The 134,116-nt window shown below is 55.5% G+C and overlaps 4 protein-coding genes across 6 annotated transcripts; 1 reads left to right on the forward strand and 3 right to left on the reverse strand.

Moving 5' to 3' along the window:
* Positions 1–1,069: 1,069 nt before the first annotated feature.
* On the reverse strand, positions 1,070–55,601 carry PCGF3 (polycomb group ring finger 3). 3 transcript variants are annotated; one of them, XM_060013146.1, is made up of 11 exons: positions 55,421–55,601; positions 40,074–40,220; positions 39,586–39,738; positions 36,415–36,532; positions 35,077–35,173; positions 34,228–34,283; positions 24,403–24,513; positions 23,456–23,544; positions 14,832–14,969; positions 5,790–5,870; positions 1,070–5,248 (listed from the first exon to the last, which is right to left on the reverse strand). In XM_060013146.1, exons 4-11 carry the CDS (start codon positions 36,521–36,523, stop codon positions 5,201–5,203), a joined length of 729 nt encoding a protein of 242 aa, XP_059869129.1. In that variant the 5' UTR covers positions 36,524–36,532; positions 39,586–39,738; positions 40,074–40,220; positions 55,421–55,601; the 3' UTR covers positions 1,070–5,200. The 3 variants fall into 3 exon arrangements, with proteins under 3 accessions (XP_059869129.1, XP_059869130.1, XP_059869131.1); XM_060013147.1 differs by having other exon boundaries at positions 40,074–40,223; XM_060013148.1 differs by lacking the exons at positions 1,070–5,248; positions 5,790–5,870 and adding an exon at positions 14,091–14,689.
* SLC49A3 (solute carrier family 49 member 3) lies at positions 45,251–79,886 on the forward strand. The gene is given in 14 exon segments (XM_060013209.1): positions 45,251–45,293; positions 73,155–73,363; positions 76,158–76,316; positions 76,497–76,650; positions 76,653–76,706; positions 76,856–76,932; positions 77,983–78,067; positions 78,070–78,106; positions 78,241–78,359; positions 79,074–79,231; positions 79,433–79,472; positions 79,475–79,537; positions 79,540–79,567; positions 79,781–79,886. Coding segments are annotated over 14 exon segments (1,332 nt in total).
* A 1,523-nt stretch (positions 79,887–81,409) lies between these two features.
* On the reverse strand, positions 81,410–85,862 carry MYL5 (myosin light chain 5). Its single transcript, XM_060013210.2, has 8 exons — positions 85,809–85,862; positions 85,232–85,357; positions 83,942–84,049; positions 83,720–83,795; positions 82,842–82,946; positions 82,374–82,452; positions 81,869–81,917; positions 81,410–81,505 (listed from the first exon to the last, which is right to left on the reverse strand). The coding sequence occupies exons 1-8, from the start codon at positions 85,860–85,862 to the stop codon at positions 81,410–81,412; spliced, it is 693 nt and encodes a 230-aa protein (XP_059869193.2).
* A 5,510-nt stretch (positions 85,863–91,372) lies between these two features.
* On the reverse strand, positions 91,373–118,937 carry PDE6B (phosphodiesterase 6B). The gene is made up of 22 exons (XM_060011899.1): positions 118,470–118,937; positions 115,661–115,813; positions 115,240–115,329; positions 103,671–103,811; positions 103,505–103,579; positions 102,569–102,633; positions 101,698–101,764; positions 101,505–101,552; positions 100,669–100,818; positions 100,339–100,482; positions 99,879–99,944; positions 99,225–99,371; positions 97,437–97,544; positions 97,008–97,117; positions 96,687–96,774; positions 96,175–96,275; positions 95,825–95,932; positions 95,240–95,303; positions 94,864–94,938; positions 93,551–93,634; positions 92,264–92,420; positions 91,373–91,434 (listed from the first exon to the last, which is right to left on the reverse strand). The coding sequence occupies exons 1-22, from the start codon at positions 118,935–118,937 to the stop codon at positions 91,373–91,375; spliced, it is 2,571 nt and encodes an 856-aa protein (XP_059867882.1).
* Positions 118,938–134,116: the final 15,179 nt, after the last annotated feature.

Consider the following 134,116-nt stretch of genomic DNA (forward strand, 5'->3'; position numbering starts at 1 on the left):
GGCAGCAGGTGTGGCTGAGGCCCCTGGCTGTGCGTGCTGCGTGCTCCTTTCCTGCGGCCTCCAAAGCCTCTGTCTCACGGCAGGGGATGCAGGATCACACCTGTAACAGCGCTGCGGGTTAAAGCGGGACTTGCATGTTTCATGCAAATGGAGTCTCGCTGGAGAAGCAAATCTCCTGTGTGAGCTACAGGCGGGCGCAGCCTCCCCTCAGTCCCTCGCAGCCCCTCCTCCCAGGCTCAGGGGCTGGGGGGCAGGGGAGACCTGGGCCTGGCTGATCTCCTTCTCACTCTTTCCTGGAGTCATGGGCCCTGATGAAGCCTGCTTCCTGCCGTCCCTGCAGCCCACCCAGCGCCCCGGTGAACGTGGACATTTACACGTGGCTTCGGCACCTTGACATTCGTTAGGTGGAGTAAACGATTTACCAAAAATAAGTAAAATAGGTAAAATTAGTTTCTTAAGACTAAATTTATCTTTCAAGTTTAATGATCTGAAACCCACGAGAGCATAATTTTGGTCAACATATTCTCCCTTTTTTTCAGTTCTGGTTTCCTCAGATTTTCAAGATTGCTGTAAATTACTTAACCTTTAAAATTAAAAGTTATGGATATAGTAAATTGTCTGCGATAGCTGATCGCATGTGTCAACCTGACGGGGCCCAGTGCCGAGATTAAAATTACTCTGGTGTGTGTGTGAGGGTGTTCCCGGAAGAGATGAGTCTTAGAACCTCCCGTGTGGGAGGGCATCACTCACCGCCCCCACCAAGGCCTGGACAGAACAAAAGGGAGGCAGAGGGCACCCTCACGAGAAATGTGTATGCACACGTGTCCCAACACGCCAAGAGAGGGTGCAACTCCAACCGGCGGTCCACCGCTCAGGGCAATCAGAGGTTTTCTTTCACACAGGTTCCCTGGCACACACAGCTACCAACCAAAGACAGTTCTCTCTCCATGCACACAGATGCGTGTGGGCTCCCAGAGTTCCCATAGAGCCTCTGGCGCCAACACTGGACCAGCTTCATGAGGTCAGTCACAAACGCCATGTGGGGCAGAGTCGTTAACCTGTGAGGGTCCAGGCTGGGGTGGGAGGGGAGGGCCCAGTGTGGCGTGTGCGCCCTCGCCAATACCCACGGCACTCTTCGTCACACCGTATCCCCCTAACAGGGCACCTATCTCACGCTCTTACGAACATCTTAGGTAACAAACGTCCAGCCTCAGAGAACTAGGTAGGTTTTCCTTTTGCTTTTATTACAAGCATATAATATCAATTGGCAAAACACTGAATACAAGCTTCACTATCATAAAATCAAAACAGTTAAGCAATATTCCAAAAAAGATTTTAGATAAAACCTAGCCACCAAGAGTACAAAAAATTACACACCAACACGAAGCATAAAAAATGTAAACTTCCAAACTAAACAGTCAAAAACATGTGTCTGCAGCGTCACCTCCACAATCCCCCAGAGCGCCCGATCTCCACGCGGGATGCCAGGGTCGGCAAGGGCTCTCGCCCCTGAACGCTGCATCATACGGGAAAAATGGTTTTCTTGCACCCAGTGAAGCTGTTGAACTAGACATTTACGCTAATGCTACACACGTTCTAGGGGACACGTAAACTTCAGGCCCCCTTCAGATGCACCCACGGACACAGAGACCACGTGAGCTGGTGAGGGGCCCGGCGGTCCCCAGGAAGGGACAGAATCTCAGTGATGATTGTGGTGTCGCTTGAATTGTTTTCTAACCGACTTATCCCAACCTACGTAGTTTGTTTAAATACCAAGGCAGAGAAACACATTGGTTTATCACGCTAAGGTCACATGTGATGTGCTGGAGTGTAAATGATTTCCTGAGGAAACAGAGAAACTGAACTTCTTGTGATCTATCTGCACTAAATGTGTTTTCAATGTTTTGAGAGCACATCAAATATTCACGTACAAGGTAGAAATCAGCTGGCTTGTTCCTATGATATTCAATCCAATGACACACTTCAAAATCACTGTAAAATCCATCCTGTGGGCTTTGAAGAAAAAACAAACGAATTTCTAAAGACCTCAAATGCCACGAGGAGGCATCAAGGCCGCACGCGCCGGCGGGCTCAGGAGCCTGGGAAAGTAGCACCGTCACATCTGTGGTCGACACGGGGGCGCGTCCTGGGCCACCAGCGCGCGGGGTCTGAGGCACGAGGCCAGCCTAGGCCACACGTCAACTTGCGGCCGCTGGCCGGTCACTCACTCTTACCGATGGCCGAGCCCCTTGCACAGGCCCACGCACATTCCCAGCAACAGTGTTTTCATGAGAACGACGACGGAAAAGGAAAACCAAAGGGCTGGACGTACACGTTCTGAGAGTCCGCCTACACTGCCTCCATTCAGTGGAGCAGATGCCACGGACACTCCACGTACGCGTGGCGCCGCCCGCTGGAGCCTATCGCGCAGAAGCACCAAGCGCTTCTCATCCGGGTAACACAAAGCACACGAGTCGGAAGCTACTCAAAGCAAAAGGAAGAAGCTTGCAGAACGCCTCCCAATTTCATCTTATATGCCTGTAAATAAAGCTGGACCACTGAAACCAAACAACTGGATGGGAAAATATGACAGAAGGCTTAAAATAGAATAAATAATTTTATAAAGTTAAGTTTTCTTCTTTTTAACCCCCCAAATCTTAAATTCAATATTATATATTCTATCTGAATCTTCTATTTTCATGACACCTGTACCTAGTGAGACCCTGTGCTGCTGACGAGCCCACGCTGCTGACGAGGGTGCCGTTCGGTAACTGACAGCGTTTGTTTTACCAGCATGAAGAGTGGTGAAAACTACTTCACAGTAACTCCATCTGTTAAAAACAAAAAACAATCTTAATAGGATCCAATCACTAACTGATCCTGGCTTTTATGCTGGAAAAGATAAAATTCTGCCGTTGATGTTAAACGGACACGAGAGAAAAGTGAAAGTTTCCCTCTGACGGCGAGGCCCCCAGCTCCGTCCCCGTAAGGCTGCGGTCAGACCGGAGGTGGCGGGAACAGGGATCTCCTGCAGTGAAGACGGTCTGCACGAGGACATCTTAGAAAAATGGGTACTTCTGCTGCTGAGGTTTCATCAGGGTAACACGGACACAAACGCGGGATCAGCAGGTGGCCAGGGCCCAGTGGGGATGGTGACGCCAGCTCTGACTCATCTCCACCTCTCTGTGTATTAAGTACGTCGACTTAGCACCATAGCAAATTCAAGTGATTGCAAAGATAGCTGCAAAGTTACAAATATATACTATGAGATTATACAGCCAGGTTCATTTTAATCTGACCTGTGAATTAATTTTATTTGAATTTGGACGCTCACACTGTTTAATCCTTCCTTCCTTTCATCACACAGGAAAATACCTAAATTCTAACGGTACACTTCAACTGCATTGAGAACACACGGCTTTACAGAATGCTTCAGCAGAAATGTGTATTTGAGGTAGACAGGTAATACTTAGTCATACACATCTACTCCCTGAACCCTTGAATAGTGACCCTAACAAACGATCGGGATGAACAGCAGGCGCAGGGAACTGACTCATTCAAACGGTCCCGGGAGTAACGGGCTTAAAGAGAGAGATGAACTCTGACCAATTCCTAAGAAAAACTTGGTTTTATGTTTCTGAAAGGCCTTATATTAAAACCACTTGGACTGAGTTAATTTGTTTTTCCCATCACTAAGGGAGCTGCTTCTGACATCTGTAAGTATGAAACAGGAAGCAGAAAACAAACAAACAAACTTGAATGTCGATGAGCCCAACCACCACTTCCAAAGCAAGTTCGAGAAAAACCCTAGTCACCAAGGTGAAGTTCTTCATGGAAAACCCGGCTCTCAAGCCACCGTCAGGACCACCTACCAAGTGAGGCGGCCCCAGGACCCCAGCGCCCCGGTGATGCAGGAGGTGACAGAGGGGGAGGAGCCCAAAGGTCAGGCAGAAGCCACCGGACGCGGACAGGGACGGCCACGGAGCGGGGACCAGCTTACCACCCGGAGAAGGCCCGTCTCCTTGCTCCTGTCGTTACACATTCCAAGTTACTATCTTAAAGGAACAAAAATGGATGTGCTGGCAAAGAGTTTATTCTCCAATTCCACAAAAATATTAACATTTGGGAGGAGAAAGGGCTAACAGAGGGTGTGCTGCGTCTGCCCACGCTGTAGGTCATTAAGTCACTGGAAAAGCCGCTTCCGCCGCACAGGGGCCCGCCCGCCCGCCCTCTGTGGCTCTAGCGTGCCCGCCAACAGCGGCCAGAGCGCGCCAGCTGCTCCACGAGAGCACGGGGACGTGCCCACCTCTGAAGGCGGGCGTGGTGGGACCCGGGGTCTGCACACGTGGGGCTTTGGTGGAGACACGCCCCCTGGGCACCAGCCCCGCCGCGGACGGGGGCGCCGTCTCGGGAGAGGCCCCCCGCCACCACCATCAATCTCTTCAGCAAAACAAAAATGGGAAAGAATAAGCGGGAAGTTAAACGACGGCACTGAACAACTTGTGCCCTATTTAAGAGAAACAATTTTTGAGAACAAGAATCGTTCTGCGAACTGTCGTCTTCCGGTCCGCCCTGCTGACCGGGCGGGGCAGCCGCGTCGGGGTCAGGGTGCAGCCCCCCAACTGGGCTGCGGGCCCCCCGGAGTCAGGGCGGCCCTCGGCTTCACGTTCCCTGACGTGGAAAATGAAATACCATGGTTAACTCACGATACTCATGGAAGCCTCTTTTGGTATGCTTTTAAATTAAATTTTTATATATCTTCTAAGTCTTCAGGAAGCTAAAGGCCACATAAATATCGTCATTCACGTGAAAAGACATTTTGTCAATAACTTAGGAAGGATTCAGTAAACGTACAAGTATTTTGGGGGCTTATCGTGAAACCTAATTCATAAACTGAACGGAAGTGACCGAGATTTTCAAGACCTGGAAAGCAAGCAAAGGTCACGGGTCGGCGAAGGCCGTCGCCACACCCTCCCGCTGGGGCAGAGGCGCCCCGGCCGCGAGGCGAGGCGAGGCGAGGCGCGTCCGTAACCCTGTGCCGCAGCGCCTCGTGAGTGTGATTCTCATACAAAAGTGATAAATATTCTCTGTTCGGGACCCAGTCCAAACGGTGCCCAGGGCAGCATCCTACGCGGTGGCGGCCCCGCCTGGCTGCGTACTCGCGGGGCGCCCGGCGGCTGAGTCTCTGCTGTGCCGCGGCTCACAGCAGGTCCATCTTGGGTCTGTAGTGCAGCAGGAGCGGTGCTTTCTGCAAGACAAGGGGGCGAGGGAACGGCACCGGTGACCCCAAGGGGACAGGCTGGCGATGGTCCCACACTCGTCAGCTCCGAGGGTGAGTCCCACGCCCGGTCCCCACACCTGCTCCTGCCTTTTCTCTCTGTGCCCCACTCGCCCTCAGACCTCGGCTCCAGCTGGGGGTGTCGGCCAGGCTGTCTCTACCCTGCTCCCAGGCAGCCCCCGAAGATGGGGTCCCACTCATCTGCCTCCTGTTCCAGAGAGAGGCGCTGCGGCTCGAGGGGACGTGTCCTCTGACTGCAGCGGCCACTCCCTCCCAGGACGCCGGTCACCTCAACCAGGAGGGGTGGGGCGAGTCAGGGCCTGGAGACCACGCCTTCCCCGACCACACAACTCTGAGGCCGATGCAGCTTCAGAACGGCCGCATTCCTGACAACCCCGTGCCTGGTCTGCTCGTTATGCCTAAACTCCAGGAAACAGATGTGCCCACAAAGCAGCTGCTGTCCTGAGCAGACCCTGAAAATCACACACAACGCGTCACGCCAAAGTCTCACCTTGAATCTCCACCTCGTGACGACGACGAATTTGAGCGTGTGGTCCTTGCCAAGGATCTCCTCGTTGCATAAAATGTCCAGCTGACGGGAGAACAAGACCTCGGTCAGCGGGGCCAAGGGCTCGGCGCTCAGGACACATGGTCTCTGGGGCCGCAGCGGTCACGCCAGTCGCTGAAGGGCCACCTGCCCTCCTTCTGGGGCAGCACAGGTGGGAAGCGGCGCCTGGAAGGCCCAACCCCCCCAGCGGGCCCAGAGCACCGGGGGGCCTCCGTCCGCACACAACAAGGCAGCGCCCCCGTCACGGGGCTCTGGCGCCCAGACTGCCTTCACTAGAGAGCACGCTGTCCCCCGACATCAGTCCCCTCTTGGCCAGGTTTGTCCCCTTCACCTCAGTGGAAGAAGGTAATGGGCTCCACAGACAGCTTCTCCCTTTTTAGTTTTAAAAGACTTTTTAGAGCGGTTTTAGGTTTGCACAAAATTTCACAGAAGGTAGAGTTCTCGTGTATCTCCTGCCCCCACCTCACAGCCTCCTCCACCATCAACAGCTCCGATGAAAACGTTCGTTACAACCGATGACCGCCCTCACCACCCGCAGCCTGTGGTTCACATGAGGGTTCACGCTCCGTGTTGTGCCTTCTGGGGGTCTGGACAAACGTATGACGACGTGTGTCCTCCATGACAGCATCACACAGAGTCGTTTCCCTGCCTGTTCATCCCTCCCCGTCAGCCCCCAGCAACCAGTGACCCTTTCACTGTCTCCACAGTTTTACCTTTTCCAGAATGTCATAGAACTGGAGCACACAGTGGGCAGCCTTCTAGGCTGGCTTCTTTCTCTCAGTCGTACGCACTGAAGGCTCCGCCGTGTCTTTTCATGGTTTGATAGCTCCTTTCTTTTTAGTGCTGAGTAATATTTGTCTGGATGGGCCACTGTTTACGTATCCATTCACTTTCTGAAGGACACCTTAGCTGTCTCCAAGTTTTGACAACTACGATTAAAGCTGCTATAAACATCTGCGTGCAGGTTTCTGTGTGGACATAAGTTTTCAGCTCCTCTGGGTAAGTACCAAGGGGCTTGACGGCTGAATCGTATGGTGAGAGTGGGTTTAGTTTTGTGAGAAACCACGCAGCTGCCTTCGGAGCGGCTGCACCGTCCTGCGTTCCCAGCGGTGGGGATGAGGGTCCCTGCTGCTCAGCACCCAGCGTCGCCAGCGCTCTGGATTCCGGCCGCTCTGACAGGTGTGGATCTTGCTGTTGTAATTTGCACTTCCCTGATGACAAATGCTGTTGACCCAGATGGTCTTTTATTTTTATATTTTCTAGTTTTTTTTGGCAGCACCGCATGGCTTGCAGGATCTTAGTTCCCGACCAGGGACTGAACCCGGGCCACCTCAGTGAAACTGCTGAGTCCTAACCACCAGACCGCCAGGGAAGCCCCCAGATGGTCTTCTAAACTTCTCTCTCAGGGCAAGGGAAGAAGGGTCCGGCACCTGTGACTCCTGTGGCTGCCATGGAAACACCATAACTTTGGGACGTGTAACTCCAGAAACGCAGCCTCAGAGTTCAGTCTGGGAGTCCACGGGCTCGCAACCTCTGGAGTCTCCAGGGTTCCCTGACCTGTGGCTGCATCCCTCCAACCTCTGCTTCCATCCTCAGGTGGCCCTTCCACTCTGTGTCTCAAAACTCTCTCTACTCTTTTCTCTGTGGGTATCAATAGTTCATTCCTTTATATTGTTAAAAAAATTGTGGTAAAACACACGTAAAATTTACCATCTTAACCATTTTGAAGTGCACAGCTCAGTGGTATTAAGTACATTCGTAACGTGCACCTGTCACCACATCCATCCACAGACTTTTCATCTTGTAAAACTGTAACTCTGTCCCCATTATAACTTCCCATCCCCCTGTCCCCAGCCCCTGGAAACCCTGATTCTACCTTCTGTCTTTATGATTCTAGGGACCTTGTACAGTGGAATCAGACAGTACTTGCCCCTTTGTGCCCAGCCCATTTCAGTTGGCATCGTGTCCTCAAGGTTCACCCACGTTGTAGCGGGTGTAGAATTTCCCTCCTGTCTGGGGCTGAGTATTCATTGTATGGACGGACCACATTTTGTTCATGTATAACCTTTTGCCTACTGCCAATAATGCTGCTACGAACATGGGGGTACAAATATCTCCTTGGGATCCTGTTTTCAATTCTTTTGGGTATCTTTACCCAGAGGTGGAATTGTTGGTGTTCATGGTAGCTCTATGCTTAGTTTTTTGAGAAACGCCCGTACCGTTTTCCAGAGTGGCTGCACCATTTTGCATCCACCAGCAGTGCACAAGGTGACAACGTCTCCATTTCCTCACCGGCACTTGCGACGTATTTTTTACGTTAGCCATCCTACTGGGTATGGGCTGGGTCTCATTACAGTTCTGATTTGCATTTCCCCTATGATTAGTGATGTTGAGCATGTTTTTTTTTGCGGTTCGCGGGCCTCTCACTGCTGTGGCCTCTCCCGTTGCGGAGCACAGGCTCCGGATGCGCAGGCTCAGCGGCCATGGCTCACGGGCCCAGCCACTCCGCGGCATGTGGGATCTTCCCGGACCGGGGCACGAACCCGTGTCCCCTGCATCGGCAGGCGGACTCTCAACCACTGCGCCACCAGGGAAGCCGAGCATGTTTTCATGTGCTTGTCAGCCACTCATGTATCTTCTTTGGAGAAATGTCTACTCAAGTTGTTTGAGTTTGTGTTGAATTTTAGGAACTGTCTATATATTCTGGATAGTAATTCCTTGTCAGAAATATGACTTGCAAATACTTTCTTCCATTGTGTACAATTTTTGTTTTAAATTTCAAGGAAGTCCCAACTGTCTATTTTTCTTTTTGTTGCCTGTGCCCTTGGGTATTCTATCCAACCAATCACTGACAACTCCAACGTCATTAAGCTTTTGTCCTGTGTTTTCTTTTAAGAGTTTTATTGTTTTAGGTTTTACGTTTATATCCCTGATACATTTAAAAAAAAAAATATTTATTTACTTATTTGGCTGCGCTGGGTCTTAGTTGAGGCATGTGGGATCTTCGCTGCGGCACGCAAGGATCTTTAGTTGTGGCATGTGAGATCTAGTTCCCTGACGAGGGATTGAACCTGGACCCCCTGCATTGGGAGCACGGAGTCTTAACCACTGGACCACCAGAGAAGTCCCTTGAATTAATTTTTGTATATCGTATTAGGTAAGGGTCAAACTCCATTATTTTGCATGTGGATATCCAGTTTTCTCAGCACCATTTGTTGAAAAGACTATTGAAGGGTCCTGGCACCCTTGTCAAAAGTCAGTTGACCACATATGTGAGGGTTTACTTTTGAGCTCTCTATTCTGCTCCATTAGTCTGTCTGTCTTTATGCCAACACCACAGTTTTGATTCGTGTTATCTTTAGAGTAAGTTCAAGTCCTCCAGTTTGGCTCTTTTTCAAGACTGTTTTGGCTATTTGGGTCCCTTGAGAGTCCATAAAAAAGTTAGGATGGATTTCTTTTTTTTTTCCCGCAAGAAACATCTTTGGGATTTTGATAGGAATTGCACTGAATCTGTAGATTACTTGGGTAATACTGACATTTTAACAATATTAAGTCTTCCAATCCATGAATGTGGGATGTGTTTCCACGTGCTTGTCTTTCTTTCAGCAATTTTCGTAACTTTCATTGTACAAGTCTTTCACCTCCTTGGTTAATTCCTAAGTATTTTATTCTTTATGATGCTACTATAAATGAAATGAGTTCTATAATTTCCTTTTCAGATTGTTCATTGCTCATGTACAAAAATGCATCTGATTTTTTTAACATCTTTATTGGAGTACAATTGCTTTACAATGGTGTGTTAGTTGCTGCTTTATAACAAAGTGAATCAGCTATACATATACATATATCCCCATATCTCCTCCCTCTTGTGTCTCCCTCCCACCCTCCCTACCCCACCCCCAGGTGGTCACAAAGCACCGAGCTGATCTCCCTGTGCTATGCGGCTGCTTCCCACTAGCTATCTATTCTACGTTTGGTAGTGTATATACATCCATGCCACTCTCTCACTTTGTGCCAGCTTACCCTTCCCCCTCCCCGTGTCCTCCAGTCCATTCTCTACGTCTGTGTCTTTATTCCTGTCCGGCCCTTAGGTTCATCAGAACCATTTTCCCCTAAGATTCCATATATATGTGTTAGCACACGGTATTTGTTTTTCTCTTTCTGACTTACTTCACTCTGTATGACAGACTCTAGGTCCATCCACCTCACTGCAAATAACTCAATTTCGTTTCTTTTTATGGCTGAGTAATATTCCATTGTATATATGTGCCAATCATCTTTATCCATTCATCTGTTGATGGACCCTTAGGTTGCTTCCATGTCCTGGCTATCGTAAACAGCGCTGCAATGAACATTGGGGTGCATGTCTCTTTTTGAATTATGGTTTTCTCAGGGTATATGCCCAGTAGGGGGACTGCTGGGTCATATGGTAGTTCTATTTCTAGTTTTATAAGGAACCTCCATACTGTTCTGCGTAGTGGTTGTATCAATTTACATTCCCATCAACAGTGCAGGAGGGTTCCCTTTTCTCCACACCCTCTCCAGCATTTATTGTTTCTAGATTTTTTGATGATGGCCATTCTGACCGGTGAGAGGTGATACCTCATTGTAGTTTTGATTTGCATTTCTCTAATGATTAATGATGTTGAGCATTCTTTCATGTGTTTGTTGGCAATCTGTATGTCTTCTCTGGAGAAATATCTATTTAGGTCTTCTGACCATTTCTGGATTGGGTTGTTTGTTTTTTTGATACTGAGCTAATGCATATGATTTTTCTGTTGACTTTCTATTCTGCGACCTTGCTGAATTAATTTATTAGTTCTGACAGGTTCTTTTTCATGTCTGTGTGCGTGGAATTTTTAGGGTTTTCTACATATAAAATCGTATCATCTGCAAACAGAGATAATGTTTTAAATTCTTCTTTTCCAATTTGGATGTGTTTTATTTCTTTTTCTTGTCTAATTTTTCTGGCTAGGATTCCCAGTATTATGTTGACTAGAAAGGGCAAAAGTGGGCCTCCCTGGCTTGTTCCTTATCTTAGAGAAAAGGCTTTCACTTTCTCACCACTGAGTGTGATATTCAGAACGGTTTTTCATGTATGGATTTTACTTTACCTTCACATATGGCTACTCTTTCTAGTTTGTTCAGTGTGTTTATCATGAAAGGGCATTCAATTTTGTCAAATGCTTTTTCTGCATCAACTGAGATGATCGTGTGGTTTTTCCTGCACTCTGTTGATGTGGCATAATTATATTAATCAATTTTCATATGCTGAACCATCCTTGCACTCCAGAAATAAGTCCCGCCTGCGCATGGTGTGTAAAACCTTTTAACATATACTGAATTCTGTTTGTTAGCATTTTGTTGGGATATTTGCATCAATGTGCATATGGGATATTGGTCTGTAGTTTTCTTTTCTTATAGTGTCTTTATTTGGCTTATTTATCTGACCTTTCTGAAGAACCATTGATTTTCTCTATCGTTTTCCTGTTCCCTATTTTGTCTATTTCTGCTCTAATCTTTACTATTCTCTTCCTTCCGCTAGCTTTGGGTTTAGCTTACCCTTCTTTTTCTAGTTCCTTAAGTTGTAAATTTAGGTTGTTGATTTGAGATCTTCCTTGTCTTTAAGGTAAGTGTTTATAGCTATGAATCTCCCCTTAGCACTGCTTTCACTGTATCCCATTAGTTTTGGGACGTGGTGTTTTTGTTCTCATTCTTCTCTAAGTATTTTCTAACCTTTGATCCGTTGGCTGTTTAAAGCTGCGTTGTTTCATTTCCACAATTCTGTGCATTTTCCAGTTTTCCCTTGGTTATTGATTTCTAACTTCACGCCACTGTGGTCTGAGAAGATACTTTGTATAATTAAATCTATTGAGACAATTTGTGTCTGCCTTCTCTCGTAAGGACACTTGTTATTGAAGGTAGGGCCCACCTGGATAACACACGATGGTCTCTTCATCCCAAGACTCTTTACATGTCTGCAGAAATCTTTTTTTTCAAATAAAGTCATATTCACGTGTTCTGGGGGTTAGAAGTAGACATATCTTTTGGCTGTGTCACCACATAACGTACTACAGTCTGCCTTCTGACCCAGCAAAATCCACATCCATCCCACGTGCAAAACACACTCACCGAACCCCAACATCTCCAAGGGACCCAATCTACTCCAGCATCAACTCCAAATCCCCAACTCTCATCTACACACCATCAGCTCCAAGTCCCAGGTCTTATCTTCTAAATCACAGGAGTCAGGTATAGGTGAGACTCTGGGCGCGATGCCTCCTGGGGCAAATGCCGTTCCAGCTGTGGCCCTGCGAAGCTAGAAACACACCATCTGCTCTCCAGACACGAGGCTGGGGCAGGACAGACATTCCTAGTCCACGAGGGAGACACATTAGAAGGCGTAAGGGATCACTGGTCTCAATAAAGTTCGAGATCCAGCAGGGAAAATTCCATGAGGTTTCAAGACCTGAGAAGCGCTCACTGTGGGTCAAGGTTCTGCTCTCTGGGCCCTGATGGCCTCAGCCTCTGGGCCCCGGGCTCTGCCTTGGAGCCGTCCCTCCTTTTCCTTTAGGGGTAGCTCGCCTTGGCAGCTCCGCCAGCCCACTCCCCGCGCGCAGCGTTTTGGAGTCTGATGGCCTCTCGCTTCTCCCTGTCTCTGCCCCTCAGTACGAGTTGGTGGTGTTTCTGCTGACGGCACACTCTTAGAAACCTTGTGCGTCTCCCATGTGTGTCAGAGGTCCAGGCTCTGCAGATCTTTCCTGGATAACTCCTCTCTGTTCCGCCATGAGACGGCTGAGCCGCCGTGAGTCAAACAACTAATCCCTTTAGCAAAAGGCTGAACAGCTACACGCTTGGCCTTCTCTCCAGAGCACGTTTTTCTAACGGTCAAACTCCTAATATTACCGTCTTTTTGCAATCTGGATAGGCTGTGACTTTTCAAAATCATCAAGTGCTGGTTCCTTTTCGTTGAGCAGTTCCTTCCTGAATTCATCTCTGACTGACATTTTATTACAGGCAGCAAGAAGAAACCAGACCACGTCTTCAGCACTTTGCTTGAAAATGTCCTCAGCTAAATATCCGTGTTCACCACTTCCAAGTTCTGTTTTCCACACACCGCAGAACACAACTCAGCCAGTTTTCTGCCACTGTGTAGCTAGAATCACTTTTCTGCCCCATTTCCAATACTATGCTCCTTTTTCCCTTCTGAGCGCTCACCAGTAGCATCTTTAATACTCCTATTTCCACCAACACTCTGTTTGTGCAACACGCACCTTCAAAGGTGACGGGCGCTTTCTCCACCATGCTCCGTGCTTCCCTCTCGGCCGTCCCCAGAGTCACCTTTAATGGACACGTTCATATCGACAGTCTCTTCAAGGCGATTCGGGTTTTTAAAAATCGTGTTTCTCAAAATTCTTCCAACCTGTACCTCTTACCCAAATCCGAAGGCACCGCCACATTTTTAGGTATTTGTTACAGCAGCACTCCACTTCCTGGTATTGAAATCTGTTTTGGTTTCCCGTGGCAGGGATGACAACGTACCACAAACCTGGTGGCTTAAAACAACAGGTACTCATTTTCTCACAGATGTGGAGGCCAGAAGTTCAAAATCAAGGTGCCGGCCGGGCTGTGCTCAGTCTGGAGGCTCCAGGGGAAGATCCTTCCTGCCTCTTCCAGCTTCTGGGGGCTCCAGGCATCCACTGGCTTGTGGCCGCATCACCCCAGCCTCTCGTCTCTGTCCTCACACCATCTTCTCCTCTGTGCGTGTCTCGAATTTCCCTCTGCCTCACTTTTGTGAGGGCACATGTCACTGAATTTAGGGGCAGCCCAGATAATCCAGGATTATCTCATCTCAAGATCCTGAACTTCAGTATATCTGAAAACACCCTTTTTCTGGCAAAGACCACGCTTACAGGTTGCGGGGTTGGCTGTGGACACACGTCTTTGCAGGGCCACGTCCTACCCACTGTTCTCTACAGCCCACCTGAGAAGTCGGCCTCAGTTTTCCATCCTTACCGCACTACCCTGGCCTGTCTCTCCTGGGACTTCTGCCACAGACTCCCCTCAACCGGTCGCTCCTGCTTCCGTCTCGGAACCCCAGCAGCCCACCTGCCTCACGGCCTCAGGGCTGTTCTCACCACAAGCCCCCGGCTTAAGGCCCCCCAGTGCCTCCTCTTGACACCTGCTGGTACACAGCCAGCTCCTGCTGACAGTTTATGTCTGAGCAGAAGTGAACGCCCTCGGGAGGGTTCCCCAACGACCCCTAAGCTGATGTGCTCTCACCCCTCTGTGCACCGCCCTGCTCTGCACCACTAGGGGACACGTTTTACTTTATTCTCAGCATTTATTGGAACTGGGAAGTATCTTCTCTATCTACCCACCCGTCCTATCCATCCCCATCCACCCATCCATCCGTTTGCAAAACTGAAGAACAGAACTTCTCTTTGTGGTGAAAATATTTAACATATCCTGGGCTTCCCTAGTGGCGCAGTGGTTAAGAATCCGCCTGCCAATGCAGGAAACATGGGTTTGAGCCCTGGTCCGGGAAGATCCCACATGCCGCAGAGCAACTAAGCCTGTGCGCCACAACTACTGAAGCCCGCGCGCCTAGAGCCCGTGTTCCGCAACAAGAGAAGCCACCGCGGTGAGAAGCCCGCGCGCCGCAACGAAGACCCAACACAGCCAAAAATAAACAAATTAATTAATTAATTAAAAAAAAAAAGAAAATATTTAACATATCTTGTTGCAGCCCCCTTGGCATCTCCTCTTCTCTCAACAGTGGCTTCCCGTGTTTGTGGGCTCTGGGCCTCCACTGTCTTCACCGCTATTTACTATCACACTATCTGGGGGTAGGCAAAACAAATGCAGATTTTTTTTTTCTGACTGAAAATGTCCAAACAGGACTGTAAAAAGCAAACAAACCCGAAGAACTTCAGAAGCATCACTTTTACAAACAAGAAGTGACTCGCTATAGCTTCTATTTACCTCGTTGAAAGACGAGAGGTTGAGTTTTTTGGCAATGAACTTCTTTAGGTGCAGGACTGTGGCCTGGGCTGAGCAGCGGATCCACTTCCGTTTCAGGCCCCGCAGTTTGCTGCTGTTGCATTCCAGACAGATGCTCACCTGCAAGAGAAAGGACACAGCTGGGCAGGCTCATCAAGGGGGCCCTACCGGGCTACTCACTGGAGGCTTTCTTAGATATCTACGGATTCCATTAAATCGAAGAACGCTGACTTTTTTGAAATCATAAATCTGTTTTGACCTAGCACCGTAGAAAAAGAATTTCACTTTAATCTTTTTACACTGTCTTAAAAATCTGTTCACTATTTGCCATTTTGGGAAATAAAAATCTAACACTATTTATTCTGTCTTATTAGCACAGTACTTTAAAGTACACCCGAGAATTATTTATTTATTGCGGCAGTATGTGCTGGCCTCAGAGTTAAACCGACAAAGACTGGAGTCCTGTTCTAAAAGCTTCTGGCCGGTGGGACACACATGCATCTCCCCAGAGGCTGTGCTAAGTGCTCAGGAAACACGCAAGGAAAGACACGCCACACACACGGCGGGCACCACGGACCCTTCATCGAGGAAGGTCTCCAAAGGAGGTTGAAGGAGACAGCAAACTCACTAGAGAACAGCGTACTCTGAGCAAAGGCGCAAAGTCTGAAGCTCACAGCTCTATCCTGCAAGATCGCGTTCAGTGGGATTAGAGTACTCGGTGTGTGGCACGAACTTCAAGACGACAAACTAAGGAAAAGTGACTCTAGGATCAGGTGGTGCCTGGCAGACGCAGAAGGGAATGCGCTGAGGAGGGACAGCCCCGGCCACAGTTGAGAAAGTCCCACCTTAGATACCTCACCTCACCTCACTCACAGGCAAGTAATTCTCTCGCAACAGCCACAAAAAATGGCACAAGCAGACCCCCAAAGTTCAGGCAAAAGAATTAACAAAGGAATTAACTGAAATATGTATGTCTAAAACTACTAGAGGCATGAAAGTAGGAATTAAAAACGTAACACGCTAAGAATAAAGAACAGGCAGGTACAAAAGATGACCAAATGTAACTTCTAAAAATAAAAAACCTATTCACGTAAATTAAAAATTCAATGGATGGTCAAATCGCAGATTAGTCTCAGCTGAAGGCAGATCAATTTTCTGAAAGATCCATTTGAGCAAAGATATCAATTAAAATAAGAAAACAAAAGAAAGGTAAGAGACGTGCAGACAGATCAAAGAGTCTAACAAACACATCACAAGAGTTCCAGAGGAAAGAAGAGAAAATAAGGGAAAGGCAAAATTTGAGAAATAATGACTAAGGATCCCCCCAAACGATCAAAGACATAAGGCCTCAAATTCAGGAAGCAAAAGAACCCAAAACAAAGGAAGTAAGAGGAAACCTGCACCCAGACAGACATGGCGACCCCTCAACACAGGGGGCCAAGGCCCAGGGCAGCCACAGAGGTGGGCCCACAGGCAGGGCTGGCGCTCAGGCCACTGAGCCCAGACCCTCAGCCGACAAGAAGGAAGAGCGAAATTATCATTCAGGGTGGAAATGAATAAAGTCATCTGCAAACGAAAACAGAACGTAAGTAGGAGAAGATGTAGCTCAGGAAGAAAAGGCCTGAAGTGGATGGACTGGCCGGGGTTTAGGAGGCGCCCAGGCAGCAGGCAAGCTCTGGTGTTGTTTAGGAGGGACAGAAAGAGACTCATGTTAATTCTGGACTTTTAAAAAATGCATTCATTTTAGAATTTCATTAGCACTAAAATAATAAAAATAGGACATATAGCCTGCTAATCAGAGGCAAAAAAGAGATTAAATAAAATTTATTAATTCTACAGAAGGGACTCAAGGGAGGCGGCATAAAAAGTACAAATGGAAAGCACAAACTAAAGCAGAAACAAACCCAACTTTACTAGCAATCGTGGTAAGTGTAAAATAACTTGCCAGCTAAATAAATTTTGATTCAATTTTTAAAAAAACCCCAGCTCTCTGCTGTAGAAAGTGTCACATTTAAGAAAGATGTTAAAAAAACTGAAATACCAAATACCAGGCGAAAATAAAACAGGCAGAGCTGTGTTATTACATAAAACAGATTTCTTAATAAGAAGAAACTCCCTAAGGGTGGGGAGCATTTCTGAAGCCGAATGCACCTAGCAGCAAACTTAAGTTGACAGAACGATGAGAAGCAGAAGTCCCCGGCGCAGCGGGGCTTCAGAGTCTCTGTCAGCCGGCCTCAGGCACACGGGCCAGACGGGCGTCTGTGTCCAGGGCCAAAGCAACAGGCCCAAGACCCCGGCAGGAACCAGCCGCACACGGAACCCTCAACCCAGCACCGGCAGCCGCGTGGGCACGGGCAGGGCCGCCGGCTGCACTCCTGTACCCCAGCCGGAGAGGCCTCGTGCCCGTCAGAGGTGCTGACCAGGTAGAGAGGGCACAGGCTCCCCAACTACGGGCGTGTCACCCGACGAGGAGGCTCAGTTTGTGTGAACGCAGGGGTGACCACGGAGTAGACCTACGTGGAGGAACTCAGGACGGTAACACGTTTAAACCTTTCACACAATGTTAACCTCTGGACTGTATGAATGTATTACCTATTTAAACGCACCAAGATAAAGCATGTTTGTAACTTTTTAACCGCTTCATTGTGGTATAATGCACATGTATCTGTTTTAAGTACACCACTCAGGAATTTTCAGTACATTTAAAGAGGTGGGCGGCCATCACCACCATCCAGTCTGAGGTCGGTCCCGTCAGCCCATAAAGACTCTCGGAGCCTCGGTGGCCAACCCCGCCCCACCCCAGGCGGCCACCCCTCGGCCTGTGTCTGTGGACCGGCCTCTCCTGGACAGGCTATAGATGGGATCATACAAGACGCAGTCTTCCCATCGGACTCCTGTCGCACCGTAAAGCGGTGGGAGACTCAGGTGCACGGCAGCACCTTGCACCGCTGACCAGTTCCCATTTGTCAACATCCCCGTCAACGCCTGTCAGCGGCTGTCTTTTGGGTTGTAGCCATCCTGGTGAGTGTAAAATGCTACTTCATTATGGTTTTAATCGGCATTTCCCTAATGACTAAAGTTGTTGAACATCATTTCACGTGACTATTAACCATTTGTAATTCTTTGGTGAAACGTCTACTGAAACCTTTTGCCAATTTCTTAATTGGACTGTTTATCTTCTTATTGAGTTTAAGAGTTATATATTATAGATACAAGTCCTTTCCAGAAATGTGATTTGCCAGTATTTTCTCCCAGTCTGTGGCCTTTTAAAATTTTCTTAATAGAGTCCTTTGAAGAGCAGCAATTTTTTTTTTTTTTTTTTGGCTGCATTGTCGTTAGGCCCCTGACCAGGGACTGAACATGGGCCCTCGGCAGTGAGAGAGCAGAGTCCGATCCGTCGGACCAACAGAGAGGTCCCAAAGAGCAGCAGTTCTTTCATTTCTTTTCTCAAAGTGCTGCTTGCTTTATGTTTAATTTGTCTTAGTTTCTGGCCCCACCATGCGGCACGCAGGATGTTAGCTCCCCGATCAGGGATCAAACCCACACCCCCTGCAGTGGAAGTGTGGAGTCCTAACCACTGGACCGCCAGGCAAGTCCCACGAGCAGCAGTTCTTAATTTCATGAAGTCAGTTTATCAATTTTATTTCCTGAGTTGTGTTCTTGGTTTTGGATCTGAGAACTACAGGCCTAACCCAAGGCCCTAAACAGTTTCTCTCATGTTTTCCTATAAAGGTTTTCAACTTTTAGCTCTTATATATATATTTTAATCAATTTATTTATTTAATTTATTTCATCTTTGGCTGCATTGGGTCCTTGCTGCAGTGCACGGGCTTCTCATTGCGGCGGCTTCCCCTGTTGCAGAGCATGGGCTCCAGGCGCGCGGGCTTCAGCAGCCATGGCACGGGGCCTCAGCAGCTGTGGCTCGCAGGCTCTAGAGCGCAAGCTCAGTAGTCGTGGCGCACGGGCCCAGCTGCTCTGTGGCATCCGGGATTCTCCCGGACTAGGGCTCGAACCTGTGTGTCCTGCATTGGCAGGCAGATTTCTAACCACTGTGCCACCAGGGAAGCCCTAGCTCTTATATTTTGAGCTAACTTTCGTATGTGGTGTGAGGCAAGGCACAAATGAACCTTTCTGCACGTGGATGTCCGTCCAACTGTCCCAGCACCACTCGAAGAAGACACTATCCTTTCCCCAGTGAAGGGCCGTGGCACCCGTGCTGAAAACCAAATGACCCTAAATCTAAGGGCTTATTTCTAGACTCCAGAATTGGTTCCATTGACTTAAAAGTCTACCTTAACACCTAAAACAAACGTCTTGATTACTGTAGCTTTTTAGTAAGATTTGATGTTCAAAATTTTCAATGCATACTTTAAAAAATAAGTAGAGGGTCAAAAAGAAATCACAATGAACATTTCAAAATATTTAGAACCAAACAGTATAATGGCAGCTATATGAAAATTCAACTCAAGAAATTAAGAGAAAAGTACAAGAGGGAATGTAGGAAGAGCAGAAGGAAGGAGAGACTGGCAGAAAAGAAAGTGGTTCAGCCTCTGGCAACAACAACCAAGAAAGCGGGAGGCATGCTGTGACGCCAGGAAGAGAGACGGAGAAATAGGTGCACAGGTGGCAAGGCCCGAAGACAAGCAAAGAATTCTAGGGACCGTTTCATGCCCCAAGCGTTGAAAACCTAAGTCCAAACAGAAAGTTTCCTAGAAAAAAAATAACTGATCAAATGAACTAAAAAAGAAACAGAAGATCTGAGTAGGACTGAAATCATTAAGGAAATTTAATTTGTATTGATGGTTAAAAATCTTCCTACCCCTCTCCAAAAGAATTAACCAAGATCTGATGGCTTTATACAGGAAGTTTAACCAAAACAGTCAACAAAACTGATGCTCTTAATCTCATACAAACTCTCCTAGAAAATAAAAATGGGAAAAGAGAGCCTATCCCCAGCTCTGAGACTTACTACCTTGATACCAAAACTAAACAAATGCCTATGAAAAAGGTGTAGGCCAACTCCTGCAGAATGACTGAGAAAACGCCAAAAGACCCAACACACAGGCCCACGAACACAGAACGCGATCTGCATGTAAAGAAACCGAGAGAGCCACACCCCCCTCCCCGGGAGCTGGAGATGGAAAGGAAACGACCCGACCCGCGGAACCCAGGGAGTCTGGGACGGGCAGTGCGTGGAGGACGTGCCCGGGGAGGCTGGGGCCAGCACCCAGGAGTCCGTGAGGGCTGGAATAATCAGAGCATCAGACGGAAAACAGTGAAATCCTCACCCCGCGGCGTGTGCTATGCACGCGACACGGGACACACTGCCGGTCCTACAGCTCTTCCGTGTCACACGGCACCTACAGGAAGCGGCTACGTGACGCACCTCAAAAAAACTCAAAAGTATAATTTTACCTGAGAAAAGGGAGCTGCACAAAGACACCTGTTCCCTGGGCTCTGTGGTTTGTGGCTACATCATACCACCCAGCTGGGATACCCGCTCAGTAAACAGTCTCTGGAGAGCCCAGCAAGTCCCGCGGCTGCTTTCTAACCCTTCCCGGGCTGAGCGCTTGACGCCCTGTGCCGCGCGCTGCCCACGCTCCGGGGCCCTTCCCCGCCTGGCAGGCCCTGCTCCGGGCCGGGCCCACCTTCTCCCCTCCTTCCACGCCCCACGCCTGGAGCCCCTGGTGCGTCCCCGCCCGGTGGCTCCGAGCGCCCCGACCCCAGGGCGCCTCAGCCCCACAGGGCGGGGGTCCTCGCGGGCAGCGCGTGGCACGTCCTGGGGAAGGGCAGGCCAGGTGCCGACCAACCGGGCGCCCCGCTCCCGGCGGCAGGACACCTGATTCCCAAGGGAGCCACGGTGCGGGCGGCAGGGACACTGCCAAACAGGCGGCTGAACAGACTCCCAAGCACAGACCCTTTGAGCCCCACCGTGGACGAAGCCACCGGAAGGACAGAGTGTCCTGCAAGGAACAGGCCCGGGACAGCCAGGAGCAGATAGGCCGCCAGGGTCCCGGTGCCGGAGAGGAGGCGGGGGGACGGCAGCAGGTGGGGGGGTCAACCCCACGCTCGAAACCGCCTGTGTAATCAACAGCAGCCCACCCCCGGCACAGGCTGAGGACGAAGGAGCTGGCCCTGCCCGGTGGGCCTGCAGCTGCCCTGGAGGATGGAGGGGGCAGGCTCTCGGGAGGAGTGGCCTGGAACTAAAGTAACAACAGAACAACTTATTTGAAAAAGGGAAGAACAGCTGTGAAGGGGTCCGAAGTTGAAGCCCAGGGGCTCAGGGTCCCAGGAGGCAGCGTGGAGAGCAGGGTCCCCGAGTGGGAGGAGAAGGTGGGACACCAGACACAGGATGGTAGCAGAGACGGGCTCCCAAAGCCCTGACCTCCCCAGGACAGGGATCCTGCCAAGTTCCGAACGGGGGAAACAGCGCGCTCCTGAGGAAGGGGAACGTCTGAGGAAACGAACGTCCTGGTTACTGGAAGCCATCTGGTGAGAGCACGCGGCTCAGAGCAGTGACAGACCAGGTGCGCGGCGCTCAGCCTGGCACTGACTCTCGCCCCACAGGGATGCAGCGGGGCCCACCCCCCGGGCAGGCTGCTGGCTCTTGAAAGCAACCGCTCAAATAGACAAATCTTCGGCACGTTTGGGGTAAAAAAGAAAAGGGAAATATTAGTAACGATAAACACGAACATTGGAGATTGAACACTGACGGAGCAGGGGTTAAGCGAGAGGGCCCACCCTGTGCCTGGAAGGGCCGGGCCGGCAGCTCCGACCCCAGATCCCGCGGGGCCTCCAAGTCCAACAAGAGGTAACTCATCAGAGCCCAGGAGAGGGGACACGCGGGCCCCAGAGGGGCGTCCTTCACCCCAATGTTTATTCTTCTCTCCATTCACGTGAAGCGCACCTGAGCACACCCAGCATTCCACACAGACGCGCTTCTACTCCTGTGATGCTTGTGGAAATGTTTTAGCAACACAAGCATATAAACTGGAAAATTAAGGTTCCGTTATTCCGTTCTTATACCTAAACCACACTATTTAATTACGTCTTTGATAAATATAAGTGTACACATCCTCATGTTTTACTTATTAAATATATATGCACTGATTAGAATACGTATGTATATATAGAAAGGTGGATATAAGCAGACCTTGCTTTATTGTGCTTTGCAGATACTGTGTTTTTTATGAACTGAAGATTTGTGGCAGCCCTGTGTTGCCAGATGATGACCAAGTTTTAGCAATAAAATATCTTTTAATTAAGCAATGTACGTTGTTCTTTAGACATGACGAAACTACACACTAAACATACTACTGCACGGTGGAAACATAACTTTTATACGCACTGGGAAACCCCCAAAATTCACAACTTGTGTTATATAGCGGTCTGGCACCGAACCGCAGTGTCTCCCGAGGTGTCCGTCTGCGTAAATGTGTGTGTGGGTAGCTATGCTACACGTATACCCTGACACAGCCAAAGGCCCTAAGTTTTCGTGGCTATTCCCGAGCTTTTCCTCTCCCAGATGAGGCGCAGAAGCCACTGGTTAAATTCCTATTCATAATAAACGGTTAAAGTCACAACCACGGAGATTAATTTGGGGAGAACTCGACACCAACTTTCCATCCAGAAACATCCAACCATTCGGTTTTCTCTTACGTTCTCCCATTAGAAGAGCGTGTCTTTGTTTCAGCCTCACACATTTCTCGTTAGGCGGCCTCAGCGTTTTTATTAGTTATGTGAACAAGGCCGCCCACAGCGTCTGACTATGACACACTGGTCCCATCACCCGAACGAACAGTTTCCCTGCGCTGTCCGAGGTGCCACGTCACAAGACGTGTAATCTGAGAGCCACGGCGCGCCCGGCTCACGTTCTCCCGTCTCCTAACTATTTGGGCTGGATCCCCCAACTCATGCTGAGTGACAGCTGAGAAGGGACATTTTCTTGCTCTGACACTCACGAGACACCTCTGTTCCATCATGAAGTGTGACGACTGCCGTAGCTGTCGAGTCAAGGTACCCTAATAAAAAGACCCACAGACGTGGATACGGGATTTTATCAAACTCTTCTGTAGCATCACTGTGATGACTTAGTTTTCCTTTTTTCATCTGATAATGTAGTAAGTGACATATGAATAGCGCCCTCGAGGTTACATTCTCACCTTACTTTGCATGGAAGATGCCTGCCCCACATTCTCCACAGGACAACCCGGGGTTGGGGTCGGGGGGAGCTGAAGATACCCACGGGGGGTGGAGGCTGAACTTTAAACTTTTTATACCTAAAATGTTCCACAGTGAGTATGCATTACTTTGGCAATTAAAAAAAGAAGGGAATGGGAACTCCCTGGTAGTCCAGTGGTTAGGATTTGGTGCTCTCCCTGCCAAAGGCCCCGGTTCGATCCCTGGCCTGGTCGGGGAACTAAGATCCCACAAGCCACGCGGCACGGCCAAAAAAAGGGAAAGAAAGGTAAGTAAAGGAAGGAATTGGAAGGAAAAACTAAGAAAGTTGCTGACGTTTTAACGTCTGTACTGCCTGTCGCCCTCGGCCTCCTTCTTTGTTGAACGAGAAGCGGCCCTGGGAGGGCGGGGGCCGAGGCAGCGCCCACCTGCTCGTCGCTCCTGTGGTAGTCGCCGTCCTCCTCCTGCTTCTCTTCTGCCGCTTCTTTGTTCGAACTGTCATCCGCTTTGGTTTCTCCTTTTAGCAAAAACAGAAAATACTGGGTCTTGAATCCAAAGTGTTAAACCGTTGTTTTTTAACTCTACCGCACACTCGAACGCTACAAAACCCACTGTATTAAGAGTTTGCACACGTGAGAGCTGGGGGAGCGCTGCTCTCCACGGTGCTTTACGTGCTGCGCCCTCGGGGCCAGTGGCACGTGTCCGGGCAGAGGCGCCCCACCAGCCCAGCACCACCGACGCCTCGCGCCTCAACTACGCCAGGCAGCGAGCCATCCCCGAACTCTCACTGTTCCGGCACGGCTTTAAATGTTAAGACCCCACCTAGGGAAAGGCGGGATTCCTGGCTCCCTAGCTGCCTCTTGGCCTCGCCTCCCCGGGGGCCCCGAGCTCGCACAGTCTGCAGCCCCCGCTTCCCAGGCCGACAGCCAAGCCTCTCCCTGCTGCTCACACTGTTAGAAAAGCACACGGCGGACTAAAGGGGTTTCGGAATCTGTGTGGTCCACGGCGTCAAAGATTCAGATAAGTTGTTATGATACGTACAGATTCTAAAGCACCATTAATTTTACGTCATAGCCAAAGTGGAGTTTGGCCATTCTGTGAGAAAACAGACAAAGACGGGAGAAGAGCCCTGGGAGGCCCGCCGTCTACATGCCCGTGCTCCCTCCACACCCCACCTCCAGGCACCTTCGGGTACCCCCTCAGGCTTCCTCTCACTGGCCCACCACGTAACCCCTCGGTCGGAGACGCCATTTCTCAGCACCACCTAAGTGACACTGACGCCTGCCCACACCTCTGCCAAGGACTTGTGTGGGGAGTGGAGGGACACAAGGGGCTCTTAGCAAAAGGTCTAGCAAATAAAACCCAGCTCACTCACCATTTCGATGGGAATCTAGGTGCTGTTTCGCAGAACAGGTCTCCCCCTTGATGTCTCCAGGCACTTCCAGGCCTAATTTGTGGTAGAATTCCCTCTGTTTTCTCATTTCCGCTATTAAAAATTAATATATAATCCTTAATCTTAAGTAGGCAATGGATCACATTAAAATTCTGCTCACAAATATCACATGAAGAAAACTGAAGGCTTGGATTAAAAGTCTGAAGGCTTCTACTCGTGAGAAGATAACAGCTTTGGACCGTGCCCCCTCAAATTTTGGAGCAGCTACCAGCTGTGGGCCGTGGGGCGCGTGCCGGGTCGGGGCCTGAGCCCCCCAAGTGGGGGCGCTGCCGGTTCTCCGGATGCGCGTTCACAGCCCCGCGGGCCCCTCCCAGGCAGGGCTGCCGTCCCCACCGCTGCTGTGGCCGCCCCTAGGTGTGCCCGACGGGGGGAACCAGTACTCCCTGGCGTCTGTGGCTGGCGGTCACAGCTCGCTGAGTCCTGGAGGCACGGAGCCGCCCACCACAGGGGAAGGGTCCCTACTGAACGGGGACGACGGGCACCACGCGGCCTCCTGCCCTGGCCGTCGGCCTCCAACCACTGAGTGGGGACTGGGCCGGGCGGCGAGAGGACAGCTGGTCCAGGCTGGACCCTCGCACATTCCTGGGAAGGGCCGACTCCGTGACACAAGGTGGCTACTGATGTACAGTTCACATGCACGTAACGAAGCAACGGTCACCGCCCAGGGCCACACGGGAGGTAGCAAAGGAAATTTAAACCCAAGCTGCTCAAACCAATAACGTGTAAGTCACGCTGTGAAAAAGATTAATGTGCAGGTGACCAAGGAAAGCTCGGTGGTACCTCCCCCCTGCACGTCTGTCTCGCCTAAACACCACGAGCTCCGCAAGGGCCAGGAACATGCCTTGGTCGCTTCCTGGACCCACACAGACACTCCAAAATATCTGATTGTGCAGGAAAAACTAAAAGTGTGAGGCAGCGGACTCGGACGGAAAGAGGGAGGCCTCTCAGAACTGAACTGATGAGCGCAGGCCAGCCCAGAGCCGGGGGCGTTGGAACCAAAGACGGCGAAACCACGAGTCTGTAAATCTGGGATCAGCTTGAAAGGAAACATTTCCCTTAAACAGTCACAGAAATGCCGGCAGAGGAATGAAGCCCTGAAACGCACTGCTGGTGGTGGGAGCCCGTTCCTGTCTGTCCTTCAGGGAGGGCGGGGTCTGCAGGTAACAGCCCCCCTGATGAACGCGAAGAGGGACTCCTCACCTGACAGGTGGACAGGATGCCGCTTCACACACGGGCAGACACTGCACTCGGGACGCAGTGAGGGTCTGCGGCCGCCCCGCGTCAAGCGAGTCTGTCGGCACCTTTTTCCAACAGCGTCTGCTCACTTTGGGTCCCGTTTTGGTAATTCTCGAAGTTCGTCAAACTTTTCCATTATTGTTCTATTTGTTATGGTCTCTGTGATCAGTGATCTTTGATGTTACTATTTTAATTGTTTTTTTTGTTTTGTATTTTTAATTAAAAGATGTATATTGCTCTTTAGGCATAATGCTATTGCACATTTAATAGACCACAGTATAGTGTAAACATAACTTTTTTACATGCACTTGTGTATGATCTGTGTGATTCACTTTATTGCGACATTCGCTTTACTGCGACGGTCTGAAACCGAACCTGTGGTATTTCCGAGGTCTGCCTGTACCTGGTTTTAATTTCCATTTCTTTAATTTTCACCTACAAGAATGAAAAAGGATTGAAAAATAACAATACTCAATGTCAGATATACACAGGTGTAGAAATGTCAACTGGGATAACTTTTCAGGAAAGTACCTCAGCATATATATAAAAAATATTTTAAAACTTAACTGCTGACCCAAAAGTCCCTACTGCTAGTGATGTATCCCAAGGAAATAACCCGGTAAGGGCATAAGAAGATAAAACCTTATTTGCAACAGTGAAGTATCAGAAACAACCTAAATGCTAAGTGTCTGACAACGTGGACTGGGCCAATCAGAAGAGCTGACTCCCGGGGCTTCACTGGTGGCGCGGTGGTTAAGAATCCGCCTGCTAATGCAGGGGACGTGGGTTCGAGCCCTGGTCCAGGAGGATCCCACATGCCGCGGAGCAACTAAGCCCGTGTGCCACAACTACTGAGCCTGCACTCTAGAGCTCGCAAGCCACAACTACGGAGCCCGAGTGCCACAACTACTGAAGCCCGCACGCCTAGAGCCCGTGCTCCACAACAAGAGAAGCCACCACAATGAGAAGCCCGTGCATCGTAAGGAAGAGTAGCCCCCACTCGCCGCAACTAGAGAAAGCCCGCGAGTAGCAACAAAGACCCAATGCAGCCAAAAATTAAATAAATAAAATGAAATTTATTAAAAAAAAAAGAAGAGTTGACTCCCCGCCAGACTCATTCTGTCCCAGAAGACATTTCCAGACAGGGCCACAGAGCCTCAGAACCCTTCTCAACACCACACTGGAGACACCACTATCATCCACTACTGACAGCTGCCACGCAAGATAAGTCTAACTTATCTGCTACGCTGGGGTAGGAGAGTGGGCCATTTATTCAGTGGATACTTTGCAGCCAACAGAAAAGATGACACAGATCATATTTACGGATGCGGGGCAGCTCTACAACAAACTGTTATGAGAACATTATAGACAGAACATGACCTCATCTTGGGGTGAAAGGTATGATAGTGGTAAGACTAGGATGTGTGAGTTCAGGGGACGGAGGAAAGGCTTATAAAAAGTAACACCGCCCTGGGCACATGTACTCCACTGCACCACAAACCTCGGGATCATCACAACAGGTGCAGAAGCAGCATCTGATGGAATCCAACATCCACCCCTGACAAAGAGCAGCTGCGCCTGATGAAGGGCACGCGGGAGCCTGCAGCCGACCTCAGGCTTGCGGGCCAGAGACTGAGCACCTCCCCCGGGCTCAGGAACAGGACGGGTCCCACATCACAGAGTTCTAGCCCGGGGCTGGCAGACGCTGCTGTGAAGCACAGACAGCGAATATCTGGGGCTCTGTAAGCTGAACATCAAAACTGAGACATTTCATCAGTACTTACGTAACAGAAGAGAGAACAGAATTTTTATAGAGGAAACTGAAATAGATACATGTTCAATACAATATGTACACAGGCGTACATATCGGTGCATTGCTGCCATTATTATCTTGAACAAACTGTTATCTGTTAGATAAATGAGGAATAAGAAAGTTAAGCGTCTTTATTTTACCTTCACTTATTTCTTCTTTGATGCTCTTCCTTTCCTTAGTAGATCTGAGTTTCTGACCTTTATCATTTTCCTTCTTTCTAAAGAACTTCTTCTAACAACATCTCTAGAAGGCAGGTTTACTGGCAACAAATTCCCCCAATTTCTCTTTGTCTGAGAAAGTATTTCTCCTCACTTCTGGAGGATAATTTCTCAGGGTACAGAATCCTGGGCTGCTGGTTTTTCTCTCAACACTGTAAATATCTCACTTCACTCTTTGCTTGCAAGGTTTCTAAGGAGAGGTCAGATGTAATTCTTATCTCAGTTGCCCTGTAGGTAAAGTGTACCCCTCCCCTCCAGCTCCTTTCGGGACTTTTTTCTTTATCTTTGACTTTCTGTACGTTGAAACCGACATGCCCAGGTGTAATTACTCTGGCATTTGTCCTGCTGGGTGTTCTCTGGGCTTCCTGGATCTGTGGTTTGGTGTCTGACATTGATTTGGGGAAATTCTCAGTTAAAATGTTTCAGTATTTCTTCTGTTCTTCTCTCTCTTCTCCTTCTGGATTTCCCATTATGTCACACCTTCACCCCACAGTCCTTAGATGTTCTGTTCTTTCAGCCTTTTCCCTTTGCTTTTGGGTTTTCAGGGACTCTGTCGAGATGTCCTTTCGCTCAGAGGTTCCTTCCTCAGCCGTGTCCACTCTAATCAGCCCGTCAAAGGCAACCTTCATTTCTGCTGCAGGGCTCTGATCTCTGGCGTTTCTTTTCGGTTCTTCCTTAGGATTTCCACCTCTCTGCTCACATTCCCCTTATGTCCTGCATGCTGTCTACTTTATCCATCAGAGCCCTCAGCACGTTGACCACAGTTGTCTTAAGTCCCGGTCTGATAATTCCAACATCCCTGCCATGTCTGGTTCTGATGTGTGTTCCATCTCTTCAGATTCTGTTTTTTGCCTTTTAGCATGACTCGTCGTTTTTTTCTTGTTAGCTGGACATGACACTGGGTAAAAGGCACTGCTGTGAACAGGCCTCAGTGCTGTCGTGGTGAGGTGGCGGGGACGGGACACCCCACAGCCTTGACCACGGTTGTCCTCGGCGAGCCTGAGCCTCTGGACTGTGAACCTCGCTCGTGCTTCTCAGGTGTTCCTCCCCACTCGGGCGGGACAAGGTGGCTGAAGTTGGGTCTTTCCTGCCCCCAGGCCAGTTTTGCTCTGATAATAGCCCAGCAGGCACGGTTGTGGTTAACTGGGTCCCCAGAGGTCAGGTCTTCTTCAGATGTGCCCAGGGCTTGAGGCATTTCTTTCCCCTCCCCTGCTGGGGGAACCTGGTCGAGTTCCCGTAGACGAACCTCACAGCATCGCGAGGCCCGCTGTGACAGCCCCCGGGCAGGTCTCAACTCTTGGACTTGTCCACCAGGAGCCTCAGTGACCCCTGAGTCACAGACCAGTCTCTCCTGCCCAGGCTCTGGTTCCTGGGCGTTTCCAGTCCTGAGTCTGTGGCAGGCAGCCGTGTGCCCCCGCGTCTGTGGTCAGTCCCCCATCTCGGGGGCAGCGGCTGGCCCTGCACCCTCCTCTCTTACAATCTAAGAACGGCTGATTGTTCAGTGCGTTCTGCCTTTTACTTGTCGTTGGGACGAGTGGAGACTCCTAAGCTCCTTAGGTGAGGCACCAGAAACCTGAAGTCACGAAGTTAAAGACACAGTAGTAATACCCGAGCACGAACTTTACAGTGTGGCCACTAACGAGAAGAATGGATGCCTGTCGGGCGGCGGATGACGTTTGTTTAGTGGGGTAAAAAGTGCGCGCTGCTTAGCGCCAAAACTGAGCGCTCGTGTTCATCTGTAAGGAGATCTTACATACTTCACCTTGAAAATGTCTTTGCACACAGAAATACTGACTTCAGCCCAGAGCAGTCATCACTCAGAAGGCGCTGAGGGAATTCTATTAGATTCTTCTCTTGGGATTTGCCTTTGTTCCACAGACTGATCACTTCCCAGTGGAGGTCAGGCGGATGCCCCTCGACTGCACAGCTATATGGATTCTGAAACACGGAAGCTGCTTCACCTGCATCAGGCCCCGGACTCCACCAGAGCTGTTTGCTGGGGCTCTGCAAACAGGTCTGCTGTGAGTCTAGGGGGTGGTCTCCGCTCCCCTTGAGCTGCCGACAGCCCGGGGCATCTGCACGGCAGCTGGATGGGGCTTGCGATTCAAGAGACGTTAGTTGTTGAAAACTTCCCACATTGCAGGTTTTGCATTTCAGTATTGCTCTCCTTATGACATTAGGCTGGATTCATCAAGGAACATTATCAGGTCTTTAACAAAAGCAAATTTCCAAAGGCATTCGGTGTGACGTTGTTAAAGGTGTTTCTTTTCATTCAGAAAAACTTCAATCTGCCCTTAGCTCAAAAAAACCTCAAAAAACAAAAAAACACACACACAACAAAAAACTTACCACCGCCAAGGCATCAAAATATTGTGCGGCTGTGATAAGGGAAGTCGGGGTACTCAGCTTTTAACTCTGACAAAAATTCACACAAATGATTACGTCCCAAAGCGTGAATGGATTCCACCGTGGACACCACTGGTTCAGGACATACGAAAGATCCAAGTATCTTCTGCAAGGTACCTGCTGGTTGATGAGTATCGTGATGAGCTTTCACTGAAAACCTAACGTTTTCACAGTTTAGTTAATTTGTTCAACCAAGTATTTCCCTGACCCCACACACGTTCACCAACACGGCTGTGACACGTCTCAACAGAGCCCACTTCAGGTTGTACTGAATTAGCATCTTCTCAACTTCCCGGAAAACCCTCTCTCCTGCGGTTGTGCCCCGTGGACTCTGCGCAGAGGCTCATTCGCCCGTCACGTCAAACGCACCCAATAAACACTGCGCAGATCGGAGACTCCGGAGCCGAGGAAAACCACTCAAACTGCCCGCCTCGCTTCCGAGGGCTGGCGTTGCCCCTAACTGTCAGCTCCCTGAGCGACGGTTCCCGCCACGGCTCCTGTTCTCAAACAGGCTCACTTTCTCTGGACAGACTTCCTCAGCCGCTGCAATCAAACAACATTTAACCAACTTATCACTAGTAAGTGATTTTCCTTGCGTGACCAACAAATGAGCCAACCAGAAACCTACTCTGATTGCAGCCTTATAGGTTATTCTTATTTTTGTGAAGAAATCCTGCTGTGATGAGACATTCCATTGTAAATTTTCAATTCTTTCTAAAAGTTGCTTTCCTCTGAGTGTTTAGTCTGATGCCAACACATCTTATAACTTTCTATTTTAACACAGATGTAGTGTCACCGCAAGATAAACAGGACGCTTCCCCGGCTGACAATGACAATCCAAGGACAAATCCACCCACCCGTCACCATGGCTGAAACGCTGGACGCTGCTCCCCTTGCCTCGATGCGGTGGGTGCTGGTAGTACAGCCCCCACAGCGTTTGTGCCGACGGGGCTGGTCCACCTGCTGCAGATGCTCCAGCCGCCGTCGAGTGCGAGACCAACGTGCGTCCCTGAATGAGCGGGGCTGTGTTCCAGCAAACCATCCGTGGACGGAGACATCTCAACGCAAAACTCTCATGTCACAAAATATTCTCTTTCTTTTGATTTTTTCCAACTATTTAAAAACGTGGGGACTTCCCTGGTGGTCCGGTAGTTAAGAATCCACCTTCCAATGCAGGGGACACGGGTTCGATCCCTGATCCAGGAACTAAGCTCCCACGTGCCGCAGGGAAACTAAGAGCCCGTGCACGGCCAAACAGAGCGAGGACCCAGCGCAGTGAAAAAACAAAGAAAAAAGTGAAACACACCCTTGGCTCAGGGGCTGCACGCAACAGGCAGGGCCGGGTCTGGTCGGCAAGGGGTTTGCCGGCTCCTGCCTCAGCCAGCGCGAAGAGGCAAGAGAAAGAGATGCAGATGCAGAGCAGCCCTGCTCCAGAATAAAGCCCACAGACGCACTCGCCCACGTCCACAAAGTTCGGAACAGAACATTCACCGCGCCCCTCCCCCAGGTGAAAGCAGAAGACGACACACGTGAAGTGTCGGTCAGGAGAGGAGCCTGGATGAACGGGAGGGGCCCCAGCAGACCCCGGAGAGGAGCAGCTGCAGCTGCGCGAGGGCATGTCACACAAAATAGGTCACGATAAAGTGTACAGGTACAGATGCTGCCTCGGGGAAAACGGGCTTTTCTAAATTATAAAAACAAAAAGAAACAAGAGACAACTAAAAAACTCATCTTCCACCTAAAAGGCTTCATCTACAAGGGAACAGAAGAACAGTCTACCGGCCACAGGCTGGATCCAGAAAGCCAAGCCACTTTTTATTTCCCAAAATTCGCGAGAGGACGCATGCGGGAAGTGAAGCCCCTGCCGCGGGGTGGGCAGCTCGAAGGGGCTGCAGAGCAGGAGGGCCTCCTCCAGACACCCCGGGCCCCCAGGGTCACTGCTCGGTCTCGGGTGAAATGTGCTCCGGACTCTCTGGAGGACCCGGGAGAGGGCCCAGCTCAGAAACCAGCTTTGCAAGCTGGCCCCAAACCAGAGAAACTGCAGACAGCCCACGTTCAGAAAACAGCCCGCTGCTACGGACCTGGACACTACAGCGATCTTTTAAAGAGCGACAAAGGACCGAAAGTTTGAGAAAACAGAGGAGTGGATTATTTGCCTACCCAGAAAGCACCCTGGACTGGGGGCAGAGCTCAGGCTGCCTTGGGCATTAGTGTGAACTTGGGGAATTCTGGAATCCCTCCGGTTCTTCCACGTCAGGGTGGCGATCACGGCTACAGGCTGCCTGTGGAGAGGACGAGGGGACGCGTGCACAGGACAGGCTCGGCAGAAGTCGGCAGAGTCTTACACCCGCCCTCTTCCCTCACAAGCCAAAGCTCCACTGAGAACGCGTCACTGTGCTCCCCACGCGCCGACTGCTGGCCTGAGACACCACCGCCCGCAGGGGTGAGCCCAGACCCTGCAGACCGGCTCCAGGGAGCCAAGCGGGCAGAGCCCGCCAGCCACAGATCGAGGAGGCTTTGAACTTCAAAAAGGACAGTAACTGCAATAACCTGAGAACAGTAAATGCTCAAAGCCATCTGATCGGGGCTGGAGCGGCTGGGAAACCAGCTCATTTTCTGTAAACAAATAAAGGAAAACTTCACACATTTGTTCTGCTGTTCTGTACAGAGTGGATCTTGGGAAACCAAGCCGGGGAGCGTGTCTTTATGGAGGCCTCCCTGCCATCAGTGGAGGTGGGTGACGGAACAGGGGGCGCGGCCTGGCTGCCTCCAGGCCTCACGGGCTCTGCGGGACCTGGCTGCCAGGACCACATCTGCGAGGGCCCCGTCTGGGCGGAGTGACACTGGAAGGCGCCAGAGTCCAACAGGGCCTCTTGATCCCACACACACACAGGAACGTGGAGACAGGAGGGGCCAAGGGGGGGACCCGCGTTGACCTTGACTGAGACCAACTAAACCCCGAGAGACGGGAACGCCTCACCCACTAGGACCTGATGCAACAAGGAATCAGTACTATCATCTCGGTTTACAAAGGTGCTGTAGCTCCGAGTTTGAAGAAAAATCCTTCTCTTTGGGGAACGAATGGCAACGTTTCCAGATGAAACAACAGGAAGGGCGGGGGAAGGAGGTGAACAGGTTTCACCACAAGCTGACAACTCCTGACCCTGGATCATAAATACATCGAGTTCTTTACGGGATCTTGCCTGTTGCACGCTGCAAATATCCTGCAACGATTTTGAACGGTGTCAGCACTTTATTTTCCTGCAGTCTTTGCCTTTCCCCAGTACTAGAAAACCCTTCAAATGTCCGAATATGATTGTTTTTATCTACATTTACTCAAGAAATTTAAACTCTTCTTTTATGAATGAATTCTACGAACAATGAAAGAAGACTTTAACGATATCACTCCCTAGGTTGTGTCTTAAAGATCAGATGTGACATCCACTGACCTAACTGAATAAGCCTGTACTTGAAATTATAACCCTCTTCTGAAACACGGCAGTGAGAAAACACTGCCCAAATGAATTGCTAACGTATCTTATCTTTGAAAGAAAGTTGTGCCTAGCTTTTATCAGCTGGCAGTGCTTCACCAGCCACTGCTCACACTGAACAGATTTCTGAGGCCTGTGTCCCCGCCCGCCTCCCCCGTCACTGCCCCTCAACAAGGGCAGGACAGTCTCAGTGTTCAGAATCGCAGAAAAGTTTTAAAAAGAACAGCCGTTTCCACTTTCAGGATATTTGTACCACAGAGTGTTTCTTCTCAACTCTCATAGATTTGACTTTAACTACAGTTAAACTTTACTGACACAGGGTTCCCGGCCTCACCTCCAGGCGGCACAAGTGAGAGGCTACCCTGCGCCTCCTGAGCGAAGTGGCAGGTGTGAGTGATGATGGATGAAACCGGCCAGCACATGGCCCCCATCTGCCCCGGGCCCCGGGCCAGCGGCTCGGCGGAAACTGCACCGACTGGCCGGCCGGCTGAGCGAGACGTCCAAAGCCAGGACCCCGGAGAGAAAAGCCCCTCAAAGGCCGTGCTGCGGACGCAGAAGTCCAGGTGGATGCTCTGACACTTACCTTCTTGGAGGCCTGGGACCAATTTGTAAACAATATCTTGCATGGTTCTGTCATGACTGGCAAAAAGAACAGAACAGGTGGGTTAGCCAGAAGCGTCAATTGTCTAATTCTCGAACGTTTTCCATTTAACAATAATAAACTCCACAATCACAAATTTGGAGTTCTGGTTGAATTTTGCGTCTAGTTTGCACTTCAGAACAAGTCTGTGCTATAGCAAAAGCGACACGTGGCCGGAAGGAACCCGTTGTTCAGTTTGGGCTCTATATGCTTGCGAACATTTCAAATGAGGAGGAGGACACAGGCAAGATCCTTCGGTGACCAGCTCCCTCTGCCCGCTGGGCTTCTCAAGTCCTACCAGGTATCAGGCAGCCTGGGCTGTGCCAGGCCAAAGGGAGTTTCTCACACTTTCCTGACCAGGGTCCGCGCCAAGAAATACCTTTCACACTCCCGTGTACCTGAACGCGTGGCGCGTGCGCACACACAGAAGCTAAAACACAGCTGGCCTCCAGCAGACACGACGCCCTCCGACTTGCTACTAAAGCCACCAGCTTCTCAGAAAGCTCGTCCGACCCACAAGAACAGGACGCTGGGCAGAACCGCTGCCACACGGCTTGACATCGGGCTGGCTGGTTCCTAGGTCTTGACCTGGGAGCGGCCTCTCCCTCCCACGACACACCTCAACTCGGGGGTCAAAGTGCAGCCGGCCCCCTCCTTCAGCCCCGCCCCTCCTGGCAGGGCGGCCCCCATCTGCCCCGGGCCTCAGGCCAGCGCCTCGGCGGAAACTGCACCGACTGGGCGGCCGGCCGAGCAGGGCGGCGCGAGGCTCGGGGTGAGGCCCGGGCCGCTTACCCGATGTACTGCAGGGGGTGGCTCTGGTGGATGACGATCCTGCACGTGGGGCACGTGTTGTTCTCCTCCAGGTACTTCACCAGGCAGCTCCGGCAGACTGCAGGGAGCGCGCACGTCAGGGCGATGCGTGCGCACGCCAGAGGGGCGGGGCGCGCATCAGGGGGAACGGGAGCGCGCACGTCAGGGAGCGCGTCGGCGGGGTCTCCGCTCCTCCCGGCAGGGCTCCCCGAGGCCACAACGGGACACTGGTGACAGGCCCGCCGCCCGGGTCCACCACCACGGAGGAGCATCAGCTGCCCCTGGACAGAGCTGAGGCCCAGAAACAGGAGGGGAAACTGGAGGAGCAGCTGGGGGGGCCGCAGATGCGCCTTCACGTCCTGTCACAGGGGCTCCGCCACAGGGGCGAATAGTTACATTCTAGAAGTTAGCCTGAAAGATCACCGGATTTCTTTGTAGGACAAAATGAGATAAAATTTGCTGAATATAACATAAAATACTGCCAGCCAATATCTTAAAATACAATTAACTTTAAAATAAAAATTCTGTCAAAACTGGCAAATATTTTATTTTCTAAACTGAAAAATACAGGATCAAAACTCATCAGTGTTAGAGGATTCGTTTTACTTTAGGAAGTGCCTGCCCCTCGGCCTCCTGGGCCGGCCGCACAAGAGGACCCAGCCTCCAGGTGAAGGCTGCAGCCTGCTCGGCAGGGGCAGGGGCGGCGGGGCTTAAAGGAAGGCGCGCCCAAGGTCAGCGCCAGCTCGAAGTCCAGACCTCCAAACACCACTGGCCTGAGCGGCAGACGAGCAGACTCCTCTGTCTACGGAGTTTAAGGAAGTCATTTGCAAACGGCAAAAATAAGCATTTCTGCCCACTAGAAACGAATATTCTGTCGTACCACACGTAACGGTTTAGTTGTTATATCGAAATACCTAATTTTTCCTTTTTATTCAGCTTTCTTAAGTGACATGTCTACTGAAATTACCCACAGTGTTTTAACTTCAGACAATTTTTCTCATTTATCTTCAAGATCTCCTGTACTCCTGCTGCTGTGTCCTGCTGTGTACTTGAGCTAAAAGCTTTTGGTAAAAAAAGCCAAAGTATCAAGAGCACACAGAACATTCCGCACATACATGTGTGCACTCAGTCACTGCTCCCCCCCACGGCTGTCTAAGGCCACGTTCTAGAACATTCCGCACATACATGTGTGCACTCAGTCACTGCTCCCCCCCACGGCTGTCTAAGGCCACGTTCTAGAACATTCCGCACATACACGTGTGCAGTCACCGTGCCCCCCACCCCCAGCTAAGGCCACATTCTAGAATTTTCCGCACATACACGTGTGCAGACACTCGGTCACCGTGGTCGCGTCGATGAGATACCCGCTGCACAGGCGGCAGGTGATGTGGGCGTTTATGTCCCAGAGTTTAATCTTTCTGGTCAACATCTTTGGCTTCTGCAAGAAAAAAACACGTATTAACCAATACATGAAACGGTGTGATGTTTCATCAAAGGTTTGGGTTCAGCGGAAATCGAGCTACAGTCTGTGTGTCCAGGAGGAGCTCAGAGTGAGCAGGGCTGAGGCCAGGTCCCCGCCCTGCGGCCCTGCTTCCACCATGAGACAGGCAACCACCCAGCCGCCCCTGGAGGACTGGGTCATCCTGGCCCCAGGGCAGCGCTGGGCCGCGGACACGCTGCCGCTTCTCACTTCTCCCCCTTCCGGGCCCCCGGGCCCTCTCTTCCTGCTCAGAACCCCGGAGGCCAGCTGGTGAGGTGACGCGAAGCAGGGGAGGTTTGTGGAGCAGTGGGCGGAGAGGCCGGGGAGCAGGTGGGCCGAGCTGAGGCTGGGTCTAGGCAGAAGGAAACGTGGTCTCTCTGGAGCTCTGGTTCCTCCGTAAAGCCGACCACATGGGAGCAGCTAAGGCCCCCCCACCCTGGGAAGCACAGCCCACAACACGGCATCGTAAAAGTCCAAACGTCTGTGCACTGAAGTGTGGACGCGTCGTCTCTGCGCCGGTGGGCGGGTGCCCTCCAGAGCTGGGGTGGCTGTGACTGGCTCTCCTGCCAGACCACAGGCTCACGAGGGCAGGGTCTTGTCATCTGACCCAATACAATGCTGTGCAGCAGGGGAAACAGTCCCAAAGACACCACATCCTACCCCAAACCTGTGTGTCACCTCACATGGCAAAAGGCCCCTGAGGCGGGAGACGGCCCTGGAAGCCCCAGCGGGACCTCGTGTCACCACAGGGCCCGTACGAGGGCACGAGGCTCGGAGGAGACAGGAGAAGCTGCCTGTGGGCTGTGAACAGGGAGGGGGCTTCTAGGAGCTGGAAGGAGCCTCTCTGGGAGGAGCAGCCCTGCCCACACCTGGATTTTAGCCCCGTGAGACCCGTTCTGGACTCTGGCCTGCAGCGCTGGCAGGTCAGACACCCATGCGGCCGCAGCCACTAGATTCCTGGGGGTTCCCTGCAGTACAAGTAGGAGACTCGCCGGATGCTGACGCCGTGCAGGATGCAGGGAATTTTCAAGACAAGCATCACCAAGAGAACTCCGCAGAGAGAGACAGGACCACGCTCCAGGAGACGGAGGGCCTCCGCATCCGCGTGGGCGGCAGGCTGGACAGTGCCGCCTCGCCCAGCAGCCACAGCGCACATGGCGCACGGGCTCCCGCGGCTCAACGCTGTTGCCCGAAGGCAGAGGGAAGGAAACGGCTGGGCAGGCGGGGCCCCCTGGAGACTAAATCGTCACCTGCACTGAAACCCAGCGGAAAAGACTGTCAGCGCAGACTGACGCAACCAGCAAGGCTGCCAGGCTCAGTTCACCCATAAAGCGAGAGAGCCTGTAAACCAGCAAGAACGCCCTACGACTTTATTCACGGAGAGTAAGACGTGCGGCAACACTCGCGGTTCTCACCCGAGTCTCTCCTCTCCCCTCGATCACAGGCGTGAGCCGACGCGTGTCCCCGCTAGAGACACCTCTCCCTCGGCCCCTGCAGTGGGCTCTGAGCTGTCAGGAGAGACTAAAAGGGGTGCTTCTCACAGGCGCCCCACGGGCCGACCCACGGGAAACGAGCCCACGTCTGCGAGGCCCACTCGCTCTGGTGTCATGGTCACCACGTGCTGTGCCAGGCCCGGCCTGACCACTCGCACCCACTAGGACCGGCTCCGTGGAGAAGGGCCCACACGCCTCGTGGAGCAGGAAGTAATGGGAAATAATCTAAAAGAGAGAAACCCTAGTCACTCCCAAGGGAAGCAAAGCAGAGACGGGAGAGCACTGACTGGGCAACGTCCCCGCTGGACGCCGAGGCCCAGGGTGCGCCGTCCACCACCGGCACGACCGAGCCCGGCGCTGTGCCCTCGGCTCGCTGGGCGCTGTTCACACACGTCACCAACCCACAGCCAGATCACAACCAAAACCAGCTCCAAAGTCACACAGACGGGGGTTGGGGTCAGTGCGAACTCGTGTTTAGTGGCAACCAGGCAGACAGGTACACATGTGTATGCACACGAGTGTGGACTCACCCACTCACTCCCAGCTCTGTCTGCTGGGAGGGCCCGGGAGTGACCACTCCTGGGCAGCCCTAGGACCTGGCGTGTCCACACCACGTCTGACGCAAGGGGCCAGCGCTGCCTGGACACGCAACCAACTCCGGGCTGGGCAAGGAGCATAGCAGGACCTGGGGCCCCACTGTGCTCAGATAGGGAACAACTACTATCACTGCTTACCACGGCAGGATAACACAGAGGCCCATGAGGCTACACAGACAGACAGACAGACAAGGGACACCCTTCCTCGCAGAATGGGAGCTGATAAGTGGAAGGAGGGCTGCAAGGTCACCACCCCAGGACAACTGCAGTGACCACTCGCTTAGGAATCCTCGGGGGGTGGTCAGCAGCAGCGAGACTTCGCCAAGGAAGTGAAGGTTCCTAAAGGCTCCAAGCGTCTCCCCACCAAACACTCATCAGCCCCAAGGGAGGGCGGGACCCTCAGAGGAGAAACCCCTAGAGGTCCCCGACTGGGTGACCAGGTGACACCCAGGTGAGGACCGGCCAACCATCACACGGAGAAGGACACAGCACCCCTGGCAGGACTCCTGCCAGAGGGTCCCCCACCCCGAGTCCCCGGGGAGAGGTCACTCTGCAATGCCATCAGGGTCGTAAAAGCTAAGGCCAGACAGGGGGCCAGGCTGTCCAGGCGCAGCGCCTGCCAAGGGGCCTGGGCAGCCAGCTCTGCCCACACGGGGCCTCCATGCCGGCCCCAGGCACACAAGTAGCTGCCGTGGTGAGGGGCCAACGCTCACGGTCACCACCGCCGCGGTACGGTCCCCAGGCCGCCCTGCACAGCATCCGACACCCAACACCAGACACCAGGTGGGCGCCCATCCGGACAGAGAAGGATGGCGGCTCGAGGCTCTGGGTCCCGTGCTCCCCTGCCAACTGCGGGGCCCAGGCAGTAGCTCGGACACTTCCTGGGACAGCAGGCCCGCCCGGAGAAGGCCGCATCTCCCACCTCCTTGCGAGGCCGTCTGTCCCCTCCTGCTGCCTCTGCATCGGACGCTTCCGGCTACGGGTGCAACGCGGTCACTCCTCGTCCGCCGTGCCCTCCGCGCTCTGGCTCGTCACGTCTGTGCCTGCCTTGTGTCTCTCGCTGCCTTTCCATTTTCTAGCACAGAAACGGGACCTGCTATTCAATTTCGTGTCATTTACGTGACGCACACAGCCCTGTAATTACAGTCTTGCTAGAAGTTTTAGATGAGTCCCACGTAGCAAACAGTGGGACAGAGTCGATCAGAAACGTTAATCGAGAGGAAACTTGAATATGTGTAAATAACTGTGCCCTGATCTGCTCTGGAGCTGCCCCACGTTAAATTTTAAAGGCGTTACAAGGCACTGACTTTCCTGTGGCTACAACAGACTCGTAAGGTGTAATTCAAGGTAAACGTAATCAATTCACACGCGCCGAGGGACGAGGAAGACCCACGTTTACGCCGCAGTTACCTGTACGCACAGCCGGATCCTCCGCTACATTCTGAAGCCTGTGGAGACACACGGGACGAGGCGCCACCCACACGTGCCGTCCACACGGAGCCTGGCTCCCCGGACCCGCAGCTTCGGCGGCTCAGGTAAACAGGTCCCTTCCTTTACCTGCTTAAAACAACCAAAAGAAAAACAAGCCTGGCTGACAGTAAAGGCACGGGCCACGGAGACAGGGGCAGGTCTGGGCGGCAGCCTGGGGGCACCGAGGCCCAGGGCTGCTGGGAGCTGGGGGCATGCAGGGGCTGCACCACGTGCTCTGCGGACCACGACAGCAGGACAAGGGCCCTGGAAAGCTCCTGGGGAGGCGGTGGGCTTCAGGGTGACCTAGTGGGAGGCTGGGCCTCAGGGACGCCGGCGAGAGCGAACCGTGTTATTTAATTTCTGTGATGCTGTTCGCATCTCACGCCCTGTGAAGGAGTCCCCCGGGCCGCTCACTCAGTGACCCGGAACAAGGACGCCCACAGGCTCGAGCCGGGCTCTGGGCCAGCACGGACAACAGACAAACCAGCGCGTGGGGATGGAGCGGGCCCGTGCAGGCTCGCGTGGGGCCTTGGGGCCTCAGCCAGGTGAGCACAGGCAAGCACAGGTGAGGGGCTAGGACGAGTGGCAGGCCAACCAAGGGGCAGCGGAAGGGCGGCACTGAATCGGTAGCACAAGGCCCCTGGAAGGACCTGGCCTCAACTCGGGGCAACAGGAGCTGCGGGACCAGAGAGCCGCCAGTTGCTCTCGGGGGTCTGAGGGGTGGGGTGGCTGGGCGTCCAGAACCTCGGTGGACCCCCCTCGTCTGCCCATGCCCCCCCTCCTCATGGAAGCCCGAGGTCTCCCCACCCATCGGGGGGAAGGGGGCAGGGCCCGGGGGCTGCTCCCTTCTGAAAAGCAGGGGTGGAAAGCACCAGGGCCCCGAAACCACGAGAGACACCTGGGACAAGAGGCCTGATACTCAAGTGATTCGTATCACACCCAACTTATAGCACTTTTACTCTCCAAGTTTTCCCATAACTGCATGCTTTAGTAACTAGTCTTTAAAGCTCAATTAACTTTTACAAGAAAAAGGAAGAAAGGGAGGAAGTGGGTCAGTTACTCAGGGAGATTAAAAGGCACTTACAAGAGAACACAGAGGAGACCCGAACGTGGGTGCAGACCAGAACCCCTGTGGGGTGCAGAGCAGAGCCCCTGTGGGGTGAGAGCAGAGCCCCTGTGGGGTGCAGACCAGGACCCCTGTGAGGTGCAGAGCAGAGCCCCTGTGGGGTGAGACCAGAGCCCCTGTGGGGTGAGACCAGAGCCCCTGTGGGGTGAGACCAGGACCCCTGTGGGGTGCAGACCAGGACCCCTGTGGGGTGAGACCAGAGCCCCTGTGGGGTGAGACCAGAGCCCCTGTGGGGTGAGAGCAGAGCCCCTGTGGGGTGCAGACCAGGACCCCTGTGGGGTGAGACCAGAGCCCCTGTGGGGTGAGACCAGGACCCCTGTGGGGTGAGACCAGAGCCCCTGTGGGGTGCAGAGCAGAGCCCCTGTGGGGTGAGACCAGAGCCCGTGAGGCTGGAAACTGCTCCACCTGCCATCCACACGGCGGCCACCGAGCCCTCGAACTCTGGCCAAGTGTGAGCGCAGCACCTCAGTGTACTCAGTTTGATTTAATCTCGGTGTGGCCAGCTACACAGTTATAGACGCTTGACATGAGTTCTTAGACAGCAGCGAACAAAAGACACAAATCCCTAGAGCCCACATTCTCATGGAGGAAGACAGACAATAAATAATGAATGCCACGAGCAGGTCCATTATTTAGATGTCAAAGGTGACAAACACGACCAACCAGAGCGGGGAAAGGGGGTCGGGAGAACAGGGTGGCTGGGAATATTTCACTGAGAAGGTGACATCTGAGTAATAATATAACATCATGAACAACTTCATGCCAATCGAGTTGAAAGTTCACAAGAAATGGATAAATTCCTAGAAAAATAACTCAGCAGAATTGAGGCAAGCAGAAACAGAACCTGCAGAGTTAGTTCTAAGGAAGCTGGCCCAGGCCGGTTTTACCAAACCTGTGGGAGCCCCCCTCCCACGCAGACCCGCCCAGAGAATCCTTGAGACAGATTCCCGACTCTTGCGTGAGGCCTACACAACACACACCGGAGTGGAACGGGGGACAGACCAAGTGACAATCGTGCCACGTCCTCCGGGGTGTGCAGGAGGGCCACCCCAGAATACGAGGGACTCGTGTAAGAAGCCGATGGAATTCATGACAAAAGCTAAAAGGAGGGAAACGATAAGATCCTCCCATAGACGCACAGAAATCACTTGATGAAACTCATTATCCATTCATGATTTTCAAACAACTCTCAGCAACTAAGAATAGAGGTAACTGTCCACACCTGGTAAAAGCTCTCCATTTAAGAGCCACTAACACACACACCCACTAGATGTGCCTGACGTTCACAGCTCTTCCCAGCAGCCGCCCGTGGGGAGCAGCGCGGCTGAGCGTCCCGAGTCCTCTGGACGCGGCCTACGGCAGAAAGTCAGCACCCCTGGGGGCTCGTGACTGGCCAGACGCTCCAGGACACCAACGCTCCAGGAGGCCTGGCCTCCCCCGAGGGGCCCCAACACTGCCAGGTGGCCTCTTCCCACCTCCCCACCCCCCCTGCACCCCCGCAGCACCCGCTTTCCAAGGGGACCCTTCTCCCTCCTACCTGGGGATAGAATATCAGCTTCCACACCCCGTTCTCTGGTCTCCAGGCTGATCCAGTCCCCACTCTGCTTCTCGAGGGCTCTGACGGTCCCAGCAAGCCCTTCTCATTCCAGAAACTTCCACACCTCCCTCCCGACAGGACCCCCTCGACAGGACCCACCCACCTGCTCAGACCTCTCCCTCCCGTCTTCCGTCCCCTACCCCACAGATGTGCTCTCGACAAGTTTCCGGTGACGAGGACAGCGCCAACGCCCCCAATCTCCAAGGCCACTGCCCACCCTGCAGCCCAGCTGACCCCTCTCATGTGGCCCCTGACACGGGGGAAGCAGCAGGTCATGGAGACCAACCCCAGCCCGACACTGCAGAAGGGCCAGGCCGCGCTCCCCACACCCTCAGGCTCACCCCGGGTGCCGGGGGCATTTGCGCCTGCGAGAAGAGGCCCTGCCTTCCTGTCCACTCACCTCGGATCACTGCCCACCCCGTCTGCCCTGCTCCCGCCCCCGCCCCTGACTCCACAGCATGTTTGAGGGGTCTTCCCTGCACCGCTGCCCTTGTATTACACCTACGTTATCCCTTTCGTCCTCTAGGGAAATGCACTGGGTTTGTTTTGCAGCATAAACGCATTTACTAATCACAATCTGGAGTTCTTTACTGAATGTAATTAAGGAAGCCCTACAACCCTAACCACCCAACACTTACTGCTGTTCCTAGTGTAACAGTGCACTTCCCTCCAATACTTCTAACACACACACACCCTCATTCTCACTCAAATGCATCCTCAGACCCTCGTGACGCACGAATAAAATGCGAGCACGCGCTGGCACTCAGCACGGGGCACAGTCCGGGGTCTCCGACTGCGGCCATGCCACATGTGGCCGGGGGGCCCCTCGGCCCCTCCCAGAGGCGCTGGCCTCAGCCAGTCCCATCCCCTTCCCCTCAGGACCCCCGGAGAAAGAACTGCCTCCCCACACAAGCCCACCCCGGTCATGCTTCCCGCCATTCACATATCTTATGAGAACCTTAACATTTTCTATTTATTTGGGGGTTAGTGTTGCTAAGTTATACTTTCCTAGGAAAACGGGTCATCAAATTTATTGGCAAAGAATTGCTCACAGTAGCCTGTAAACTCATTAAACAGCTGCACTGCGGAACGTCTGACAAATAACAACAGCACGTACTTTAAAGGACCGCCTGGGCCCTGACTCTGGAAGCTGTGTGAACGGGGCAGGCCGCCGTCCTGAGACTCGCCGAGCGGCCGCATGGACGGCGCATGGACGGTGGCTCGCTCCTTCTGTCTGAGCGGCGCCTGCCCTGACGCCCGGCCCCTCGCCCACAGCGGCAACCTGCCTGCATCCCTCGGGGCTGTGGGGACGAGGCTGCCGCGAGCGCTGTGGCCGCGGCTCTGTGCAGGCGGCCGTTCTGGGGACACGCCCACTGTGGAGGCCACCTGTGCCCGGAGGGCCGTTCTCCCCGCCTCGCCCCAACACCACAGCCTCCGCGGCCTTCTGCGCCCGTGGCCCCGCCCTGGATGATGCCGCGGCTCCTGGCCGGACGGCCCCCTCAACCACGGCGCCGCCGATCCCTTCTCCACAGAGAAGCCTGAGCAGCCTTAGAAACACAAACCAGACACACACCCCTGAATAAACCAACCGAAGGAACCCGACTGCTGACAAGGGGTGCCCTCCCTCCACGTTCCGCCCTGACCACGTCGGTGTCCGCGACGGCGCCTGTCCAAGTCGGCTCCATTCCCCTCGGCCTTGCCCACCCCTCAGCTGTGTACGTGCTGCTCCCTGGCAGCCTGACACTGCATCCTCAGGGCGGCCACCAGAGACCCCAAGACTCCAGGAGAGGCCACCCAAGCCCCAGTCCTAACCCGCTCGCTGTCCTGTCCCCACGCTGTCACCACCCTCGGTGTCTGTGCCGGCGCCCCCGGCAGGGCCGAGGCCGTGTCCTCAGCACGGGGCACCACGTCCAGCAGGGCGCCCGCCCCAGAGCCGGTGCCCAGGAAGTAAGACCTGTCCAGTCAGCCGGCACCCAAGCACTCTGGGAAACCTTCTCCTCCTCCTTTCACCAAACTGCCGGCCTCTGCTCCCCGCCGACACCCTCTTCTCAAGACCAGCCGCTCCGCGCGGATGCTGTGCTCAGCTCTGCCCCCGACTGCACCCAGGCGAGCTGGACAGGCCACCCCGGTGCCCCGGGCGGGTGCACGAGAGGAGCCCCGCTCTGTCGGGCCCCCCGAGGCCCTTTGCCTGGCCGACCCGGCCCCACGGCCTCACTGCTCGCTGCGGCCCCGGCGGCCTCGCTCACCAGGCGAGCCCACACCCATGACGGTGCCTGGCACATAGTGGGTTGTGGGACTCACACTCTGGTAGCAGCGCTGGGTCTGAGCAAGGCCTGAAAGGTGGACGGCCCCGCAGGGCTCTGTGCTCACACCTGCCCCGCTCCCGTGCCGTCCATGCCGGGCCACACTGACCCCAACACGGCTCGAGGGGTCCCCGGTGAGAAATCCTGCAAAGGCTCGGGGAAAGCTTCAGCCTCCGGTGGCCCACGAGGCCCCAAGGCCACCTTCCTCCACGACGGCCATGGTGGACCCCCTTGGGGGTCTAGAACATTCTAAGTGCAGTCCCTCCTCGGGGTCCTCGCATTATTGTACTCTCTGCTGGGACGTTCTCTCTCCGACGGTCACCCCCAACAAGCCTCTGCTCCAGTGCCACCTCCCTAGCGAGCTTTCTGAGGCCACCCTGTTTAAGGTCCATGCCCACCAGCACAGGACTCTGAGCTACCACCCGCCACACCTGTAACTTACTGATTCTGTATCACCCACCTCCCTAGACTACAGAGTCAGCCATGTGACCAGCAACACTGAAAATTCAACAGGACTGTATGATAACGTTGAGAAAATCCTGGGACCTCCCTGGTGGTCCAGCGGGTACGACTCCGCACTCCCAATGCAGGGGGCCCGGGTTCGATTCCTGGTCAGGGAACTAGATCCCGCGTGCCACAACTACGAGTTCGCGTGCTGCAACGAAAGATCCCACGTGCTGCAACAAAGACCTGGCGCAGCCAAATAAATAAATAAATATATTTTTTTAAGTTGAGAAAATCTTTCCAAAGGGTAGAAAAGACAGGAAAGAGAAGGGATGCAACATCCAACTAACAGGTGTTTCAGAAAAAGAAAACAGAAGGGCCTTGACGTCCAGTCTCACGCTTTACTCCTCAGGCTGGGTGATGAGTACCCGTGTATTCCTGTGTCATCCACCATGCTCGTTTACAGGCAGTATTTCATGACTTGGAAAAAGTGATTCGAGTATTTCCCCAGCTGGAAGAATCAGACGGCAAGGGACCAAGTGCCGACCCATATCCAAACAGGTCCCCGCGTCTGAAGCCGTCAAGGGCGCCAGGAAGGATCCTAAAGGTTCCGGGGAAAGGAGGTGCCCCACGCAGGGCAGGAGTCAGCCAGCACCAGACTCTTCACCTGCAACACCGAACTCTACGGGGCAAAGCGGTGACTCTTTCCAAGGTCCAAAGACAGACGGCTTTAAGGTAGATTCTACATCCAGCCGAACTACCGACCAGGTGCGAACTTTCAGAGGTCTCAGGAAACGCGCTCGAACACTGCTTCAAAACACGCCCTTGAGCACGTGTTACGTGCCAACAGGCGCTCGCATGTCAGCACAGGTGCAATAATGAGCAGGCTGGGCCGCTCTGACTGGGACCGAGTGCAACCACGTGGACGGACGTCCCAACTTTGACCCCGGGGGGCAGGGCACCGTGCAGACAGGGCGAGGGACCCCGCACGCCCAGCACCAGCCCTCTAGACAGGACGGGGGTGAAGACAGGGGGCCAAGGAGGGTGCGGGGATCAGGCCCAGCCCTCGAGAACCTGGGCCAGGACAGTAACGTCAGACAAAGTGAGGCCAAAGGGAAGGTGCAGTTAGAACGTAGCCTGAAACATACTGTATTTGCATAATCACATCGATTTCCCACTCAGATCCAAGCTTTGGAGAACCACGAAAAATGCCACGAAAGGACTGGGGGACCCCAAGTTTCCACTGGCAGGCAGCTGGCTGCAGACGCTACTCCACAGCAGACACGGGGCCCCTTCATGAAAAAACCACGGGCGGAACCACAGACCTGGGCCGGGATCCCCACAGGGTCTCAGAACTGCGCGGCAACTCGACTCCTTGTCACCCCCCCACTTCCCGCGTCTGAACTAGGACAGTTGCACCTGCTGGCATGTCTGCCCTGTGGTGCTATGGGGCGGGCACAGCGCCCACCTCGCTGGTTCACAGCTGTACCAGACAGGTGGTCCAGGGGATGAGAGTCTGCGGAACCTTGGAAGGGAGGGGCAAGTGTGGTTTGCACTTGGGGGATATGAAATTTAGGGGGGCCAGAGGGGAGACTATGGTAGGCAGAATTCTGAGAGGCCCCAGGATTCTGGGCCCTGGTGTACACACACCTCTGGCCTTACTATCCCACATACTGCTGTAAAGGGGTTTTTGAAGATGTAATCGAGGTCTCAAATCAGCTGACCTTAACACAGGGCGGGTATCCAGTGGCCTGACCAAATTGCATGGTCTTTCAAAGCAGAGTTTTCTCCAGCTGGTGGCAGAAGAGAAGGTCAGAGGGATGAGCCCTGCTGACCTGGCAGAAAGCAACATGGTCTGTCAACTGCCCATGGCCCCCTGGGCAAAAAACGGGGGTGCCTTAGGAGCTGAGGGCAGTCCCCAGCGGTGAGTCCCAGACAAGAGCTGCAGCTTGGCCCACACTGACTTCAGCCTCTGAGGCCCTGAGCAGAAGAGTCAGCCACACCCGGCTGCACTCCTGACCGTGGAACTGTGACTAATAACTGGGTGTCCTCTTAAGCCACTAAGTTTGTGGCAATTTGCTTTCCAGCAATAGAAAACGAAGACAATAGCGTTTAGAGAAATGGACGATGCTGGCAGAAGTCCCAAGCATGTAAAATACAGAGTCACCACCAACTCTGGAAATATTCTCACTAGGCAAGTGTTCTCCCAATTCTAGAGACCAGAATCAGGTTAACAAACACATGGAAGCAGCGGGAGTCCCCTGGTATGGACTGAATTGTGCCCCCAAAATTCATGTGTTGAAGCCTTAACCCCCATCTCCAAACATGGGGCCTTTGGGAGGTTGAGATTCAGGACAGTGGGGCCAGGATGGGATTGGTGCCCTGAGAGGAAGGGCTCAGCAGGCTCCCTGTGTGCCTGTGAGGACACAGCAAGAAGGTGCGTCTGCAGGCCAGGATGCGGGTCCTCACCAGGAACCAAACCCACTTGGTAGTACCCTGAGCTTGGACCCCAGCCTCCAGGACTGTGAGAAATAAATGCCTGCTGTTTAAACCACCCTGTGAAGGACTTCCCTGGTGGCCCAGTGGTTAAGAATCCGTCTGCCAATGCAGGGGACATGGGTTTGAGCCCTGGTCTGAGAAGATCCCACATTCCGCGGAGCAACTAAGCCCGTGCGCCGCCAACTACTGAGCCTGCGCTCTAGAGCCCACAAGCCATGACTACGGAGCCTGCACTCTAGAGCCCACGTGCCACAACTACTGAGCCCGTGTGCCGCAACTACTGAGCCCGTGCACCACAACTACTGAGCCTGCGCTCTAGAGCCCGTGAGCCACAACTACTGAGCCCATGCACCACAACTACTGAAGCCCGCGCCTAGCAACGAAGAGCCAATGCAGCCAAAAATAAATAAATAAATTAATTAAAACAACAGAAACCAGCCCGCGACGCTCTGTCCCGCAGCCACGCTGAGGCACGCTCTCCGGGCCCCTTCAGTGAAACGCCAGGGAAACCCGTCTGCCTCCAGCAGCTCCCAGCTCCAGCGTGCAGAAGGCAGTTTCTCTGCGATAGCAGAAGCCCTATTTCCTGTAACAAGTTCAAAAAATTTCTACCCACTAAACCTTTTACATATATATATATATTTTTAAATAAATTTATTTATTTATGTTTGGCTGTGCTGGGTCTTCATTGCTGTGCGCGGGCTTTCTCTAGTTGTGGTGAGTGGGGGCTACTCTTTGTTGTGGTGCGCAGGCTTCTCATTGCAGTGGCTTCTCTTGTTGCGGAACATGGGCTCTAGGCACGCGGGCTTCAGTAGTTGTGGCACGCGGGCTCTTGAGCACAGGCTCAGTAGTTGTGGTGCACAGTCTCAGAAGATGTGGTGCACAGGCTCAGTAGTTGTGGCTCGCGGGCTCTAGAGCGCAGGCTCTGTAGTTGTGGCACATGGGCTTAGTTGCTCCGTGGCATGTGGGACTTTCCCGAACCAGCGCTCGAACGCGTGTCCCCTGCATTGGCAGGCAGATTCTTAACCACTGAGCCACCAGGGAAGCCCTAAACCTTTTATAAAGTCTGCTAAGAGCAACAAAGCGGACTGGAGTGGGACTCACCACCATGTGCCCGCAAGAAGTGATGCAGCGGCTCCAGGACGCCTCCCCGTCAGACACACATGGAGGCGGCTGATGGATTCACCCTCTTGCAAGAGCGAGGGCAGCTCTCCAGCATGAAGGCACGACTCCCCTGGGCTCCCCAACAGTCTCTGCTCCCTGGGGACTCAGCCCAGCCCACAGGGCCCTGGGAACCGAGGCAGCGCTGGCCGAGCGGTGCCACAACCTGGCGGCACGGCACGAAGCACAACAGTGCCTGAGAAGCCAGCTCAACCCAGAGCCTGGCCCAGCCTCCGGCTCACCCCCTGTAGTCCACGGAGTCAACAGGACAACAGACGAAGGTGGACGACACCGTAAGTGAAGAATCAGAAAAACTCAGATGTGACAGATGGCCTGGGAAAGTCGATGCTGTATGGGGAAAGTGGGGAGCCTGAAATGAAAGACACTACAGGGGGCGTGACCCCCAGTGCCCCACGGGGAACTGCGGCTGGTTCAGGGAAAACGCCCTGGAAGACACTGTTGAGACAACCGGGGAGGGTTGAAAGTAGACAGGAAATTAGCCAGTATGTGGATAAGTGTCTACTTCTCAGGTGTGGTCGTGACCTTACAGCCGTGTGCAGACCATCCTCTTACTAGGACCTCCGTGCTCTGAATTACCTACGGAACGTGGCAGCTGGTTTGCAGCTCCTTTCAGATGATTCAACGATAAATATGTATTTAAAAAAAGAGATAAGCAAAACATAAGTAACTGCTGGATCTAGGGGAAGGCAGAAGAGTGCTCATTGGCTAATTCTTCTGGTTTTTCTCCACTGTGTTTTTTTTCTCAAACACTTCAGTAAAAAAGAGGAAATTACTTGAGAAGAAAAGAGGCTAACCCTCCTCTGCTCCTCACTACCTGTGACCGTGCCCTGTGCCTGCATGTCCTCGCCAGGCACGTGCGGGTGAGCAGAGAGCAGCCTGGGGTGACTTTAAGGTCGAAGGTGTTGGGATTTCCCTGATGGCCCAGTGGGTAAGACCCCACGCTCCCAATGCAGAGGTCCCAGGTTCAACCCCTGGTCAGGAAACTAGATCCCACATGCCACAACTAGAAGATCCCACATGCTGCAATTAAGACTCGGCACAGCCAAATAAATATTAAAAAAAAAAAAGACTGAAGGTGTTAATACACAGAACACCTTCAGAACAGGGCCACAAAAGGGAACAACAAGGTCAGCTTTTAGTCATTCTTCATTGAGCACCTATTACAGGCCAGGCCCTGCTAAGAATCAGCAAATATAGCAGCTGACACGACCCACACAGGTCAAGAGGTCTGTGGACAGCTTTCCACTGTTCGCTTATTTTGTGTTAAACAACTGGAATTTGCTGTTAGTGTTGCAAAGTCCAGCAAATATTGATGCATTTGCCCCCCCAAAAAAATTCCAGTTAACCTCAACTCTCTAAATTCACCTAAGCATTATAAGTTCTCTTCAAAAAAAAACCCAGTGAACCTAACAATTGGTGTTTAAGGACAATATTTTCTAGTGAGTTTTAGTTCTTCTCAATGGAGGGTTTTGCTTAATTTAATGGACAATTCTGAAGCAATGCTCCCGCCTTAACCCTCTCATCACATGTTAAGTGTTTCATTATTGTCGTCTGGGCCTTCATATAATTCAGTGCTGTAGGGAGAAACATGCAGATTAGAAAAGACAGTCTATGTTTATTTTTTAAATAAATAAATAAATTTATTTATTTATTTATTTTTGGCTGTGTTGGGTTTCTGTTGCTGCACGCAGGCTTTCTCTAGTTGCGGCGAGCAGGGGTTACTCTTCATTGATGTGCGCGGGCTTCTCGTTGCGGTGGCTTCTCTTGTTGCAGAGCACGGGCTCTAGGCATGCAGGCTTCAGTAGTTGTGGCCTGCGGGCTCCGTAGTTGTGGCTTGTGGGCTCTAGAGCACAGCCTCAGTAGTTGTGGCGCACGGGCTTAGCTGCTCCACAGCATGTGGGATCTTTCCGGACCAGGGCTCGAACCCGTATCCCCTGCATTGGCAGGCAGATTCTTAACCACTGTGCCACCAGGGAAGTCCCTCTAGTTATTTTTAAAAAGTCACTTTTTAAAATTCAATGAAAAACTATCAACTTGTAGAGCTGAAGAACAGTTCCATTTTTTGACACACAATGAATTGTGCAGCATTTTTGCAATAGTGATGGCAAATATCAGAAAGGTAGTAAGAAACCGTCCCCAAACCTCAACATATTTCAATAGAGAAGAAAATTACATTTTCAAATTCGATTCTGACCATTAACCAAATAAAGCTCCAATGAAGTAACAAATCCTGCCACTTAGTAGATTAAAGAGTAACAGTACAGACCAAAACAAACCTCGCTTTATAATCCAAAGCAAACAACCCAAATAAATAATTCCAATCACTGGCAAAGGGCCCTGCCTCACCCCAGCAGGGTGGAAACCTGGCAGGTCCACAGGGCAGGGTGGCAGGGGGGGACAGCTCCCTCCATGTGGTGACAAGTTCTCGAGGGAGCCTCCCATGCGGGCCCTGCACGGGTGCCCTTCACAGCCCTGTGCTGCAGCGCCACCCCAAGCGCCACAAAGTCCAAGCACCGGGGAGGAGAAGCCACAGGGCTGAGCACAAGAGGCCCTTGCACACAGGTTCCTGGAGCATCCTTCCCTACAAAGGTCAAATAAGAACATTTTGGGATCTCACATCTTAAAAACGTCTTACAAATGTCAGTTGATCATTTCTGGAGGAAAATAATTAGCAGGAATAAAATGAAGCTCTAGAAACAACTAAAATCGCTGTACTTGAAGCTTCCAAGAACTCTATATCACCGACACATACACACCTACAATTTAATTGTATGTGGGAAGCGGGGGAGCTTATGGCTTGCTACAGCTGTTCTAAGTTGATTCCTAAAAAGCTTTCTTATTTGTAATTTCTCTCCTGTCATGCGTAAGCTCCGGCGTCATCCCATCATCACAATGGTGACATCAGAGCAACCTGTGTAACTAAAGAGACAGCTGAGGGGCTGCAGCCTTGGGCTGAGCACAGCTCCACGCAATTCTGTTCATTCACCTGCAGGGCACTTCTCAGGCACAGGCCCTTCAGGAGCTAACACCACCGGATCAATGCCAGGCATTAGGATGGCCCAGACCCACCCCGCCCAGGAAGCACACCCTTGTGGAGTTCCTCCTCCTTAAGCGTGGGCTGGGCCTGATGACTAGGTTCTAACAAAGGATATGGCAAAAGGCATGGGATATCACTGCCAAGATTAGGTCATGAAGACTGTGGCCTCCTGCTTGCTCCCTTGTCCTGTCGCTGGCCCTTGAGCTGCCCCACAGATGTCTCCAGCCAGCAGCCTGGAAGCAAATCCTCCCCAGATGAACCTCCAGACAAGACCACAGCGCCGGTGGGCACCCTGACGGCAGCCTTGTGAGACCCTGGGCCCAAGGAGCCTTGTGAGACCCTGGGCCCAGCTAAGCTGTGCCTGGACTCCTGACCCACAGACACTGTGACATAATAACTGGTACTGTTTTAAGGCACTACACTTTGGGGTAATTTGCGGGACAGTAATATATAAATAATACAACCACCCAGCACTATCACACCTTCAGAAATCCAAAAATGGGAAAATAAAGAGCCTAACCAAACCTGAATGCCCAGTTTTACAAGTCTTTCCCAAAGCTTCACAAAGCAAATTAAGTTTTTTAAAAAGCAAAGTACATGTTAAAAAAAAAAAAAAAACCCACAGGGACTTCCCTGGTGGTCCAGTAGTTAAGAATCCGCCTTCCAATGCAGGGGACGCTGGTTCGATCCCTGTTGGGGAACTAAGATCCCACATGCTGCGGGGCAACTAAGCCCACACGAGCCCAAGAGCCCGCGGGCCACAACTAGGCAGAAGCCCGCGCACCGCAACGAAAGATCCCGCGTGCCGCAACTAAGACATGCCGCGACTAAGACCCGAGGCAGCCAAATAAATTAAAAAAACAAACAAACAAAAAAAACCACACACACAGAAAAAGCAAGCACTGAGTAACAAGGTCGCAAGTGTGGTTACATTTGACAAATCAAAATAGGCTGGACTATTCAGGGGCTCCATGCGCTTAAGCTTAGTTACAGTGAAATGTTACACTGAAAATGCAAAGGGGTTTCTCCTAAGTAATCAACAAGTGAAGTTATGGCACAAAATGAAATACTGAACTGACCACTTCAAGCATCTCCCTTGGGAAGTTTAGAGTCGTGCCTCACCCTAACACAGGTCGACCTTTCTGAAAGCACTCCCGCCTTTCGTCCACGCAATGAATGTGCTGCACGCCCACCCCATGCCAGGGAACCAGTGCCTGCCTGGGCTTTCCATCCTCTCAAACTCCTCCAACATTATCCTACTGGACACACTCTGGAGCCCTTCCCCAGCCAAAGGGCAGCACTTCTCCATCCCCACTTCCAAATTAAAGGACAACACAGGCAAGATCTAAATGAAGTCTGCTTCGAAGGTTTCAGAGAAGCAAAGCTCCCATCCCAAGGTCCTTTCCTGGAGTGCAGGAGGTGCCTGATGGCTCACCTGACACGCACTGGGCCGTCTGGCTCCAAACCCTTCCCGCAGCCCACACTCCCAGCTTGGACCCCACCCCTCCTGGAAATTCCTGGACACAGAAAACACCTCCAGACCTTGAGAATGGGACTCTTTTGGTAACACCACTGGAGGGAGGGGAGGACAGGAGTGGTTGAAGGTGCCTGACACTGACCACAGGGCCCAGGTAAGGAAAGGATGGAAGCCCTGGAGCAGGGACTGGGAGAACAGGGTAGGGGACAGCTTTCTGGGTCTGGGGAGGGGCAAAGCACTGGCCTGGGGCACGGAGCCAGTGGGGACTATGAGCCCCCACCCCCACCCCCACTTGAGTCCCCAGAGCTGGGAGGATGGGCCTCAACCCTGCCTACCCCCAGGGCCCAGCCCAGGCAGCATCTGCTGAAGGTCAGAAGGTTTGTGAGGCCCAGGTGCTCAGGGGCCTCACGGAGAGGGCTGGTTTGCACCTGTGGGGCTCAGGTGACCAGGATCCCTGATGCTCCAGAGCCTTTATAGAAGCCAGGTCCAGCTGAGTGGGCTGGGTAGATTCTGGGCACCTCTGGAACCTGCCCCAGGGCCCAATCCCCTGGGGGTCCAGCCTGAGGTCCCGGCGCCCCTTACATACCACCCTTGGGGTCTGAGTGCTTCTCAGGGACTCATTCAAGAGCCTTGGCCTCCCTGGGGACCTGACTCCAAGTTCCAGCTCTTATCACCGCTGTGGCCCTCTCTGAGCGCCAGCCTTCTTCACGGCTGCCCCAACATCCGACTCTCCTACGTGACCTACCTGGGTCATCCCTGGAGCCTGTCACAAGGCAAGAGCCCTTCACATGGCACAGTCCCAGGGTCATGGCCTCCTGGGAAAGAGGGGCTGTCCCAGGGTCCCAGAGGTGCTCACAGGATGCTTCCAGAATTCTGGTCCTACTGGGGGCCAGTCCAGGGGTCCAGACCTCCCCAGGTGACCCATCCTAACGTCCAGGCCTCCTCAGTGACTTGTCCCAGTGTCCCAGCTGTTCCTGGGTCCTGGCCCTGCTCGGTGACCTGTCTCGGGTCCAGCTCTCTCTGATTCCTGCTGAGTCTTAAGGTTCCAGCCCTCCTCCGTGACCCATAGTGAGGCTGGACCCTCCTCCATGACCCATATCAGGGTTGGGCTCTCCTAGGTGATCTGTCTCAGGGTACAGTGAGTGCTTCCTAGTCCTTTTCTTGTTGGGTCCCGGGGTCCAGCCCTCCCCGGTGACCCGTCCTGGGGTCTGGTCCTCCATGGTCCCTCCGCGGTGGCCATTCCTGGGGTCCGGTCCTCCCTGGTCACTCCGCGGTGGCCCGTCCTGGGGTCCGGTCCTCCCTGGTCACTCCGCGGTGACCCGTCCTGAGGTCCGGTCCTCCCTGGTCCCTCCCCGTCCTGGGGTCCGGTCCTCTCTGGTCCCTCCCCGGTGACCCGTCCTGGGGTCCAGTCCTCCCTGGTCCCTCCCCGAAGACCGGTCCCGAGGTCGGGCCCTGCCCGGGGTCCCGGCCCCGCCGGACGGAGTCGGGGACCCGCAGGCCGGGCCGACGAGGGCGCAGGGGCGCGGGCCGGGGTTCGGAGCCTTCCGGGCCCGGACACGGACCGAGGCCGCGGCCTGTGTAGCGAGCGCCGCGGGCCAGGCCGGGCGGGGCGCGGACTCACTGACCTGCCGTCTCAGCTGCGGGCGAGCGGGGCGCACGCGGGGGCCGCGCCGGGAGAGGGAGGGGGCGCCGCTCCCTCCGGGTCCCCCCCAAGAGCAGGAGAAAAAAATCCGTCCGGAGTTTAAAACAAAGAGGCGGAAATGCCCGAGCAGAGCCGAGCGCAGAGTCGGGGGCGCCGCTCTTGGAGCATGCGCGTTGCGCGGACCGGCTCCCACCCGGCAGCCGGGGCAGGGGCGGGGCCTGGAGTCGGTGGGTCCCGGGGCGGGGGCCAGGGCGTGGTCAGAGGGCGCAGGCGCGTCCGGGCTGGGCTGGGCCCTGGGACCTGGAGAAGCGAGGGGGCCAGCGGCGGGACCTAGGAGGGGGCGTGGTCAGAAGGTGTGGGTGGGGACAGGGGGCGGGGTGAGAGGGAGAGTGACCTAGAGAGCCCCGGGGCCGGGCTCTGCGCGGAGGCCCGTGAGGGGTCGGGGAGGCGGGGCCAGAGGTGGGGCGTGGCCTCGAGGAGGTGTAGGCCGATCCCTGGCCTGGGGGCGGGGCCGAGGCGGGGACGGGGCGTGGTCGGCTGGCGCTGCGCCAGGAGGGGGAGCGGCTTGCGGAACCCTGGAACCTGCAGGCAGCTGGCGCTCCGGGACCAGGGGTTTCCTCCGAGGGAGGCGGTCTTGCTCTTGCATTCCTGTTCTTCCTGGGAGCTAGCACCAGGCAAGAGTGGGGGCGCCTCAGACAGGGAACCTGCCTCCCGGGCTCCCGGACAGTAGACAACAAGGCTGACCCCACAACTCGTCCCTGTTTCCGGCTTTCCGCAGGCCCCGCCCTGGAGCTGTAAGCAGTGACCGTGACGTCCACGCCCTCGTGGGGTCCGCACTGCGAGGGGGGGCGGGAATAACAGAGGAGAACGTAAATGCGGTGTCCTGTGGGAAACAAGCCGGGTGGGGGAGGCAGTGGGTGTCCGGAGTTGGTTACATAGAGTGAATGGGCACGGAAGGGACGCAGGGAGCGAGCCCTGCAAGTGTCTGGGGATGGGGCCGGTTCACAGGCAGTAAGTCCAGCCAGCCTCAGGCCCCGAAGTAGGAGGGGGTTGTGGAGGATGCTTTCCAGAGACCAGCCCCAAAGCTAGAGGGCACAGAGAGGCTGGAGATGAGGTCAGATGCGAGGTGCCTGGGCTGTCTGAGCAGAGGACTGTGGGCACGGGACTGGCGTCCCGCTGCCTTGTGTCTGCGGGGGCGAGGCTGGAGCAGGAGGCAGCGCAGGGGTGCCAGGGCGCTACACCTGGTGGTGCCCTGGAGGGCGGGAAGGGTGGGACTGCTGAGAGGAGGCAGGGGTGGGCAGCTGCTGACCACCTGGGGAGGTGATGTCGCTAGACCCCCAACTGGGACTGCTGTGAGGCTGGGGGCTGTAGGAGTGCAGTGTGAGCTTGCAGTGTCTGGAGATGATGAGATGGTCAAGGGAGCGAGTGAGGGATGGGGGACCAAGCCCCCTGCAGCCCTCCCGGTGGAGAAACCCGGGACTCCAGGAGGAGCCAGTGAGAAAGACCCAGATGGAGCAGACTGGGGAAGAGGACCCCAGGGGTGAGTGACGTACATTTGGCTGCTGGAGGGATGAGGGTAGTGAGGCCCCTCCGGGGCCATGGCCAGTGCAGTGTGGAGGCATTGTTGGGGTGAAAACAGATTGCTCAAAGGAGGAGGGCAAATATAAGACAACTTTTCAAGGTTGTAGATGGAAGCCACAAATGGGGCTCGGAGGCCAGGAGGAGAAGACAGTTTGCTATTTGGGCTGGAGCCCTGGTGACCTCAGTGGTGCTGACTGGGTACAGGGGGAGAATGACCACGCTGCATGAGCCGAGGTTCCCACCTAGGACTGGGGACTGGATGCAGGGGGCAGTTGGTAGCCCTTCACGTTGGGGGGGAGGGGAAGACCCTGATGCATGGTCTCTTCTAGCTGCTTCTGTTTTCCAGTACAATGGGAGCTCAGGTGACCCAGGTCGGAAGTGGAGGCCCAGGGGACAGCAGAGTGGGAGCAGCCCTAGGCTGAGGGCAAAGTGGCCCCAGGAAGTCACCTGACAACCCTGTGACACCGTGGCCACCGGTCTGCAAATGGGGCAGAGCCAGGAGCAGGCGTGTGAGGCGTGGCAACGGTTCCAGATTCGTTCCAGGCCTAGGGCCTCTTGCTGGGGATGCACACCAGACATCTGTGCTGCCCGCCTGTTTCCCTAGGTGACCTCATCGGTGACAACACCCCAGACCTTGACCCTGAACTCTGGGCTCCGGTGTCCAGCTGCCTGGCCACATCTCTGCTGGGATATCTCTAGGGAACTCAGGCTCTGATGTCAGAAGGTCAACCCCTGGCCTTCCCACAGCCCCATGGCAGGACTCCTTCCTGCCTGCTGAGCCGAGGCACCGGGGTCCTTGCCTCCAAGCTCTACTGACGTGGGCTGTCAGTAGACCCCTCAGAATCTGCCACGGCACCCCCACCCCCACCCCCCCGGCCCAAGGCCAAGCACCTCCCCCAGCTGGAGAATCAGCTCAGCACTGGCCTTCTGCTTCTGTCCTTGGGCCCCAAATCTACTCTTAACGTGAAAGAGTAACTCTCATAACACATTAGCCAAGGAATGTCCCTCCTCTGCCCGAAACCGTCCAGGGGCCTCGCTCAGAGCAAAAGCGTAAGAGTGGAGGTGACGGGGGCCCAAGGACACCTGGGATGATGGAAATGTGTGTCGTGTTGGTGGTGGTGACAAGCTCCTGACTGTGTACATGCGTCAGAACTCACTGAAGTCTACAGGTGACCTTGTGTGGATATACCCCATAGGGCGGAACGAAAAGAAGGAGCCAGAAACCAGGACAGAAGCAGTGAGAGGTGACCCCACCCCACCACGCCCACGCCTCCCCTTTCCCCAGAGGGCGAGCGGTCCTCGCTCCTCTGCCTCCTAGCCACCCCCGGGGGCCTCCTCCCTGCCCCTCTCCGATGGACCTGTGTCCCCTTCGCCTCTGGTGGGCCATTCCGGGGAGGCTGCCCATCTGAACAACAGAACAGAACAAACAGGCTCTCTCTTGACCTAGAGCTGCTCTGCTCGTCTTTGCATATAGCACGACTCCTCAGAAGTGCTGTCTACACTCGCCCGCCCCAATTTCCCTCCCTGTTTCATCTCTTAACCCTGCAGCCTTCTGCCTTCCCCCAGGAAAATGCTCTGGTCCAGGTCTCCCCAGGTTTTGTGGACTGCCTCCATCGTCATCTCTGCCCCTCCGCGCTGCTCTCTTCTCCTGGAAACACGTTCCCCTTGGCCCACTGCCCCGTGTTCTGCCCCTGAGCCGGCCTCCCCTCCTCTCCCTGCAGCCGCTCCTGGCCAGCGCTCTCACTGGCGTCTGTGCACCGCTGTGTCCCTCAGTGGACTGCACATGGTGAACTTGCCCGTCTCAGCCCACGGCGTGCCATCTTTTCTGCTGCTGGGCCACAAACATTTGGACTCGTGCCTGATTTCTCTCTTTCTGTTTTCCCACAGCCAGTTCATGGGGAAGTCCTCTCAGCTCTATCTTCAAACCTGCCTAATGCAGCCGTGGCGCTCAGCCTCTGCAGCGGCTGCTGCCCCGGCCCGAGCCCACCTGTCCCGTCTGGGTTGGTGTCACAGCCTCCGCCCCCGACCCCCGGTCTCTCGCGGACAGGGCAGCCAGTGGGCCACCCCCTCAACGCCTGGGTCAGCATGCAGCACGCCTCTGCTCAGCAGCCCAGCAGCTGCTCCACGTCCCGAGGTCCTGCCTCGGGCCTGGGCCCTGCCCCCGCTCTGGCCTGGCGTCCACGGCCCTCCTGGACATGCCGGGCCCTCGCACCTCACGGCCACGGCTGAGCTGCTCCCAGGCCTGGGTGGCGCTCCCTGGCCGCCCACATGGCTCCTCCCGCACTCAGGCCTGTGCTCAGATATCTCCTGAGGCCTCTCTTGACCAATCTGGCAACAAACCCCAGCGCTTGACCGCCTCCCTTGTTGGCAAGACTCTCATCTCATGTATTGTTGGTGGGAACAGAGGGGAGATGGACAATATCCAGCAAAATGATGTGGGCATTTATCCTTTGCCCAGCAATCACCAAGTAGGAATTTATCCCAAAGATACACTGGCAAAAATGCAGAAGATTCATGAATGAGGCTACTAATTGCAACATAATTTGTAATAGAAAAAACTGGAGCGGTCCACGTGGCATCAGGTGCAAGTCCTTCATAAGCCGCTGGCCCTCCACACAGGGGCTGCGGCCGTAAGAGGTGCGCCAGACGCCTGTGCATGCCGCCATGGGGCCTCCTCCAGGACGGTGTCCAGGGCACACCACGGAGATGGGCAAGATGGAGAAAAGGGTATTCAGCCCCTGCCACCGCATACCCAGGATGCGCATTCCACGTACCTGCCTGTGTTAGAAATCCACGTGGCTTCCATGAAGGTGGTGCCAGGAGCAGGACTTACGTCTCCCCGGACCCCTCATAAATCACAGAGGGGGACGCAGCAGCGCAGCAAGGCAGGTGGCCAACACTGACCCCAAAGCTCCACGACAAGCAGGTGGCTCCGGCCTCCGGCCTCCGCTGCCTGAGGTCAGCATGTGCGTGGAGGGTCCGAGCTCACCCTCCCACCGGAAGCAGCTAAACGCTGGACCGCATCAGGCAGTGCAGGCCGTGACTCCCGACAGAGAGGGACAGATGGAGCGAGCCAACGACCAGAGGCCAAAGTGCTGGAGGCTGCAGGGCGGGGGGCCAGAGGGGAGGGCCTGTCCGGAGGGCGCTCCAGAGCTGGGCAGAGGGTGCCAAGTCCAGGCCGAGCCCTGATAGGGATGTGCGTGGAGGAAGCTGCCCGGGGCTACGTAGAACCCCTGAGAGGCGCCAGGAGAGACGCTCTGGGAGGTCACAGAGGGCTGGGCGTGTCCTGCCAGCCCAGGAGCCGTGGGGGCCAGGCACCAGGCCGGAAGATCACCGCCTCAGCAGAAAGACAGCCCCCGTCAGCCTGCTGAGGAAACGCATGGAAGGGACCAAGTGTGTCCAGGAGCCCCACCTCAGCCAGGACAAAGCGTGAGGGGGAGGCACTCGACAAGGACGGTGCCCCGCGTCTGGGGTCCAGTCCCACTCACCGGGCGAGCAGAGGAGGGACCTGCGACTCGCAGTGGGGGCGGAAGTCAGTCACTGAGGCAGACGCACTGCTGACGCTAATGCCAGAACCGGTCGAACAGGCGTTAAAACGGTTCCTGTAACTCTATCCCACGTGTTCAAAGGCCGGGAAGATGGCTGGGCACGCCTGGACGTGGGTCAAGACACGAACAAGGCCACAGGAAGCAAAGGCGCTGCACAGGCTGCCATGGCCAGGAGCCAGGAGCCAAATGCGGGCCACTAAGCATCAAAGAGAATAAGAGCGGCAGCAGGTTAAAATACACCAGATGTGTTTAAACCACAAATACATATGCTGCTTAAAAACCCAACATGGTGTTGCTGTAGGGCTCTGAGGAACCAACTTGTCATTTTCAAACCTGGTAGATGATGGGAGAAAACCCATCATCCACCTGGCCTTGTATACAGACCGCATCGCAGGGTAACCAAAGACGTGATGAGGGATCCGTTTTCTTTGTGAATATTCCAGCTAATACATGAAGAAGAAATATAGAGTTAATGGGCTTCCCTGGTGGTGCAGTGGTTAAGAATCCACCTGCCAATGCAGGGGACATGGTTCGAGCCCTGGTCCAGGAAGATCCCACATGCCACGGAGCAACTAAGCCCATGTGCCACAACTACTGAGCCCGTGTGCTGCAGCTACTGAGCCCGCGTGCTGCAACTACTGAAGCCCGTGCACCTAGAGCCCATGCTCCGCAACAAGAGAAGCCACCGCAATGAGAAACCCACACACAGCAAGGAAGAGTAGTCCCCGCTCGCCGCAACTAGAGAGAGCCCGCACACAGCAACAAAGACCCAATGCAGCCAAAAATGAAATAAATAAAAAATTTAAAATACTGCCATTTCACAGTCCTAATGGTAATGCCAACCCAAAAGGGAGATGGTCAGACATGCATGCCTTCTGGTCAAAGGCCGCACCAAAAAGCCGAACCTGAATCCAAGTACAGCCAATGCTCTGTGCTTCACCCCACACCATTCCCCGTGAGCGCCCTCAAGTGGCCAGCACAGTCTGTTCAGTCTCTGTCGCAGGTCTTCTCCAGCAAGTGGCGGGGAGAAGCCCCCGTGACCACACAGGCGAGGAAGAGGCGCTGCCTGGGTCAGCCCCCGACAGTGGGCTGGCAGCGGGGGTGCACCTCTGGAGCCACGTTTTGCACCCCTCCAGCACCGGGAGGAATCAAGTCCCCTTCCTGCAAGCTGCCCTGTTGACGTGCCTCTGTGTCTGGTGTTTCCTCCCTGCCTGTGTCTCACTTCTCACTCTTTCCTGCTTCCTAAAATCATCTCCTGAGAGCAGCTCCTGACCCAGGTCTTTATTTGAGAGCAGCTTCTGACCCAGGCACCCCGGCAGGAGGGAGGCAGCTCGGGAAGCTCGGAAGCTGCCGCGTGAGAGGCTCCGCTTCTTCCAAGAACAACTTGCGAGGGACTGAAAAGATACAGCGAGGGAAACTAGAGATGGAGAAGGAGGTGAGCGTAGACCAATGACTGGTTTGTATCCTGAATCAAACAAACTGAACTAAATTAAACTAAACACACATGCATCAGTTGGAGCGACTGGACGCTGCAGCGATACTTGATGGTCAGTGTTCCAGATGTAATCATGGAATTATGGTTATCTTTATCTTATCCTTAACTTTCAGAGATAGACACTAAAATATCTAGGGATGGAAATGATATGGTGTCTGAGTAATTTCTCAGAATAATTTGGAGGAGTAGAGGTGGGGAGGAATCCGGAGAAAGCAAGATTGGCCACAAGCTGACGTAACTGGAGCTGAGTGATATATTCACGTGTGTTTATTATACAATTCTCTCTCCCTTTGTGTTTGTTTCCATTATAAAAACTTTAAGAGTTGCAAGCACATTCACTGCTGGCCCTCTCTGCTCTTTTTCTGAAGTGCTCACCACCTTTGGGCGCAGTACAGACTCTGTCTTCTTCACTCTCCTCTCTGGAAATCAGGCTCCCCTGGGAGGCGGGGGTGCCTTTGTCAGTTTCTTCAGAGCTGTAGACTCTGCACCTGGAGTGGAGCCTGGTCCCGAGGCCACGTCCACGTGCAAATGACAGCCAGAGGCTGAGGCTGGGGCAGCGGAGCAGGAAGGCGGGTGAACACTGAAGGGTGGTCAAGGGCTGGCCCGGCAGACAGATTTAACAGAAGAAAGGTGGGAGGACACAGAGGCAACAGTTGATTAGAGAGTAGCTGAAGTTTCAGATTTAAAGACTAACCGCAGATCCAGACACTAACGTAAAGATAAGAGCATGCTGAAACCCCTGAAGCTGGGGAAGGACAGGGGAGGTCAGCCACCCACCAGCCTCCTCTGGCCAGAGAAGGCACACGCTGATGGGAGAACAGCGCCTAGACCGTCAGAAGACACCACGTTGGCAACAGCTGAAGCCTGATTCTGACCAGGTATTCAATCACAAAGAAAGTCTCAGACAATTTGAAAAAAAATTATTTCATACAAACGACACTTTCTGACATCTCTGCAAGTAATATGGAATTAAACAATAAGACAGTTTTCTAAAAATTCTTCTTTGGAAAATTAGAAATACATTTCAAACTAACTTGTGAATTACGTACAGAAACTAATGTGGAAAACTACAAGTCACTGCTGAAAGAAATCAAGAAGATCCCAACAAATGGAGAAATATTCCATGTACATGGATAGGGTGACTCAATACCGTCAAGATCTCAGCTCCTCCCAGCTGGATCTATCGATTCAATGCAATCTCAATCAAAATCCCAGCAAATTATTTTGTGGATATGGACAAACTGAATCTAAAGTTTATATGGAGAGGACTTCCCTGGTGGCACAGTGGTTAAGAATCTGCCTGCCAATGCAGGGGACACAGGTTCGAGCCCTGGTCCGGGAAGATCCCACGTACCACGGAGCAACTAAGCCCGTGCGCCACAACTACTGGGCCTGCACTCTAGAGCCCGCGAGCCACAACTACTGAGCCCACGCACCACAACTACTGAGCCTACATGCCTAGAGCCTGTGCTCTGCAACAAGAGAAGCCACCGCAATGAGAAGCACGCACACTGCAACGAAGAGTAGCCCCTGCTCGCCGCAACTAGAGAAAGCCTGCACACGGCAACGAAGACCCTATGTCGCAAAAAATGAATAAAAAAAAAATCATCTTAAAAAAAAAAAAGTTTATATGGAGAGACAAAAGGTCCAGAACAGCCAACCTAATATTGAAGGAGAAGAAAAATTTGGAGGACTGAGGTTACCCCACTTCCAGACTCACCATAAAGTTACAGTGATCAAGTTAGTACGGTACTGGTGAAAACAGATAAATAGATCAATGGGAGAGAATAGAGAGCCTAGAAATAGAATCACACAGATTTGGTCAACTGATCTTCAACAAAGGAACAAAGGCAATTCTATGGAGAAAAGACAGTCTTTTCAACAAATGTTACTGGATCAAGTAGACACCCACGTGCCAAAACATGTAACACATGGAAAGACACAGATTTTACAACGTTCACAAAAATTATACACCTAAGTGTGAGGCACAAAACTATAAAACCCGTAGAAGATAACATAGAAGAAAATACAAGTGACTGTGGGTTCGGTGGTGACTTCTTAGATAACACTGAAAATGTAAAAGCCCTGAAGGAAAAAAGTGGATAAATTGGACTTCGTTCAAACTAAAAACTTCTGCTCTGTGAAAGACACTGCTAAGAGAATGAAACGAAAGCCACAGACTGGGGGGAAATTTGCAAAACACGTCTGTTATGCAAAACATGCAAAGAACCATTAAATCTCAACAATAAGAAAATAACCGAAGTTTAAAATGGGCAAAAGACCTCACCAAAGATGATTTACAGATGGCAAACACACACATGAAAAGATGGTCCACATCACATGTAATCAGGGAAATGCAAATCAAAGCAACATTTTGATACCGCGACATACCTAATGGAATGGCTCAAATCCAGAACACTGACAACACCAAATGTGGAGCGACAGGAACTCTCATCATTTCTGGCGGGAATGCAAAATGGTGCAGCCACATTGGAAGATAGTGTGGCAATTTCCTAGAAAACTAAACGTTCTCTTACCATTAGATCCAACAGCTGTGCTCCTTGGTATTTACCCAAAGGAGCTGAAAATGTATGTCCACACAGAAAGTCACACGTGAATGTTCATAGCAGTTTTACTCATAATTGTCAAAACTTGGAAGCAACCAAAATGTCCCTCAATAGGTGAATGGACAAACTGTGGTCTATCCAGACAATGGAATACTATTCAGCACTAAAAAGAAATGAGCTATCAAGCCATGAAAAGACACGGAGGAACTTTAAATGCATATTTCTAAGTGAAAGAAGCCAGTGGGAAAGGCTGCACACTGTATGATTCCAACTTTATGACATTCTGGAAAAGGCAAAACAATGGAGATAAAGGAAGGATGAGTGGTTACTAGGGGTCTGGGCGGGAAGGGATGGGCAGGTGGAGCACAGAGGACTTTTAGGGCCAGGAAACTGCTCTGTGTCACACTGTAATGGTGATACGTGTCATCATACAGTTCTCAGACCCATGGAATGTACAACACCAAGGGTGATCCCAATGTCAACCACAGACTTTAGTTAGTAACAGTGTGTTGATACTGGTTCACAATTACAACAAATATACTGATGTTAATAGGGGAGGTGGTATGCGGGGGCTGGGGGAGAGGGGACATGTGGGAACTCTCTGTATTTTGTGACAACTTTTTCTGTAAACCTAAAACTGCTCTAAAAAGTACAGCGTTATTAATTAAAAATCAAATTACTAATAAATGTAATGAAAGAGTACAATACTTATATTCTGAAAACTATGAAACATTTTTGAAGAAAATTAAAGAAGACCTAAATGAATGGAAACACATCCATGTTCATGGATTGGAGACAATATTGTTAAAATATCAATTTTCCAGGACTTCCCTGGTGGTCCAGTGGTTAAGAATCCTCCTCCCAATGCAGGGGATGAGGGTTCAATCCCTGGTAGGGGAACTAAGATCCCACATGTCACGGGGCAACTATGCCTGTGTGCTCTAGAGCCCGCGCCACAACTAGAGAGCCTGTGCACTGCAACTACTGAGCCTGTGTGCTCTGGGGCCTGCGAGCCACAACTAGAGACAAGCCCTTGCGTCACAACGAAAGATCCTGCATGCCCTAATGAAGATCCCGCGTGACGCAGCTAAGATCCGATGCAGCCACCCCAAAATAAAAAGATATCAATGTTCACCCATCTGATCTACAATCCATATCAAAACCCAGCTGGCTTCTTTGCAGAAACTGATGATGTGACCCCAAAATGTGTATGGAAATTCATGGGACTCAGAATAGCCAGAACAATCTAGGAAAAGAACAGGGGCTTCCCTGGTGGCTCAGCGGTTAAGAATCCGCCTGCCAATGCAGGGGACACGGGTTCGAGCCCTGGTCCGGGAAGATCCCACATGCCGCGGAGCAGCTAAGCCTGTGAGGCACAACTACTGAGTGCGCGTGCTGCAAGACTGAAGCCCGTGCGCCTAGAGCCCGTGCTCCGCAACAAGAGAAGACACAGCAATGAGAAGCCCGCGCACCGCAACGAAGAGTAGCCCCCGCTCGCCGCAACTAGAGAAAACAACAAAGACCCAACGCAGCCAATATATATACACGTATATATATATATATACGTGTATATATATATATATATATATATATATGTATAACTCCCATTTCCTGATTTCAAAATTTACTATAAAGCGACAGTGAACAAGACAGTGTGGTACTGGCATAAGGACAGACATACAGATCAATGGATTAGAGTTGAGAGTCCAGAAATAAGCCCTCACATTTTTTTTTAATTTTTTTTTTTTTTTTGCGGTATGCAGGCCTCTCCCTGTTGTGGCCTCTCCCCTTGCGGAGCACAGGCTCCGGACGCGCAGGCTCAGCGGCCATGGCTCATGGGCCCAGCCGCTCCACGGCATGTGGGATCTTCCCGGACCGGGGCACGAACCTGTGTCCCCTGCATCGGCAGGCGGGCTCTCAACCACTGCGCCACCAGGGAAGCCCAAGCCCTCACATTTATGATCAACTGATTTTCAAGAACGATGCCAAGACAAGTCAATGGAGAAAGCATAGTCTTTTCAAGAAATGGAAAACTGAATATTCATATGCAAAAGAATGAAATTGGACTCCTACCACACACCGTATACGAAAATTAACTCAAATGCACCAAAGGCCTAAATGTAAGAGCTCAAACTTTTAAACTCTTAGAAGAAAACATAGGTATAAATCTTGGATTAGGCATTGTTTCTTAGACATGATACCATAGGTACAAGCAACAAAAGGATAAATGGATAAATTGAATATCATCAAAACAAAAAACATACGTATTCAAAGGACACCATCAAGAAAGTGAAGAGACAGCTCGAGGAATGGGAGGAAACTTTTGCAAATCATATATCTGATAAGAGTTTCATACCTAGAACACATAAAATATGTAAGAATACAAACAACACATAAACCCTTATAACTCAACAAAAGAAAGACAAACACTCAAAAAATGAACAAATTGGGACTTCCCTGGTGGCGCAGTGGTTAAGAATCCGCCTGCCAATGCAGGGGACACGGGTTCAAGCCCTGGTCCGGGAAGATCCCACATTCCGCGGAACAACTAAGCCCGTGTGCCACAACTACTGAGCCTGCGCTCTAGAGCCCGCACGCCACAGCTGCTGAGCCCGTGTGCCACAGCTACTGAAGCCCGTGCGCCTAGAGCCCATGCTCTGCAACAAGAGAAGCCACCACAATGAGAAGCCCGTGCATCGTAAGGAAGAGTAGCCCCCACTCGCCGCAACTAGAGAAAGCCCACACGCAGCAACGAAGACCTAACACAGCCAAAAGTAAATAAATTAAATAAATAAATTTTTTAAATGAACAAATTATCTGAATAGATATTTCTCTAAAGAAGATGCACAAATGGCCAATAAGCACATGAAAAGATGCTCAACATCATTAGCCATCAGGGAAGCGCAAATCAAAACCACAAGATACCACTTCACACCCACTAGGATGGCTAGAATCAAAAAGACAGGCAAAAACAAACGTTGCCAAGGACGGAGATGAATTGGACTCCTCAGGCATTGTTGGTGGGAATGTAAAATGGTGCAGCTGCTTTGGAAGGGTCTGGCAGTTCCTCAGAAAAAATTAAATGTGAAGTTAGCATATAACCCAGCAGTTCCACACCTACAGACCCAAGAGAAACGAAAGCAAATGTCTGCCCCAAACTGGCATATAACTGTCCATAGCAGCATTATTGACAACAGCCTCAAGATGGAAATAACCCAATGTCCATCAACTGATGAATGGATAAACAAAATGTGGTCCATCCATACAATGAAACATTATTTGGCAACAAAAAGAAAGGAAGTACTAACACATGCATAAACATGGATGAACCTTGAAAACGTTACACTCAGTGAAAGAAGACAGTCACAAAAGACCACATGTTATGATTCTACTTAAATGAATTGTCTAGAATCGGCCAGTTGAAGAGACGGAAGGCAGATTAGTGACTGCCAGGGGCTGGAATGCTGGGGGGACTGGGGAGAGCCTGCTAATGAGGACAGGGCTCCTTTCGGGGGTGAGAAAATGCTCTAGAGTTGATCATAGTGATAGCTGCATATATATGCAAATATACTCAAATCGATTTAATTTACACATTAAATGGGTGAATTACATGACATGAGGATTGTATCTCAATAAAGCTGTTATTTAAAAGAGAGAATTACAAAGGAAAGTACAAAATATTTAGAACTGATGAAAATGAAAGTGCTACATGTTTATCTCCATGGAAAAATTAAAATTAGATAACTCACACCATAAATACACACAAAGATATACATAAATGACCATCTCACGCAATACACAAAACAGATATCCATCTCAAAAACACATATGAAAAATTAGATACCCTCTCTCACCATACATACAAAAAATGAGATATCAACTTCATATCATATACAAAATATTAGATATTCAACTTACAGCACACACACAAATAGATACCTATTCCCGATGTATACCAGAAAATTTGGTAACTGTCTCATACCATACACAAAATATCATGCCACACAGTAGACAGAAAAATGAGATACTAATTTCAGCCATATAGAGAAAAAAGGTGGACACCCACCTCACATTTTAAACAAATAAATTAGTCACTCATGTCACACACACACACACACACACACACCATACTTTTCCAGCTCAGAACACAATGCTAAAAGATTTATCGCGCCATATCCACACATAGAAAATTTGACACCCATCTTGAAGTATTTTTAAACAATAGGTGCTGTTGGGAAGCAGTTCTCCGTGAACATCTCACGCCTCTGCTTCTGCGAGGTCCAGGCTCTCAGAGCAAGGTCGTTTACAGCCAAGTCAAGAAGGTTTGTCTCAGAGACATTCCGGGGCAGACAGGAATGTCCCCACTGGGAGAAGATTTGCTTACATTTCAGAGTAAAGAGAAGGTTTCTCTCTCTGGAAGGCGGGATGGGGAGGTCCCCAGCAGTCCTGTATAAGATCAGAGTTTCCTAATTTCAGGATTCTTCTGAAACACACCCCTCTGCGGGCGCGGGTGCCACCTGCATGCCCGTGGAGACGACGGGGAGGAGCTGCTCCGGGGCATCGCTGCGGCTGCCGGGAACCAACACTCTTTGCCTCTGACCCGGGGGTCGCGATCCCGCAGATGCACACGTGGGAGACTGTGCTGGGTCACCTTGTTAGCTGCAGAGAGAGCAGTCTCAGACCCTTCACGGTTTCTGACCTAACACACGCATCTTACACCAAAGAACAAGATGCCCATTTTTTCCATTCAGGCAGAAAAATTAGGTAAACTTTCTACTCCATATATACACACAAAAGACAAAACCCATCTCACACCACACATACCTTACTAACCACTAGCCACACAGCCTTACATAAAACACCGTGACCACACACTGGATACCATCTAATAACACACACACGAAATAGATGGACATCAGGCCACGCACGACATTACATACCCACCTCCTTCTCCCCCTTCCTCTCTCTCCCTCCCTCTCCCCCTTCCTCTCTCTCCCTCCCTCTCTCTCCCTCCCTCTCTCCCCCTCCCTCTCTCCCCCTCCCTCTCTCCCCCTCCCTCTCTCCCCCTCCCTCTCTCCCTTTATCTCTCTCCCTCCCTCTCTCTCCCTCCCTCTCTCTCCCTCCCTCTCTCTCCCTCCCTCTCCCTCCCTCTCCCATCCCTCTCTCTCCCCCTCCCTCTCCCCCTCCCTCTCCCCTTCCTCTCTCCCTTCCTCTCCCCCCTTCCTCTCCCCCTCCCTCTCCCCTCCCTCTCCCCTCCCTCTCCCCCCCTCCCTCCCTCCCTCTCCCACTCCCTCTCTCCCCCTCCCTCTCTCTCCCTCCCTCCCTCTCTCTCCCTCTCTCTCCCTCCCTCCCTCTCTCTCCCTCCCTCCCTCTCCTCCCTCTCCCCCTCCCTCTCCCCTCCCTCTCCCCCTCCCTCTCCCCCTCCCTCTCCCCCTCCCTCTCTCTCCCTCCCTCTCTCTCTTTCTCCCCGCCCCAACAATACGACCTCACATCTTGCACATACAAAAAGTTGTCCATCTTCTTTATACACACACACACACACACACACACACACACACACACACACACACACAAGAAGCCCCTGCTTCTTCAAAGGCTGAATGGTTCTGGAAAGTGTGGGTGGATGGGGTCACAGGCTCCCCAGTGCGAAGGGGCAGCGAGTTGGGTCGTGGATACTTGTTGCCAGGACCTTGGGGTGTATGTAAGCCCGTGCTGACCTGCCCCAGCTATGCTGGGGGAAGACAGAGGGGCAGACGTGGGTAGTGGGGAGCCGCCACCCTAAGGGCTTCTCTCGGGGAGAGCCGACTGCACACAGGCCACGGTGGCCAGAGCGCTCCTTTGTTTGAGTAGATAGGCTCATGGTCCGGTGCAGGTTTGTCAAGTGTGTTCAGTGGACAGATTCCCTGCTCGGCCTCCCACACGGATAAGGCTGAAGTCACGTCATTTTGATGCGGTGGAGAATCCAGATGCTGATTTGCTTACTCACCTCCCTGTCAGGTGGTGCTGGGGTGTGTGGCCTTCAGCAGCTGGGGACCGGGGAAGCAGTAAAGGCTTAGACTCTGGGAGGGACGCTGTGCTTCGGGACCAGACGGTCTGGCCGGCTCCGCCTCAGGGGTGCGCTCTGGAGAAGTGGGCCCCGTCCGAGAACCTGCCAGGCTGGCCGGGGCCTGGAGACGCAGGGGCTACGGAGGGGGGCACAAGGCAGAAAGCGCGCCCACCCCACACAGTCCACTCTCAGCCACAACCGCATGCCGGCCCCGCCCTGCCCCAGGGATTCGGGTGTGGACAGACTGATTCCTGCCCCCGAGTAGCTGGTCTTCTCCTGAGGGGAGAAGATAAAAACCAAGTAAACACCAAACAAACGGATGAGGCAGCGCCTCTTGGAAGGTGAGCTTTCTTCTCCAATATCATCCTCAGCAAAGACGTGCTGCCTTTGCTGCAATCTTGGCAAAGAGACGCCCCTCAGCTGCCTAATCACGAGCAGGAGGCAGTTTAAGGAGGACACATCAGCCTGAAAAAGCTTCAGTTAATGGCAGAGTGGGATGCTGATCGGAGCCTATATTTGGTTAAGAAAAAAGGAAAAAAAGAAATTGAAACAGATTTAGTCATAATTGTGTGCGTTGTATGTTATTTTAGACAAGCCTTTAAAGATGATTTTCGGCAGTAAGATGCAAGGTGGGTTTTGTGCGGAGATCACTAAAGGGTATGTACCTCCAAGCTGTGATGGTTCCAGAGATGTGCACGTGGGTTCCAGGTGCAGAAGGACACTTGTGTGGGTGCCGGTACAGCTTGAGTCAAAACCTGAACAGTGTAGATGCTTACGGTAAAGATAGTTGTCCAGAATTTAAACAAAACTCTTTCATTAAATGTGAGTAGAAAAAGTCATTGTTTCCAAATGAATGTACTTTCCACATTATGTAAGTTTTAAAAGTTAAGCTTCTTATTTTGAGATAATTATAGGTTCAAATGCAGTTGTAAGAAATAATACCAAGATTCCTTGTACACTTTGCCCAGTTTCCCCCAAAAGTAACATCTTGCAAAACACAGATGTACTCTATCACAGCCATAGCACAGTTGCTGATGTAATCCATGATCTTTGTAAGATTTCTCGTTTCACTTGCATTCGCTGTGTGTGTATGTGTGTGTGTACCTGACACGAGTGTATCGCGTGTGCGGGTCCGTGTATCCACGCCACAGTCACGATACAGACACAGGCCCCTTGACCGCTTTTGCCCACTTTCTAATTGGACATGTGTTTTGTTGTTGAGTTTGGAGCGCTCTTTATATACTCCGGATACCAGTCCTTCGTGGGGTACATGGTTTGCAAATATTTTCTCCCAGTCTACGTCTACAATAACCCTTTGATAAGAATTGTTACACCTACAGGTCACTCTGAGAAGACTTGACATCTTCACTGTGCTGAGTTCTCTGATCCATGAAAATGGTATCTCTCTCCATTTTTTTTACGTCTTTATTGGTTTCTTTCATTACCGTCGTATAATTTTTAGCATACAAGTCCTGTGTACACTTTGCTGTTTACACCCAAGTATTTAAATTTCTTTGACATGATTGTAAATGGTATGTGTCTTTAATTTTGGTTTCCACACGTTCCAAATTGGTGTATAGAAATGTGACTGATTGTTCTGTGCTGCCTCCGCATAAGAGCCCTCTGGGTGGGGAGGGGAGTCCCACAGCAGAGCTGGAGCATCACAGAGGCGGAGAGCACAAGGCAGCATCACGTCCATTTATGTCAGCCCCACACAGGGGGCTACACAGGTGCCCTCAGGAGGAGTAATACTAGGGGAGCCATGGAGAGGTGTCCAAGGTGGACCTCGGGGGAGGGAGGAAGCTGGACAAGAGACTTCCTGCGCCCACAGGGGAGCTCTTGTGGAAGAGGGACAAGGTGGTACCTCCCTCCTCCCTCCCTTCCAGCGCACAGAAACCTACATCTCCTAGCTCGGCCCCAGCTGTTTTCTCAGCTGTAAACTGCAGATAATAACCAGGCGGGAGAGGCTGCCTGCCCCCGCCCTGGGCGAAGGCCCGTGCTCTGGCACAGACCTTCCCCTGTCGGGGGACAGGTGGCCCCGCCCTCCTTCCTCTGCCGGGACCACCTCTGCCCTACGGGGCTGACTCTAATGACTAGTGCGGATTCGAGGCGCTTTGCAAACTGACCCCAGCCTCCTCTTCCAGGCCGGCCTTCTGCTACTCCTTGTGACTTGTTTGGACCTCAGGCATTGGCGGCGGGGGGCGGGGGGGGGGTAAGGATCTTTCCACAACACCTTCCAGGAAGTGTGGCCCCCCCCTCGGGGCGGTGACTTCCCGGCGCCCTGTCCTGCACCCGCCGCGTGGGCGCCTTCACCGCGGGGAGCACACAGAGGCCGCGGCCCTGCTTGGCCCCTGCCAGGGGACCCTGTTCTTGTTTCTGCGGCCGCCTTCTGTCCCGGCCGACGGGGGGAAGATCCAGCTTCTGAATCGTCCCTCTTCCGCCTGGCGGGGTGGTGACCCCTGCCCGACCGCGCCTCCGAGGGCGGTCCCAGCCCACGCGCGGCTCCAAAAGCCGGCAGCCAGGGCGCGGCGGCGACGGCGAGGCGGGCGGTGGCCTGGCCCAGGGGCGCCGCGACTCCGCCCGGGGCGTGCTGGCGGGCAACCGGCCCTGCGCGCACCGCCGCGCCTTCCTGCTGCTGATCAGGGAGGCGGGGAGGCAGGCCTGGCGAGGCCGCTGCTCCAACGCCACGGTACGGGGCTCGGGGCTCGGGGCGGGGCTGCGAGCCGAGGCCGGGACCCCGCTGAGCCCCGACTGCCGCGCCCAAGGGCTCGCGCTCCTCGCACCCGCCAGCGTCCCGGTGCTCGCCGGCCGCCGGCTCTCCGGAGAATCGGACAGTGAGAACCCGGTTGCGGCCGGTCTGGGACCGACCCTCCACCTCTCGGGACCTGCGGGACGGCGGGAGCGCGGGGGCGGGGCCGCCGGCCACCTCAGGGTGGGACAGGCGCGGAGAAGCCCTTCCCTGGCCGCGGCTGAGCAGGGAGAACGGGGCTTGTGTCTGCCCTCGCGGGGGCTGCGTCTGGGTCCTGCGACCCTCGCTGGTTTGGAAAGGATCCCTCTTCTGCCACAGGAGGGGGTCACCGTCCACAGCCAAGAAGGTCTCCTCCAGCGGTGCCCCCCCCTTCTGCAGAGCAAAACCCCTGGCACAGGCCTTGGCATCTGGCTCTGGCCCTTGCCCTCCCCACCCCCTTACCTGTGCCCTGGATGCCCTCCTTGGGTTTCTGACTCAGTTCCAAGGTCCCTCACAGGAGGCCTTCCTTACCTACCCAACCGTTCTCTTCATAGCTACCCAGCTGGGGTCTGCAGTGACCCGGCACCTGTTCTAGAACTGTCCCCACTGTTGTCTGGGACTGTGTTCATCATCACAGCCCCTGAGACCAGAGAAGCAGGCAGTGAGAACCGGGTCTGCCAGTTCCAGGGACCCAGCTCTCCTTATCTGCTTCTCCCCCAGACTCACCCCTGAGGCCCCAGTCGCTCTGCCCAGCCCATCACACGCTGCCTGCCGGGCTCAGCCGGTGGACCTCTCTCCTCCCTTCCAGCCCTGGACGGGGCCCTGGGCAGGCATCTATCTGCACGCGCTTCCCAAAGCTGACCCCAGTGGCTGCCTTCCCCAGGGACCAGGCTGCAGTGCTGCCCGCACCGGCTCCCTGGGCTCCCCTCTTCTGTGCTGCCGCGTCTGCCTGAAGGAACATCGCTTGGCCTCCCTCAGGATCCCAGGGACTGGTTGGGCAGCCTTGGGTGGCCACAATCACGTAGTGCAGAGCTGCAGGTGGCAGCAGGACCCACAGCTCAGGGAGGCGCCAAGCGGCCGAGGGACAGTCAGAAGCAGAGACCGAGAGGAGGAGAGGTGTCAGGCGAGGCAGGAGGACCCCGCCTCGGAGAGCTTCTCGGGTGGCAGCCCCTCTTGGATGTCATTCCAGACTTCTTGGGGCCTTTTCCCTCCTCTCCTTGCTGGCTGGCCCCATGCTGGGACAGGTGGCCTCTGCAGCCTGGGCCTGGGGTCTGCCGGGACTCCAGAAGCCTCTTTTCTCTGCAGGACTCACCACGTCCCTGTGTCTAGACGCTGTAAAGCCAGAACTGGTTGGGGTGCATTGGTCTGAGAATGCAGAGCAGCGGTCTCCCCCAGCCCCCTGAGCTGCTCTGATGAGTCTGGGTGTGGACAGGCATCGGGCGGCCCTGAGAAGGCCCTTGGACACCGCAGCTGTCCCACTGAACTTCTCTCGTTCACAAGTCATTATGGAACAAACAAGAATCTCACCGGGAATTGTCATGATCTCTGCGTGGTCACGACAGGGAGCAGGGACCACCAGGTGTGCCCTGGCCAAGTCCGCGTGGCCCCTTGCTTACTCCCTTTGCGGCCAGATGAGCAGAGCCCTCGGGTTCTGAGGGGCAGTGTGAAGGGCCGGTGGGGCTGTGCTTGCAGTGAGGTCTGGGTGAGAGCCAGTGTGTGGGGCGGCCGCCAGCGTTCTCAAAGGATGTGCGAGGGCACCTGGCAGGCTGGGAACAGGTGGAAGGGCAATGCATGCACTGGGGGCAAACAGTTGTCCCCACGTCGCTGTCTCTGCCCCTCCGGCCACAAGCTCGGGGAGGAAGGAGGATGGGGCGAGGCTGGCGAGGGAGGATGAGCTTGGCTGCTCAGCAGGGCAGGTGTGGCTTTCTCGCCGCTGGATCAGGCCGGGCGGGAAGCAGCTGGGCCTGCGCGGAGCTCTTCCTAAACCTGGGAGATCTGCGCCCGGCTCTGTCCTGAAGAAAGGGAAGGAAAGGCAGCTGTTGCCTAAGCTCGGTGTCGCGTGAGGCCTTGTGGTCAGAGCTCCGTCTGGGTTAGGAAGCCTGGATCTCGGAGCCTCCACTGTGGGGAACCTGGCCCGGGGCGAGCTCTGCGTTGCTGGGTCCGCCGAGCTGGAGCGCTCACGGGCTTGTTTTGCGACACCTTCATCTCTGGGCCAAGCCGGGCCTGCCTCCCCCTCCCTCCTGCATAAGCCCTTGTCCACCTGGGTGTCCCCCACAGGCACTGCGTGTCCGCTGAGTGGCCCCCAGTGTGCTCCTCTGCCTGGCCCATCTGGGCAAACTACGCATGCACGTGGCTGGGGGCGGGGGCCCTCTCCTGTGCTCTAGCTCTGGCCGCACCCAGTCTAGGTGCCCCCTCCCGCTCCCGCACGGTGGCCACCTCTCTTCTGCTGACAGCCCTCGGGCCTTCTCCTTGGAGGGTCAGTCCTGGGGCGGACTTGCTGTCCTGCAGGCTCCAGCCAGGTGTGGCCTCTGTCTGCCCCTGGGACCACGCCTGCAGAGAGGCTGCTGGTCTGCGGCCCGGCCGTGCTGGCTGAGCCCCCGCTCCGTGCCTTCCCTCTGGCATGACCGGGAGAAAACCTGGCCCTGACAGGACCACTGGGCCTTTTCCTCCCGCAGACCAGCCAGCCATGCGCAGGACAGCAGGCAGTCGTGGTGTCTGTAGTGCCTCCTGGGCTGGTGCCGGCCTGTGTCTGCAGCTGTGGCCCAGCTTCGCACCCGTGGCCGACACGGTCAGCCAGCACTTCCTCCTCTCCACCGAGCAGATCAGCTGGCTCTCACTGGCCTACCTGGTGGTGTCCATCCCATTCGGCGTGGTGGCCATCTGGGTTCTGGACTCTGCTGGGCTCCGCTGGGTGGTGAGTCGGACCCCACACCGGGGCCCGCTCTGGGATGGGCGGGGTCCCCGAGTGTGGGCTCGAGAGCCGTCGCCTCCTCCCTAGATCCGGGTCCCCAGCCATTGCATGGTGGGTGGAGGTTGCGGTGCTGGAGGGGGGAGTCTGGGCTGGTGGGCAGCTCTTCTGACCCCAGCCCTGCAGACCGTCCTGTGTGCGCGGCTGAACTTTGCGGGGAGAGGGATCCGCTCCCAGCCCTGCATGATCACTAGCCGCCAGAACCCATTTGCTCTCCTCACGGGTGGGCAGAGCCTCTGTGCCCTCGCCCAGACCCTGGTCATCTCTCCAGCCAAGCGGGCCGCCTGTGGTTTCCCGAGCACCAGAGAGCCACAGCCAACATGATCGGCACTGTGTGTGAGTCCCGGGGGTGAGGCCGACGTCCCCGCTGGCTTAGCGCGTGGCCCGGCACCTCTGCGCTCCCCGCTCCTGGAGGATGGGGACTCCTCCTGGGGGCTGGGGACCAGCCTGCCACTCTGAGCTGACACATGTCCCCGTCCATTCAGCAAACCCCCTGGGCATCCTGGTGGCCAGCCCGCTGTCTCCCACCCTGGTGAAGAAGGAGGAGGACATCCCCTTGATGGTGAGGGAGCTCAGGAGTGTGCGCATGTGAGTGTGTGTGTGCATGTGTGTGTACCCGCGTGTATGGTGTAGAGTGTGTCGGTGTGCATGAATGGCTACGTGTTTGCATGTGTGTGTACGTTTATGGGCTGAGTGTGCTAGTGCGTGTGTGCACGTGAGTGCCGTAGTGGCGGGCTCGTGCGTCCACACCTGCCTGTGTGAGTGTGCACTTGCCACCTTCTGCGGTCACACATGGGCTGCGCTCCATGCATGTGGGGTTTCCTCACGTGCAAGTATGCAAGTACTGGGCACCTTCCCAGCATCAGGCACAGCTCCAGGGACCGGGATGCTCGGCGGTTTCCTTGGTGGGGAGACAGCTCCGGAGAGGCGAGAGGCCGGCTGGCACAGAAGGAAGCGTTTGTGGGGGGCGAGGGAGGGAGATGAGGGGGGCGAGGGAGGGAGATGTGGGGGGCGAGGGAGGGAGATGAGGGACCAGCAGGCTCTGAGGTGGACGTGAGGCTGACGGGTGGGGCCTGCAGCCAGAGGCCAGTGTGTCCGCTGAGCAAGGGGAGGGTGGCGGGAAGGGTCAGCCCAGGTGGCAAAACACTGGCGTGATGGACACCTCGGGGGCGTCTGAGGGGAGAGTGACTCCGTTTGGTCCAGAATGACTCGGAGAGCCAAGGGTGTGCCGAGTGTCCAGGGAGAGAGCCAGGGCTTTGATCGGGTGGGGCAGTGGGGCAGGCTCAGGGCTGGGGGTTTGGAGGTGTGCCGAGGTGAGAGGGGCTTCCAGCTGGGCGAGTGTTGGGGTCATTCACAGAGGTGGGAGGGGGTTCCAGGTGGCCGCTGGGTGGGGCTCCCGGAGAGGGCTGAGCTGAGGCTGTCGGTGTTGCAGTCATCTTTGGGTGGTATTTTGTGGGTTTCCAAATGCAGCAAAGCAGAGCAGCCCCAGCACAGCCCTGGGGCTTGCCGACGTCCACCTGGGGATGACCTGTGGGGGTAGCCGGCGAGGAGCCTGGAGCAGCGGGCGTGAGGCAGCCACACGCGTGTGCATTCGTGCGTACCCTCCCGGCAGCTGGGCGTCTACATCACCCCTGCTGGCCCCCGCTTGCGTCTGGGAGAGCACGCCCCCCGCCCCGCCCCGCCCTCCGCGGGGGCTGTCCATCCACCGCACAGAAGTTCCTAGCGGGGCTGGAGTGGTCAGTGCCGCGCGTGTGCTGTGGGATCCCAGGGCGGGGGAGGGGAAGGGGGCGGGGCTGCCCCGGGAGCCTCTGGCTGTGCTGCTGGAGCTCCTGGGCTGAGCAGCCCCTCCCCTTTAGCTCGCAGGGAACAGGCCTACATCATCCTGGCCCCTAGCCGCGTGCTTTGGGGGCAGCATCGGCATCTGCTCCAGCTTCTCGTCCCTCCTGGAGCAGATCCTCTGCGTGAACGGACACTCCAGCACGGGTGCCGGCCCTGCCCTGGGGGCCCCGCGGCAGGACGGAGCTTTGGGGGCCTGTCACCCCACAGGCTCTCTTCTGCCGCTGCTCTCCCTCTGGTGGCTGTGGAATGGCCCACGACCTCCCCAGGCGCTGGGTTTCCACACTTGGACGGGGTGATGTGGGCGCTACTGAGATGCTGTGTGAAAATTTGTGTCTGCAGACAGCGGGGTGGTGGCCGTGGGGAGGGGGTGCTGGCAGAGCCCAAGTGTGTTCCACTGGGATTTCGTGTGGCGCTTTCCGCCATGCCCCAGCCACCCCAGCCCTGGGGGACCCGCTGATATTGGAGATGCAGAGGAGGGGGCCTTGCTCTGCTCATAGCACCTCTGGCCGCGCCCTCCACTGTCTGCATCAGCCCTGGGTGTGGGGTTCGGGCCTCTCGTGTTCCCAGCTTTTCAGGGGTGGCCGGCACTGAGGGGTGTCTACAGTAGGCAGGCCCTTTCTCTAGCAATTGTTGAGCTCCTGGCTGGGGGTAGCGCAGGGAAATGGCGCCTCCGGGGAGGACACCTCTTCCCCCAGCCAGCGGTGCAGCCATGCCTTCCGTGCCATCCTGCCTGGGCCTCAGGCTCCATTCAGTGACCCTGCCGTGGGCTCCCCGGTGACGGCGTACATCCTAAGGGTGAGGGCCTCCTCCTGGCCCCAGATGACAGGGTGCCCCCGCCTCCTCTCCTCCTCCAGGAATTTGCAGGCCTCTGCGGGGCTCTCTTCATTGCGTTTGGGGTCTTGGGGGCGCGGCCTCTTGGCCTGTACGTGGACCGGACCAAGCATTTCACTGGAGCTGTCAGGATCGGCCTCTGCCTGACATCTCTGGTCTGCATGGCCTTTGCCCTGGTGAGAGTCCTCTGAGCCGAGACCACCTTGCACGAGTCAAAGTGTGGTGCCCCGGGGTGGGGGAGTTGGCAGGTCGGCCGTAACGGACATCCAGACCCACTCTGACCCTGGGCACTGCCCCGCCCCTCAGGTGCAGGGCCTGGCAGGGTCTGGGCGTCTAGGGCTGTGGCACGTCTGACTCCTGCCGCATCCGTCTGTGCGGCTCGCTGCCCCCAGGGGTCCCAGCTGGCCGCCACCTGCTCGCCGCTTGGGCTCTTTGCTTCTCAGCGGTGCCTGTCGCTGTGCAGCTGGCTGTCGAGCACTCCTTCCTTGTGGGTGAGGGTGGGCCACGGGCCTGGTCCTCGTGCTGGGGTGAGTGCCCATCCCCCAACACTTCCCTGGGGACCCAGAGAGCCTCCCCTCACCCCACCCCAGGCCACACAGCAGGTGACCTGAGCGCCTGCCGTGTGCTGGCCTGGGCTGGCCGCAGGGCCCACGGTGACCAGAGCAGCGCCCTGCCCTCGGGATGACTACGGGTGCCGGGGCAGTGCCCCGGGCAGGGCTGTGGGCCTCGTGGCTGTGCAGGCAGCCCGAGGGTGTGCTCAGCATGGCGCTGCTGGCCTCCTTGACTGTGCGCCGCGTGGAGCTATCCTTCTCCACCTGCCGGGACGGCCAGGACCCGCTGGCCTGAAGGGTGAGGGCCGCAGCCTGTGGGGCCCTGAGGGCGCAGACCAGCAGGTCGGCCGCCACCTAGCCCTGGAAATCTCCCCTCCGTGCGCCTCTTGGCGACTTCCGCTGCCCTTGGTGGGTGGGTGCAGGGCACCCACGGCGGGGGTTGGGGGGGTCGGGTGGGGTCAGAGGGCAACAGGCCGAACCTCAGGCTCAGCCTGGTGGGAGCAGCCCTGAGGCCCTTACGAGAGCTCAACCTCTAACCCCTATGTGACTGGTTTTGAAATGAGATAAAAGAGAGACAGGGAGAGTCAGACAGTGAGAATGACAAAGACGGAGACAGAGAGTGTGAGAGACAGGAGTGGGGTCGCCACCAGAGAGATGGTTGCATGCCCTCGTCCCCAGACCCGGTGCGGTGACCTCGGGGCTCATGACTGTGAACCCACCTTTGGGGCCCCTTGGGGCTGGGACAGGATCTGTCCTCGGGGTCACTCTGAGGTCATGGTTAGTGGGGTTCGGGGTTCCCTGCACCCGGGGGGGGCACTCTGGCACTTGGGGAGCCTCGGCAGAGCTGGGCCACGGCCCCCCGGAGTCCACAGGTGGTCGGCCTGTGCGTCCTTTTCAGCTGCTTTGGGGTGCTCTTCCTGCACACCCCATACCGGTGCCTGCAGGCCGAGGCCGACGCAGCCCCTCCGTCCAGGAAGAGGTGCGCCCGGCAAGCTCGGTGGCCACCCCCGAGGCCCCGCCGCGGCCCCCCCACCCCCACGGGCCCCAGCAGCCCCTCCTGGAGCCGGTGATCCTGGCTCCGCCTCCCTCCCCCTGGGAGTCCTCTGAGACGTCATGGGGCCCCAGCAGCGGACCAGAGGCCGGGGAGCAGCTGGTGTGATGAGAAGCGGGCCTGGGGCCGTGAAGGGGCGGCCAGGAGAGGCAGGCCCTGGTCCCCTCGGCTACACCAGTCACGCCTGAGGCCGGGACGGTACCAGCATCCGGGGGGCCCGGGGTCCTCAAACACAGGCAGGCCGGCCCAGGGGACTCCCTGTGGCTGTAGCAAGGAGAGCTGCCGCTGTGGAGGCAAGAGGCCGCTGACCAGGCGGGGCGCTCCAGCGGCCAGGCCAGACCCAGGGTGGCTGGGGCAGGGGCTGCGTAAGGGCAGGCCGGCCTGGCCCGGGGGCACGGCTGAGGGGCGCTGAGTGGGCTGGGGATCCTGAGGGCCCCAGCATGGCTGAGTCTGGAGTGGACAGGTGTGGGGAAGGCCTTCCTTGAAGGAGCCTATCCCAGAGCCATGCTCAACCTCTGCTGAGCCCTGAATGAGCAGCCCCCCAGCCCGGCGCTAGCGCAGGTGGGGAGAGCAGGTGGGGCCCGGCTGGGCCGGAAGCAGAGGGTGGGCCCCACGCAGATGCTCCCACCCCCTGAAGACCCTTCTGCCCCCACGGACACTCCCACCCCCAGGGGGGCAACTTCTCCCCCCGAAAGAGACACTTGCAGGCCGGTTTGTGGGTTCGCGTTTATTGAACTGGCCGCGGCCCAGTGGGGGAGGGGTGGCCCTCACTCCGCCTCCCCGTGGGTGAGCACGTAGCTCAGTGCCTTGTAGTCCAAGTTGCCTGCAGCGTCGATGGTGGAGAACTGGAACATCTGGTCAACCTGCGAGTTTGGTGGGGGTCGTGAGGCTCAGGCAGGGGTGGGAGGGAGTGGGAGGGTCCCCGAGGCCGCAGCCAGCAGGTGAATTAATCACAGGAACTGGACTCCAGGCTCTGTCTTGTTTCTGTGCTTGGGGGGAAGGAAGTGGGGGGAGACCCTGCAGAGCAAGGGTTGGGGCCGGGGCGGGTGTCTCCCTTCCTGGACACCGGACATCCCACCCTCCCCAAGGCCGCAGCCTCTGGGGGCTGAGGCACATCCCCCTCCTGAGCCCCCAGAGCCCCGAGAGCCATGCTTGGGCTTCACAGAGGGCCTTGGGGGTGGGGTGGGGGTGGGGGCCTTGGAGGGGGGGTGGGGTGAGGGGCAGACCTCCTCAGCCGTCATCTTGTCGGCCTGGGACACGAGCAGCCGCCGGATGCTGAGGACAGGAGGGAGGGGCCAGATTAGGCATGGCCCTGACTGGAGGGGTGGCCCCGGGGGAGCCCCGTGACGGGTCCACATGGGGGGCAGGGCTGCTCCGAGGTGGGTGTGCCCCCCCTTCAATCCCACCCGCTCACAGGGCAGGTGCCTCTTGGGAGCCTGGCTCCGGGTGAGTCCTGGGCACTGGGGTGGGGTGGGGGGGTGCCCACAGGGAGCCTTCCCTGACCCCCACGCCCCTGGGGGCCAGTGCCTGGCGCACCGAATAGGTCCGTTCACGGTGCCTGGCTGAAGTAGCCCCCAGAGGGGCTAAAGACCCAGCGATGGTCTGAATGGCAGTGACCACTGGCCCCGTGTGGGTAGGGCTGATCCGGCCCTCGGGTACCCTGAAAGCGGGGTGGGGCGGTTGGCACCCCTCCTACCCTGGTGGCGCCCGGGCGCCTGCGGCCACACTCACTAGTCCTTGTTGATGCTGCCTTTGCCGTCGGGGTCCAGCATCTTGAATGCGTTGAGGATGGTCTCCTCGGCATCCGTGCCTGCCCACAGGAGGCCTTGAGTCCTGGGCAACTTGGGGTCCACGCCCTCGCCCACTCAGTGCCCTGAATGGCCTTCCCACTCTGAGCACCTGGGAGACCCTCAGCTCCCACCCCAGCGGTACTGTTCTCGGGGTCCCTTGGGTCCCGCTAGGCCCAGAGCTGGGCGAGTTCTCAATGAGGGACAGAGGCCCCCATCAGTGGGCGAAGCGTTGGGTCTGGGCTGTCAGCTCGCCCACCCTGGGGCGCTGACAGGCCCCACAGATGTGGGTCCCGAATGCCAGGTCCTGGGGCTTTTCAAGGGGCCTGCAGATTTGGGTTTCTATGTGAGGCGCTCGGGACCACGTAAGCACACACGCTGCGCTGGCAGACCTGCGGGCTGGCCCACTCACCGCTCAGCTTCTCCCCAAACATGTTCAGGAACATGGTGAAGTTGATGGGCCCCGAGGCCTCCCTGAGCATGGCGTCCAGCTCCTCATCCTTGACGTTGGTTTTGCCTGTTGCAGACGTCAGGGGTGGGGTGTCGCCTGCCCTGGCTGCCTTGTGGTCCGAATAGGTGCCCCACGGGGCCACCCCCCTCCATCATTCTCCAGGCAACCCCAGAACAAAGATGGGACGACCGGAGAGAGGGAGGTAAGCCAGTGCAGGCACCCTTGGCCCAGGCGTGGTGGATGGATACAGGTTCTGAGGGTCAGCAGAGCCCCAAACCCCAGCCCTGGGAGGTGGCCTGAGTGGGGGAGAGAAGCCGGAAGGCCTGTGATCTGTTACCTGGGTGTGAGGGGGCACCCCCCAGGTAGAAACCAGCCTGCCCCCCCAGCTCCAAGGGCAGGGCCGCCTCAGGCTGAGGACAGCCGTCCCCAGGTGGGGAGGGAGGCAGGGCCGCGGGCTGGGCCGTGCCGCCTGCGAAGGACGAGCCTCTGGTGGGTCTCTGTGTCCTCTCCCAGCTGCACTCCTGGGCCTCCTGACCGTGCCGGGGGTGGGAGTGCCAGCCTGCCCCGCGCAGGGGCAGCAGCGCCTTCCTCGAGCTCTTTACCATCTCCCGCTCTGGGATGCCCATGCTTGGGTTGTGCCACCCACCCCGTGATGCCCTCTGCCCGCCCTGGTCAAACTAGAGGGGAATTTCTCCCCAGGAGAGGCCCCCTCCTCCCCAGAGCCCACGGGAAGTCAGGTCAGGCTTTAAGGCCCAGGAGCGGAACGAGGCTCTGGGACTGGAGCCGGAGGGCGGGGGAGTCGGGGTGCTGTGCTGGAGTTCTGCCCCCGGGGCACATACCCAGGGAGGCGTAGGTGTCCTTCAGGTCCTCCTTGTCAATGAAGCCGTCTCGGTTCTGGTCCATGAGTGTGAACGCCTGGAACCGAGGCCAGGTTCACTGGGCTGCACCCCCTTTCCTGGCTCTGGATCGAGGGTCTTGTCACCTGCATTACACTTCCCAGGGGACCCCTCAGGTATGAGCTTCTGGGTGGAGGGGTTCCCGGTACAAGAGCAGGGCCTCACCTCCTTGAACTCCTGGATTTGGGTCTGCTCAAAGTTGGAGAAGACATTCGATGACGCCCTCTGGGCCCGCAGGGCCCCCCCCTCCTTCTTCTTGGCCTTCCTGCTGGCCTGAGATGAGAACACCAAGGCTCAGGGTCCCCCAGCCTGACCGAGGGTCTCCTTGGGGGCAGCCAGGCATTTGGGGAGACTCAATGCAGAGGACGGGTGCACCGTGGCATTTGGGGCTCCAGGGGGCCCCAAGCCCGTGTCCCTGGGCTGGGGCAGCTGCAGGTGCTTGGCATGGTCAGAGGGACCCGTGCGGGGTTCACCCTGAACTATGCCCTGCTCAGTCTGCAGTCCAGCCAGGAGGAACAGGGAGCAAGTGAGCCGTGCCGGCGGCCAGAAGGTGGAAGGGCTTGTTCTGGGGACCCCACTAGGGTGAAGGCCAGGACCCCCACCTTCCAGCCCCAGGCTGTCACCAGGGCTTTCACAAGGCACAGATCTCCCCCAAACCCCAGCACACACAGACCCTCACACATGTGCACAAACTCAACTTGTGTGCACACGTAATCAGGCAAAACACACTCATGCATGTGACACGTGCACACACACCCATCCACACGGTCCCACACGCACATCAGGTACAGACACACTCGTGTGTGTACACGCAGCACACTCACCATGCCTGGGTCTGCCTGATGCGATGGTCTGTGCCCTCCCTGCTGAGGTCGTCCGTCTTAAGCTCTTACCCAGTCCCCCAGGACAGCTCAGACTCCGCTGCCACTCCCTACAAGGACAGGCTCAGGGCTCCCCGGGGGACTGGACAACTGCACAGTGAGCTTTGGCAGCCAGCAGTGGGTCAGACGCCCCCATCCTGCTGGCCCAATAGGCCCCCGGCCTTCAGGCACCTCCCCACCTGCCCCCTACCCTGCAGTCTGTGTTCTGTGCATCTCTGGGGTGACCTGCACATGGGTCAAGGGCCTGGGGACTGCGGGAACCAGAGGAAGGGGCACCTTTCCCAGACTTGCACACAGTTACTGTGAATGACCCTGGTGGCCAGTCAGCAAGCGTTCCCCAAGTATGTCTGTCTGCCCTTGCCTCCCCGCCTTGGTGGCAGAGACGTCCCAGGCCCTGACCCCAGCCCTGGGGCCAGCCCTCTTGTCCCCACGGCAGGGAGCTCCTTGCCTGGACCTCAGAGGGGGATGACATTTCTGGGATGGAGGATGGCCCATGTGGGCTGGGCTGGGCCCAGCACTCAGCCAGATCTTCCTGCTACAGCATGGCCCCAGGGGCAGAGTCTGGGGAGGGGACCTGGCCCAGGTGCCCGTTGGTGGTACCAGATGTTGGGGGCCACCACAAAGTCAGGGAGAAGATGCCCTGGTCCTCGATGGTGGGGAAGTGCAGAGTTAGTGGCGGGAAGGGGTGGGGGTGGTGGGTCTGCAGGCCGAACAGGAGGAGGAGGCCAGTGGGCGGATGAAGTGGGCAGATGGGATTCCACGGTGGTTTCATACCTGGAGAACAAGTTTTCTGAGCCTCCGGGGCCAGGTCTGGGTGGGGTTGGGATGAGCTGCAGTCACTGGGTGGGGGTCCTCAGGGGCACATCTCCGAGCCACACAGCACCTGCTGCGGCTGGAAGGCGAGGGGCACACACCCTCCGCCACGTGGTGCTGCTGCGGTGCTGCCGTCCGCGATCCCAGGGCCAGCTCACCATTTGAGGAACCTGGCTGGGGATGCGTGACCCGCCTGGAGGGACCTGGGGGCTCCTGGGGGCTGTCTGGAGGACCCCTGGAGGGCTAACGTGTGACCGATGTGGGACACCTGGGCCTGGGCTGCGCGGTGACCCCATCACTCCCAGCCAGGCGGGTCTGGGTGCGACGCCGGGACGGACCTTGGCCGGGCTGCGGGAGTGGGGAACAGCACACCGAGAGAGGGGTAGGCCCATGGGGTCTGTGCTCAGGAGGCCCAGGCTTGGGGAGGGCCGGAGGAGGCTAGCTGAGCCCCTGGGGAGGTGTCCTGTGGCCGGCCTGTCTGAGCACAGCTCTAAAGATAGCCGCAGAGCCTGACTCCTGGGAGAATATCGGGACTCAGCACGGACAGCTGCCCTGACAGGTGCAGGAGTGTCAGCAGGCGGCCCCTGCGTCCTGAGCCAGGTTAGATGCCCCCGCCCCAACCCCACCCCACAGTCCCCAGGAAGGACTCTGGGCCAATGTGGGTCTCCCCGGCTTCAGGGGTCTTCCCTGGGCGGTTTCCGTAAGCGTGTGTTCCTGGGCCTGTGCGTGCCCTCCGCTGGCCGCCACTCCCCCCAGCACCGTGGAAGCTACTGGTATGTGGTCCCCCCACCAGCACTCTGGCCCCACCTTCAGCCCCAGAGAAATTTATTTTTGATTCTGGAAAAAGGAGTTGCTGAGGAATCTGGTTTATTTTAAAATCCAGGGAAGGGAAAACACATTTGCCACCTGAGGTCATCTGCCCGGCTGCTCCAGGGCAAGATGCAGGTGGAGGGGTGGTGCTCAGCATTGACACAGCATGTGGGCGGTGGAGGAGGGTTACTTTGTGCCTTGTGGAGTCAATGTGTGCCTACAGCTTCCTTGGGAAGGAATGAGTGGGGAGGGGGCGGGTCAAGAGGCCCTCCCCCCACCCCAGGCCCCGCAGAGGCCACAGAGGACGGGTGTCAGGCAGCAGTCCTCAGAGGGTTCAGAAAAGAGCCCAGCTGCCCTGTAGGATCCGCCTTGGCGTTCCCACTCCCAGCCCAGGAAACAGCACAGGTGATTTACTAGCTTCCCAGTGGAAGGCCCAGAGCCAGGACTCCCCAGCAACTGGAGACGGAGCAGGGTCTGCTCAGGCCCCGGTGGCTGCCGAGGGGCTTCCCCTTGGCGCAGATTTACCGAGCACATTCTGTGTGCCCTGGAATTTTTGTCCCTGCATTCTATTCTCTTTAGAATCGGAAGTGATCTCCCCTAGCAGTGGAGCAGGGATGCTTGTGAGCCCCGAGCCCTGGTTCTCCGGGAGTTTATGCCTGGAGCAGCACAGGGCCCAAGGCATGGGTGGTCCTACCACCAGACCCCCAAGCCCCGTTGCCATGGGAACTGTGTGTCAGCACAGCAGGCTCAGTTGGGAGGCTGTCCGGCCACCACTGCCCATCTCTGGGCAGCCTCTTTGCACACCTGGTCTTGGTCAGCTGTGTCTTCGCTGGGGCTGACCACAGATCTGGGGGAGACAGTCTTCTCCTCTGAGGGGGCCAGAGTACCCCACCAGTGCAACCCCTGCCTCCCCAACAGAGGGCAGCAGAAGTGAGCGAGGACCTGTCTGATGTGAACCTTGAAGCTTGGGGCTCCATGATCCTGAGGGCTGGAGTCGGGGAGACCCAGGGAGCAGGTTCTGCTAGGGTGGCCTTCTCAGGAAGACCTGAGCCCCCTTCTGCTGGAGAGGCTCCTAGGGTGAGGAAACTCTAGCTCTGCCGGGGGGCTGGGTCTGGGACCGGGGGTGGGGGTGGCAGGAGGGGGCACCCCAGGCAGTGCGGTCCTGGGAAGCGACTCGGAGCCCACATGGTCGGCCTGGCCTGTCTGTGAGCCCAGAGGGGCCGGCCATGGCCACCCCTCTCTGCTGGGAGCCAGCCTGCACTCAGGTTACATTTTGTACCCGGACCCCGGATTCCCTGCCCAGAGCCTCGAGCCCCTTCCTGGGCTGTCCTCTGGGCTGGCCTGGGGCTGCTGCGGGCCTGGACTAGCCTCGGCTGGGGCCGCACTGCAGCAGTGGGCGGGGCGGGACAGCCCAGGGAAGGAGGATAGCGAGAACTCTATTTCGCACTTTGTAATGTGGACTTATACTTTTCAAATATTTGTACCTGTGCTGTGCGGGCCTCGATGTGTGCTCAACCTGGTCCGAAAACGTCAGTGCCTGGAGGGGTCGCACCCGCTCTGGGGAACCAGCACGTGCCGCCTGGGCCACTGCGCATGCGGAGCCAGTCGCGAGCCGCGCGCCTGGTGACGTCACCCGTCCGCGAACGGGTGCGCGCGCCGTTCTCCCTCCGGCCGCCAGGGGACGGTTCCGGCGCCTTCTCGCTGCTGACGGCGCATGCGCCCAGCCGGGTGAGCCTCTGCGTCTCCAATGTTTTCCGGGCCCTTGGAGCGTCCTCCTCGGTCCGCGTTGTGCTTCCGGCGCGAAGGTCACGGGCAAGATGGTGCCGCCAGTGCAGGTCTCTCCGCTCATCAAGGTGAACCAGGTTTCGCGGGCGCGGCCGGGTGCTCGGCTCCGCGTAGGCCCGCGCGTGAGCGACTCCGCGGAGCTCGAGACCTCCGGCCCGGCCTCCGCTCGGCGGGACAACCAACCCTCTCTCACCCCGCCCCGCGCCCCGACCCGGAGGCTGCGATTTTCCCCCGCCCCCCGCATCGGCCCCAGACGCCGCGGGTGCGAGCCCCCCCTTCCCCGCACGCGTCCCCCGCGCCCGGGACCCCCCGCGGGCTGAGAAAGCCCCCGGACCCCGGTTCCGCTCCGCCGGTCCTGACCGCCCTTTCCCCGCAGCTCGGCCGTTACTCCGCCTTGTTCCTCGGCGTGGTTTACGGAGCCAAGCGCTACGGTGAGTGACCACGGGCGTATAAAGCCGTCCCAGCCCACGGGGCGCTTACGGCGACGACGGTGCGGGGTCCCGGGTGCCGGGCAGGAGAGGGGGCAGGGCGGGAGGCGCCAGACCCAGAAACCCGAGCGGGCTGGACCCTTGAGCGTCGCCGCGGCAGGCGTGTAGTTTGGTCGGGCAGCCCCTTGCAGCACAGAGACCTGAGTGAGGGGCGGCAAGACGCCCGGGGTGGCAGCGGGGACCCTGTAGCTGCCCTCCGGGTGGGGCTCTCTGTTGAGGAGTGTCAGGCCTTTACGCATATCTAGGTAAAACAGGTACCTCTGGCGTTCGCGGTGCACCTGAAGATGACTTTGCTTGTGCACTGAATTCCTTTTACTCAGTGCGTCGGTGAAAAAGTTCACTGATATCATCTCTCTCTTTCTCTTTCCTTTAACAGATTACCTGAAACCCCGGGCAGAGGAGGAGAGGAGGATAGCAGCTGAGGAGAAGAAGAAGCAGGATGAGCAGAGGCGCATTGAGAGAGAACTGGCAGAAGGTACTCGTGTTGCCGAACCTCATGGATTTGTTCTCCACCCGCATTTCCAGAAACAGCTGCTGGTCCAGATGAGCCCCACAGTGGAGGGGAAGGGCCGCTGTCTTGGTCCCTGCTGGCCCCTGGGTCCTCTTCTGGGGGAGTGGGAGGGAGAGCAGGTGTGGGTGTTGGGGGTGCATGGTGCTAACTCCCTTTAGTGAGGCCTTGGGCGTGAACTGTCGGCCACCCTCAGCGAGGCCCCAGGACCAGAACCAGGCTCACCTCTCCCTGCCTGCGGCGGCAGCTTACAGTCAGGACGGGCAGGGGTAAGGAAGGCCCAGGATGGGAGTGGCAGCAGAGCATAGCCAGGCCCACCACAGAGTGAGATACTGGGTGGTTTAACACCAAACGTCGAAAGTGGGCCCTTTGGATGGCCCGAGTGTGTAATGATGCGTCTGTTTTCCTTCCAATCTTTCAGCCCAAGAGGACAGCATATTAAAGTGAGCCTGCCTTTCCCCGGAGCAGTGTGGATGAATAAAGCCTGCTGTACTGTGTGATTCTCTGATTTCTCTTTACTGTCCCCGGTTGTTTGGTTTCTGGACTCAGACTCAGCAGTTGTGTTCCTACCTTCTCAGGTCATGTGGGGTGGGGGTGGGGAGGGATTCCAGAAGAACCAGTCAGTGACCAGTGCATAAACCGGGCGGGATGCACAGAACCTCCGTCGCCTGTGCCGGGGTATCTGTGGCGGAGGCCAAAGGATGCATCTGTAGCGGAGACCCAGCTGGCCAGGCGTTGTGAGCACTGCTCCGTCTTCTGCGCTCCGAGCCTGGCCCAGACCCTTGGATGGGCAGGGGAGGGGCAGGCTTTGCAGATGGTGGGGGTGGAGATGGCCTGATGCCTCTACGGTTGGGACCTGGATCTCCATCGCCCTCCTGCACGTTCTCCCCTTGACCCCAGGGAGGGGATGTGGCCTCCTGAGGACCAGGCTGGGGTGCAGCTAGGTGTTCAGGGGCCTCAGGCCTTTGTGCCTGAGCAGACGGCAGACTCCACCCCTGGTGGCTGTGGCCTTTCACCCCCAGGCCTGGTGTCAGAAGGGGGCTTAGGCCTGTGCCTGAGCAGACGGCAGACTCCACCCCTGGTGGCTGTGGCCTTTCACCCCCAGGCTTGGTGTCAAGTCGCTGTTCCCAGTTTTGTGCCAGGAGCACATTGCCTATGCTTAGAGCCCCAGTTTATTTGTCAAATGAGTTCATCTGCAAACGTGAGAAGGTGAGAAGCAGCGTACAGCCGTTTTCAGTTAAGGTGAGGCTGGAGTGCGTGGTGGTGCACACCCCCTGGGGTATCCTGAGGTTGGTGGGTAGCTGGCACTGGGTCCCCCTGGGAACCTGGAGGAGCCCCCAGTCGCAGGCCCTTGTCACCACCAGGTGCCACTGTGAGCTGAAGGTTTTGTGGGCGTGTCCTTCGCCCCCCACCCCCCACCCCCGCCGGGAGTGCTGGCAGAGGGCAGCATCTTGAACCGGCCTTAGAACAACTCATTTGGCCTTGCAGTTCTGGCCAAGGCTGCAGCCAGGAAGAGTTTCCGGTATCTGGAAACATTGGCTTTGGAGCTCACGTTATGAGATAAAGGTCCTTAATTTCTATCAGGTAACTTAGGACCCATTTCAAGCGTGAGTCTTGCATTGTCCCATTTGGGTCTGACTCGCTTTTTCTTCCCGGCTCAGAACCATTTATTAGGTCCTTGGAGGCATGTGGTTGCTCCCATGAAGGAAACCTCAGTGGCGCAGGAGGACTTGGGCAGACCACAGGCGCTGGTCCGTCAGCGCGGTTCAGAGCAGCTCCCGGGCAGCGTTCATTACAGATTATTTTTGCACAGATCGCTCACGTCTGATCACTGCTGTTCTCACAGCCTGGACCTTTCTGGCAGGATTTTGCGGTTGGTCACAAATGAGCGTCCTCCACCAAGTAAAAAAAGGGCAGTGTGTTTTCTTTTGATTTTATTCTCAATTTTTGTGCATGTATTTTTTCCTAGACCAGATGGGAATTGGCATCTGTGTATCCATTTCTCCACCCATATATACATAGATACACGTGCAGTGTGAATATATTCACCCGGTGCTTTTAGACACACAGTTTACAGACCCTTTTTGAAGATCTTGGTGGCATTAGTGTGCATCCAAAATGTGGATGAGTGTAAGGTAGGCTGTACTGTTCAGACCGTTCATAGTTGGCTTTGGTTCGTAAACACACAAACCTTAAATTGAAAATATCCAAAATGGTCTTCAGTTATTTTCTCAGGCTTCTTAACCTCTTGTACCAGTGGTTAGAGGCACAGCCCCAGTGGGGTGAGGGGGCAGGGGGCCCGCTGACCGGCTCACAGGATGCAGCAGGTGGAAGACTGGGGTGCCGGGCCGCCGTTACAAACTTCTGTGCCGGCTGCAAGAGAAGACAGGACGGTGAGCGGTGAGTGAGAAACGGGCGCGCCAAGCTCCTCCCCTCCACACACCCTGCAGGAGGAAGGGCAGAGACGGGCTGGTTGGCCTAAGCCGATTAGCCCAGCAGTTACTAGTTTAGCCCTTGGTGACACTCCAGCCTAGGCCTCTCTGAAGCTGGCTTGTTTCTATTGGTTCCCTCCCCTGCGGGACGTTTCAGGGAATGGCGACAAAAGTCCCAGAGCGCAAGCGAAAACCAAGGCAGCAGCTCACAGGTTCTGATTTGGGGGGCGTGCTGAGTGGTTCCAATAGAGCCACGTTCCCGCACTGCAGGGTGAAGGTGAACAGGTGCAGCAGCGCAGGGAAAGACACCGCGCACGCTGACTCCTAGCTCGCTTCCTGTCGTTTTCTATGCGTCTGCTGTTATCTCAGGCTGGCGTGGGAGCGGAGGTAGAGTTTCTGAGCTCCCTAAGAGGGCACTGCTGATTGATTATGGAACAGAGGAGCTGTTAAGAGTTCACGCTATTTCAGCGGGGCTTTCCTTCCTTTTATAGAGGAGGTAACACTCAGTTACTTCCCTCCTGAGTCCCGGCTAGGACGCCAAGCGCGCCCCCATGCTCTCCAGCTACGCTGAATCAGCAGGGCTGTTCCTGTGGGGTGGGCCTCCCCACGTGGCCACCTGTGCCCTGTGCAGCCAGGAGCCCTGGTGCGCCGACCACAGGGCCTCCTGAAGGCTGGCTTTTCCCCGAGTTGAACTCTGTTGCCTCGTGCCCGGCCCTGCAGGCCGAGGCCCGGCTGTGTGGTCTTGGCGGCGGCAGGTGTGGAGCGCAGACCTTTTTTGGCCGCCGTCCTCTCCGCCTCCTTCCTCTGCTCCTCCTCCAGGGCCTTCACCTTCACCTCGTACTCGTCAGCCAGGGTCTTCCACTCCTTCCTGTTGTTCTGCAGCCGGTCGAACATGGGCAGGATCTCCTCGTGGAAGCGGGAGAACTCCTGGAAAGGGAACCGAGAAGTCAGGCCACAGCCCCAGTGGCTCCTGGGCGGGCTGGGCTGGGGGGGGGCATGGGGGTGCCACGTGCCCAGCAGAGGGCTGAAAAGGGAGAAGGACGTGGGGGGTTGTGTCCTTGAGGTTAGAACAGGAGCTGTGGGGCGAGGTCCCCAAGAATAGAGTAGAAAGCATCAAAGCAGAAGGGACGTTCCCCCGGCAGGGGGGGCTGGGAAGGCGGCCCAAACGTGCAGGTGTTGGGGCTCCTTTGCCCTCTCTCATACGCACATCGCACGTCACACAGAGCCCACGCTCGCCCAGGAACACGTGTGAACGCCCGCAGGCTGTGTGGGTGGACGCACGTGGGGAAGGCAGTGGGAGGGGAGTGCTTGGTGGTCCCCGGCAGTGACCACCTCAGGACCAGCATGTGCACCCTGGTCCCGCCTCCCTCCCCAGCACTGACAGCCCCCCCTTGGCGGGGGCAGAAAAGGGAGCTGGTGTTTCGGTAAAGGGAAGCGTGAGACCTCGGGGGCTGGGGTGGGGAGTGGAGCAGGAGGGACGTCACTCAACTCAACCTGAAAACCTCCTCGGAGTGTGGGGTCTGCCCCCCCCAAGATGGGCGGGGCCTGTGACGTCATGGTGTGTGTCACTCGGGCGGGCTCTGCCCCCTCACTCCCTTGCCAGTCCCTGGAGCTGATGTCACAGCACCTGTCCCAGCTCCTTGGCATGTGTCCCACTGTCACTGGGCTGTGCCCGGGTGTTTGCTGGGCTGCGTGCACCCAGCTGGCGACAGTGGACCACCCCCCTCCTCCCAGGGTGCAGACACTGAACAAATGCACTGCACGTATACTGCAGTCAGTGCCCTGAAAACAGCGTGCAGCCCTGGGCAGGGGCGCCTTAGACGGGGTTTGGGAAGGGACATTTGAGGTACGACCTCGAGGTGAACAGGAGGACGTTCTGGGAGGGAGAAACTGGGGGGGCTGATGGGGAGGGGACCCCTTGGGGTGACGCTGAGGATTTCGATTCCGAGTGCAGACTCAAGGGGGATGGGAGCCACCGTCCCCCCCGCACCCCCCCCCCTGCCCATTCCCCGCCCCTCCCCTGCAAACCCAGCCAGGCCCTGGGCCACCCCGCTCACCTTGTACACGAACGTGCACACAAAGTCAATGAAGCCGACCTGCAGTTTGGGGAGCTCGGCCGCCTTGTTCCGGTCCATCATCGGCTTGTGGGGGAGCAGGGACACCGTGAGGCACCTGGTGGCAGGCGTGCCTGACACCTCCCCAAGCCCCCAGGACTCAGCCCCACCCCGGCTCGGTGAAATTGTCCACGGAGACAAGAGAGCAGCGCCCTGGGGATGAGCTGGCCTTGGAAGGGAAAGCCAGGACGCCCCTTCCCTTCCGACCCACAGCCCCGTTCTGGGGAGCTGCCCTAGGCAGCGCTGGGCTCAGGCCACGTCAGCCAGGCGTGGAGCGCAGAGCCCCTTCCTCCAGCTTCCCCCCCCCACCTTGAGCTATCCATGGTGCTGACCCAAGGCCTGGCTCGTGACTCCCAAGGGGGCAAACCCCCATGCTCTTGAAGGAGCTGTCCTTGGTGTCCAGACTCTGGACCCCCCCCCTCCCCCACCCCCACCCTCGGTTGCCTGCTGGCAGGCCCTTCCTCGGAGTTGCCCTCTGTCTGGAACTCGGCGTGCTGGAGTGAGCCATGCAGGACCCTAGAGGCCTGGCCCGGAGGAGACTGACAGGCTGCCTGCCCTTCCCCCAAGAGACTTTGCTAGTTGGTCAGGGCACCCTTTCCTGTAGCCTGCGCCTGGCCCAGAGCCTTCCCAGCCCGGTGCTCAGAGAGCTCTTCAGTCGCTGGAGTTGGCTTGTGAGACAAAATCTCTCTCCATCTCTTCTGCCCATTGTCGGGTAATGCTCGTGCCCTTGTCCCCATGCAGGTGCCACTTCGGTCTAGCAACAGGCTCCTGACCCCCACATTGCTGAGCTGAAGGTCCCGGCATCGTTACAGCCCTGAAGGCAGACTGAGTTCCAGCCACGCCCAGACGGGCCTCCCTCCCTCCCCTCCGCCCCTGTGACCTGGCGACCGTGCGCACAGGTCCAAGCCCCAGGGTCCTTCCAGTACTGGACAGCCCTGCCCCCCGGTCCCCGCCTCCTCTCCCCCTCCTCCCTGCAGAGCTGCCTGGGCCCGCGGAGGCCTTCGGTCATGAGCCCCAGTCCAGCTCTGCAGCTTCGGCAACGGCTTTCCATCACTGCAGGCATCACAGTTTTACCCAACCCCTGCCTTTTCCGCAATTTACCCAGATTCGGTCCCAGCTAAATTCTCACCAGATTCACGTCACATGACCCCACAAAGCGAGAGTTAGGTCCCAGGACCCCAGACCCCCGGGGTCCCCTGTCCGAGGCTCCCAAGCACCGTGATGGGTATGTGGAGGATTCTGGAAGCAACACTCACGATGGGCTGCTGATCCAGAACTGTCCTCTCCAGGTCCCCTTGTTCCCAGAACTCAGCTGCCACCAGCAGAGCGACCTGAAAGGCACACGGAAGGCAGGCGTGCTGTGGATTCGGTGATGGTCAGATATTGTCCTGAGATCCTGTCAGGTTGGCCGGTGCCCTTGGTCTTCTGCACCCCAGACTTTGGTGTCCCTACTATTCAGGTTGGGAGTGCGGCAGCCCATTCCACCGTGGCGGCACTGGCTGGGCCCCAGAGCTGGGCAGCAGCCCTCGGCACTAGTTGCAGATGAATGGCTCTGTTCCCGCATCCCAGGCTGCACCTGGATGCAACCCCGTGAGGACTGGCAAGACGTCTGGGGCCCCGCGTGACTCTGACCTTGCTCTGGACTTCCCAGGGCTTGGTGATGGCAGACAGGTCACACGCCGTCATCATCATGGCCCTGTGGGCAGACGGAGCTCCAGGCACATCCACACTGGCCTCCCCCCTTCCCCTCCACCTCTGCAAGGCCCGGTGACCGTGGAGGCACAGGTCCAAGTCCCAGTGTCCTTCCGGCAGTGGACGGTGCTACCCTGCACACCACTCCACGCCTCCCCCACGCTCCCCGTCTCCTCGCCCCTCTCCCTAGGCAGCCAGGGACAGGAAGGTCAGCAAGTGCTTCTGGGGGACCAGTGATTTACACATACTTCCTAATTGGACCTCTGGGACAGGCCTGGGGCTGGACGTAGTTCTGAATCTGCACTTTGCAGGTGAGGGACGGAGGCTCATGAAGCGAGCACGGTATGTAATTGTGGACAAGGCCGTCCACCCCCAAGTCCTGCTGCTGCTCCCCTGAAAGGAGAGCGGGCGAGGCGAAGCGTTGGTAGGAGGCGCTGAAGCTGTGAGAAGTGGGCTGTTCTTGCTGTGGAGCGTCTGGGCCCTGGGGCTCGCGGTCCTGCGGGGGAGGCGTCGCCCTGCACTCACATGACTATCTCCTTCCGCGTCGTCTCCAGGGAGAGGTACTCCACCCAGCTGTTCCTGTCCTCGTAGTTCTGGGACTCATCCACAATCTTCTGGAACATCGTCCTCTTCCTGAACCCCAAGGACAAAGGGAGGGAGTTGACCCCCGCCCCCTCACGCCACGCAGGACCACACGTCCTCCTTGATCTCCACCCCACACGCCCTTCCGGGAGAGGAACCGAGGTGGGGAGTGCAGCCTTTGTGGGGCCCCGGGGCGGGTTGTCTGCCTGGAGCCCCAGGTGCCCCCCAGCCAGGCTCCCTCCCCATGGGGCCCCCTGGTGGTCTCCACGAGGCGGGTGGGCGGTGGCACCCACTTGAAGTAGAGTGCCAGGTCTGTGGCGATGATGGCGATGTCCATGAGGTGGATCACGTGCTCATGCTGCCGCCGGTTCAGGTTCTGATAGATGTTGAGGGTCTGCAGGCGGGGCTCTGGTCACAGGTGCGTCCCCCCCACTCCCCGTCCTTTCCCCTCCCCCACCCCTCCTGGAGGTCATCCGTCTGTCCCTCTTGGCGTTGCTGGCCAGCTTCTACCCAAGGGTCATGGGCCCCAGGCCCAGGTGGCCGCACATTGCACCGGGAGGCCCCCACCCCCCCTCTCCCCCCCAACACTCCAGGGACCTGAGCCCACCTCACCCCCTGTGAGGGCATTTCCAAACTGGAATCACCAGGCCCATCCCATCACCCCCATCGCCACCACCACAAAGCCTGCCTCCCTTCTCCAGCGCCAGAGCTGTGTGGTGTGGACGCTGGCAGTGGAGTTCCAGGGGTGCAAGCGAAGGTCAGTCGGCCAGGAAATACAGCAAGAGAGCAAAGGGAGGGCACGCACCTCCTCGGAGAGCAGGAACTTCCCGAACTCCAGGTGATGTCGTTCCAAAATTGAGGAGCCGTGGAGCTTGGCTAAAGGGTTCTGGGATCTGTCACGGAGGTTTAATGAAAAGCAAGCAGTGGTCAGGAGCCCCAGAGCAGCCTGTTTGCCCCCAGCTCCCCCCATGAGGAACGGGCACCCCTGTGGGTGTGGCAGCCCCTCAGAGGCGAGCGCTCTCCCCAGCCGCTCTGCTGGGAGGCAAGCTCTCCGCAGGCCCCTCCCCGGGGACGCTGTGGCTGCCTCCAGCGCACAGCCACGTGGGCGCCCCAGGAGCGCGCCTACTTCATCTGGTACAGGTTGTTGGTGCCCCGGTGGTCGATGTCGTGGCACAGGCCGGCGGTCACCATGGCGAAGGCCTCCAGGTCCGTGTAGTAGCTCTTCAGTTTGCCCGTCTGCAGAGACAGGAGCCCATGATCCTGCAGCCCGTCAGCACCCTCGCCTGCCCTTGCTTCCCTGCTCTGCCGGGTGGGGGCAGGGGCGTGGGAGGCGGGGAGCTGGGCCCGACCCCACTGCCCCTTCCCAGCTCACGTGCTCTCCATCCACTTCCCGGGCTGGGGGTGTGCGCCAGTCAGAGGGGCCTCTGCCCTTGAAGGCCCCCACCTCCCACGTGGAGGGGCCGCCACCTAGGGTGCTGCCCTTGGAAGTGGGAGGGTCTTCACCACCCTGATCAGACGGGTGAGCCCTCTCCCCACCCCCGCCACACCCACGCACCATGAGAAGCGTGAACATCGTCTGGGCCACGTTGAAGCCGTGGCGCCAGTTGTGGTAGGTGATTCTCCGGTACCCCTTGCTCACGGAGAACAGGAACCGCACCAAGACCTGAGGGAGGTGGAGACGTGGGCTCCAGGCACCGAGCGCCTGGTCCCACCGTCGCTCTCCCAGCTGACAGCTGTGGGAAAGGCCCACGTCCCGTCCCCGCCCCACCACTGGCCTTTCGTGGGTGGCACCTGCCGGGTGCACCCGGGGTGGCAGGCAGCCGGAGGGGTGGAGCCAAAGCCAAGAGCAGGGCATCTGGGCCTCCGTCCTATTGCGAAGCCCCAGATTGAGACACGGACCCCAGGAGAGGGGGCTGGGATATTTCAGAAGACGAGGTCCATTGCAGCCATGGGTATCTGAATGCGGCAGGATGTGTGGGCACCTGGCCCAGTGACGGGGGAAAGGGGATGGTGGCTGAAGGTCCAGAGGCCGAGGGGTGGCAGAAGGGTGAGCACTTATCTCTGGACAATAGAACATGGGCCCAAGGGAGCCTCTCATTGCTTCCACTGTGGTTTTTAGGGCCAGAAATTATTTGGAAACTTTTTATTCTGTTAATACTTTCTACAGTTTATTTCTTTTGTGTTTTCCCTTTGTTTTTTGTACAATGTCTATAGAAAATGCCAGCCTGCTGCACTTGTTCTCCAGGGCACAGAGAAAGACGGTTCCCTCACTTGGCCTTGGGGAAGCAGATGCTCCCTGAGGTGTGAAGGTGGAGGCAGGGCAGAAGCTGGAAAACCACAGGGAAGCAGCACAGCTGGGAAGGCTGTGCCCCTCTCCCTGGGACAGTCTCTGAGGGGCCCTCTGTGCTCACACCTAGAGGGTGCTGTGTGCTTTCTGCACAGGTGCTGGGCTGCTTCTGTCTCCTCTTCCTCCAAAACCAAACACCCACTGCTGCCCAGTGATGCACTTGATGATCAGACTGCCTGGAGTACCTGTGTAACAAACTTCCCATCCATCCGTCCGTCCGTCCGTCCGTCCGTCCGTCCGTCCATCCATCCATCCATCCATCCAGCCAGCCAGCCATCCAGTCAGCCAGCCATCCATCCATCCATCCATCCAGCCAGCCAGCCAGCCATCCATCCGTCCGTCCGTCCGTCCATCCATCCGTCCATCCATCCACCCACCCACCCATCCATCCATCCATCCATCCATCCAGCCAGCCAGCCACCCACCCATCCATCCATCCATCCAGCCACCCACCCATCCATCCATCCATCCATCCATCCACCCATCCATCCATCCACCCATCCATCCATCCATCCACCCATCCATCCATCCACTCATCCATCCATCCATCCATCCATCCATCCATCCATCCATCCACCCATCCATCCATCCAGCCACCCACCCATCCATCCATCCATCCAGCCAGCCAGCCAGCCAGCCACCCACCCATCCACCCATCCATCCATCCATCCACCCATCCTTCCATCCTTCCAGCCAGCCATCCAGCCAGCCACCCATCCATCCATCCACCCACCCATCCATCCATCCTTCCATGCATCCATCCACCCATCCATCCATCCACCCATCCACCCATCCACCCATCCATCCATCCATCCAGCCAGCCAGCCAGCCAGCCAGCCAGCCAGTCATGTATTCTAGGCACACTTGCCCTGAATATTTTGCTGGCCTGCCTGTCCATTCTGTAATGAACATGTTTGCCCCCAGACTTCCTGCGGGACCTGGGACTCCTGACCACCTCTCCCTGAACTGAGACCCTGATCATGAATGACCCCTCACCTCCTGGGGGATCTGGAACTTTCGAACCACTCCCAGCTCGTAGTACATCTGGATGCCACATTTGACCAGCTCCAGCTCCGTGCACTCCAGATCAGAGAAGTGGAACTCATAGATATCAAACTTGGTGGGCCCCGGCAGCTCTTGCTTCTGTGGGAAGGATTGTGGGGCTGAAGCGGGCAGGCCCACCGAAGCCCCGCCTGTTTCTTGTCTCTTCTCCTCTCAGGACACTCTGTCCAGCATCAGACACCCCAGGTGTCCGGTAACATCAAGCCAGTAGCCTGGGGCACTCACATCCCCTCCCAGCTCAGCCCCCTTCCTCTCCCCTTCTCCCACCTGTGGCCCAACAACGAGAACTTGCCAGCTGGGCAGACACGGTGATGTTGTCAGGGAAACAAACACAAAGATACGCACATACACAGGCACACGCAGAGAGAGACAAGAACACGTGAATATACAGGCACACGGAAGGACACACAGACACATGCACTGACACGGGCACACACGATGCGCAGGAACGTGGACGCGTATCAGCGGCAAACATCACAAGCTCACGCTCTGTGCCCAAGCTCACTCCGGCCTCCTGGGAATGGAGGCGTTCCCCGCCCCCCTCAGGCCCGCCCAGTCTCCACCTGGGGGCGGGAGTCAGGTTCTGACCAAGATTCTCCCCAGCTCATCTTCCTCGCATTCCGCAGGCTCCTTCCCGAGACGCTCTCTTGTTGGCTAGGAGAGAGACCGTGTGCTAAGAGACAGAGCGACAGTGTCAGCTACACCCCTCCTGACTGTGGGACAAAGTGACATTGGGCACGAAAGAACAGCGGGAGCCTCCAGGAGCCCCGGCTGAGGCCTCTGGCTTCAGAGACGGCGACGATGAGAGCCCAGCCGGCTCTCGGTTCCTACGTGTCCCTGCCTCTCCACGCCTGTCGAAGCTCTCCACTAGGGCGATGACGGTGGAGGCCTTGCACTGCACGACCAGAAGGGCCGTGGTCGCTGCCTGCCCACAGCTGAGGGCCTGGGGCCCAGGGAAGGGCTGCCCAGCCGTGCGGCGCGGCGAGTGGGCTGCAGGTGGTGCCTCTGCTGCTGGGATGCCCCGCCTCCCCGCGGGGCACCGACATACCAGGATCAACTGGATTTCGTCCCTGTCGCATCTCACGTGGTACAGAACCATGTCCTGGGCGATGTCCTTGCGGTTCTCCAGCCTGTTCATCTTGTCGTAGGTGTCGGCGTTCAGCGCCGACCAGCCCAGGAACTGCGTGAGAGACTGCAGGAGCGCGTCACCCACCACGGGCCCCCCCGGTGCGCAGGGGGCTCCCAGGGGGCCGGCCTCCAGCCCCTGGGATGGGGCCTCACAGCTCCTCCCGGGCTCTCGCGCCGGGTCAGGGCCCGGAGCAGGCGGTGTCCCCGCCACACAGGCGTCGCCTCTGGGGCCCACTGGACAGGCGCTTACCTCCATCAGGAGTTCGTCCTGCTCATCGAAGGGCTTCCCGTCTTTCCTGTTGTAAAACGTCGCGACCCCCACAATCTCCTCCTTCTTGTTGACGATGGGCATGGAGAGGACGTTCTTAATGACCCACCCAGAGTCGTCCAGAGGCCCTTCCTGCGAGGAGAGGCGTCTGGAGCTGACCGCTGCCCTGGGCCTGGCCCTGGCCCGGGCCCGGCTTGTCAGCCAGGGAGTGTGAACCTCGCTTCTTCTGCCCTCAGACTGTGGAGACTGGGTCACTGTTCCTGTCTGTTGGCCCCCAAGGGTGTGTGCTGTGACCTCTCCCCAGAGGAGAAGGGAGGCCTTGTCCACAGGGGCAGCCTCGCTGTGTGAGTGCTGTGGTCGCACAGGGTCCCACCCTTGGAAGGCCCCCCGCTTGACTGAGTGCCCTGCTGCCAGGTTCCTAATAATTGTTGAGCAAGGGGCCTAGCACCCCCGTCCCAGTGGGCCTTACAGTGGGTCCTAGCTCACATCCCACTGATGCCTGGCCGGTGAAATAGGGACCCTGGCCAGTTCCTGGAGGAGGCCCCGAGACACAAAGCCCGTCTCCACTGGTCCACTTGACCTAGGCCTACTTCAGAAAAGAGCCCGCCCTGGTCATGTGTCCCCACATGGAGCAGACGTGAACCCTCGCCAGGCACAGGCGTGCCCAGCCAACACGCAGACCTGTGTGTACGGAACACGTGTTTGCTGCCGTTAGCCTGTGAGACGTGAGGTTGTTCCCTAAACAGTCCCTCCTTTCTGAGTCACAATGTCTTCTTTCCTAAGTACCACACGCTTTCTATGAATGAATAGACGGGTACCTGAAATTTGAACATTTCATCAGCCTGGGCGTTCATAATGTTACAGATCTGAAAAAGGACCAGAAACACAGTTTCACTTGAAGCGGCCAGATGTACAGTATGACTCTAACATAGACTCTGTCCAAGCTGAGGAGCTTCCAAGTGAGCAAAGCCGGGGCACACGGGCCGGTGGGAAGGGCTCCGGGGGACTCACAAAGCCACTTTCTGCCACGTAGGTTGGAAGGCCACTGGCGAGGGCCCAGTGGTCGGCGGGGGGTGAGCTGTGGGAGAGAAGCAGAGGGTCAGAGGACCAGATGCTCAGCTGTGTGTTCGTGCTGATTCCCGCCTCTGACCCCAGGTGGGCTGTGGGGAGCTGGCAAGGACTGGAAGAAGACGGGGGAGGCCAGGGGTGAGGTCTGGGGGCGCCTGAGTGGCCTCACTCCTCCTCTGCCCACGCTGAGGCCCCTTGCCCTACAGGGGGCCGCACGCGTCACCCCTGAGGGCCTGGCCCTGGATCCCAGTCCCTGCATGGGACCTGCGGGCTGGGGTCCTGACAGGCTAGTGGGGCCACGGAGGCCACACGGCCATGCGGCTGTAGGGCTGGTAATGGCCAGCTGCCGCCTGCCAGTCTCTCTGGGCTGCCCTGAGCTCCACGCGGCTCTGCTGCCCGCTGGGCTGGGTCCCCTCCTGTCCCGCCCCATTGTGTGTGCAGTGTTGGGCCTCCCCTGCCGGGGGCTCTACCTGCTGGGCTGTCTGGGTCAACCAAAACGAGACCCTGAGGGCCTCAAGGGCCAGTCGCTGCTGACAGGGCCGCCTGGACAGCTCATCTGACCCCCTGGGCACCCGCACCAACAGCCGTGGGGCTTCGGGCCTCCTCAGGCCCCCACTCATTTCCTCCCAGACCAGTAAGTGGGCCTCCCTCCCCACCGCATCCCGCCGCGCCCCCCAGCTCAGGGAGCACCAAGGTGTGCGGGGCCGAAGCCGGGGCCGCTGACTCCGCCGCGACAGGTCCTCAGCCCAATCCAGCCGGGGTCCGGGGTGGTCCTGCCCTTGGGCAGTGCTCCTCATAAAAGCCCGACACTTACGGGATGACCTTGATGTCTTCCTTGCCATGGAGGATGTAGTCGATGACTTTGTAGAAGACGATTTCCTGAGAAACAGACCCAGCAAGCGTGAGGGGCTCCCCGACGGGAACCCGTCAAGACATATGCCCACATAACTGCACAGAGGCACACAGGTGCACACGATGTACACGCGCGCCAACCGTCGTGGGACACACATTACGCACTCTGGTTTACATCTGTCTTCCCTCCGTCTGTGTCCCACTCAAGCCCATGCAAAAACTGGGCCCTGTGCTCCTTCACACATATGCACGCAGCTGACCCAGGCCTGTACGTCTGTGACACACACGCACACACACACACACACTCACACACTCACATAACTATGAGAAGCCGTGGTCACAGCCAGCCTTTGCGCAGAGAATCCTGCATGCACTTGGCATGGAATCCTCTGATGCCCTGTTATTATCCCCATTTGACAGGAGGGGAGACTGAGGCATGGCCACGCTCTGAAGTATGACCCGGGTTGGACGCACAATAAGTGACAGAGATACCTGCCCATGTCCCTACCCTGCTCAAACACACCCACGAAGCCCCACTCAGGCAGATGTTACAATGATTTAAGAATAGGGCAGCGAGAGGTTAGGGTCAACCAGAACCGATGTTGGTCTTTACAACCAGGCTGACAACCCTTGTCAGGAGACCAGGCCTGGCCCTCGGCCCCAAAGCACTGCAGGGCTGGAGTCAGGGGAGATGGCCCCGGGGGCCTGACCTCTGCAGCGGTCAGATAGCCAGCCGGCCCACAGCCTCGTCCTCGGCGCCCACACCCTTCCCCTAGCCTTCCTTCCCTCTCCCACCCTGGGTCGGGCCGGGACAGGCCCCTTCCCACCCTGGGGTTGGAGCCAGGAAATCCAGGGTGCACAGGCAGGGCCTGTCCCTCCCCCCAACCCCATGACTCACACGGCCGTCAGGTGTGCGTGGGCCTGAGTACGGCGGGGCTTCCCCCATCAGCACAGGCCACACGTCAAAGAATTCCTGGGTGGAGGAGAGAAGGGAGTGAGTCACTGAGTCAGCGGCGGAGCTGGGCGAGGCTGGCCGGGAGGTCCTTGGGGCGCTGAGGCCTCACCTTCTCCTTGGTCATGTCCAGGAGGCCCACTGAGTATCGGTCGCAGTTCAGATAGGCCCGCACAGTGTAGAAGGCCTTGTGGAACTGCCTCTCGATGTCCGTCAGCTCCTCAAACACCTTGTTGGCTGACCACAGCAGCACCTGGGGAGTGACATACCTGTGGGTCGTGGCCACACCTGCCCACACCCGTCTGACCACAGCGGCACCTGGGTGTGAGCTGTCACGCCTGAGACACACACATTCACACACGCTCTGACCTCGGAGCCCTGGGGGACACTGGTGACGGTGCCTCTCCCAACAGGGCGCCGGCACCAGGCTGAGATCCAAGCGCGTGACTCCCTGCTCCCTGCCTCGGGCCCTGCAAACCTTCTGGAAGGTAAAGTCTCCAGTCTTTGGCCACATCCCTGCCGCTCACTGCCTGGTGCTGGCCTCAGGCTGGGTTGGTGAGGGAATGAGTGAAAACTGAAATCGATTGCCATGAGCTTGAAGGGCAAAGATCTGCCCAGCCAGCCCTCCATAATTAGCCTGTGAGAAGCTGGGGCTTGAGAACAGGAATTCATTGTTTCCTGGAGGTCAAGTGCTTTTGTGGTCTCTGCAAAGTGAGTTGAGAGTGGCCCTGGCCAGACCCTGCCCCAGACATTGACGCCCAACTGGGCCCCAGGCTGCTGTCCAGGGCCACCCATCGGGCTCTCCTCCCCCCTCCTCAGCCACGGCCCACAGGCAGGTCCCTCTAGACCCCACCCTTTCACACTCACTCACCACCTCCGTGCCCTCTGACCTTTAATAAGGGCGGCCTGGTGCCCAGCCCCTCCGCCTCCACTGCAATTCTTCCTTGCCTGGCTCCCTCCCTGCTGGCCACCCTCGGGGCCCTCTGCAGCACCTGCACCCTTTGTTGTTACAGGTAGGGATGGGCACTGGAGACCCCACTTGCCCTAGAGTCCTTTCACCAGGAGGCAGCCCACTGCCCATCTCGCTCTATTGGTAGGGGAGGCTTTCCCAGCAGCCCGGCCCCACCCTCTCTGTGCCCACTTCTCCCCATTGGTGGAGGAGGCTTTCCCAGCAGCCCGGCCCCGCCCCCTCTGCACCCACTTCCCCCCATTGGTGGAGGAGGCTTTCCCAGCAGCCCGGCCACGGCCCCTCTGTGCCCACCTCTCCCCACTGGTGGAGGAGGCTTTCCCGGCGGTCTGCCCCCGCCACCTCTCTGCCCCGTGTGTCTGAATCGCACTCCCACTGTGACCTCAAAGCTCGCTCTGACCAACCACAGGGCCTTTGCACAAGCTCTGTTCTCTGCCTTCACAGCCCTCAGCCCAGAACTTTCTCATCCTTGAGTCTCAGCCTAAAGTGGCTCAGGGAAGGCCCTCCTTGAGCACCTGCGGCACCAGATGCCCTGCAGCACCCCATCTCGTCCCCGGCCTCTCAGATGTACAGTCTCATTGTCTCCGGACTCGACCGCAAACTCCATGAGGTTGGGAGGCACAGCTTTTTCATGGCTAGAGCAGCACCTGGCCCCTGAGTGCTCAGCCTGCATTTGCAGAGTGCGTGGGAGGCGGCGAGATTCGCTGTTCTAAGGATCTTTAATCCTCCCAGCATTCAGAGGGCAGAACCTCACTATCCCATTTTACAGGTGGGGAACCTGAGGTCTCGAAGTTACTTGACTTTCCCGAGGTCACAGAGCTGGGGAGCCGCAGATCGGCATCCTTACCCAATGCGCGTGGGGGGAAGGTAGAGAGTTCCGTGCCGGGTGCATTCATTTCCAGGCCGTTAGCGGCAGGGGACTGAGGTGCTTAGTCACCAGCTGACAGAGGAAGGACATGCAGGGCAGTGGGTGTGGGTGACCATGGAGCTCCCCCTCCCCCGACACATGTGCGAGACTCCCAGGTGGCAGACTCTCTGAGAGACCCGCGTGCCAGTGAGAGCAAGTCTGTGAGTGTGGGTGTGTGCGAATGTGTGCATCTGAGTGTGAGTGTGTGTGAGTGCTAGTGTCCTGTGCATCTATCCCACAGGTACTCGCTGAGCTATCCCTGGGTACCAGTCCTGGTTGGGACCAGAACCCATGTCACAGATGTCAGGGTGGGGGAGGTCGGGCGCTCAGGGATGTCCTGGACAGCTGAGCTCAGGGGTGAGGGTATCTGGGCCACACACCTAATTTCTGAGCCATCTGAGTAATTCAGTCCCCAAACTCATCCCCTAGGAGGGGGACAGAGTGAGAAGGTGTCCCCGCACAGCCTCTAGGCGAGACCTTCCTCCACTCTCCACCCTGTCCCCTCCTTCTGTCCCAGCAGAGAGTGTCCTGTCTCCCCTGCCCTCCAGTGCCCCAGTCGGACCAAGGACCAGTCCCCACGTTGGACCCTGCTCTGAAGCAGGTACTAATATGGCCCCAAGGAAACGGGGGCTCAGCGGGCCAGGCAGCGTGTCCACGGTGGTCTGAAGCCAGGAGCGCGGGCCACCCCAGGCCTCTGCCCTTCCCTTCTTCCTGTTTCCATTTTTAACTCTGTGAGTTGCGTCCAGGGTGCACCCTGAGTGAGGTGCAGGCATCTTCAGAGGCACCTGTAGCCACTGCCAGGTCAGGGTTTAGAGTTTTCCAGCCCCCAAGAAGGGGGCTTTCACTGCCAAGGGAGTGGGTTCAATCCCTGTTTGGGGAACTAAGATCTCACAACCCATGCGACCAAAAAATAAATTAAATTAAATTAAAAATTAAGAAAATTACATTAAGGCAAAGGTAATAAATATGCAAATGCATTGCTTCCTCATTATTTCGCTACAGTTCACTGTTTTCACACTCCTAAGGTTTCTGATGGTGGAAAGGAGGTCCACACTGTGGCCCGTCTCTTCCCAACCTCACGTCCAGTGACATCGCGGTGGGAGCTGCGATGACAGAACCAGCCTGCACCACCCGGGGTGGAGGAGAGCCAGCCCCTCCTTGCTGCTTCAGACTCACATATCCTGACCTCTGAACGCTTCCACTTGTTCGCAGATCAGGGCTGCGCGACAGCATCTGAGCCTGTATGCTCTCTCTGTAGCTCCTGCATCGGGACGTCTCCCACCCCATCCTGGGAGGGGCAGCACACATGCTCCAGTCTTCACACCAGCCAGTGGGTCATGGACAAAAGCACAGCCTGGGGGGCAGCACGGAGGCCAAGGCCCTGCACCCCTGGGGACTTTCATCCAGCTGTGGTGCAACATGGACCGTTGGGCAGGGGGAACCACAGCTAAAGCTGGCCAGTCAGCTTGACGCAGCAGGTCTGAGATAAATTCCAACATCCCAGGACCAAACCTATGATTTCTTTGTTGCTTCTATGGCCTCTGACCAAAGTGGCTGAGACACTCTCAAAAAGGGATTAACGGGAGCCCCTGAGCCAGAGTCCATGGAGATAGTGATCAGGAAGGACTGACAGTGGTTCTTGACTTGGGGAGGGGGGCCTAGGACCCTGCAGGGCTGCTAAGGTCTGGGGGAGGGAAGGGTGGGCACTGTGCTGAGAACTGCTTTAATTGGAGGTCGGGGCTCCCCTACAGCACGAGGAAGAAGCGGGCACCAGGCTGAACCACAGGCAACGTGGCAGCCAGGCTTGGTTCATTTTAGACTTTTCTTTTCAAAAAGAGCTGTGAGGGAGAGCTGTGAAGTAATTAGGTTTCTTTAAAATGCCATTCAGAGTGTAAGGTCTCAGAAACGGCTTTCTACTGGGATTAGGCGACGTCTGAGTGGAAATCAAAGCACTTAATTGAGACGTGTATGCCCATTGTTGGAAGTTCCCTTTAGAACTCCCACCGAAAGCACGTCTGTACGTGCACGCGGTCTGAAGAGCTGGAAACGAGTCTCCAGATAGTCGTGTTTCCTAAGTGTCAGAAATTCATTTACTGGAATGATATTTATTGCCTGCTTTAGGTCTGGTATAACTTGACAACAGAACAGACAAAAATCCCCAACTCTTAGAATTCACTTTCTAAAGTGAGGAGCGGGTGGCAGCTAGAACATGAAAAACCAACCAACCAGAAGGCTTGGCACAGGGAGATGAGTAAATGCAGGGGATGCGGCAGGTGGAGTTGGGGAGGGAATACAGGGCCAGAGTGTGGGGATGCTCAGGTCGGGGGAGATCTCTCCACGGAGGAGCCATGGGGTATGTGGGACGGTATTCTTGGCAGAGGGGCCTGCAAATACAGAGGCCCCTGAGGGGAGCATGGCTGGGGCGGAATGGTGGAATGGGGTGAGCCAGAAAGGTGCAGGGGGGTCCCTGAAGACCACCAAGTGACAGGACCTAAGTTTTCAAAGTATGGCTCTGACTGCTGAGTTGGGGTGGCTGATGAGAGGTGCAGAAGGACAGGGACCCTGAGACGGTCTGCATGAGAGGGAGCAGAAAAGCAGGGTATCCAGAGAGGGAGGTGGGGACTCAGGACATGACAGGCAGAGAATCAAAACCCTGGCTTCTCCTGAGACCTGACTTTCCTATAGAGGGAACACAATCCCCTGGGGGAGATCCACTGGGGGAAAGTGTGTGTGGTGGGGCAAGACCCAGAAAATGCTCCAGACGTGCCTCACTAGGCCCGCACCTGGGGTATGTGGGGCTGGATTTGAATCTTGCCTTGAGGCAACTGTTATGGAGCTGCTGATACGAATTTGGGGAGATGTCTTCACAGCAGTTAGGTTAAGGGGCTTGGCCGAGAGGAAGCTGGGAGAAAGCAAGCCTCAAAGCAAGGGCAGAATGAGAGCCACTCAGAACACCTCCTCCAAGGGAGATGGGCTAGACCTCACCTAGGGCAGATGGACACACAGCGAGAATATTTGGAGAAATAAAGCCTGGAAACCCCTGGAATTTGATGAAAGACATGCATATTTCCACCCAAGAAGTTCAAAACACACCAAGTAGGATGAACTCAAAGACACCCACACCAAGACACATTATAATCAAGCTGTCGAAAGACAGAACCTTGAGAGCAGCGAGAGAAGTGACTCATCGCATACAAGGGATCCTCAGTAAGTTTATCAGCAGATTTCTCATCAGGAACTTTGGGCCCAGAAGGCAGTGGCCTGATGTATTCAAAGTGCCTAAAAGAAGAAGAAAAAATAACAGCAAAGCTGTCCTTCAGAAGCGAGGGAGAAATTGACGTCCCCAGAAAAACAAAAGCTGAGGGGGTTCATGACCACTAGACCTGCCCTGCAAGAGCTGTCCTGCAGGTGAAATGAAAGGACCTCAAAGCTGTATGGAGAAATAAAGATCCCAGCAAAGGTAAATACATGAGCAATTACAACAATTGCTGGAATTATTGTAACGATGAAAACTATAAGACATCGCTGAAATAGATTAATACTTAGAAAGACATCCTTTGCTCATGAATTGGAAGACTTAATATTGTTACAGTGTCAATACTACCCAAAGTGACCTACAAATTGAATGTAATCCGTATCAAAATCTCAATGATGTTCTTGCAGAAGTAGAAAAACCCATCCTAAAGCTCATATAGACGCTCAAGGGACCCTGAATAGTCAAAACAACCTTGAGAAAGAACAAAACCGGAGGCCTCATATCTTCTGATTTCAAAGCATAGTACAAACCTGTATTAATCAAAACGTGTGATACTGGCATAAAGACAGACCTACAGACCAAAAGAATAGCTTATAGAGTCCAAAAATAAACCCTAGCATATATGGCCAAATGATTTCTGACAAGAATGCCAAGACCATCCAGTGGGGAAAGGGCAGTCTTTTCAACAAATGGTACCAGGAAAACCAGATATCTACACGCAAAACTATGAACTCAGAAGAAAACACAGGAAAAAAGCTTCATGACATTGGATTTGTCAATGATTGCTTGGATATGAATTGAAAGACACTAACAACAAAAGAAAGAAATAGCAAACTGGACTTTCTGAAAATTAAAAACCTTTGTGCATCAAAAGACACCATCAACAGAGTAAAAAGGCAACGCACAAGGGAGAAAATATTTGCAAATCACACTTCTGATAAGGGATTAATACCCAGATTATGTAGAGAACTCCTAAAATTCAACAACAAGAACAAAAACAAACAACCAGATTTAAAAATGGGCAAAGAACTTGAATAGACATTTCTCCAAAGAAAAAATACAAATGACCAATAAGCATATGAAAAGATGACCAATATCACTAATCATTAGGGGAATGCAAATCAGAACTACAGTCAGAACTAACTAACAGCCGTTAGGATGACTAGTGTTAGAAACAAAACAAAACAGAACACAAGTCTTGGCAGGGATGTGGAAAAATCGGGACTGCCTTGCACTGTTGGTGGGAATGTAAAATGGTGTAGACACTTTGGAAAACAGTATGGAAGTTCTTTCAAAAATTAAACAGAATTACCATATGATCCATCATTTCCCCTTCTGGGCATACACTCAAAAGAATTGAAAGCAGGGTTTCAAAGAGGTATTTGTACACCCATGTTCACAGCGGCATTATTCACAATGGCTAAAATGCGGAAGCAACAAAAGCGCCCAGCAACAGACGAATAGATAAGCAAAGTGCGGCCTGTACATACAATGGAATACTATTCAGCCTCAAGAAGGAAGAAAATTCTGTAATATGATACAACAGGGACGAACCTTGAGGACATTCTGCTCAGTGCAATAAACCAGTCACAGAAAGACGAGTACTGTAGGGTTGCACCTGTATGAGCTAAACTCACAGAAACAGAAAGTAGAATGTGGTTTCCAGGGGCTGGGATGGGGGTACCGGGGAGTTAGTGCTTAATGAGGATAGAGTTCCAATTTGGGAAGCTGTGTAGAGTTCTGGAGATGGACGGTGGAGATGGTTGTGCAACATGAATGTAGTTAATACCACTGAACTGTAGATTAAAAATGATTAAGATAGTAAATTTTTTGTTATGTGTATTTTACCACAATGAAAATAATTGGGAAAAATTAAAGGGATGCAGAAATATATACCATGCTGACAGCAATCAAAAGAAAGCTAAATAGTTATATTAATTTTATACAAAGCAGACTTCAGAAGAAGAAAAATGATCAGGAGTAAAGAGGGCTATTACATAACGATAAAGGGGTCATTTCTCCAAGAAGACATAACAGCCCTTACTGTGTATTATGCACCTAACAACGGAGCACCAAATTCCGTAAAGAAAAACTACTAGAACTGCAAGAAGCAATGGATAAATCCACTACTATAGCTGGAGACGTCAATGTTCTTCTTTCAGTGAATTGATAGATCCAGCAGGCAGAAAATCAGTAAGAAAATAGTTGAACTAAACAGCAATGGATATAATGAATATCTATAGACTACTTCATCCAACAACAGCAGAATACACATTCTTCTCAGGGTCACATGGGACATTCGCCAAGAGAGACCATACTCTGGGCCACAAAACACATCTTAACACATTTGAAAGAATTAAAAATCATAAAGAATACATTTTCATACCACAGGGCAATAAGCTAGAAGTCATTAACAGAAAGATGTTGGAAAATTCCAAAACAGATTAAACCATACACTTCTAATTAATACATTTCTCTTGAGAAGAAGTCTCAAGAGAAATTTAGAAAGATGTCGAACTAAATGAAAATGGAAATACATACATGTCAAACTTTGTGGGATGCAGTGAAAGCAGTGCTTGTAGGGAAATTTACAGCATTGAATGTACATATCAGAAAAGAAGAGAGATCTGAAATCAATAATCTAATCCTAGGAAACTAGAAAAAGAAGACTAATTTAAGCCTAAAGGAGGCAGAAGAAAATAAGTAATAAATTGTAAAACTCTCTGCCCCCCAATTTAATAATCTAGATCAAATAGCTTAGATTAAATGAATGTTTCAATGCCTTGAAAGACACAAACTACCAACACCCACAGAAGGAGAAATAGAATAATCCTAATAGAGCTATAAGTATTAAAGACATCGGATCAATAATTAATAACCTTCCAAAAAGAAACCACCAATCCCTGATGGATTCACTGGCGAATTCTACAAAACATTTAGGGAAGAAACTACACCAATTCACTACAATCTCTTCCAGAAAATAGAAGCAGAGGAAGACATTTTAACCCATTCCCTGAGGCCGGCATTACCCTAATACAAAAACCAAATAAAGCCATTACAAGAAAGAAAAACTACAGGCCAAAATCTCTCGTGAGCATAGGTACCAAAATTCTTAACAAAATATTAGTGAAACAAATGCAATAGTATATATAAATAATTATGCTCCGTGACCAAGTGAGAGTTATCCCAGGTGCACAAGGCTGGTCCAGCATTTGAAAATCAATTAATGTAATCCATCATATTACCAGGCTAAAGAAGAAAAAAATAACACGATCACATCAATTGATGGAGAAAAATATTTGACAGAATCGAACACTCATTCGGAATAAAAGCTCTCAGCAAAGTGGAAATAGAGGGGAACTTGGTCAACTAGATAAAAATTCTACAAAAACCCTACAGTGGATGTCATACCTGATGGTGAGAAACTGCTTCTTTCCCTAATACTGGGAGCCGGACAAGGATGCCCCTCTTACCGCTCAGTCAGCATCGTACTGAAAGTCCCAGCGAACGCAATAAGGCAAGGAAAGGAAGAACAATGGATAGACATGGGTAGGGAAGGAGAAAAACTGTCTTTGTTTGCAGATGACATGATCATCTATGTGAAAATACCAAGGGATCAATCTTTAAAACCTCTTGGAACTAGTTATTGTCTTAAGGTCACAGGATAACAAGGTTGACATACAAAAGTCAGCTGCTTCCCTTTATACCAGCAATGAACAATTGGAACTTGAAATTAAGAACACAATACCACTTACATTAGTATATCCAGGATGGGTAAACAATAAGGGCCTACTGTACAGCACAGGGAACTATATTCAATATCCTGTGATAAACCATAATGGAAAAGAATATTCAAGAAGAATGTATGCATATGTACAATTGAATCACTTTGCTGTACAGCAGAAATTAACACAACATTGTAAATCAACTACACTCGATTTAAAAAAAAGAGAATGTACAACTTCTGTTTTTCCAAATGCACTGGTAAGAGAATGAAAAGACAAGCTATACTTCTGGAGAAAACGTTTGCAAAATACATATCTGATAAAGGACGTAAACCCCAGTTTTACAAAAAAAACCCTTAAAACTAACCAGTAAGAAAACAGACAACATAATTTTAAATTGGGCAAAAGATCTGAACAGACACCTCACCAAAGAGTAGGCTATACAGTTGGCAAATGAGTACATGAAAAGATCCTCCACATCATTTGTCATTAGAGAGTTGTAATTTAAAACAATAATACGAAACTCCTATTAGAATGACTAAAATCTAAATAACTGACAATACCAAAAGCTGACAAGGATGCAGAGTGACAGGAATTTTCATTCATTGTTGATGGGAATGTGAAACGGTACAGCCACTTCTGCACAATTTCTCACAGAGTTAAACACAATTACACCATATTATCCAGCAATCACACACCTTGGTATTAACTCAACCGAATTGAAAACTTGGACCCACACAAAAACCTGTCTACAAATGTTTATAGCAGTTTTATTCATAATTGCCCCAAGCTGGAAGCAGTCAACATGTCCTTCCATGGGTGAATGGCTAAATAAATTGTAATGCGTCCAGACATTGGAATACTATTCAGCAACAAAAAGAGATGGGCTGGGAGGAGATATGGGGATGTATGTATATGTGTAGCTGATTCACTTTGTTATAAAGCAGAAACTAACACACCGTTGTAAAGCAATTATACTCCAATAAAGATGCTTAAAAAAAAAAAAGAAATGGGCTACTAAGCCATGAAAAGACACGGAGGAACCCTAAATGCATATTACCAAGTGAAAAAAGCCAGTCCTAAAAGGTTCCATACCATATGATTCCAAGTGCATGACATTCTACAAAAGGCAAAACTATGGAGACAGTGACAATATCAGTAGTTGTCAGGGCTTTGGTGGAGATGGGGGTCTTTAGGGTGGTGAAATGATTCTTTATGACACTGTAATGGTGGGTACATGTCATGATGCATTTGTCAAGACCTATAGAAATTTACAGCACAAAGAATGAACCATAGTGTTTGCAAATTTAAACATCATTTGGTAGGTTGGGGGATTCCAGGAAGGAATGCAGACTGTGACAAGAAAATGCAAGAGATCTCCTCACGGAAGCGGGTGGGGAAAATGTGCTGACCTCAGCGTTTTTGGAAATACATGGCGTCTGCAAGAGTAAAGGCAAAGGAACTGCACACATCTCTGTGCTCCAGTGATGAACTTGTTTCTCATGGGTCACAGGTACCCTGCTGTACGCGTGCAAGGGGGCTGGACAACGACGTTAAGTGGACGGCAGAGGACGGGAGCCAGGGGTCTCCGTGTAGCGTGGGGGGGTGGGTGGCGGAGGCCAGAATGATCCACGTGGGGATGATGGGGGTTGGTGGCATCAGCAAGAACTCAGGCTTAACTTGATACAGATGCAGATGGTTACACGCAGAAGTATTTACAGACGTGCACCTGCATGGGCTTGCAGACACACACCTATCTCCTCGCTCCGTCAGCTGAGAGGACCTAGAAGCTATGACACGCCAAGCCAAGATCACACCTGGTGCCCAGGTCGTTGTTTCTAAGACCGTCTCCAGCAAAAAGAACCAGTACTCCTTGAGGAATGGCTAATTCCAGGACTGGGACGGAAAATACAAATGAGATGGAAGCATTTTGTAGTGCCAGAGAATAAGGAGGTGCAGAACCCCCAAACCAAAAAAATCCACCCACCAAACAACCAAACAGATGGGGTCGATGGGCATGTCAGAGGGCGCAGGAGCTGCTGAGAAAACAGGCTGAGCAAAGAAATCAGTCGGGTCGCGCCGGAAACACCCGAGAGTCCCGACTCACAGACAAATGTCGGCAGAAGGAAAGAAGCGGGCCGAACAAATCCCCCGTGCAACCCCGTCCCCACAGCGTGGGGCTGAGTCCACCTGGTGGCCTTCCGACGTGCCCTCCGGAGCCCCACGCTGCAGTCCCTCTGGCCGCAGGCTTCCAGCTCCTCTGCGGCCTCAGGCCCTGCCCAGCGCCCTCTCTCACGCCCTGCCCGCCCCACCGTGTCCGCGCCCCCTACCGCCTTCTGCACGGGCCACAGAGGGTGGAGCGCCGTGTCCCCCCGGGGCCCCCGGGCCTCCTCACTCAGGGGGAAGCCGACTGCAGTCCTGGAAGCCATTGCTCTCCTGTGTGGCCAGAGGCAGAGCCCACCGGGAGGCTCGGCCGCGGACTGTGGGACCCTCAGCCCCTGCTCTACGGTCATAATCCGCCCCTGCTCCTTCCACAGAAGGCTTGAGGCAGCTTCTAGGGAGGAATGCTGACGCCCGTGTTTGCAGGTGGTCACAGCCCCGCGGCCCGAGGGCGAGGCACCCGGCGTCGCTGCCCTCAGCTCGGCATACTCACAGCTCCGCGTCCGCAGCCACGGAAGCCCCGGGCCCTCTCCCTCGGCTGCCCGGGTGCCCCCAGAACCATGTGCCTCTGTCCAGAGACCAGGGTGGGGGGACCTGGCCCCACTCAGGCAGCCCGGAGGGCCTGCAGCCGGCGGGGGTGCCCTGGCTGGCAGCGCGTGCGGGTACCTGGCCTCGGCGTGTCTCGCAGTTGTGCAGGTAGTTCAAGTGGTAGATCTTCAGGTTTAACGTCCCGAAGTTCAGATACTTCAGGAAGACCTGAAACGGGAGTTGTGGCAACAGCAGGTCAGAGCCCTGGTTTCCAGATGCGTGCCCAGGTGTGCGCTTGTGCAGGAGACACCCAGCTGCCTGGAGGCGGGGCCGCACGCGCAGCACGGACCTCAGCCTGCGGGCCGTGGACTTGTACACAAACGTGTAGATGAGCCCTCGGAGCCGAGCCTAGGAGAGGTGCCTACACAGACGTCACCTGCCAGGCGTGGGCCCCGCCGGGCACTGGACCGTGAAGACCCGGGGACAGACGCGTGTGCGTGTCCAGAGGGCTCCCGGGGACAGACGCGTGTGCGCGTCCAGAGGGCTCCCGGACACTCACGTCTTCATCTTCACTTGTGAAGCACGGGCCGTCCAGCTTGTTCACAGCCATGATCACAGCCACAACATCTTTGCCGTTCATGATGGGCGTGGCCAGGATGTTCCTTGTCACATATCCGGTCAGCTCATCAGCAAAGGAGCTGAAGTGGGGACACTGCAAGGCAAGAGGAGAGAAGGGAGAGCCCGTCGCTCTGCGGACCTGGAGTCTTGGTCTCCCTGGTCCCTGGGGGTCAGGGCTAAGCTGCCCAGGCCAGGGCTGAGACCCAGGTGGCCATGCCCCGGGTATCAGGAGCCTGGGAAGCACATGAGGACACAGCCAATGGCCTGCCCTCGGGGCTCCAGCCTGCCTCAGTCTCTATCACCCCATCTCAGAGCGAGCGACCCCCAGCTCTCGATCCACGGGCTCTGCAGAGGCCTTGCAGGCTCTGCACGCCCCCTGGGCTGCGGGCAGACCTAGCTCCTCCCACGTCTGCTGCCATCTGGCCGACTGGCCTTCTAGATGTCTCCTGAGTCTGTCTAGTCTGCCTGTCCCCAAGCCCCTCCTTGTCTAGGCTGCCATCTCCTGCTGCCCTCAGCCACCCGGGGCCACCTCCCATACCCAGGACCTATCTGCCACGCCCCAGGGGGCGTCTCCTGGGCCCATGCTCCAGCGGGCTTCCTGCCCCAAGATGAGACCTTTGCCCAACTCTGGCCCCCAGGGCAGGTTCCTCCAGCCTTAGAGTTGCTCTTTGGGGCCTCTCCCTAGTCAGTGGAAGGGCTCTCAGGTCTGTCTCCACAGGGAACAGCTCATCTGAGCTTTGTCCTGGCCCAGTTGATTGAGTGCGACCAGCCTCAGGCCCATTGCCCCTGATCTCACTGCCAGAAACACCTGCCCGCCTCTGTCCCCATTCCGAGGATCGGCATCCACCCTCCGCCGCACAGAGAGGACCTGGGCCTTGGTGTTTCCCTGCCCCTCCGGCCCAACCCACTTCTTTAAAGTGCCCCCAGCTCTCTGCTTCCACTGCCCAGACCCAGCCATCGGTCACCACAGCATCCCGGGCCCCCCGCCTCCTGACCCAGCTGTGCTCCGCACGGCTTGTGCAGTCCTGCCCCCTCCTCCCTCCTCTGAGCCACCCCGGCTCCTGGGAATTTCCTCCCACGGCCAGCCGCCCACCTCGACAGGGTCTAGATGCCTTGGCGACATGCCGGACCCTCTGGGACCTCCTGCCCGGCTGCCTCCCCATGAGCCCTGGGGTCTCAGGGGCCACAGAGGGGTGGCGGGGTGACATCACAGCCCTGCGGCGCCCCCTCTGGCCACCACTGTCCACACCCCCCCGCCACGGTGGGACACAGGCTCTGTCTCAGTTTCCCCTCCATAAAGTGACATCTGGGCTTCATGATACACTTATTGGAGACTCGACTTTTTGCTGATTTTGACCCTGGTCTCTGCTCCACTGCAGCGTAGCCCTGAGGATTAAGGCGAATGCCATGCCCCTGCCCCATGAAGGAGGCATCTAGCGTGCTGGGCAGTTGTGAAAACATCAGAGGGAGCTGAGCCCCAGGGAGAGACAGCCCCGCCCCGGGGCGGGCACAGGCAGTTTGAACCAGACCCTCAGAGACACCAAGAGCACAGGTGGGGGGTGCAGCTGGAGGCTCACAGAAGGGAGGGGGCAAGATGTAGTGGGAGAGGCGGGGGTGGCAGGGGAGGCACTCATTGTAGCCCCCCATTCCCCCCATTCCTGCCGCACTTCTGTTCCTGGTAATTTATGCTCCTGACATCCCAATTCACGGGTGACCCGTTTCCTAAAAAGGAAGTGAAGATGAAGCTAATCTGAGAGATTACTATATTCAGGTCGCTGGGCCGAGGCTTGTTTGAGCAGATAAGTTTAAGAGGATTGCAGCCAAGGAGCCAGGGGTCTGGGGGTCCGTCCACACGTCCGTTTGTCTCCAGGGACGAGGGGACATTGGCTGCTTTGGCGGAGGCCCGTCCCGCTGGGTAACGCCCTCTGGATTCCTTCACAGAAAGTGGAGGAGGTGAGCCAGCCTGAGGCTCCTGCTTCCCGCTCCCAGGCCATAGCAGCAGCCCTCTCTGGGGTGGGACGGAGGGGACGGGAGAAGGCGGCCGGCTCTCCCTGCGCCCCCTCGGGGCCCTGTCCCTCACACGTGTCCAACAGGCGTGGTTCCCCCCAGTCCCAGCCGCCCTCTCCCCTGGGGCATCTGTCCTCCTGGCACCCCGCCCCACCCCCAGAAGTGTCATTGGCCTCCCCCTCCCTCCCGTCCAACCAGAACCTGTCCTCCCAGACTTCTCCGCTCCAGGCACTCACTGTGTCCACCCCTCCTGCCCCCTCCTGGACCAGCTGCTGCTGCTGCTTCTTCTTTTTTGGCTGTGATGCCTGCAGATCTCAGTTCCAGGACTGAACCCAGGCCGTGGCAGTGAAGCTGCCGAGTCCTAACCATTGGACGACCAGGGAACCTGGACCAGCTTCTCCTGAACCCCCAAACTTGCTCGCCCCAGTGAGCAGTATGGTTAGGGCTCTGGGGTCCACTGGCCCCTCCATTCTGGGCCTCTGCGCCAGCCCCTGCTCAGACGCCGTCCTCCCAAACCCCCATCCAGGGAATCATAGGTCAAGGGGGCAGCAGGGCCTGCCCAGGCTGCCCTCCCAGCCACCCCAGGGCCTCCTTCCTTCCCGCGAGCTCTGGCCTGGACCTGTTCCACTTGCCTCTCTGGCCGCCTTCCTAAAAGCCGAGGGCCCCCTCACAGCCAGTGGGCTGACCCATCCTTCGGGGACTGTGGGAACACTTCGCCAACTCCCACGAGGCCCAGGACCCACCTCCGTCACATCCTTGACATTCACCACCTTCTTGGTCTGAGCCACGTGGCCCACGACCCCAATGTCCAGCGGGAAGAAGATCTCGGAGTCAGGAGGCACCAGGCAGTCCTCCAGGGCGCTGCCGGGCTGCACGCTGAAGAGGCGCGTGGCGAGCTCGGCCGTGCCATTGCGCTGGCGGTACATGAAGAGGCTGCAGCGGTCGGCATGCAGGATGGAGCAGAGACGTCGCAGGATCTTGAAGACCACGCGCTCCATGTTCACGCTCTCCTGCATGTCCTGCACCAGCTCGAACAGGGCCGTGCTCTCCTCCACCTGGCACAGCTCTTGGAAACTGGTGCAGCCCGCCGGGCACCCATCCTCGCAGGCGCTGGCCACATCCTCAGGGCTCAACTTCTTTCCAAAGTACTGGTCCGCAAAGCCAGGGTTCTGGTCCAGGAACGTCTGCACCTGCTCCTCGCTGAGGCTCATGGTGTCCGGCTGCCCGTCTGACAGAAGCGGCAGCCCCCAGCGCACAAGGCCCTCCCGCAAACACTGTCATCAGCAAAGCCTTTCTTAGCGCTGATTACCGTACCAGCTGGTGTGCCCACGCCTGCTCTCCCTCCCTCCCCTTTGGTCCCGGACTGCCCGCTTCCTTCCTGGAAAATCAGACCCCCTGGACTGGGGGCTGCAGCGGAACAGCTCAGGGCCTTCTGCCTGAGGCAGGGATCCTGGGCGCTGGGATAAGCCCTCACACCCAACCCCTGGAGAGGGGTAACCCCTGGAGAGGGGTAACCCCTGGAATGCCATGACCCCTTCTGCCTGAGCGGCCGCCCGAGGACTTGGGATGGTCCGACAGGTAGCTCCAAGTCTCTTGGGCCCCCAGACGCGGGCTGAGGTGTGGTGGGGTGGCAGGGCACCAGCTCTGCCTTGGGGAGGTGGAGGGACCCCCGACAGGGCTGCCCACGTCCACGGAGGGAAGCGGGGAGAAGGGAGGAAGGTGTGGGGGTGCGACCGTAAGGGGGCCTTTCCCTTCTCTTCTGTGGCGAGAAGGTGGCTCTTGTCTGTTAAGAGGCAGCAGCCTTAGTTAGAAATGGTCCTGGCGAATGCCCAGCACGCATCTCCCTTTCGGCCTAATTCCTACTTATTGGGACCCTTATTCATGCTGCTGGACCCTCTCCTCGCATAGCGCCCGCAGCTGCAGGGCCGGCACTGCCATATTTCCCGACGGGATCATTCTCGAGCGTCCGTGCCCCAATCAGGGGTCCCTGGGCCCAGACGGCAGCCAGCTCTCCCGCTGAGGGCGCGGCCGTCCTCCCCCGGGTCAGACAGTCATTAGCCTCCCTGTGAGCCAGGGTGCGATAAGAGAGGTTGGGGGTTACGACTGGAGGACTCATCCCAGGTCAGTCTGACTCTCTGGTTGCAGGAGTGCCCTTCACGCCACACAGAAACCATGTGCAGATGTGTGTGCATACGTGTGTGTGCTTACATGTGCGTGGGTGCTGGGTGCGCACGAGGACGAGGGTGTGTGCGTGCGTGAGTGCGCACGTGTGCCCGGGGACTGCTGGACAGCTGGGGGTGGGAGCTCTGTCCACGGTGTGACACCATGTCACACCGTGTCACACCGCGATGTGTGTGTGACCAGCCGTGCACATCACTCACGAAGGTTGGGTGGGCGCCTGGCGTTCTGGGCTCACCTTCTGCAGCAGCCAGAGGGATGCTAACCACCCTGTGCAGAGACGGGAGCAGAGCAGCTCAGCTGGAACCAGGAGTCACCGAGGGCCAGGAGGGCCAGAGCCTGAAGTGTCTCTGTCTTTCTCATGCTGCCTGTGTCTATATTGTTATGCTCCGAACTGGGAGGCACGCTTCGCGTGCACTGAGCTGGTAGAAACGTGCACGCGCGCATTTGCGTGTGGCGCCTGCGCCCCTTGTGTTTGCACGAGTCCGTTCCAGGGAGACTTCCGCGTGCGCCCCGGGCGGGCTCCCGGCAGCTGTACCGGCCACAGTGGGCCCAGCGGGCCAAGCGCGGGCACTGGCCTCGGGCCGCGACGTTCCTGCCTCCGCTCAGTCACCAACAGATTCTTTTCACGGGTCGGCTCTGAGGTCCCCCACTTCCCTGAAAATAGTGAGTGTGACTGGGGCCGAGGGACAGCCACACGCGTGGGAGGTGCTGTGGGCGGGCGCTGGTGCTTGGCTTTGCGGCCAGGGCTGTGGTCACCGCGCTTGAATTCAGCCCCAGACGGCTTCCAGAGCCCCCCAGAGCTGGAGTCCAGGTCACACCTGGATGTGAGGGCAGTGCCCACGAGGCAGCCTTCTGGCCGAGCGGGTCTCTGGGAGGATGCTTCCCGGACCCTCCGCTCACGCCACCCGGGCCCACCCTGCCTGCTTGTGCCTCTCGCCTCTCCGCTTCCCGCAGGGCTGAAGAGGGCGGGACGTAGGCGTGGCGCTCAGCTGTGCGAGGCGCGCCCGCTTCTGGCGGGGCTGGGGGCACGGCCCTGGGCCCAGAGGCACCCCCGCTGGAGGGTCTCGGCGGGGCTGCAGCGCAGGGTCGGTGCGGAGCGCTCTCGCGGGACACCGGGGGCAGTGAGTGATCTACTGGTGGGTCTTGCTGCCCCCAGCCCTAACGTGCTTGCAGGTGTGGGAGCAGAGGTGCGGCTCCCGGGGTGGAGGTGCCCAGCAGCCTCACCCGCAGCGCTCCTCCCCTCTCACTTCGCAGTGTGCCCACTCGTGGTGCCTGGGCCCCTGAGCAGCCCCCAGGGGTGGGCTCGATGCAGTTAGATGCACCACTTAGGGAGTGCCTGCAAGGTGTGCAGAAAGGCGCGTCTGGAGGGGCTCCTGTAGGGCGCGCCTGTGAGACACCCCTTTGAGATGCACCTGGGAGGTGCTGCACCTGGGAGGTGCTGCACCTGGGAGGTGCTGCACCTGGAGGTGCACACGTGACGCACACCTGTGTTCAAGGGTCCATCGGATACAACAGGTAACTTCTCCACAGGTGAACCTGGAGGGCGTTTGAGGAGAAATGGGATTGCTCCTTCACCAGGGTCCTGCTAATTTTGCCTCATTATCATGTGGGATTTTATCGGCAAGCCCATCCTGGGAGCCATTTACAACAAGGCGCGTCTCAATAGCTATTACGCGGAGAGAGTTCTAGGTTCTTGTCCCAAACTGTGGAGAGGATGCAATTTCACCAGGAGCAAATGCCCTGAAATTAAAATTAACCAGTCAAGAGGAATGGCAAGAGGTGGAAAGGGTGAGAAAATCGGAGTTCCCATTCAGAAATCTCATGAACTTTGTGGTGCAGAAAATGGACACATCCATTAAGACCTTTTACAGGGTGGTTTCGCTGGAGAGATGACGAGGAGGCGGTAGCGGTCCCGCCGTGAGAAGATGGGTGCTAACGGGGGCTGGGGTGAGGGGAGCCGCTCAGACTCTGACCCATGCACCCCTGCCCCCCACCCCCACCCCGCTGCCTGACTCCGGGGCAGACTGTAGCCAACCAGCACCTTGCCGTGTGTTGTGAGCAGTGGCGACATGAAGTGCGTGGCGAGGACCCACTAAACAGGCCGCGGAGGGCCGGGCGGGCAGGCTGGGACTGGGGAGAGAGCAGAGGTCAACCTCGAGGGGGCCTGGGGGGAGGGGGCGCAGAGCTGGGAGCAGTGGGACGAGGTGGCGACATGACCACCCATCTGGGGTCTGTGTCGGTCTGGGGGTGCCAAAACATGGGTAAGAAACAACGTCAGACCGAGAAGAGAAAGCAGGGCCGGCGCCTGGCGTTTGGGCGGTGGCGTCCAGGGGAAGCTAGAACGTCCTCACCCATGTTTTGTCATCATCTTCAGTGTGGCACGGAGGTGGGACCACACACCTAGCGGGGGTGCGGCTCTGGAGCCGCCCAGAGCACAAAGGGCAGGGGCAGGAGGGAGAGCACGTGTCCCCCGAAGGTTGGGAAATCCCTGGTCCCATCCCAGCAGGCTCTGTGGTGCCCCCAGGGAGGCTCAGGGTGACTGAGGTCCCTGTGAGCCGGTCCCCTGTGGCAGGCAGGAGCGGGGGCGTGCAGAGGGGCCCCGACCCCCAGCCAGGGGCCAGCCCCACTGCCAGGCGTATGAGTGTGGCCATCTTAGACGTCCCGCCTCAGGCCAGCTGCCAGCTGACCACGGCCCCAGTGTGGCCTCAGGCGAGACTGGCAGAACTGCCCAGCTGAGCCCCGCCCAAATGGGTGACCCACAGATCATGAGACAGGAAGTTGCTTAAGCCATTAAGATTTGGGGCGTCTTGTCCTGTCGTGTGTGGCTGATTCCTGAAAACAGAGCCGGGGGCAAATACTTCACAGGAGAGGTATGATCCCGGGGGTAGTGGGGGTGGACGGAGAGTGAACCCTGGTTCCCAAGGAGCGACAGACACAGTTGGCCAAGCAGCAGGTGTGACCATTCGGTCACGTGCCCCAGGACAGCTGAGGAAGCAGGAAGGAGGGGACCTGATTTCCTCTTTTCCTCCGGTCTCCCGCTTCCCATTGGCCAAGGCTTCCCCATGCGGAGTGAGTTTCCACACCCTCAGGGGCACCCCAGCTCTGTGGGCAGCCCTGCCATGGGGTGGCGGTCCACCCTCGGCCAGATGTGGCATGAGAGGCACCCAAGGGGGACTGTGCCTTCCCCGAGCCCCAGGCGGGAGGTCAGAGGGGGTGAGGTGGACCAGAGGGACGGCCTGGGGCACTGTGACAACCCCAGGGGCCACAGCGGGAGTCTCACGCAATGTTCCCCGTGGGTCACCACCCAACAGGAGGCAGTTCTCCAACCGAAATCGGACATGTTAGAAGTAACACGAGAAAACACGTGTCGTCGGAGAGCTAGCAACGCAGAGAATCACCCTGCCAACTCCCACGAAGGGGCTGTGTCGGGTCCAGGGGACAGATGCGGCCACGCTTACTGGCGCCGTTTCCCGGCCAGGAGCTTTGCTGGCGATGTTGGTCCCTCCTCTCTGCACACAAGTCCAAGCCAGCGATTCTGTACTGGGACCCAGGGCACCGGCCTTTTCTGGCCTGCCCATCACCATTTTTAGTGGCTGCACAGAATTCCATCGGGGGGAGGTTCCACACTTATTTCATTAGTCTCCTGTTCACGGACATTTACGATGCTCCTGTGTGAGTTTTGATGGGAATTAAATGCTGCCTTGTTCTCCGCCCCCTTCTGGAACAGCTGAGATAGCGGATGGAGGGGACCGGCACCTCTGTTGCTGCCAGCCCTCCAGAGAAGGCGTGGCCTCGGGTGCTGCCAGGTGGCCTTGCTAAAGCTGCCTGCCTCGCAGGTCAGGGCCTCCCAGGCCATTACCGACATGGATCCAGGGGCAGAAGACATGGAATCCCTCAAGCTCACAGAATTTTAATAGCTTCGCTCAACCAGAAAAGGACCTGTGGCTGCGACTGCCAGCCAAGGAGCGCTCCGCCTCCAGGGGGTGGGATGGGAGGGGCACATGGAGCGCTTGGGAGGGGCACATGGAGCGCTCGGGGGCAGGGGCACATGGGGCGCTCGGGGGCAGGGGCGTAGGGGCAGGCATCCCCTTGGTGCCACGGGCTTTGTCTTTTCTGTTTAACTCCGTAAAGAAGGCCTTGGTGAATTAACTTCTGCCTTTTGGTTCTTTGTGTTCTTGGTTTTTTTGGGGTTTTTTTGTGGTACGCGGGCCTCTCACCGCTGTGGCCTCTCGCCTTGCGGAGCACAGGCTCCGGACGCGCAGGCTCAGCGGCCATGGCTCACGGGCCCAGCCGCTCCGCGGCGTGTGGGATCCTCCCGGACCGGGGCACGAACCCGTGTCCCCTGCATCGGCAGGCGGACGCTCAACCATTGCACCACCAGGGAAGCCCCTGCCTTTTGTTTTTTTAACCTGGAATCTGTGAATGGGAATCTATTTGGAAATAAAGTCTTTGCTGGTGTCACCCATTTAAGATGAGCCCTACTGGACTAGGGCGGGTGGTGCGTCTATAAGCAAAGGCACAGAGGAGAAGGCCACTCGTGGACGAGACAGAGGCTGCAGTGCTGTGTCTGCAAACCAAGGGACGCAAGGACAGGCAGCCCACCCCAGAGCTGGAGAGAGGCCTGGCCTCTGGCCTCCAGAACTGAGAGATAATAAACTGTTCAAGCCCCACGTGGTGTACTCGGTTAGGGCAGCCCCAGGAGGCTGACACAGGTGGTGGGCCAGGTTTGGCTGTGGCCTGTAGTTTGCCTGGTCTAAGCCAGCCTCATCTTGGGGCCAGAGACTGGCTGGGGGCCAGCTTGCAGCTGCCTCGAATGTTTCCTGACAACTGCCACCGGTGCAGAGGGAAGCACCCGGGCCATGCTGGCCAGTCATGATTCTTTGCTCTGGGACATGCACAGTGGTTGCCCAGTTGTGGCTGTACTGGGGAAGGCAAGTCTGAGGGCAGGGCCGAGACCAGAGGAGGGAAGCGCCGAGAACTTGAGGGGACGGGCCTGGAGCCCACCCTCCTCAGTGGGTGTTCATTCAGCCCTGCCAGCAGCTCTTCTCAACCTGTGGGGGAAATTCAGCGGTCATCTGTGAGCCCGGGCTCCCCAGAGAAACAGACCAGTAGGCTCTGTGGCCTGAGCGTGAATCTCAGTGAGACTCACCGTGGGAAGCGTCTGAACGCACAGAAAACAAGCTGAAAGGGGTGGGCCCTCACCTCAGACGGGGTGTGTGCTTGACTGAGACAGAAAACTCAGGCGATGACCTCAGGCCAAGAGGAACGTTGCAAAGCCCCGAGACAGAACATTCTGGTTCAAAGGATCAGTCTGCTCAGAAGAAGCCGTGGCTGCACGTAAGGTGACAAGTAAGGAGTCGGGATAAGATACTACCGCCCAGCGGGATCGCAAAAGCAGCGGCTGACAGTCCGGTAAGAGGATTAAGCTCCACCCCCATCCCTGCAACTGACCTCAGGCAACTGACCTGTGGCTTTGGCTAATGGCATGTGGAAGGAAGCAGGAATGGCCCTTCTCAGCAGCCGTGGGGCCTCCAGGGCCCTTTAGCCCTCTTCTATGAACGCGTCACATCCCCAAAGGGGCTATTTGGGGTCCTCGAATGAAGAGGACAGACCACAGCCTCCTGCAACCATGAAGTATGAGTGAGGGATACTTTGATGGCTGTAAGCCACTCACCTGAGACTGATTACTACCCCAGCACAGCACAGGAAGTTAACTTCCTCTTCAACCGCAGATCGGGGTTGAATTGAGTTGACCCTGTGCTCGTGACACACTGTCACCACTGGTCCTGTAGTCCATCTTGCATCTTATTTTATCCACTTATCCTATTTATTTATTTATTTGGCCGTGTCGGGATCTTCGTTGCAGCGCGTGGGCTTCTCTCTAGTTGTGGTTTGGGGGCTCGGTAGTTGCGGTGCATGGGCTTAGCTGCCCCGCGGCATGTGGGATCTTAGTTCCCCAACCAGGGATCGAACCCGTGTCCCCTGCACTGGAAGGCGGATTCTTAACCACTGGACCACCAGGGAAGTCCCCCACCTACCCTATTTATCCATCTATCCCTCCACCCACCATCCATCCGTTCTCCCAGCTCCTGTCTTTCAGTTTGAGTACTACCTTCTAGTATCTTCCATCAGGTACCACCTTAAAAAGTTATGGGGGCATGTAAAGAAAAAGTGAATTTTCTTTTATGAATTCAAGTTCAAACTAAGGGATTCAATTCACTCAGTGTTGTTGTAAGCCACTAAGCAATGTTTAAAGGGAAATTTATAGCATTAAAGGACCACCTAAGAAAAGAAGAAAGGTCTCAAATCAGAACCAGAAAAAAAAAGAGCAAACTAAAGCCAAAGTAAGCAGAAAAAAAGGGGGGAAATAAAAGAGCAGAATCAACGAAATATAAAACAAAAAATAAAGAAAATACTGAAACCGGAAGCTAGTTTTTGCAAACGGTCAAAAACTGACAAACCTCTAGCCAAACTGACCAAGTGAAAAGCACACAGATTATCAATGTCAGGAATGAAAGAGGGACTTTCACTACAGACCCTACAGACATAAAGGTTTTTTTAAATTTTTAAACATTTTATCCTTTCAGCTTTATTGAGATATATTTTACATATAATAAAAATCACAACTTAAAAGGGAATATTGTGGACAACTTTATGCCAACAAATCTGAAAACTTAAATGTAATAGACAAATTCTTCCAAAGACACAAACTACTAACGCTTATTCAAGACCAACATACAACCTCAGTAGCCCTGTAACTGATTTAAAAAATTCAATGTACAGTTAAAGTCATCCCAGAAGGAAAAATTTAACCCCAGATGGTTTCACAAGTGAATTCTACCGAACAATTAAGGAAGAAATAATACCAATTCTACACAGATTCTTCAGAAAAGAGAAAATAAGGGAGTACTTCGCAACTCATTTATGACGTTAGCATCACTGTGACACTAGAACAAGACAGAAGCATTACAAGAAAACTAAAAATAGTAACCCTCGTTAGCCTAGGCACAAGAACCCTCAACACCACTCTGTTATAAAGCAGAAACGAACACACCATTGTAAAGCAGTTACACCCCAATAAAGATGTTTAAAAAACAAATCCTCCACGAAATAATAGCAAATCGCATCCGCCCCAGGATAAAAAGGACAACACATTATGACTGTTGAGAAGGGCAATCCTGCGCACACAGTCTTTTAATCCCCCACTTGGCCCGTAACAATGGGCCTTGGGCCTGGAGCAATTCCTCACCAAGAGGTAAAGAGTCCTCAAGCCCGTACTGGGCTTGCCACCTTGTGTGGGAATATTTTCCCGTTTTAGGCTCAACATGTGTTCCTTTGTGCTGCTTAAGAGTGTGTGCCGTAGGGCACCTGACCAACCCCACATCTACTCCTTGTAGGAAGGAGACGGGGTCCTTCTGCCGCAGCACAAGCAGGGTGCGTGCAGGCTAATGGCCACATGTCAGCTGCTGGGAAGGACCCGCCGGCCTCGGGAGACCAGCACTCACTTGGGAAGCTGCTATTTGGCTCTGTCCCTTCTCTGTGCGTAAAGCTTGTTCCGTGAGTGCTGGACTGTCTCGTGTTTTCTTGGTGACTCCTAAAGCAAGATGTAGTGGGCAGAAGTGTCTGTACGTCTCCGCCTGATAATAGGCAATAGAGGCTGCTTGCTTGGAATGACCAAGCGGGATTTAGATTAGGAATGCCATAAATGTAATTCACCGTGCTAACAGACTGAAAAAGGAAAGCCATACAATAATCTCAACAAATACAACAGCAACAACAGCAAATTGACAAAACTCATCACCTGTTCATGACTGAACAAACTCTCAGAAAACTCGAAGTAGATTTCAACCTGATGAAAATTTTCTCCAGAAAAGCATCATACTTGAGGATGAAAAATCAAATGATTTCCCACTGAAATCAGAAACAATGGGGCATTTCCTGGTGGTCCAGTGATTAGGACCCTGTGCTTCCCTGGTCAGGGAGCTAAGATCCCGCATGCTGCGGGGAAGCCAAAATAAATAAATAAACAAATGAATAAAAAATAAAAGGCATGCAGGTAGGAAAGAAGCATTAAAACTGGTTCTACTTACCTGTGATATGATTGTCTATACAGAAAATGTTGAGGAATCTACAAAAATAGCTGCTAGCATAAGTCAACTTAGCAAGGATGCAGAATTAAAAGGCAACTTAAAAAGTCAAATGTAGGGCTTCTTCCCTGGTGGCGCAGTGGTTGAGAGTCCGCCTGCCCATGCAGCGGACACGGGTTCGTGCCCCGGTCCGGGAGGATCCCACATGCCGCGGAGCGGCTGGGCCCGTGAGCCATGGCCGCTGAGCCTGCGCGTCCGGAGCCTGTGCTCCGCAACGGGAGAGGCCACAACAGTGAGAGGCCCACGTACTGCAAAAAACTAAACAAACAAATAAATAAAAATCAAATGTATCTCCATATACTAGTAACAAACAATTGGACAAGAAAGTATTATTTAAAGTAGTATTTACAGAAGGATTAAATATACAAAATACTTAAAGGTAAATTTAACAAAATGTGTGCAAGGCCTGTATACTGAAAACTATAAAAGGTTGAGAGAAATTAATGAAGACCTAAATAAATGTAGAGATAAACCTTGTTCATGGATCAGAAGATTCAACATTGCTAACATATCAGTTATGCTCAAATTAATCTATAGGTTCGTATAATTCCAATCAAAACCATCTGGTCAGCATTACTAAGAAGACCGCTGATAACACCGAGGTTTGGTGAGGGGATGCAGTACTGGGAACTTCCATTCTGCTGAGGGGAGTGCAGAATGGTACAGCCACTCTGGAAAACAATTAGTCCGTTTCTTACAAAGTTAAATGTAAAAGTAAGACACAACCTAGCAATTCCACTCCTAAGTATATACCCAAGAAAAATGAACACATACGTTCTCAAAAGACTTGCACGTGAATGTTAACTCATAGCAACTCCACATGGACAAACTATGTCCATCGTCTTGTGACTGGATAGTCAAATTTTGGTGGAATTCTACTCAACAGTAAAAACAAAGCATTGTCAAGTGAAAGAAGCCAGACATGAAAGACTACCTACTTTATGATTGTAGGAGCATGAAAGTTTTTACTAAAACTACAGCAACAGAAATCAGATGAGCAGTTCTGTAGGGCCTGGGGTGGAGGAGAGCATGACTGAAAAGGGGAACTTTGGTGGAGGGTTTGGACTAGTCCTGTATTGTGGCTGTGGTGGTGACTCATACCAATGTGTACAGTTGTCCAAACTCATCAAATCGAACACTTAAAATCAGTGATCGTTATTGCACATAAATTGTGTCTCAATAAAAACGCACACAAAAATCTGAACATATACATTACTCACGATCCAACAAAACGCAGGCTCAAGTGCGTCAGTGCACAAGCATAGGAAAGCTCAAAACAGCTTCCTTCATAGTATCCCCAAACTACAAACAGTCAAGGCTCATCATCAGTAAAATGGGTAAATAAATTGCGGCGCATTCACACAGTGGCTTAGTACCAACAGTAAAAGGGATAAACTAGACACGACAACAGGCATTCAGGTGGATGAAAGAAACCAGATGTGCAACAGTCATGCTCTATGATTCCATTTGTACAAAGTTCAGAAAACAGGCAAAGCCAAACTGAAATGTTTAGGGCTGCATGCTCAGGGGATCAAAGTACAAATAAACACAAAGAAGTGGTTTCAGTGAAGTCAGCAGAACCTTTGGGGGAGGGCAGGGCGAGCCGCATCTTTGGATCTTCAGCGTTCTGTGTCCTGATGTGGTGGCAAGGACGCAGATGCTCATATCTAAGTCATTAAACTGTTACATGCATGTTTTATGGAGCGGCTCTGTTATACTGCACAAGACAAAAGCTTATAAAATAGTAAAGTGCCTGCTGTGTCTCCGTTAATCCACTGGCTCTGGTTTTGTGAGACTGAGTGCTTTACACTTACCATCACTTCTGCAGCGCTGGCACAGAGATGCACACACTGCACCTATACGTGAAGATCAATACTGCTTGTTCCTGGGGAAAAAAAGGGGCTTAGAATTAATAATAAAAGAAAAATTGAGCATTTAACCAGTTAAAAAGATAAAGGATAAAAATGCTGGAAAGTTAAATGAAAAACTAATTAGAAAAACTAATTAGAATCAGACAAATTAATTGAAGTGAACACAGCAGGAGGTTGGACTTTAAATGCTAATAAATATGTGAGATTAAAATGCAAGTTAAAGTTAATGGGGAAAATATTCTTCACTTGACACATGGTTGCTTCTGTAATCAGAAAAAAACACAAGACGGTTTAAAAACATTGTCATCTCTGCTCTCTGGGCCCTGTTTTTACCTTTTTTTTTTTTTTTTTTTTTTTGTGGTACGCGGGCCTCTCACTGCTGTGGCCTCTCCCGTTGCGGAGCACAGGCTCCGGACATGCAGGCTCAGCGGCCATGGCTCACGGGCCCAGCCGCTCCGCGGCATGCGGGATCTTCCCGGACCGGGGCACGAACCCGCATCCCCTGCATCGGCAGGCGGATTCCCAACCACTGCGCCACCAGGGAAGCCCTCTGGGCCCTGTTTTTAAAATGTGGCAGTGATGTGTCCCACGCACTGGCGACTCAAGGGTCCCTGTGAATTTGCTTGGCATGTGGTAGGGTCTGGGATTTTAAAACTTACTCCTTCCCACCTGCCCCTCACCACCTAGAGACGCATTTCTCACGAGGGCGGTGCTTCTTTCCAGAGTGAGCTCCCTGCCTCAGAGTTCACTGTGGGGGCCCCCAAGTCACTCCCTGGACCGCAGCTGTGCCAGGGTCCCCTCTGGCCGCTGCCGGGTGGCTGGGAGGGGAGGAGCTGCACAGGTGAGCCCGTCAGGGGTTGGGGAAAAGGATTCTGTCAAAAAGCAATGGAATTAGCTTTCAAAATGTGCATGGGTTGTTTTAATTTACATCCCTGGCCATAGGTGTCAGAAAGCAGCTCAGGTGCAGAGGCGCTCACTGTGAAAGTGGGCGGTTACGGGCCCTGTGAGCTGTGTATGGCAGGGACCCCAGACTTCTGACCCTCCCTCCCGCGGACACAGAGGGGAGACAGACACACACTCGGCAAGATAGCTGACCATCTGCTGCGTGCCAGGCGGTGGGAGGCTGGGCGGTGGGGAAAACCCGAGATGAACACCGTGATGGGGGCAGGACTGTCCACCTGCATGAGGCCCCCCACATGCCGCCACTTCCGCAGCCCAGCCCTCTCGCAGCAGTGCTTCTAACACACAGCACAGCATCCTTTGGCCCTTCTAGGGTCTCCCCATCCTCAGGATGAAGTCCGAACTCGCACAGCTCAAGACCCTTTACGACAGGACACCCGCTGGTCGCTCTCTGCCCGCAGAGCTCCACAAGCTCTCCGCAACAGGGAGGTGGGTCCTCTCCCGCCTGCTGGCCTGGCCCGTGTCACCTGGCCCTGTTCTCCTTGTGAGCAAAACTGGACTGATGTTAGTTGCTGTCACGGGACAGAGCAACCCCAGGTTGGCTGCCATCAACCCATTCATCCATCTGCTTGCTCGTCCATTCCGCTCGGCTAGGGCAGCGCCGGGTCCTGACGGGGAGAAGGTGGGGACAAGTCGGATATAGACCCTGCCTGCACCGAGCTCCCAGTCTGGTCGGGAAGACAGACGTTGAGACCACTGGGAGATCCTGCTTGTTATGGGAGACTCTTTGTTAGGAGCTGGAGGGCAGGGAGGTGGGGTGCAGGGAGGTGGGGTGCCGGGTGGTGGGGTGCCGGGTGGTGGGGGGCAGGGAGGTGGGGTGAAGGGAGGTGGGGGGCAGGGAGGTGGGGTGAAGGGAGGTGGGGTGCAGGGTGGTGGGGTGCAGGGAGGCGGGGTGCCGGGTGGTGGGGTGCAGGGTGGCGGGGTGCAGGGAGGTGGGGGGCTGGGGGAGGGCACAGAGTCTGGGTTTGAGTTCTGTCTCCACAGGTCACCCGATTTTGGGTGGGAAGCCTCTGTTAGGATCACAGTGCCAGGTGCCTCAGGGTTTGTTGCAAGGACTGAACAAAAGCCCTGGGGAGCACTCTTTACATTGCGGCAGGACAGAGGGCACCCAACAAAAGTTAGGTCCGATTAAGGGAGCTGAAGCTAAGGTCTAAGAAATGAAAAGGCTGAGGATGTGGCATGGGGGACATAAAGCAGAAAAGCACGTGTCAAGGCCCTGCTTGTGGAAGAGGCACGGCTCACTTAAGGAACACAGAGGTGGTCCAGGGGAGGGAAGTGTCTAGTGGGGGGGCGGGTGGCGGGCTCGCGAGGAGAGAGGAGGCCAGATCCCGGAGAAATACTAAACCACAGACCTGCCTAGCTCAGGTCTTCCGATTTGAGAGGCTGCTGCACGATCCCGCCCCCCAGCCCGCCCAGGCCCGGCGCAGGACCAGGCGACGTCAGCTCCCTTCTCCCCGCAGAGCCTAATCAATCGGGCTGCTGCGGCACTGCACTGGGAATGGAGAAGCGGCTCCGTCCTTCACGGAGGTGGCTGCAAACCTCGTCTCCCTGGAAACCGAAATAATCATTGGAAGTCAGCTCATGGCAACTCCGCTTACGCGCGTGGGTGCCACGATTATTATACAAGCTGATTTACACACTGTCCTTTTAAAACCTATACACCATAAATGTGAAAGAAGGCTCGCTACCCCTACTCTTCTGGCAAGTCGTCATGCATGCGGAGCAGGACGGGATCAGGAGGTTCAGCCGATGTGCTGAAATCTGCGTTCCCCGCTAAACATGCAGCGAAACCCGCTCCTTCTCTGCGCAGCTACTGACGTTCAAGTCGGTCCCACGCAAATGTCCAGAGAGCCGCCTGAAGGGCGCTCACATATATTCACTGGGCAGATGGCTTCCGTGAAACGTGGGCGAGGGACCCCTGCGCGCGGGCTGCCTGGCGAATGCGGGAGGCTTTCTCCGGAGGCAAGGGGCCTCTGGGGGCTTGTGCCCCTGCTCGCCGGGCACCGTGGACACTCTATGAAGGAAGGGGCACGACGCTGTGAGTTCTGGGGGACGTCTTCACAGGCCTGAACTTGCCAAACGGGCGGCAGGAACGCGGGTGTGTTCTCAAAGCACCCCTGCACCTCCCCCGTCCCCTCCTCCCCCAGCGCGTTCCCTAGCCGCTGCCACTCCCGCCTCCCCTGGATCCAGCGCAAAGTTATTTAACGCAGCAATTAGCCGGCAGGGTGAGTCATCGGCTCCCCGTGCCTCGCTGCAGCAGCCGCAGCGACGGTGTGGAAAGAGCCGAGGGCGCGGGCCCAGCCGCTCGGCCCGGTGGGACCTCAGAGGGCTTTCCAGAGACGCCCCTCTCAGGCCTGGTTCCGGGAGGAGGATGGGGGCCCAGAGAGGCCTGGGGGAAGGCCATCTCCACGCCCCACGTTTCCCCAAGCCTTCCTCTCCCTCATCGGGAGTTCTTCTCGGCCCGCGTCGGTCGGAAGGAGGCGATTTACCTTCCCCCGCGCTGCACCCCCCTTCTCCACGTTGCTCTCAGGCCATGAACCGCCTTCTGATGAGTTAACTCACTCGCACCCGCATCTGGGGTAAATTCCTGCATGATCCCTGAGAAGGGCTTTTGAGACTAAAGCGCAACGAGACTCCTCCGAGGTTCTGCCTGAGGCTTCACCTCCAGTTCCGCAGCACTTCCACCCCCTCCCCCGCGCACTCGAGCCAGAACTACCCGGGCGGCGCCGGAGGGTCGCAGCACCTGAGCTCCTCCTCCAAGCCCTCCCCCCCACCCCGCATCCAGACTCCCGCCCTCATCCCGCCAGCAGCCCGGATCACCCCTCCCCCGAGCTCCCCTCTCCCCGTCCCTTCCCGCCCCACCCCCGGCTCAAACCTCCTTCCCACCCGGGCTCTCCCTCCTTCCGCTCTCCCTCAGACTCGCCTCTTCCCCTGTCCTGCAGTCAGGCTCTCCCCCGTAGCCCCTCAGCGCCGGGGCTCCCCTATTCCTGCCCCCAAGCTGACTTCCCAGGCTTCCTGATTTCTAGCGGGCCAGTGGGCACGGAGTGAGACCCCAGCCCTGTGACCAGGGGAACGCAAACGCAGGGTCTCGAGAGGTGGGAGGTGCCGGAGGTGGGGCCTGGGGGCATCAGGGGAGGGAGGCAGGAGTGGGGGGGGGGTGTTCCCAGAGAGGGCAGGGGCGCCGATAGGGGGAGGAAGGCGGAGAGACGCGGCGAGCGGGCACCTCTCCTT

The sequence above is a fragment of the Delphinus delphis genome, chromosome 5, assembly GCF_949987515.2.
Source record: "Delphinus delphis chromosome 5, mDelDel1.2, whole genome shotgun sequence".
Taxonomy (NCBI): domain Eukaryota; kingdom Metazoa; phylum Chordata; class Mammalia; order Artiodactyla; family Delphinidae; genus Delphinus; species Delphinus delphis.

What these genes read in the sequence shown, in the direction of transcription:
- PDE6B (XM_060011899.1), bottom strand. Translation starts at nt 118,937, where the DNA reads ATGAGCCTCAGCGAGGAGCAGGTGCAGACGTTCCTGGACCAGAACCCT. An exon ending in TCACAAGTGAAGATGAAGAC is followed by an intron (nt 115,330 to 115,660) that starts GTGAGTGTCCGG and finishes CTCCCGTTTCAG; the next exon opens with GTCTTCCTGAAGTATCTGAA. An exon ending in AGTTCCAGATCCCCCAGGAG is followed by an intron (nt 97,545 to 99,224) that starts GTGAGGGGTCAT and finishes CACCTCCCTCAG; the next exon opens with GTCTTGGTGCGGTTCCTGTT.
- MYL5 (XM_060013210.2), bottom strand. Translation starts at nt 85,862, where the DNA reads ATGGGCCTACCCCTCTCTCGGTGTGCTGTTCCCCACTCCCGCAGCCCG. An exon ending in CCAACGGGCACCTGGGCCAG is followed by an intron (nt 84,050 to 85,231) that starts GTCCCCTCCCCA and finishes TTCTCATCTCAG; the next exon opens with GCCAGCAGGAAGGCCAAGAA. An exon ending in GGACACCTACGCCTCCCTGG is followed by an intron (nt 82,947 to 83,719) that starts GTATGTGCCCCG and finishes CGTCTGCAACAG; the next exon opens with GCAAAACCAACGTCAAGGAT.
- PCGF3 (XM_060013146.1), bottom strand. Translation starts at nt 36,523, where the DNA reads ATGTTGACCAGAAAGATTAAACTCTGGGACATAAACGCCCACATCACC. An exon ending in CCTAGATTCCCATCGAAATG is followed by an intron (nt 23,545 to 24,402) that starts GTGAGTGAGCTG and finishes TTTTGCTAAAAG; the next exon opens with GAGAAACCAAAGCGGATGAC. An exon ending in ACCACAGGAGCGACGAGCAG is followed by an intron (nt 14,970 to 23,455) that starts GTGGGCGCTGCC and finishes TTTCTCTTGCAG; the next exon opens with GTGAGCATCTGTCTGGAATG.